General features: G+C 45.9%; 1 protein-coding gene across 1 annotated transcript; it reads left to right on the top strand.

Annotated features, from left to right (window-relative positions):
• Window positions 1–24,709: 24,709 nt before the first annotated feature.
• LOC143983700 (proteasome subunit beta type-7-like) lies at window positions 24,710–61,341 on the top strand. The gene is made up of 8 exons (XM_077483706.1): window positions 24,710–25,031; window positions 42,516–42,609; window positions 42,693–42,790; window positions 44,775–44,915; window positions 46,055–46,170; window positions 51,664–51,722; window positions 55,360–55,511; window positions 57,415–61,341. Exons 1-8 carry the CDS (start codon window positions 24,967–24,969, stop codon window positions 57,518–57,520), a joined length of 831 nt encoding a protein of 276 aa, XP_077339832.1. The 5' UTR covers window positions 24,710–24,966; the 3' UTR covers window positions 57,521–61,341.
• Window positions 61,342–121,896: the final 60,555 nt, after the last annotated feature.

The raw sequence follows: 121,896 nt of genomic DNA, 5'->3' as shown, positions 1-121,896 counted from the left end.
CAGGAGATGTTGACACGTCGCTCTCTCCGGCCGGAATGCCAGAGCCGCGCTGTGCGGTCACTTATATAGTGACAATGGGGCGGTGTCACATGGTATATGTCACATGGGTTGGTCACATGGGTTGATGTCACATGGGGACTATGACATCGTAAGGGGGCGGGGTCACCATGTGACCAACCCATGTGACATATACCATGTGACACCGCCCCATTGTCACTATATAAGTGACCGCACAGCGCGGCTCTGGCATTCCGGCCGGAGAGAGCGACGTGTCAACATCTCCTGGGGAAGAAGAAGAAGAAGAACGGAAGGCGGCGACGGCGACAGAAGACCGGGCCGACAGAAGACCGGGCCACCGCCTGTAAAAGAGCTACAAGAAGGCGCGGTGGCCCGGCAGAAGAACCGAAGGCGGCGACAGAAGAACGGAAGGCAGCGGCGACAGAAGACCGGGCCACCGCCTGTAAAAGAGCTATAAGAAGGCGCGGTGGCCCGGCAGAAGAACCGAAGAGGGGGACAAGACCCCCGAAGTCGGGAGAAGAGGCCGGCGGCGGGGAGGAAGAAAGCCGGGCTCCTCCGCTAGTAAAAGAGCTACACGAAGATAGCGGAGGAGTCCGGCGAGAAGACCCCCGAAGACGGAAGACCCCCGGAGCTGTGCAATAAAATATTTTTTCTCTGTGTTGTGTTTTTTTTTGTACTTTATTTCACAGGTGAATGGGTAGGGGTACATTGTACCCCATACTCATTCACATAGGGTGGGGGGCCGGTATCCGGGGGCCCCCTTCTTAAAGGGGGCTCCCGGATTCCGATAAGCCCCCCGCCCGCAGACCCCGACAACCAACGGCCAGGGTTGTCGGGAAGAGGCCCTTGTCCTCATCAACATGGGGACAAGGTGCTTTGGGGTGGGGGGGCCGCGCGGCCCCCCCTTCCCCAAGGCACCCCCCCATGTTGAGGGCACGCGGCCTGGTACGGCTCAGGAGGGGGGGCGCGCTCGCTCGCCCCCCTTTCCTGGCCGGCCGGGTAGCGTGCTCGGACAAGGGTCTGTTGTGGACTTTGGGGGGACCCCCACGCCGATTTTTTTCGGCGTTGGGGTTCCCCTTTAAGTCCATTCCAGGCGGCGAAGCCCGCGACGTCTCCTTCGCGGGCCCCGCCTACCTGTACACGCGATCGAAATGGGCGGATTTGCCTCCGCCTTGCGTGGGCGAGTCCGTTCATTTCAAAAGTTGAGCGAACTGTTTGTCAAACAGTTCGCTGAAACAGTCCGCTCAAAAAGTGCCGTGTGTGGCCATGTCCGTCCATGCTAATTTTGAGAGACATGCTCTCTCCTGGATATTTGGTGGCAATGCCCAGTGATAAGTACCTATTAGAAAAGTACCTATTGTCAAAGAGAACATCAGGCTGATCACGGAGACCAGACTCTCGCTAGATGCAGCCTGCTGCCTTCTCCACATATCTACCTTTCCACTTCGGCGGTACAAAAAATCCTTGACCAAAAATTTACTCAATGCTGCAAAATCATTAATCCCGCTGCTATGGAAAAGCAAGCGCCCCCCATCTTTATGAGATTGATTGCGAAAGGTATCCGAAATATGCCAAATGGAGTATACCCTAACTCAAACCTCAGATAAAACTGAGAGATATCATGAGATCTGGTCACCGTGGTTTGCCTTTAAAGTCTCAACCACATATGAAAATCTAAAGGACCTCAACAATAAAACCGCTAACCACCACAGTTAACTAAATAAATAAGTAGGGAACCCGATTGGGACAGGAGCCTACTTCTCTTACTTCGCCTAACTCTTTCCCCTTTATTTTCTTTTTAACTTCCCCTCCCTGACCTTTCCTTTCATGGATATATTTTTGATATCAAAGCAAGTTGTACCATTGAACACCACCAGGAAGGTTTGTTAACCAACTTAATATTTACACATGATTTGCAGTTAGGACAATACCTAGTCACTTCGGCAGTATATTTTTTTCGTGAGCATAGAGAGATGTCACACTTCTTGTATCCTGCAATTGTTATACATGCTCAGTTTTTACATGATTTTTCTTGAATAATGGCCGATATTTCTGGAATGTGGTGACCTTGCATCAGTTGTACCGGTTATATGCTTTGATCTGTAAACTTGAAATTTATTTCAATAAACTTTTGATGTTTAAAAAAAATAATTGGTCTCATCGGCTTTGCTGAATCATCTGTTTGAGCCTTTACAAGAAATTCCCTTGGTTCTTTTGACAAGAAAGATAATCTTTCTGGTTGCCATTTCTTCTGCTAGAAGAGTATCGGAACTAGCGACTCTGTCTTGTATTGAGCCATATTTGATCATGCATAAGGATGAAGTGGTTTTATGTCCACATTCTGGATTCCTACCAAAAGTGGTAACAGGTTTTCATTTAAACCAAGATATTATTCTTCCTTCTTTCTCCCCAGAGCCTCAATCTAGGGAAGAGAAGGCACTACATTCCCTGAGTTCCCACTTGCTAGAGGGTCCAAAATGTGGACAGGCAGCATCAAAATATACTATTTTCCAAATGGATTTGTCAAGTGATTGTTCAAACTTCAACTTAAGGAAGAAAATTCTTCCTTTACATGTTAGAGCACACTCATCCGGGGTGATTAGTGCCTCTTGGGTGGTGCATCATCAGGCCTCTATGGCTCAGATCTGTAAGGCCACGACTTGGTCTTCGGTTCATATGTTTATCAGATTTTATCAAATCGATATTAACCACTTCCCGACCAGCGCACGACGATGTACGTCGACAGAATGGCACGGGCAGGCATATTGGCGTACATGTACGTCCAATCTTCAATGCCGCCCTGCCATCGGGAGCGCGCCGCCGGGACCCCCGTGAGTCCGGTCGCGGGACCCGCGGTCTCGATCGCCGCGGGCATACCCGCGATCGTCTCACGGGATGGCTGAATGGAGGAAATGCCGTGTAAACAGCATTTCTCCATTCTGCCTAGCAACTAGTGACGCTGATCTCTGCTCCATGTGATTGGAGCAAAGATCAGTGTTCACTAAATGAAAGCCCAACCCCCCCACAGTTAGTAACACACCCCTAGGAACACTTAACCCCTACACTACCACCCACTGGTTAACCCTTTCACTGCCAGTGTCATTTACACAGGAATCACTGCATTTATATAGCAGTGATTACTGTATAAATGACAATGGTCCCAAAAATGTGTCAAAAATGTCCGATGGGTCCCCCACAATGTCGCAGTCGCAATAAAAATCGCTGATCGCTGCCATTACTAGTAAAAAATTAAACAATAAAAAATTAAGAATAAAAATGCTATAAAACTATCCCTATTTTGTAAACGCTATAACTTTTGCGCAAACCAATCAATAATCGCTTATTGCGATATTTTTTTACCAAAAATATGTAGAAGAATACGTATCGGCCTAAACTGAGGGAAAAAAATGTTTTTTTTATATATTTTTGGGGGATATTTAATATAACAAAAAGTAAAAAATAATGCGTTTTTTTCAAAATTGTCGCTCTATTTTTGTTTATAGCGCAAAAAATAAAAACCGCAGGGGTGATCAAATACCACCAAAAGAAAGCTCTATTTGTGGGAAAAAAAGGACGTCAATTTTGTGACGCAGTGCCGAATCGCAAAAAGTGGTCTGGTCTTTGACCAGCAAAATGGTCCGGTCTGAAAGTGGTTAAAGGTCATGAGGATATTGCCTTTGGGTGCAGTATACTGCAGGCTGCAGTATGAGTCCTCTGGCCTCCTTTTATTCCCTACTTTTTTGTTGCGTCTCCCTCCCTTCAGTTGCCATTGCTATGGGACATTCCACATAGTTCGTACTATGGCTCTGTGTCCCCTGATGTAAGAAAAGAAAACTGGATTTTTATAACAGCTTACCTGTAAAATCCTTTTCTTTGATGTACATCAGGGGACACAGAGGTCCCTCCCTTCTTGGTATACACTTGTATTGCTTGGCTACAAAACTGAGGACTCCTAGTAGTTGGAGTTATATAGGGAGTAAATCTCTTGCCTTAGGGGCGTGCCAGTGTCCATCACCTATCAGTGGCCCTATAACCCACATAGTAAGTACTATGGCTCTGTGTCCCCTGATGTACATCAAAGAAAAGGATTTTGCAGGTAAGCCGTTATAAAAATCCTGTTTTTTTGTCCCAGTCCGGGCCACTCTGGCAGTATAGGAAAACTGCACATTTGAATTGTTGCATCCATTCCAGTTTAGGAAAGTGAAAAATCTAAAGAGCTCTGCTGTTGGAAATTGGAAATAGGTTTTTATTTATTATGCAATAAAATTGAAATGTAATGATTTTTCTAAATGAAGGAATACCTGAAATGATTGGTGGTTTTTATATCAGTCTGGAGTTCAGCTATAACAACAGACAGGCTTGTGATTCATCTCAGAAACCCCGGAACACCCTCCTCCTGCTGCATTTACCCAGAAGTATCCACAGGCAGCCAAAAAAATAAAAAACACATTGTATTTGTTCTGCTTTTGGTTCCAGATCCTGTTACCCTGCATGCTGTGGTCCCAGGCTCTGAAATGTCTGTTTTTTTAGAGGGAGCAGTGCGTGGATAATGGATTCGACATTTTGCTGGGGATCTTATAGGGAACATTAATTTACTGCCACACCGGTGTGTGCCTGCACCATATTCAACAGCCACTCAGACGCATTTATAAGGATGATATAGAAAGGTGCACATGGGTGGGGCAGTACACAGAATAGAATGCAAAAAATAAAGTGCAGTGCTATGTATAAACACAAGATGATCCTGTGCAAAAAAGCATATATGAAAGTAAATATATCACTATATTATTAAAGTGCAATATGATCATTAGGGATGAGCCGAACATCCCCCGGTTCGGTTCGCACTAGAACCTGCTAACGGACTGAAAATTTGTGCTAACTTTAGAACCCTGTTAAAGTCTATGGGACTCGAACGTTTGAAATCAAAAGTGCTAATTTTAAAGGCTAATATGCAAGTTATTGTCCTAAAAAGGGTTTGGGTACCTGGCTCCTGCCCCAGGGGATATGTATCAATACTAAAGAAAAAAAGTTTTAAAAAGGGCTGTTTTTTCAGGAGCACTGATTTTAACCACTTGCCGCCCGCCCTATAGACAGTTGACGGTGGCAAAGTGGTTTCATAATCCTGATCGGACGTCATATGACGTGATCAGGATTATGTCTGACACCCGGCAACTACGATCTCGCTAAAGAGTCTCCGACGGAGACTCTTTACCACGTGATCAGCCGTGTCCAATCACGGCTGATCACAGTGTAAATAGAAAGAGCCGGTGATCGGCTTTTCCTCACTCGCGTCTGTCAGACGCGAGTAGAGGAGAGCCGATCGGCTGCTCCTCTGACAGGGGGGTCTGTGCTGATCGATTATCAGCACAGCCCCCCCGAGGATGCCCACACTGGACCACCAGGGACGCCACCAGACCACCAGGGATGCCCAGAAAAAGGTAATCCTCCCTAGACCACCAGGGATGCCAGTCAGCACAATGGATGCCAATCAGTGCCCATAATGGATGCCAATCAGTGCCCACAATGGGCATCACTGATTGGCATGCATTATTGTTTGGCACTGATTGGCATCCATTAGTACAGTATAACACCAATGCCGCCTATGAGTGCCCACCTGTGCCGCCTATGAGTGCCCACCTGTGCCGCCTATCAGTGCCCACCTGTGCCACCTATCAGTGCCCACCCATGCCCATCTGTGCCGCCTATCCATGCCCATCTGTGCCGCCTATCCATGCCCATCTGTGCTGCCCATCCATGCCAATCCGTGCCAGCTATCAGTGCCAATTTGTGCCACCTATCAGTGTCCATCCGTGTCGCCCATCCGTGCCGCCTATCAGTGCCACATATCAGTGTCCATCAATGCCACCTCATCAGTGCCACTTCATTGGTGCCACATCATTGGTGCCCATCAGTGCCGCCTTATCAGTGCCCATCAGTGTAGCCCCATCAGTGCCCATCAGTGAAGGAGAAAACGTACTTATTTACAAAGTTTTGAAACTGAAACAAAGAAAAAAATATTTTTTTTCAAAATTTTCGGTATTTTTTTTATTTGTAGCACAAAAAATAAAAACCGTAGAGGTGATCAAATACCACCAAAAGAAAGCTCTATTTGTGGGAAAAAAATGATAAAAATGTCATTTGGGTACAGTGTAGCATGACCGCGCAATTGTCATTCAAAGTGCGACAGCGCTGAAAGCTCAAAATTGGTCTGGGCAGGAAGGTGTTTAAGTGCCCTGTATTGAAGTGGTTAATGATGCTTAAAGTGAAAAAAAAAAAAGAAGTGAAATATTCCTTTAAATATCGTGTCTGGGGGGTGTCTATAGTATGCCTGTGAAGTAGCACGTGTTTCCCATGTTTAGAACAGTCCCTGCACAAAATGACATTTCTAACGGAAAAAAAGTCATTTAAAACTGCTTCGGTTTTAATGTAATGTCTGGTCCCGGCAATATGGATGAAAATCATTGAGAAAAATGGCATGGGCACCCCCCGCCCTGCCTATTACTATCCCCTTTGGGTCTTGTACGGATATTAAGGGGAACCCTGTACCCAAATAAAAAAAAAGAAAGGCGTGGGCCCCCAGACCCTATATACTCAGAACAGCAGTATGCAGGCGGTGCAAACAAGACAGGGACTGTGTAGGTTTGTTGTTAAGTAGAATCTTTTTGTATTTTTGAACTGGTACATTTTTAAAGTGTAGCTCCAGTCAAAAAAATCTATTTTTAAGCTTAGGGAAGGGTTATCACCCCCTGTAACATTTTTTTTGCTGTCTGTGCACCTCTTCAAAAGATTTCACCTCACTTTCTGTCCCAATGACCAATGTTTTTTGAAAATTTGTTTTTTTTTAGTAAAACAAGGATTGGGATAAAGCATCAGTGGAGAGGAGACACGTTTTCCCATATCAACTCTTACAGGAGAGAATTTCCCTTCCTAGGTGTAGATTTCATCTCACTTCCTGTTGTCTCCTTCCGTTTGCAAGTATGAGACGTTTGTAAGTTGGATGTTTGAAAGTAGGGGCCTGCCCTATATGCTCAGCAGAAATTTGGGCCTAAGGTGTTGGTGTTGCCACAACACTGTAAGTCCCCAAAGTGACTCTTGGTGGGCACTGGAGCGCCCTGCTGTGAACTATTATATCAAGGATTGTAATTACATGCCATTGTTGAACAGTGGCAGAAAAATTGGGCCTTTGGTGGTGGTGGTGGTGGTGGTGCTGGTGCCATAACACTGTAAGTCCTCACAGTTACTCTTGGTGGGTGCTGGAATGGGCCCTGCTGTGAAATATTATATCAAGAATTGTAATTAGATGCACCTGTTGAACAGGGGCAGAAAAATTGGGACTTAGGCACTGGTGTCACAACACTGCAACACCTCACAGAAACTCTAGTTGGAGAGCAAGAATGAGCCCCGCTGCAAAGTATTGGATCAAAAATTGTAATTATGCGCCCCTGTTAAACAGAGGCTGAAAAAATGGGGCTTAGGCACTGGTGCTGGTGCCACGACACTGCAGCCCCTCACAAATACTCTAGTTGGAGCGCAGGAATGAGCCCTGCTGCAAAGTATTGCATCAAAAATTGTAATTACACGCCCCTGTTAAACAGGGGCTGAAAAATTGGGCCTTGGCCACTGGTAGCGGCGCCCAGAACCAAAAATGTTCTTACAAGCTATCAGCATGATCATTGAGGAGGAAGAGGATAGTCACTCAGCATCAGCATAGGCAGTCTTGAAGGGATCTGAAATTTAAAAAATAATTATTCAGTTACATCAGCTTCAGGTACTTGGTAGCTGGTGGTGATCCAAGACTGATTCATTTTTATGAAGGTCAGTCGATCAACCGAGTCGGTGGACAGGCGCACCCTGTGATAGGTTACAAAGCCTCCAGCAGCACTGAATGTGCGTTCCAAAAGAATGCAGGACAGGCCAGTAGCTCAATTGCATACGTTGCAAGCTCTGGCCAGTGATCCATCCTCAAGACCCAGTAACCCAGAGGATTTTCAATGGGAAAGGTGTCCAAGTCTGATCTTGCCCCTAGGTATTCCTGTACCATGTAAATCAGACGCTAACGATGGTTGCTGGAAACAATCATACCTTGGGGCTGCGGAATAAAAAAATTGTCTGAACGCATTGGTCAGAGGGCCACCTTCTCCACCGCTCCTTCTGTGACTGACCGAAGCCTCAGCAACATGTTATCCAGGACCAGGAATTTGTAACTTCCCAGTCTCTGGGAATGTGTTGCACAGACCTTTCTGCAAGGCCTCCCGAAGATGTCTTATCCTCTGCTCCCTCTGCGATGGCAAGATAAGGTCCGCAACCTTACCCTTGTACTGTGGATCAAGGAGAGTTGTCAGCCAGTAATGATCCCTCTCATTGATCCGATGAATACGAGGATCCTTCCTCAGTCTTTGCAGGATCAGGGAGGCCATGCAGCGTAGGTTAGCTGAGGCCTTCGGTCCGGAGTCTTCTGGGTCACTAAGGACTACATGATCCGCAGCCACCACCAGGAACACTGTCTGGATAAAGGGGGCCTTGAGAGGCAAGGAAGTCCTCCTCTTCCTGCCTCTATTCTGCCTCAAGTGCCCTGCCCATTATTCCACACAGCGTGTGTTCCAACAGGTGGACAAGAGGGACAGTGTCACTGATGCATGCACCTCACTGCTCACCATCGTCCTCAAATGGTGACAGGACAGTGCATGCATAGCGACATAAGACGAGGCCACCGCTAGTAAAAGAGCTGGAAGAAGAAAGCGGAGGCCCGGCAAGAAAACCCGAAGAGGGGGACATGACCCTCGAAGAAGAGGACAAGACCCTCGAAGTCGGAAGAAGACCCCCGGATGGCAGCAACGACAAAGAAGAAAGCCAGGCTCCTCCGCTAGTAAAAGAGCTAGCAGAAGATAGCGGAGGAGTCTGGTGAGAAGACCCCCAAGACGGAAGACCACCTGAGCTGTGCAATAAATTATTTTAAAAACATGTGTTTTTTTCTTTACACTTTTTTTCACCAGGTGAATGGGTAGGGGTACATGGTACCCCAATACTCATTCACATAGGGTGGGGGGCCGGTATCTGGGGGCCCCCCGCCCGCAGACCCCGACAACCAACGGCCAGGGTTGTCGGGAACAGGCCCTTGTCCTCATTAACATGGGGACAAGGTGCTTTGGGGTGGGGGGGAACGCTCTCTGGTATGGCTCGGGGGGGGGGCGCTCGCTCGTCCCCACCCCCTTTCCTGACCGTCCGGGCTGCGTGCTCGGATAAGGGTCTGATACGGACTTTGGTGGGGGGGGACCCCCATGCCGTTTTTTCAGCGTAGGGCTTCCCCTTTAAGTCCATACCAGGTGATGGAGCCAGCGAGATGTCAATCTCGCCGATGGAGGCGGCGACATTGACCTCCTTCGCTAGTCCCATCTACCTGGAGCTGCGCTCAAAATGAACTGACTTTTCTCCGTGTGTGGGCAAGTCCGTTCATTTCAAAAGTCCGGCAGGCTAGCACACAGACGGCAGTCCGGCGGACAATTTTGAGTCAAAACTTCTTTCTAAGTCTGCCGGACTTTTGATAAGAAAAAGTCAGCCGGAGCCCACACACCGGCGGATTGTCCAGCGGACAATCTGCCGGTGTGTGGGCTCCGGTGGATAGTGTGATTGTGTGTACGCCGGATAGTCTGATCGTGTGTACGCGGCATTAGCATGGTGCCGTGATAGATTTCCACCTGTGCAATAAGTCCATCCATGATATTTCCTTGCTACTAAATATTCCATAGTCAATTGTTAGTGGCATTATAACAATATGGAAGCAATTGGAAGCAACAGCAACTCAACCACGAAGTGTTAGGCCACGTAAATTGATAGAGAGTGGTCAGCGCATGCTGAAGTGCACAATGCGCAGAAGTTGCCAACTGTCTGCAGAGTCAATAGCTGCAGACCTCCAAACTTTGTGTGGCCTTCAGATTAGCACAACAACAGTGTGTAGAGAGCTTCATGCAATGGGTTTCAATGGCCGAGCAGCTGCATCCAAGCCTTACATCACCAAGTGCAATGCAAAGTGTTGGATGCAGTGGTGTAAAGCACGCCGCCATTGGACTCTAGAGCAGTGGAGTTGTGTTCTCTGGAGTGACAAATCACGCTTCTCTGTCTTCTCTGTCTGGCAATCTGATGGTTGTGTCTGGGTTTGGCGGTTGCCAGGTAAACAGTACTTGCCTGATTGCATTGTGCCAAGTGTAAAGTTTGGTGGATTATGGTGTGGGGTTGTTTTTCAGGGGTGGGGCTTTGGCCACTTAGTTCCAGTGAAGGGAACTGTTAAGGCATCAGCATACCAAGACATTTTGGACTCTGTTCCAACATGACTGTGCACCAGTGCACAAAGCAAGGTCCATAAAGACATGGATGAGCGTGTTTGGGGTGGATGAACTTGGCTGGCCTCCACCTCAACCCAACAGAACACCTTTGGATGAATTAGAGCATAAACTGCGAGCCAGGCCTTCTCGTCCAGCATTAGCGTCTGACCTCACAAATGTGCTTCTGGAAGAATGGTCAAACATTCCCATAGACACACTCGTGTGAAAGGGCCCTAAGTACATGTGTTTGGAGTGAAAATCTGTCTCATCATTGCTAGCAGAAGACCTATGCAAATCCGTCTCATCTTGTTGCCCAGGATTGCACAGGCATACAATACAAATGCTGAAGCCATAATGCTTTGCAGCACAAAATTAAATGGCGCATTGCATTTGGTACTGCCGCTTAATGCAACCCATTCAAGTGAAAGGGCCGTGCCACAACTGTCTTGCAACTGCATGCAATGCACAGTGGGTTAACATTTTCAGGACTAAAACAGGTGGTGGTGAGAAGGCAACATATCACCTCCTAACTGCCTGTCAAACACCCTCTGAAAAACGATCCACTTGGGATAGCTTTTCAGAGGGGAAGTCTTATGTGACCCATAGACTTAAAGAAAAATTCCAGATATTAATATTTTCCAGCTTGGACCAGTGTAACTATGTATACTGTATATCATGCCTGTGGAATCCCTCTGGAAGTTGTAAATCACTGTAGCATGCACCACTTTTCCAGTGATCTCCACTAGCTTTCTGGGTCCCATGCTGAGCGGGACCTGCTGCATTTTAAACACAGGTCAGATCTCAGATGCTTGCCTTAGGTGCGAGGTAGAGAGGGGGGCATGTTTGCAGGCTTTCGCTGGGGTCCAGCTTCCCTTCTGTGTGATATAAAAGGGATGAAGTCTGGATCCCAAGAGAGTTCCGGGACTCCCAGGGGGTTCTACCAATACTTGGGGAAAGGGATGGGGAAGACTTGCTGAGACCCAGTGGCGGCTGGTGCTGTAGTCGAGGGGGGTGGCAAACAAAACCACCAACCCTCCTCCCAGGGTTGGCAAACAATCCACCTGACCCCCGACCCCCCGATGGGTGGTACTCATGCGGTTCGGCTCTTGACGGCAACGCAGAGCAAAGTGATCGCTCCGATCAGGATGGCCATCCCCGTACATCCTCCCTGCCCCTGGTACCGGCCAATACGATCACTTCTTCTTTCGGCCAATGGGGTCTCAGGACCCGCTTCATGATTAGCCAGGAGAAGAAGCAGAAAGACGATAGCGAATATTGAATTCGCTATTGTCACACAACTGGGTGGGGTCAGGGCGCAGTACTCTTTTCCCTGAGCCCACCCTTTTATTTAGCCAATTAGAGCCTCTCAGCAAAGTCATTTCAAATGCTCAAAGCCTGGTCTGAAGTTACTCAAGAGGTGCATGTGGGGTCCTGGCATCTCTTTAGGCAACTAGGTTCTGTATTACCATTCTGTTGTACGTGTAACATCACCACAACAAAGGGTTACCCGGTAAGTCTAAGAAGAGAACGTTTCTATGGGTAACGGGATGAAAGAACAGTAACCAGTTGTTGGCATGGTGCCATATTTAGGTGACAGGTCTTCCATTAGTGAGGGGGCTCGGTGTTCCGGCTCCCTTCCTAGCTGTTTGTCTCCGCCAGTCACCTGGAGCAGATGGATTAGCGTTACGGAGATCTACAGTATGGCCTGATTACTAGTAATGGAACAGCAATCGTTAAAAGAGAGCGCACATGAGGTCCAAGTTAAGTGCTCGGTGGGACCCCATTCTATTACTGGATGTGAGGTAACAGAGGTAAGCTGAGTGCTAGAGTGGCTCTGCTTGTCCTTCCTAATGCAACACATACACCGGTACAAGTGTGTAGGACAAGGGACAAAATCTTCTGGAGGAACTCCGAATACAACACCACACACAAGTGGCTTATTTATGAGTTGGGGGACAGCCTTAATGTTTGACTTTTCACATGACCGTGGCCCCTGCCTGGTCCTGAGCACCCTTAGGACAGGGTGTTATCCTTGTGGTAGGGCCTAAATTAGTCTCTTTCATTCTTTCTAAAAGGTTATAGTTCGGGTAAAACCAACTAGGATGGTTTCATTATTTGGATTCTATTTAATCCAATTTAATATTGTGATTTGTTTATAAAAAGGAAGGAATTATATGCTGCAATAACTCGAAAGGAAAAAGGTACAAAATAAAAATTGAATTATTAGAACTAAATTAAAAAATCCCTCCCCCACCTTATCTTGTCCCCCCTTTCCCTCATTATTGTGTATTTTCACAAGAATATTTTGTTCTTGGGGTGGTTAACGATATCTTGATGGTATCTGTCATAACCCTTCAGAAAATCCTTAAAATTTGTGGCATACCATGTTACATTTATGTATTGAGACTTCTATACGTTAAATTCTATTATATATATTGTTTATGTATTATATTATAAATACATAAACAAAATCCCTTCAGTCCTTGCTGGATCCGGAAAACACTATAAAATAAAATAAAATAATCAAATGTAATTTTTTGATTTAAGTATATCACAGAATTTAGATTCATAATTCGTTTTTACAACTTTTATGTTTTTGGTTTTCCGTTTCACTAGCTCTTTCAACAATGATGTTGTATCAGGATTTGATAATATTTGTACCATCAATTACAATGTTCTGAATAGTACAATTTATTACGAAATTGAATTTATTATTGATTATGACATGTTTTTTCTTTCCCCCCTATTTTTCCACGCAGGTGTCTGGGTCCCCATTGTGGAGTCCACCCCATAATATAATTTGTTGGGTTTTTATGGGCTTCCCAGCACGGTGGGGAGACACATAAAAATTAGTGTGTGTCTCCTTTTGACAGCCCTGTCATTTTTAAGTTCCACCACAAGATGAAGTAATTCTTGTTTCTTTGATCGGCGCCGGACGGGATGCAGTTGGGATGCGCATGCGTGATGGGACCTCCAGCACTGTGCGCGTGGGAAGGCTCTGTTTCACGCACTGGCCACTTGAGCCACTGCCCGCAATCAGGGGACCGCCACTAGCGGTGCTAATGGGCCTATCCACTGTGGGGAGATGATCCATGGGTAAATATGCACAGCGCCTGAGATCCATTAACCAATTTAGGCAAGCTATATAAACCAGACTTAAATGCAGGAAAGCATGAGATGATCCCTGACAGGTGCACAAATCAGATTAGACTGGTAAGAGAAATTGCAGGAACTTGGGAGACCACCTCTGGGTTGTCCCTTTGCGGTGGTGGGCCACAAAGACAGTCAACCCTTGTAAGCCTGTGAATCCCCTTTTTTTCTGGGGGTTTCTTGGGGGTTTTTCCTTCCCCCCTGGGTGGACCATCTTGCAGTGGGTGGACCATCTTCCTGCAGGGAAGAAATTTGGGACATTTTAAGAAAGTTCTCTGGTTCAGGCAGAATTAATACTGTGGATTGGGTGAATATAAAATATATATTTATTTAGCTGTTTGTAATTCAATATTAATTTTTATGGAATGTATAACCTGCCTGTCCTGTTTGACAAGTGATTTTGATAATAGAAATAGTTATTTGACTTTTACAAAGTGATTGTGCTTTCTTGTTGCCAGAAAACCCCACGGGAAATTCTTTATTTTCCTTTCTGAAAGACTCTGTTCATCCTCAGGCATAGCCCAAGGAACCCACCCTCGGTAGGTCTTCCATGTGACCCACACTTGGCACCCAACAAGGAGGGGAACATGGAGGAGGTAAAACACGCCTTCCCTACAAACCTCCTGTATTCAATAAGCAGCAGGGCAGTTGCTTGGCACAGGATTCGGAAGCTAGTGGAGATCACTGGAGTAGCGGTACCTTTTATAGGGATTTACAGCTTCTAGGGGGGGTCCTATACATAGTTGCATTACATAGTTACATCTTCCATACCTTGGAAGACATGGATTCCGAATTTAAGTTGAGTTGGGAAAAGTACCCCAAACTTGTTCACTCAGTTTGATGGAACTCCTTATAGGAGAATACAAGAAAAGGTCTAATTTATGTGGTAAACTACAACTCTTTAAAACACACAAATCTATACCAAAACAGAGAGAAAATATTAAATACATATCTGGAGGTATTTAATAAAGAAATATTAATTAAAAAGAGACAGAAATTCCTACGGAACAAAAATGCCTTTCAAGTTAGAAAGACCTATAAATGGAGTCAAAAAATAACAAGACAAATATTAGAATCAATCTGTATCATAAGCAACATCAATCTTCTTCAAAAGCTTCCAGTAATGTGTCATCTACTCCCTACAGGTATCCTTTCAACACAAACATGGACAAAGCACCAAATGCCAGTATTATGGCAACTCTACACAAGGCCAAAAAGCGAAAAAAACAAGTCCAGACACGCCTCACAAAACGTTTCACATCACTAACCCAACACTAGGATGTAACCTACCAACCTCTATGGTACAAGGTAATGAATCGACAATGGCTATGGGTAACTCTCTTTCACAGAATTTACAAGGAGAATCTACTTCACAACTTAACACGACATCTTTAGCTCAATTTAACGGGGGGCCCACACTGACCCAACATTTTTGGAATTAATTTTACCCAGCACCAAGGCATCACCAGTCAATCCTGACACAAGCACATAGAAGACATCATAGGTCCACAGAAAACACAGATCCAATGCGATAATGATTAATAATAAAATATAGTTAACCTTTCTTCCCACAAATTGTCAGAGGACAAAATGATAGTTCTGAAAAAGGGACTAAGCTTTTGTCCGAGTAATGATATTGATAAATTCGAAGTATTCAAACATCTCCAACTCTTTGTTCAAAAACTTATCTTGAAAAGCTAATACCAAAAACACCACATTAGTACTGACAAGACACCACAAGCAAGCAGGGCCCTAGATCAACTAATCTCCTTACTAGAGGAAAACGACACAGCTGATCTCATTGATCGCATTGATCTACCACGAATACTTGAACTAGTGGAGGTACAATCACAACCAACTCAAATAAGTTCAAATAAATCAATTCTTAAAAAAAAAAGCCAAACATATGTCCTGTTGCCAGTACCAACCCTAATGCAGCAGCCTTTCTCAAGCTGGTAAATAACGATCTGGAGAAACTGAAAATACAAACTAAAACAGACTAACATTATTGTACTAGAATACAAATACAAGCTTTAAAGCAACTAGCTGATAATTTTATTACAAAGGGCAGAAAAAGGTGGCAATATTGTCCTGTTGGACAGTGATAAATACATCTCTATGTGCAATAAGATCCTTAAAAATCAGGACTGGCATCAACATATTACGGCAGACATTGTCAAAAAATACAATAAGAAATGTAATACTTTGGTTGACACAGCTTACCTGAATGGAACTATTACCAAGATTGCGTGGGACTTTATTCTAACTAATTTTCCCAACATTTTACGCACTCCGGAAGATCCTCAAAGATGTATATGATCCACCAGGAAGGCCTATAATTTCAGGAAGAGGAGCAATCAGTGTCATATAGACATATAGACAGACTTTAGTTACAATAGATGTTGAAGCATTATATAGCTCAATTCCCCATGATAAAGGCCTTGCAGCCATTAGACACATATTGCATAAAGGGGTCACACAGGAGCAAGCTTATAATGAATTCATTGTTTCTCTTTTAGAGTTAATTCTGGAACATAATGGCTTTACATTCAATGGATCCCACTACCTCCAGATGCAGGGGGTAGCGATGGGGACTTGTTGTGCCCCATTGTATGCCAACCTGTATCTGGGGGAGTGGGAGCAAATGCTTTTTAGGGATGAACTGATGTTGATGTATACCATATTTCGGCTTGGTAATGATATATTGGCATGTTGTCTGGAATGGACCTATTGAGACACTCCAGCAATTTCTCACTAGATTAACAAAAATGAATGTCTTATGACAAAGACCGCATTGCCTTTTTGGATGTTGAAATATACGGGGGGGGGGGGGGGGGGACCCTCTGTAGTGGCCTGTATAGAAAACTCAAAGCAGGCAATACAATCTTGAACGCCTCAAGTTTCCATCCTAAAGCCTTAGTAAGTTCAATACCATACAGTCAATACTTGAGAACAAGACAAAACTGTTCTGATGATAAGGTCTATAGAATTGAGGCAAACAAACTACGAGACAGACTCTTGCAGAGAGGCTACACACACGCCTCCCTTAAAAGAGCACCTAAAAGGGCAGCCTTACAAACTAGACATAAGTTACTCTATTCTCAGAAGTGTAAAAAAAGACACCTATCCTATAAGAATCATTACACAATATACAAATCAACAGGAAAAAATTAAGTCCATTGTGACCAAATACTGTCACATGCTATCTTTAGACCCCACATTGGGACAATTTTTCCCTGAATGGCCACTCTTTACTTTAAAAAAAGTGCAATCTTTTAAAGATGAACTTGTCAGTAGTGAATTTAAAGGAGAAGTTTGCAGTGATCCCTGTAAATACAAAGGCACCTATATGTGTGAGGCCTGTAATTACTGCAAATACATGTATACCCAAAAAAATCCGGTACCTCCCCATTGGAAGAATTTTTCACTCAAAACGAACAGAGTGATATACATGCTATGCGGTTGTTTTTATATTGGGAAAACCAAGTTGGAATTCTGGAAACGTGTTTACAGACACATTAAGAGCATGCAAACTTAAAATCCAGATTTGCCACTTGGGCATTACACCAAGTTAGTACATGGAGGAAAATTTCCAAAAATCAAATCACAGCGCATTCCCGTTGCATTTATTATATAGGTCTCTGATTTTTCTATAATACACTAATTTTCTATAAGGCCCATTTTACACTGGGGTAGTGTGGCCGTCGGCGGTAAAGTGCCGCTATTTTTAGCGGCGCTTTACCGTCGTTTTAGCGGCAGTCTGCGGGCGCTAGCGGGGTGGTTTTGCCGGCGGTATTGCCGCGCTGTCCCATTGATTTCAATGGGTAGGAGCGGTTTAGGAGCGGTGAATACACTGCTCCTTCACCGCTCCAAAGATGCGGCTAGCAGGACTTTTTTCACCGTCCTGCCAGCGCACCGATCCAGTGTGAAAGCCCTCCAGCTTTCACAATGGAGTGAAAGGAGCCGGTTTTTTCAGGCCGCTACACAGGCGCTATTTTTAGCGCTGTAACACCTGAAAACCGCCCCGGTGTGAAAAGGGCCTAACACTCTCAATGTTTATCACCAATATGCATTACAATCAATAATCATTATCTGTTTGGATTGCACTAATGAAACAAAAATTTCATTTATTCCTTGTCCTTTCATTTTTAATAATGTTTATATTCTCATTTTGTTATAAATGTGTTTCTGCTTTGTGTCTTATTGTTTGCAACTCGTGTATCATATACGTTGTATTATATACAATAACCTTTAGGGGGCGTTAAATGAATGTCAATCTTTGAATGCACTCTTAAGAAGTTACTTATTTGTAGCTGACTGATTAAGCACTAACTGTGTTATATATATATATATATATATATATATATATGCGCATTTCGATGGATTGATGGTGATGTCCAACTTCTCTCACCCTTGGGGGGACATATAATCACCCAGCACACTAAGCTGCCTGGGCTAGGCAACCCACGGCGGACTTCTGGAGCTCAGGCGTGCATCCTGCTCGCCTGATCTCCATTTTGCTGCTTCAGCGGACTGCCATGTGCGATGCGTGTTGGTGGTGCATGCATGACGTCACTCCACTGCGCTGATGCTTCACGCATGCGCGGTCAGGGCGGGGTAGTGCGCGTGCCATTCAGGAGGCCATTTGGGAAGGGTAATGCTTTCAGCTCTGATTAGGGACAGGAAGGGAAATTGTATTTATATCACGGGGTAGCACACTTCTGGCATCCGCTCTGAGGAAGTTGGATGTCAGGACGTTGTGCTCTCATGATTTAAAGAACTCTTAAGGTATTTACTCAAACGTTATTCATTGTTGATTAGAAACTCTGCTTTTGTTAATTTCAAACAATATCAACATGCACACTCAATAGATTCCCCATGATCTCTGTTTGTTTGTTGGAACCATTAAGAGTCTGACTGTCATGAAAGTTTTATGAAGAATCTGAACCCCAGTTCTTCTGGTTTACGGCCGCGGGCGTCACTGCGGGTGTGCGCAATCGCGCGCGCGTCGGCATGTGCGCGGCCCGTGTTTAAACCTGTCCATTACTGATGGTCTCCGCTGTCTGCTCTACAGCGTTGTATACCTGTGAACCTGATCCGTAATATTCATCTCTGATTTGACCCGGCCTGCCTGTGACCCACCCGCTATCTGCCTGCACCCGACCCGGCTTGTTGTGACGATTCTCCTGCCTGTTCCCTTGTACCTCGCTTCCAGTCTGATACCTGACCCGACCTGTTTTGACAATCCATCTGCTAAGGTGATCCTGCTTTACTGAACTGTTTTTATCTGCTGTAAGTTACCTGCTTTACTGAACTGATCCATCTGCTGTAGCTACCTGTTAAAGCTTAACCAGTTACTGAACTGATCCATCTGCTATAGTTACCTCCTAAAGTGTATCCAGTTTACTGAACTGATCCATCTGCTGTGATTACCTGCTTCACTGAACTATTCCCCCTGCTGTTGTGATCCAGTCTGCGGTGTTGATTCTGTCCAGCTGCTCCAGTCTGCAAAGCTGAACTCCACCAATTCATCCCATCCCATCTGTTGATCCTGCCAGGCACCTGTACCCCTCCTTACTCCTGTGTTCCCTGTTACAGTAACAGGAAACCGGTAGTGGGAGTCGTAAGGGAGGCCTCTCTCCGCAATTCGGGCTCGATACCACAAGGTACGTGACACTGACAAACCCAGGCTTGGGTACTGCAGTACTAATTAGTTGAATAGAGTGCGGCAGCTTGCTGGCTATTTTACTCTTTCCACCAAACACTTTAATGTTTATAGGTAACACTCTTGAGAAAGGATTTCATGCCTCTCTTTGGGGATATAAAATCCCCTTTGGGGATACATGAAATCAAGGTAACAAAATTGAGATGCTGTTTACATTTTATGGACCCTTAGACATCCATATAGCTTACTTGCTGTCTTTCAGATAGGATACTCTGCAGCCTCTAAGGATCGATATATCTTTTATATGAGCCATCACCCCAGTGTCACTGAACTTTCCCAATTGCTCTACCAATGTTTTTACAGGTCTGGTTTGCTGTCCCAGCACCCAACCCTCCTCTTTTCGCAGCACAGGCTTGGAGCCGGCCATGGCAGAGTTAAAAAATAAATAAAAGAGCACTGGTAAGTAGTGATGGACGAATTTCCGAGGGGATGTTTTGCAAACGCGAACCGCGAATGCGGCGGACCCCATTGACTTTAATGGCAGGCGAACCTTAAAAACCTGCAGGTCATATTTTCAGCCACAAAATACTTACTAGGTGTGCACACATAGTCCCACAACATGGACACTGACATAACGGCGCAGTCCTGGGCCAGTGTCCCAGTGTGCCAACCTGTGCTTGAGCCCCTCCCTCTGCCCGGCCCTTACCCCCACCTATGCAGGGCTCCACTGCGGTGGTCCGGAGGTGCCAGTCCAGTGCTGATCCTCAGCCATGGTGCTGGCACTGCCTGCTGATTGGCTTCTCCGCTGCTATCTCCCTCACTGTCTGAAACCAGCACCGCGATAGAAACTGAGCACTGACACCGGCACCGTGATAGCACTGACACCAGCACCGAGATAGAGAGCACTGACACCAGCACCGAGATAGAGAGCACTGACACAGCACCATGATAGAGAGAACTGACACCAGCGCCGTGATAGCGAGCACTGAGACCACACTAGCACCGAGATAGAGAGCACTGACACCAGCACCGTGATAGAGAGCACTGACACCAGCACCAAGATAGAGAGAGAGAGCACTGACACCGGCACCGTGATAGAGAGCACTGACACCAGCACTGATACCAGCAACTCGCTGTGGGACCCAAAAATATGACACCGCAGTCAACAGCAGTGCACCAAAATATACTTTGTATCTTTGAAAAAAAGTATATTCTAAGTGTATTACAACCCTATATACTGTACAGCTATACCATGTACATATGGACCATGGATATGGTATGGTTTATTTACATATCAATGCCATTGGCCTCATATGCATGTCACTGATATTTACATATGAATGATGAGTATTTATTTATCAGGACACAGCACAGGACTAAAACCTCAATGCAGGTTTTCTTGCGCATCATCTTTAGAAGAGGCTTCGTTCTGGGATGACAGCCATGCAGACCACTTTGATGCAGTGTGCGACGTATGGTCTGAGCATTAACAGGTTCACCCCCCCCACCCCTTCAACCTCTGCAGCACTGCTGGCAGCACTCATACATCTATTTCCCAAAGACAACCTCTGGATATGACGCTGAGCACGTGCACTCAACTTCTTTGGTGGACCATGGAGAGGCCTGTTCTGAGTGGAACCTGCCCTGTTAAACTGCTGTATGGTCTTGGCAACCATGCTGAAGCTCAGTTTCAGGGTCTTGGTAATCTTCTTATAGCCGAGGCCATCTTTATGTAGAGCAACAATTCTTTTTTTCAGACCCTCAGAGAGTTCTTTGCCATGAGGTGCCATGTTGAACTTCCAGTGACCAGTATGAGAGTGAGAGCGATAACACCAAATTTAACACACCTGCTCCCCATTCACACCTGAGACCTTGTAATTCCAATGAGTCACCAGGGAGGAAAAATTGCTATTTGGGCCCATTTGGACATTTTCACTTAGGGGTGTACTCACTTTTGTTGCCAGTGGTTTAGACATTAATGGCTGTGTGTTGAGTTATTTTGAGAGGACAGAAAATTTACACTGTTATACAAGCTGTACACTCACTACTTTACATTGTAGCAAAGTGTCATTTCTTCAGTGTTGTCACATGAAAAGAATAAAATATTTACAAAAATGCGAGGGGTGTACTCACTTTTGTGAGATACTGTATATATTTGCAATAGCTCGTGTCTTGACACAGCACATTAACCCGGAAGCTGCAATCATAAAATTTGCCCTTTGTTATCATACAACGTTTGGGGATTTCCAGAACAGTTACTTTCAGTTTGAATGGGGCGGGAATCAGATGATGGGTGTGGGGAAAGAACAGAGACGATCAAGACCTAGAGAGGGCGACGGTCTATAAAACTGATCTCAGGCTGCAGATGGAGGGGTTTTTGTTACTCACAGAACTTTGCTTTGCATCCCTCAGTCCCTTATTAAAGGGGAATTTCACCCAAGTATTCCAAAAATAAAAGCCAGCAGCAACAAATACTGCAGCTGCTGACTATTAAAGTGGTTGTATAGTGTTTTTTTTTTACTTTTACCTACAGGTAAGCCTATAATAAGGCTTACCTGTAGGTAAAAAATATATCTCCCAAACTTGTACGGTTTAGGAGATATTCCCCTTGCAATGAGCCGCTGACTGCAGCAGCGCATGCGCACAGGGGATTCTCAGCTGAAAGCCCGGCAGACGCCAGACCCTGCCGGGAAGAAATGCGCGGGAGTGACGATACCGCGGCTCCGGACACTCACAGCGCCGGAGCCGCGATACCCGAAAGACACGCCGAGGGAACATGACAGCTCCCTCTGCGTGGATCAGGTGAGATGTCGGGGCCTCATTCTAAGGTAAGTATTTCATAATGAGCTAGTTTGCGGTGTGTACTAGCTCAGTCATCTGTCTTTTCCCTTGCAGGTCTAAAAAAATAAAAAATAAATGTCAGCGGGTTTACTCCCGCTTTAAGAAACACTTACCATCCTATGGAGATTCTTTCCAGGGCTTCTGATTCTTCAGCACCACCATCTTGGATTTGGGGCGCTATCATAAACATGGGTACAGTGTAAGGGCAAATGCAAAAGGATAACAGTACAGGAGAGAATATTTCCAGGAGCTTCAACTCTTGGTAGCGTGTCTGGAAATCAGAACTCTGCATAGTATATTGCAGAGGTCTCCAAACTATGGCCCATGAGCCAAATCTGGCCCACAACTACAGTCAGTGGTGTATCCTCAGCATGCACTGATTATGATCAGCAGAGGCTGCCAATGGTCTCTGTTTATGACTGATGGGGACCCTAATGTAAGGGAGGGGGGGCTCTAATGGGGATGATGGGGACCGTGATATAAGGGGGGCTCTAAAGTAGGTGAACTCTGATGGAGGGGCTCTGACATAAGGGTGGGTACCCTGATATAGGGGGAACTGTAATGTAAGAGGAACTCTTATGGAGACCCTGATATAATGAGGAGCTCTGATGGGGACACTAATGCAAGGGAGGACTCTGATTGGGATCCTGATATAAGGGGGGATTCTGATGAGGATCCTGATATAAGGAGACCCCTGGTATAGTGGATGTGGGAGTTGTAAGAAGGTAGGCCACAGTTCCCTAGGTTTGGAGGCTCTTGTTGCCCTCCAGGAGGCACCTGAGTGTGTAGAGGATTCCTAAATTGTCTGCTTTTCATGTCTGGTAATGGCTTAGAGAATGGCAAGAGAACACTGATATCTGGAAAACCCCTACTGTCCATGTCATGATAAAGGGCAAGCTATATAACTGCAGCTTCTTTGTTCATCTGCCATGTCTATACATCAGCCATGCAAACAGGTATTCTGTATAAGGACCCTGTTGTACAGGGGTCTCTGATGTGGACTTTTTTAGGCCCATGAATTTATGTAAACTGTACAATGTTGCCCTCGTATTGAAAACTTTGGAGACCCCTGCCCTGGAGTTAACAAGCAATTAACCCTTGCAGTACATGGGGAGGGGCAGGATACCATAACAACCATCAATCTTCCATTGATCTCATTGTTATAAAATGCTAAAAGTTGAGATGACGGTGACATGTCAGTGAAATGTTGGTAAGATGAAGGTGAGATGATGTTGAGATGACAGCAAGATGCTGGTGAGATGCCAGTGACATGTTGGTGAGATGACAGTGAGATGTAGGTGAGATGTAAGTGAGATGACAATGAGATGTCGGTGAGATGATGTTGAGATGGTGGTCTGATGTCGGTGAGACGTTGGTGAGATGACAGTGTGATGTAGGGGAGATGATGGTGAGATGTCGGTGAAATCTTAGATACCAGTGAAATGTCGGTGAAACCTTAGATGTCAGTGAGATGTAGAGGAGATGATGGTAAGGTGTAGAGGAGATGATGGTGAGATGTCAGTGAGATGTAGAGGAGATGATGGTGAGATGTCAGTGAGATGTAGAGGAGATGATGGTGAGATGTAGAGGAGATGATGATGAGATGTAGAGGAGATGATGGTGAGATGTCAGTGAGATGTAGAGGAGATGATGGTGAGATGTCAGTGAGATGTAGAGGAGATGATGGTGAGATGTAGAGGAGATGATGATGAGATGTAGAGGAGATGATGGTGAGATGTAGAGGAGATGTCAGTGAGATGTAGAGGAGATGTCAGTGAGATGTAGAGGAGATGATGGTGAGATGTAGAGGAGATGATGGTGAGATGTCAGTGAGATGTAGAGGAGATGATGGTGAGATGTCAGTGAGATGTAGAGGAGATGATGGTGAGATGTGGAGGAGATGATGGTGAGATGTCAGTGAGATGTAGAGGAGATGATGGTGAGATGTAGAGGAGATGATGGTGAGATGTCAGTGAGATGTAGAGGAGATGATGGTGAGATGTAGAGGAGATGATGGTGAGATGTCAGTGAGATGTAGAGGAGATGATGGTGAGATGTAGAGGAGATGATGGTGAGATGTCAGTGAGATGTAGAGGAGATGATGGTGAGATGTCAGTGAGATGTAGAGGAGATGATGGTGAGATGTCAGTGAGATGTAGAGGAGATGATGGTGAGATGTAGAGGAGATGATGGTGAGATGTCAGTGAGATGTAGAGGAGATGATGGTGAGATGTCAGTGAGATGTAGAGGAGATGATGGTGAGATGTCAGTGAGATGTAGAGGAGATGATGGTGAGATGTCAGTGAGATGTGGAGGAGATGATGGTGAGATGTCAGTGAGATGTAGAGGAGATGATGGTGAGATGTAGAGGAGATGATGGTGAGATGTCAGTGAGATGTAGAGGAGATGATGGTGAGATGTCAGTGAGATGTAGTGGAGATGATGGTGAGATGTAGAGGAGATGATGGTGAGATGTAGAGGAGATGATGGTGAGATGTAGAGGAGATGATGGTGAGATGTAGAGGAGATGATGGTGAGATGTCAGTGAGATGTAGGGGAAAGGATGGTGAGATGTCGGTGAGATCTTAGATGTCAGTGAAATATACAGCATAGTAAGAGTTACAGAAATGTGAGATCAGGATATAACGCTTGCTATAAGATAGCTTGCACGCTGTACTGCCTCTTATGAGTGTATATCATGTGAATGGTAAGAAGATGAAAGTGAAAGCAGTGAGATGTAGATTCAGGAGGAGACAGAGGCGGGGGACATTTTTAGACGGTGAAGGTAGTGTTCAGTGTGGGGGGGACTCCAGCTGACAATAAGGGAGGACAGAGCCCGGGTCTGTATTATAGAGATCACTGCTGACCAGGGGACAGGGGACTCCATAGGAGACAGGCGAGGAGTCCTGACAGGTGACAGATCCAAGGTCTCCAGACGAGTTGAGTGATCAGACCGCACCTCAAGCTGCCATCATGTTACCAACGCTGTCGAGATTCGAACCCCAACAAGGAGGATTCAACTTTGAGAACTGTGCCAGGTAAGAGATTCCTCAACTGACTCTAAAAAATGTCATTTATTCAAATAAAAAGCCAAGTTCTGGAACCTAAAGCAACCAACCATCTTAATTCACTATTCCGACTTCTCTGAATAAGTAAAAGATAAAATCTTCTTACCGTGGGTTATGTCAGCCACGTATACATAGAGTGGGGCTGATTGATACAAGCTAAGATCACCATACACATTACAATCTGACCATACAATATTTGCGCAATCAGCTTTAGATTTACCAAAAATATGAAATATGAGGACCTACATAAACTATCCAATTAACCCTTATCCATTTACACTGACCTTAACTGCAGTAGTAGGTCTAGAGGTCACCATACAAGTTACAATCTGATTGTGCAATCTCTGTACAATCAACTATTAATTTTACAACAATTATGTAATATGAAGCCTGACCTAAGCAATCCAATCAATATTCAATCAGGGTAGCCTTGTACTACCTAATTGTTAGTAAGCCTAAAGGTCACCATGCACGTTACAAGCTGACTATATAATCTCCGTACAGTATAATCAACTTTAGATAAAATAAAAGTACCTACCTAATATATCCAATCAATTTATATCCAATCGGCGTGGCTTTGTACTGCTTAGTTTTTAGTGGGCCTAAGGGTCACCATACATGTTACAATCTGACCATACAATGTATAATTAAATTCTACCAAGATTTACCAAAACGATATAATATGAGGACCGACCTACCTAAACTATCCAATCAATTTGAATCCAACCAGCCAGGCCCTTATGCTACATAGTTTTCGGATTTAAAGGATATTGTACAATCATATTGTAACATGTGATGGGCCTTACAGTGAGCGACCTTACACGAGGCAATCTAATCTTTACAGAATCAGACAATATGATTAGATCTATGAATATAGTGTGCCATTCATCAATTTATATAAAAAAAAATTTGTAAAAGAAAAAACAAAAACAGCTTTTATGATCATAGGAACAGAAGCACCTATTGATAAATGCATAAGCAGCGTGATATTTAGATGTACATTCACCGCCCACTTTATTAGGTACACCTTGCTAGCAGCGCTGTTTCTTGACCTAGGCCAGCAAGGCCCAGGCCTAGGGCAGCACTTCCTCCCGAGTCCCCTTAGCCGCACAAATACATTCCCCATAAAGCGGCATAAAGTGATTGGCAGGGGCTGTCTCCGTTCAGTTGGGCTTGGCTGTGCTTGAGCAGAGGGGTGGTCTCAGCTCACCTCTGCTTGGCTGTGCTCGGGCGGGACGGTCTATGCTCGGCTGAGGTGGAACACAGGGGTGGTCTCAGCTCACCTCGCCTCGGCTGTGCTCAGGTGGGGCGGGGGGAGCAGGCGCTGCTTGGTTGTGCTGCTTGGGCAAGAGGTGGGCAGGCTCGACTCACCTCAGTTTGGCTGGGCTCGGGCGGAGCGCAGAGGGGATGGTCACAGTGATGTAAGTAATGATAACCAGCAAATGTATTAGAAGAAGGGCCATGATCATGTTAGAGAAGATGCTCATCATGTCCGCAGCCTCTGACCATGTCCACAGCCTCTGATCATGTCTGCAGTCTTTGACCATCCCCTGTATCATGTCCTCAGTCTCTGACCATCCCCTGTATCATGACACAGTCTCTGACCATCCCCTGTATCATGTCCACAGTCTCTGACCATCCCCTGTATCATGTCCACAGTCTCTGACCATCCCGTGTATCATGTCCACAGTCTCTGACCATCCCGTGTATCATGTCCACAGTCTCTGACCATCCCCTGTATCATGTCCACAGTCTCTGACCATCCCGTGTATCATGTCCACAGTCTCTGACCATCCCCTGTATCATGTCCACAGTCTCTGACCATCCCCTGTATCATGTCCACAGTCTCTGACCATCCCCTGTATCATGTCCACAGTCTCTGACCATCCCCTGTATCATGTCCACAGTCTCTGACCATCCCGTGTATCATGTCCACAGTCTCTGACCATCCCCTGTATCATGTCCACAGTCTCTGACCATCCCGTGTATCATGTCTACAGTCTCTGACCATCCCCTGTATCATGTCCACAGTCTCTGACCATCCCCTGTATCATGTCCATAGTCTCTGACCATCCCGTGTATCATGTCCACAGTCTCTGACCATCCCCTGTATCATGTCCACAGTCTCTGACCATCCCGTGTATCATGTCCACAGTCTCTGACCATCCCCTGTATCATGTCTGAAGTCTCTGACCATCCCCTGTATCATGTCTGAAGTCTCTGACCATCCCCTGTATCATGTCCGCAGTCTCTGACCATCCCCTGTATCATGTCCGCAGTCTCTGACCATCCCCTGTATCATGTCCGCAGTCTCTGACCATCCCCTGTATCATGTCTGCAGTCTCAGACCATCCCCTGTATCATGTCCACAGTCTCTGACCATCCCGTGTATCATGTCCGCAGTCTCTGACCATCCCGCGTATCATGTCCACAGTCTCTGACCATCCCCTGTATCATCTCCACAGTCTCTGACCATCCTGTGTATCATGTCCACAGTCTCTGACCATCCCCTGTATCATGTCCGCAGTCTCTGACCATCCCCTGTATCATGTCCGCAGTCTCTGACCATCCCCTGTATCATGTCCGCAGTCTCTGACCATCCCCTGTATCATGTCCGCAGTCTCTGACCATCCCCTGTATCATGTCTGCAGTCTCAGACCATCCCCTGTATCATGTCCGCAGTCACTGACCATCCCCTGTAGTATGTCTGCAGTCACTGACCAACTCCTGAGGTGGAGCTCTAATAGGAAGAGGTGGGGCCTAAAGAGCAAAGGGTGGGGTTTACAGATGAAGGGGTGGATCTTAAACAGGAAGGGGTGTGGCAAATTCAGATGGGTGGGTGCCCGATTTTAGTCTTGCCTAGGACAGCACAAAGCCATAATACACCACTGCTTGCTAGTACTGGGTTGGATCCCCTTTTTCAGAACTGCCTTCATTCTTCATGGCATCAATTCAACAGGGCGTTGGAAGCATTCCTCAGAGATTTTGGTCCATATTGACATGATAGCATCACACAGTTGATGCAGATTTGTTAGCTGCACATCCATGATGCAAATCTCCCATTCCACCAAATCCCAAAGGTGCTCTATTGGATTGAGATCTGGTGACAGTGGAGGCCATTGGAGTACAGTGACCTCATTGTCATGTTCAAGAAACCAGTGGTGAGATGATTTGATCTTTATGACATGGTGCATTATCCTGCTGGAAGGAACCATCAGAAGATGGGGACACTGTAGTCATAAAGGGATGGACATGGTCAGCAACAATACTCAGGTAGGCCGTGGTGTTTAAACAATGCTCAATTGGTACTAAGGGGCCCAAAGTGTGCCAAGAAAATATCCCGCACATCATTACACCACCACCAGCCTGAACCAGTGATACAAGGCAGGATGGATCCATGCTTTCATTTTGTTTACACCAAATTCTGACCCCACATCTGAATGTCACAGCTGAAATTGAGACTCATCAGACCAGCCAACGTTTTTCCAATCGTCTATTGTCCAATTTTGGCGAGTCTGTGCGAATTGTAGCCTCAGTTTCCTGTTCTTAGCTGACAGGATTGGCTGACAGGATTGGCAGCCAGTGTGGTCTTCTGCTGCTGTAGCCCATCTGCTTCAAGATTCGAAGTGTTGTGTGCTCAGAGATGGTATTCTGCATAACTGGGTTGTAACGAGCGGTTATTTGAGTTACTGTTGCTTTTCTATTATCTTAAATCAGTCTGCCCATTCTCCTCTGACATCAGCATGGCATTTCCTTCACACAACTGCCGCTCACTGGATATTTTCTCTTTTTAGTACCATTCTCTGTAAACCCGAGAGATGGCTGTGTGTGAAAATCCCAGCAGATCAGCAGTTTTTTAAATACTCAGACCAGCCCGTCTGGCACCAACAACCATGCCACATTCAAAGTCACTTAAATCCCCTTTCTTCCCCATTCTGATGCTCGGTTTGAACTTCAGCATGTCGTCATCAGCACGCCTAGATGCCTAAATGCATTGAGTTGCTGCCGTGTGATTGGCTGATTAGCAATCAAGGAGATGAGGTGTGGGACCTACCGAGAGGTTGTGTGTTGAGTGAAAGTGAATACGCCCCCTTCTTAAAGGGGAAGGCGCAAGTTGACCTATTATAACATATAGGTCAAAAAAAGAAGGCGAATGGTGGAGGACATAAGAGTGATCATATGTGAAGTCACCAACAGGCTGTTTATAAATATATTTTTTTATCACTGTTGCATGTGGAGATATCACTTATATGCATGTTATGTATTTAAATTATAAATAATATTATATTAATTATATTATTATATTGAGTAAAAATTGTCCAGCTTACTGGATATTTTTTAGTTTAATAGCTGTACACACAGAGAGCAGCGTTGCACTATATATTTACTAACATTATTGTATTATTATGTTGCAATTGTAGACACAAAGCACAAATACAATACGGGATTGTTGTACAGATAAATAGTAATCATTCTGTAAAATTGATGTACAGAGACTTCCCTGGTGATACCTATCATTTCACAGCCATCATTTATGGCTCATGCACACTACCGCACTTCACCACATATCGTAAATTCTGGTATATTTCTCTTCTAGGAAGCCTGCAAATGCTGCATATAGCCACCTATAGAAGTCATTGGCAGTACATGGCAATAAATACAGTATGTATACACAGGTACTTAGACACCTATTGGCATGCGTACAGCTCTGGACGCACAAGGGTTGATTTTTTAAAGCCAAATAGACTGTGCACTTTGCAAAGTGCAGTTGCTCCAGAGCTTAGTAAATGAGGGGAAGCAAAAATGCTGTTTATTTAAAAAAATTTAGTTTTTTTTTTCCTTGCACCTCTTTGCAAAGCAAAGCTTTACTTTATTTACTAAGCTCTGGAGCAAAGTACACAGTCTATTTGCCTTTCGTAAATTAACCCCACACTATCTGCATCCAGAGTTGTACTAGACAATATGCACTGCCAAAAAAAATTTTTGGTTTTCGCTTCATTTTTTATTTTTCGTTTTTTGGGTCATTCGTTATGATCAGAATTCGTAAATTTGAAAATCGGAAAATAAGAACGGAAATTCGAAAGAATAGATAACTAACTTTTTTAAAGATTTTTTGCCACAGTAAAGCCAATATTGCATTGTGTGGGAGTGCAGCCAATTGTCTTTTTGTTTCACGTGTTCTCTGCTGGCAGTGGCAGGGTGGCACCCCACCGTTTGCAGCATGCTTTGAGGATTATGGCCTGTTTAACTTGTGAGCAGCGGTCTTCTCGCTGACTAACTAATAATAACTAACTATTAAAGTGGTGTTCCAGACTTTTTTTTTTTCAAAAAGTCAGCAACTACAAACACTGTAGCTGCTGACTTTTAATAAGGGCACCTACCTGTCCAGCGAGCCCCGCAAAGTCGGCCTCCTGAGGCCGATCCATTCATCGGATCGGGTGTCGGCGCCACCACCCTAACTAAGGGAAACAGGCAGTGGAGCCTGTTTCTTCACTGCCCGTTTCCTACTGCGCAGCAGTCCGTCCCCCCCAGTCCCCCAGGCACTATATACTCTGAAAAGCAGTATATATACTATACTATACAGCCTGCCCTATATACTCTGCAGAAAATTGGGCCTTAGGTGTTGGTGGTACCAGAACACTGTAAGCCCTCACAGTTAAGCTTGTTGGGCGCAGAAACAGGCCCTGTTGTGAAATATTATATCAAGAATTAATTGTAATTAACAAATTTGAGAGGGTGTGGAGGTGTTGGCTTGATGCCGCAGACACTGTGAATTGATTGCTTGGCTGGTGGTGTACTCCTTGTATGTCGGGTGAGGGGCGGGGTGGGAGGGTGCTACCTCTTGAATTGGATGACATCCCCATCTCGGGTAGCTGAATACTCAGTAACGGTACAAATAATGTGTTTCTTATCTGTGTGATACTGTCGATGATCACAGACTGAGCTCCAGAAGGAGAAGGAGGGCTGCACGGGTGGGAGTTTTGTTGGGTGGGGGGAGGGTGGGGTTGGGATGGGCGGGGGGGGGGAGGTTATGTTTGTATGTTGTTAATGTGAAAAACTTTCAATAAAAAATAAATTTATAAAAAAAAAAAAAGAATTAATTGTAATTATATGACCTGTTAAACAGGGGCTGCAAAATTGGGCCTTGGGTGGTGGTGGGGGTGGTGCCACAACACTGTAACCCCTCACAGATATTCTTGGTGGGCGCAGGAAAGGGCCCTGCTGTGAAATATTAGATCAAAAATTGTAATTACATGCCCCTGTTAAACAGGGGCAGAAAATTTGAGCCGTGGGCGGTGGTGCCCTAAACCAAAAATATTGTTGGAAGCCAACATCATCAAGATTGAGGAGGAATAGGATAGTGACTGAGCTTATAGGAATAGGATAGTCACTGAGCTTACTTCAAGTGATCCCACATCCATAGAAAATTCAATCAGTTACATCAGCATCAGGTGCTTGATAGCTGCTGATCCAAGACTGATTCATTTTTATGAATGTGAGCCTATCAACAGAGTCTGTACACAGGCGTACTCTGTGTTCCATTATAAACCCTCCAGCAGCACTGAATGTGCTGAAAGAACGCTGGATGCAGGTTAGGCCAGTAGCTCAATTGCATATTGAGCTGGTTCTGCCCAGTGGTCCATCCTCAAGACCCAGTAACCCAGTGGATGCTCTGTTAGAAAGGTCTCCAAGTCTGCTCTTGCCCCTAGATATTCCTGCACCATGTAATGCTGACGCTGGCGATGGTTGCTTGAACCGATCAGACCTTGGCGCTGAGGATTGAAAAATTGTCTAAAGGCATTGGTCAGCTGGCCACCTTCTCCACCGCTCTTCCTCTGACTGAACGAAGCCTCAGCAATACATTGTCCAGCACCAGGATATTGTAACCTCCCAGGGTCTGGAAATGCATTGCAAAAACGTTTCTTCAAGGCCTCCTGAAGATGTTTCATCCTCTGCTCCCTCTGCGAAGGCAGGATGAGTTCTGCAACCTTACCCTTTTAACATGGATTAAGAAGGGTTACCAGCAGTATTGATCCCTCTCCTTGATACCACAAATCCTAGGGTCCTTTTGCAGGCTTTGCACAATCAGGGAGGCCATGCAGTGTAAGTTTACAGAGGTATTCGATTCTGAGTCCTCTAGGTAACTAAGGATCGCATGATCCGTAACAACCTTCTCCCAGCCACGTACAACTCCTTGGGTTTCTGGGAACTGAACTGCTGAGTGCTATCCTCCACGTCCATTCTGACACAATCCTCCTCTTCTTCCTGTGTATTTGGCAGGCCCGCAGGAATGCTATCTGGATAAAGGGGGCCTTGAGAGGTAAGGAAGTCCTCCTCTTCCTCCCGCTGTTCTGCCTCAAGTGCCCTGTCCATTATTCCACAATGCGTGTGCTTCAACAGGAAGACAAGAGGGAGAGTGTCACTGATGCATGCATTGTCACTGCTCACCATCCTCATGGCCTCCTCAAATGGTGACAGGACAGTGCATGCATCCTTGATCAGTAGCCACCAGCGTGGCAAAAAGAAGCCAAGCTCCCCTGACACTGTCCAGGTGCCATACTCAAACAGGTACTCACTGATGGCCCTCTGCTGCATGTGCAGCCGCTGTAGCATTGCCAACGTTGAATTCCACCTAGTGGGCATGTCACAAATGAGGCGGTTGGTGGGCAGGTTGCATTCCCTTTGAATGTCAGCCAGCCGAGCACTGGTATTGTACGACCGGCGGAAATGACCACAGACTTTTCTGGCCTGCCTCAGGAGATCCTGTAAGCCTGGGTACCTGCTCAAGAACTGCTGCACCACCAAATTCCGGATGTGTGCCAAACATGGAACATGGGTCAAGTGTCCCTGTCGGAAGGCTGAGAGAAGGCTGATGCCATTGTCGCATACAACCATTCCTTGCTGAAGCTGGTGTGGCATCAACCACCTCTGAGCCTACCCATACAGAGCTGACAGAATCTCTGCTCCAGTGTGGCTTGCTTTTTTGTTCAATTCACCATTAAGGGGGCGTGGCATGGGGTGTGTTCTATACCTGCATGCTTTTTCTGATAGGTGTTCCTCATTCCCATCTCAAAAATTTGGGAGGTATATCAATGCCTTCGCTACTGACAGAACAGCAATATGCCTGGTTTACTGCCATTCTGCATCTGTACCAAATGATCGACGGGTGCCGGCGGACATCGAGTCCGCAGTACCCGCTTATTGTCTACCGCTGTGTAAAATCACAGCGGTAGTGAGCTGCCGGTGGCGCGCATTTGCGCCCGCTACCCTGAAGTGCAGGATTATGTGTATATACGTGATCCTGCGCACAGCGGCTAACCTGTAGCGGTATATTTGCTATAGGGTGGTCGGTAAGTGGTTAAATGAGTGACTTCGTTATCACTATATGTCAAGATGTAATGTTTTCTGCATTAGCAGCTGTGAAAGTATGAGTAGCTCTTTTATAGTAACTAAGGAGAGCTTTGCTTGCATCCATGGGGGTATTGTTACAGTGCGGTGCAGTGGCAGGGAGCGCTATATACTGCACATATCTGCAGAGCAGCAAGATGTCTATCCAGATTACTGAGGCATGTGCTCAAAGATTTGTGATCACCTTGGTGCATTATAAATATAGTCCTCTGTATTGTCCCAGGAACTACAGGTCTCAGCATACTGGGATTATTGACCTTCTGATGGCCAGAAGGCAGACAACGGAACTAGTCTATATATAAAAGTGGTATGAGGCCTACTAAATCATGCCACGTGTATTATCAAGGACAGACACAAGGAAGTTTCACTTTCATACTGCACCCATTTTCCAACTTGCTGTATTGCAAACATTTTATTATTATAAGCAATGCTTATGCAAAAATCGAATTGTTAAACTTTTTAGCTTCACAGACTGGCGTATAATCTGAAGTTTTATGTATAATATATATTGTATGGTTCCCAAACGTCCCTCAAATGGAACAAAATCACTTTGTCCTCCTCAGCTGTCCCTCTTTTTGGCCTGGTGTATAGAACTCTATAAAAAATGTATTATTTCAAGAGGAGGTTCACTCAACCTCCTTAGGATTTTTTTTTTAATACTCTCTTAGCCCTTGTACACACGGACGGAAAATCCGATGGAAAATGTCCTATCGGACCGTGTTGTCGGATAATACGACAGTGTGTGGGCTCCATCGGACTGTTTCCGTCTGAATATCCGACGGACAAAGTTGGAGAGCTTGGCTATAAAATGTTTCGACAACATGATCCGATCAGACCTTGTCCGATCGTTTGTAGAGAATTCCGATCAGAAAAAGTGCCACGCATGCTTAGATCAAATTACGAGACCAAAGCTATTGGCTACTAGCCTGAACGTAGTCCCGTCGTAATGAATGAACGTCATCACGTTCTGAACGATCGGATTTTCCGACAACTTTGTCCTACCGTGTGTATGCAACACCAGTTTCGGACAAAATCCGTCAGAAAAATCCGACGGATTTTGTTTTCAGAATGTCCGACCGTGTGTACAAGGGCTTAGTATTTAAAAAGGTTATCATAAAAAGAAAATAAGAAGGAAAATGTACTCTCACTTCCAGAGACTTCAGCACTGGTCTGATGGGATCTGCCATTCCATCCTGTGCAGCCGGGTCCTCTGCCACCACCTTTGCTATTAACATCATCAGAGGTTGTCTGTCTCTTACGGGTCAGTCATGATGACACACACTAGCTCTGTCCTGATCTGGCCACTATAATGGCATAGTTCCCAACTGTCCCTGATCTGGAGCAATGTCTCTCTGTCCCTCATTCCTCCTCATTTGTCCCTCATTTTGGTCTGATCTATATAGATGTATATAAAATGCACTTTTTATCTATCAAAAAGTGTTTCCCAGTGCTAAACCTTTCATCTGATTTCTAAATCGCTGCATTTGTAAATTTCAAAAGCCAATATAAAGGAATAGTAGTGGTACAAAAAAGCACTTGTGTGTTTAACCAATCTTGTTTTTTTGTACAATTCTCCTTTAAGGGGGCGTGGCAAGGGGTGTGCCCTATGCCTGCATACTTTTGCTGATAGGTGTCCCTCATTCCCATCTCAAAAAGTTGGGAGGTATGCTTCTGGGATATGTGATGTTGATATTTCAGGAGGCTTCATGACCAAGGTATTGCATATTATTATGGCTGTCGTGGCCTTTAAACTAGTCCCTGCTCGAACCACATAGCTCCCAACTGTCCCTGATTTAGAGGGACTGTCCCTGATTTGGAGCAATGTCCCTCTGTCCCTGTTTCCCCCTCATTTGTCCCTCATTTTGGTCTGATCTATATAGTTGTATATAAAATACACTATTTATCTTTCAAAAAGTGTTTCTCAGTACTAAACCTTACATCCAAATTCTAAATCGCTGCATTTGTAAATTTTAAAAGCCAATATAAAGGAATGGTGAATTTAACTCACCCTTTTTTAGTTAATTTTCCTTTAAGGGGTCATGTCCTATGCCTATGTAGCACTGACCCCACGAAGGAGCTGCTGGTTTTATTGGGCTTACCGTTATCTTCTTGACCTCCTCTCCGACTAGGGTTTTCCATGGTAGATGGCCAGGCCCGGATTGGCCATAGGGCAAACCGGGCAATTGACCGGTGGGCCGGGGCCGCCATGCTGCAAGTACATGCGGGGCACAAGGCTCTTTGAGCCCGCGCCGCTCATGCAGCCTCTCCTCGGCCACCGAGCTGCCAATTAAACTCAGCCCATCGGCGGCAGGGGGATGTAAACATAGAGGGGGTGGAGCTAGATGTGAAGCCTTTGGCCTCTCGTATAGGTCAGCGATCGGTGGCAGCCTGCCAGGGGGCGTGACTGTGAAGGGGGAGGAGCCAGAGCAGACACCGGCTGCTGAGTCCTGGCAGAACACCGGACTACAGAAAATGTGAGTTCCGCCCGTGCTCTGCGTTCACCCCCTTATAACCAGGATATGAGGAGCGGTGGGGGCGGCTGCATATAGAACAATCATTCACTCCATCTTCCTCCTGCAGTATCGGAGGAGAAGCAGGAGACTGCAGGAGGAAGATGGAGAGAATGATTTTTCTATATGCAGCCGCCCCCACCCCTCCTCCTGTCTTGCTTATTACTGCTGCCCCCCAGGCTCTCTACACCACCCATGCTCTTTGCCTCCTCATGCTGTCTGCCACCCCCCCCCCCCCCGTGCGCTCCACCTCCCCATGCTCTCTGCCACGCCCCAGGGCACTCCACCTCCTCCATGCTCTCTGCCACCCCCCCAGTGCGCTCCCCCCCAAGCTCTCCGCCGCCCTCCCTGTGCTCTCCACCTTCCCCATGCTCTCTGTCACCCCCCCCCCAGTACGCTCCACCTCCCCATGCTCTCTGCCACCCCCCCAGGGCACTCCACCTCCCCCATTCTCTCTGCCACCCCCACAGTGCGCTCCACCTCCCCCATGCTCTCTGCCACCCACCCAGTGTGATCCACCTCCCCATGCTCTCTGCCAGCCCCACAGTGCGCTCCACCTCCCCCATGCTCTCTCCCACCCCCCCAGTGTGGTCCACCTCCCCCATGCTCTCTGCCACCCCCCAGTGCGCTCCACCTCCCCCATGCCCTCTGCCACCCCCCCAGTGCGCTCCACCTCCCTATGCTCTCCACTGCCCTCCCTGTGCTCTCCACCTCCCCCCACGCTCTCCACCTCCCCCCATGCTCTCCATCGCCCTCCCTGTGCTCTCCACCACCCTCCCTGTGCTCTCAACCACCCTCCCTGTGCCCTCCACCTCCCCCAATACTCTTTACTGCCTCCCTGCGCTCTCCATCTCCCCCGATGCTCTCTACCTCCCCCCATGCTCTCCACCGCCCTCCCTGCGCTCTCCACCACCCTTGTTGTGCTCTCCACCTCCCCCCATGCTCTCTGCTGCCCCCTGTCCTCTCCACCTCCCCCCATGCTCTCCGCTGCCCCTTGTGCTCTTCTCTTCCTCCCTGTGCTCTCGCCCCACCCCATGTTCTCAAGGTTCTTCCCTGTGCTCTCCATCCCCCATGCTCTTTCCTGGTCCCACCTCACCCCCCCCCCCCACACCTCTGCTGGGTTCCCCCCTCCCCTCTCTCAGGGGATTTGTCAGAGTGGGGAAGGGGTCGGTCAACATGTCATGGGCTGCTCAATTCAAAATGCCCGGGCCTATTTTTTGTCCCAGTCCGGGCCTGTAGATGGCCCAAAGAAATGTAGAAACTGACACTGAATCTTCTTTTGGGTTATTTATTTAGAAGTTAAAACAGTCTCTTAATGAAGGGTACCACAACCTCCAGATAGACCTCCTCTCACTACTACTAGGCTTAGCAGCCCGTAGGATTTTAAGTAAAGCTAGGTCTCTGCCACAGACTTGGATATGAATTACTTCAGAAAAGTCTCTGCCACAGACTTGGACATAACCAAGTGTCATAGACCAATTTAGAGAACTATCATACGGTACCAGTATCTCTCAGCCGGTCCGGTGATACGGTAAGATTGTAACCCCCCTGGATGCTTCTCCAGTTCCTGGGCCTCTACTTAGATGAGACGGCACCGGACCACCTTTGAATCCTCAGGCCTTGATTACCAGTCAGGCCTGTTCCTGCAGTTACTTTGCCTTGGGCCATCCAGCCCAGAGACTTGGAATTGCATGAATCCGCATTACCCGGCCAGGAGGGCCATGGGGGCAGGACCAAACAGAAAATATCTTCTGGACTGGAACCCTGAAGCATGTGATGTCGGTACCTTAAATACCACCCCCAGAGTGCACAACAGGAGAACAATCCCACTGGGCTGGTTCCGAGAAAACATGGCACTCAATACACCCAGCTAAACTGCGTTCTACCACTTGCTGGCGGTGTCAGCGACACCTGCAGCCAAGAAGAACTCAGTGCAATCCAGCCAGACTGGTACTGAAACCATAATTTAGCAAAATTAGCCCTAAAACCCAACTGTGGTTTCAGGAATATTAATTTTCAAAAACATATAGCGCATGCTCCTCAAGAGCCGTCATTATACCTATATACTTTTGCTAGTAGGTGTCCTTCATTCCCATCTTAAAATGTTGGGAGGTATGCAACCATGAGGCAAAGTCACCATTCCCTTATGCTCCACACCCCGCCCCACCCTTACCTTATCCAATCAGATAAGACCCTTGCAATATTTTAACCGCTTGCCGACCAGCCGCTGTAATTTTACTGCAGCAAGATGGCTCGATCCCGCAAATTGCCATAGCTGTACGTCAGCTCGGAACTCGCTCTTGTGGGTGGGCGCGCACAAGCGTCGCCGGAGGCTCCCCACTGTTCTGTCATGGCGGGGGAGCCAATCAGCGTGTCCAGCAAACTCAATGTCCACCGGCTACTCGTGATCATTCCCCACAGTGACAGAACAGGGATCTGCCTGTGTAAACAAGGCAAATCTCCATTCTAATGGGAGATCACACAGATCCTGTCTTTCTGCTATGCAGGAAGACAGATCTGTGTGTTTCCCCTTCACAGTCCCCCATACAGTTAGAAAGCACAAACAGGGAATACATTTAACACCTTTGATCGCACCTGATGTTAACTCCTTCCCTGCCAGTGTCATTAGTACAATAAGAGTGCATATTTTTAGCACTGATCACTGTAATAATGTCACCGGTTCCCAAAAAAGCGTCAACAATGTCAGTTAGGTGTCCGATCTGTCCGCCGCAATGTCGCAGTCCCACTAAAAATCACTGATCGCCGTCATTACAAGTAAAAAGACTAATAATAAAAATTTCATAAATCTATCCCCTATTTTGTAGATGAGATAACTTTGGCGCAAACCAAACAATAAACGCTTATTGCAGGTTTTTTTAACCAAAAATGTGTAGCAGAATAAATCGGCCTAAACTAATGAAAACATTTTTTTTTTTGCATTTTTTTTGGAAATGTTTTATAGCAGAAAGTAAAAAAGTTTTAGTTTTATTTTATTTTTTTTAATTGTCGCTCATTTCTTGTTTATAGCCAAAGAAATTAAAACCGCAGAGGTAATCAAATACCAGCAAAAGAAAGCTCTATTTGGGGGACAAAAAGGACATCAATTTTGTTTGGGTACAATGTTGCACGCAGTGCCGTATCGCAAAAAATGGCCTGGTCAGGAAGTGGGTAAATCATTCCGGGGCTGAAGTGGTTAAGCCAGCTAGATATCTAACCCTATATTAACTCCAGCATAGATGTAAACCTTGTCATGTTTGCCTTCCCCTTAAGCTGCGCCTGCAGCTCCAGGCCTTCCTCTGGAGCGGTGGCTACATCATTGTTACTTAAGTATTGCCGCGTACACACGACCGGACTTTCCGGCAGAAAAGGTCAGACGGAATCATTCCGTCGGATATTCCAATCGTGTGTGGACTTCATCTGACTTTTTTTCTTTAAAAATTCTGATGGACCTAGAAATAGAACATGTTTCAAATCTTTCCAACGGAACCAATTTCTATCGGGAAAAGCGTTCGTCTGTATGCTGGTCCGACGGACCAAATACGATGCAAGGGCAGCTATTGGCTACTGAACTCCCTTTTCTAGTCCCGTCGTACGTCATCACGTTCAAAACGAACGGACTTTGGTCCATTCGTGTGTGGACACATCCGTTCGGTCAGAACTCTGTCGGGAAGGCCATCGGACCTTTTCTGGCAGAATGTCCGGTCGTGTGTACGTAGCATAAGACCCCTTTCACACATGCGGACATTATGTCCGTATTTCATCCATCCGTTTGCGGATGAAATACGGACATACATGCATTCCTATGGGATAGCGGGTGTCTGCGGATGAACATCCGCAGACACCCGCTATTGTCCGCCTCCGCTACTGTCCAATTCTGCAGACGGAGGAAAATCCTATTTTTCTATCCGTCTGCAGAGCGGATCGGATGAACACGGACAGACGGTCTGTGTTCATCTGATCCCCATAGAGGAGAGCGGAGAGCTGACAGGGCGGTCCCTGCACAGTGTGCGGAGACCGCCCTGTCCGCCGCCGGCTCAGCGGGGACAACGGAGCGATCCCCACTGAGTGAGCGGATCATCACGGGGCGGATCATTACTGATCCGCCCCGTGTGAAAGGGGCCTAAGAATGAAGTTGGGGGGTCTGGAATCAAAAAAATAAATAAATAACTAAAACTAAACAAACAAATAAATAAATAAATGTACTTTTGTAGATTGCAGGTTTAAATCAAGCAAAGAACAATGCTGGAGTAAAGCTGGCCATACACAGAATTTTGTTCGCAATTTTTTTCTTTTAAGAACATTTGTTTAAATCTCTACTGCTTAGTGGTCTCAAATTGGTGTTTGTTTTCAACTGCAGTCAGGAGGCAATCTGAAGGAGCAAGATGGAAATTGTTCCTTGCATGAGCAAATTTCTAATAGTAAATGTGTTTTTTTTTTTTGTCCGGTGAAGTCCATTCATTTCAAAATTGAATATTAAAAACAACATTTTAAGGGACTTTCCAACTCAAATTCATTGAATGTACTGAGAATTTTCGTACAAAGGTTTTTTCAAAACTCTGGTAATGCATGGTCATTTTGGAGTTTCCAGCTTCAATACGCTGAGGTGTAAATGGCAAGGCCCCATTTACACCTCAGCGTATTGAAGCTGGAAACTCCAAAACGCTGGAGGAGAAAAAAATAATAATTTTATTCTCTATGGAGTTCGTATTCATCTCCCAAATGTCTGAGACTCAAAAAAGTTCTGGGATTTTTTTTTGCAGCTTGAATCAGGCAGATTGCTGTGTTTTTGAAGTGTTTTTGTTCCATAGAAATGCATGCAAACACTTTTTCCACACAAGTTTTTTAGTGCATTTTGTAGGGCGTTTGAGTGTTTTTCTGCTCAAATGCAATAAATAAATAAAAATTAAGAATAAATAAAATATATAACTGTAAGTTGTATGCAACATTTACAATAAAACGTCTTTTGGAAAAAAAAAAATATATATATATATATATATATATATATATATATATATAAACAAATAAATAATAATAGTAATCATATGAATACAATCTATACACTGGGGGGGAGAACCTCTGGGGGAATCTAGGATGGAAAAGGACCTAGGGGTCCTAGCAGATGATAAGCTCAGCAATGACATGCAATTCCAAGCGGCTGCTAACAAAGCAAACAGAATATTGGCATTAAAAAGGGGATCGGCTCCAGAGATGAAAACAATAATTCTCCCGCTCTACAAGACTCTGGTCCGGCCGTACCTGGAGTATGCTGTCCAGTTCTGGGCACCAGTCCTCAGGAAGGATGTACTGGAAATGGAGCGAGTACAAAGAATGGCAACAAAGCTAATAAAGGGTCTGGAGGATATTAGTTATGAAGAAAGGTTGTGAGCACTGAACTTATTCTCTCTGGAGAAGAGATGCTTGAGAGGGGATATTTTTTCAATATACAAATACCATACTGGTGACCCCACAATAGGGATAAAACTTTTTCGCTGAAGGGAGTTTAACAAGACTCGTGGCCACTCATTAAAATTAGAAGAAAAGAGGTTTAACCTTAAACTCTACGTAGAGGATCCTTTACTGTAAGAGTGGCAAGGATGTGTAATTCCCTTCCACAGGCGGTGGTCTCAGCGGGGAGCATCGATAGTTTCAAGAAACTATTAGATAAGCACCTGAATGACCGCAACATACAGGGATATACAATGTAATACTGACATATAATCACACACATAGGTTGGACTTGATGGACTTGTGGCTTTTTTCGACCTCACCTACTATGTAAATAAATACGTAATAAATAAATAATAATAATAAAAAACAAATATGCTAACCCCAACTATTAATCCCTAACTTTTAAACCCCAATATTAACCCCTAACCCTAAATCTAACCCCTAAACCTAAAAATAACCCCTAAACCTAAAAATAACCCCTAATCCTAATTCTAACCCCTAAACCTAATAATAACCCCTAATCCTAACTCCTGATCTTATAAAAAGAAATAAATAATCATAATAATTAAAGAAAAATACATTTATTAATTACCCCCTACCTGCTGTATGACCTTTAACCCTTTACAAAAAATAATAATAATAATAATAATAATAAATAATAAATAAAAGTGGGTAAAAAGTTGAAAAACATAGCAACAAATGATGAAACAGATTTATTTTTTTCTCAATTGGCTAAAAAATGCCAAAGCTTTAAAAATGCTGTACAAAAGCGTTCAAGAACACCCATACGAACGCCTGAAAAAACGCCCGAAATAAACGACCGAAAAAAACCTCTCAAAAACATGACGCTCAAGTGTGAATGCAGTCTACATTGGTGCGTGTTATTTTGAAAAGACAGTAGAAAGGAAAAGTGTTTTTTGCGCAGTTTCAAAATGACCAGAGTGAAGCACCTACACACACTTCTGTATGGAATACGATCGTCGAATCAAGCATTATATAAATGACTTTCTTGAAAAATGTTACCGTAATAATTTAGGATATTTTGTTTGCTGAAACATCACATTTTTCTTCATTCTTAATTTCTCAGAAACAACAACTTAGAAGCTCAGTGTTCCAGTCTTGGCCTGAACCCCCCCAAAGCACGGAAGACAGGGACCACCATCGCCGGCCTCGTCTTTAGGGTAGGTGGCAGTGTGCAGAGAAAGTTGGATTGTCAAAGACATGGTTTTACTTTCGGAGCTGACTCTTTTTTTTATCTTTTCAGGATGGAGTCATTCTGGGAGCGGACAGGAGGGCTACGGACGACATGGTAGTGGCCGATAAGAATTGTGCCAAGATTCATTACATCACTGACAATATATAGTAAGAATTATGACATTAAAATCTTTACTTTTTTATGCGTTAGAAATATTTAGGTCTTCATTGTGAGCAGAGTAAACCTGGATCTGATCCTCTGCTAAACCTTTATTGTACTCTGGAGGAACGCAAAGGACATCCTCCCTATCAAATCAATGACCACTAGTGGGCAAGTGATGGAAAGTTTCAGAGTAAATTATGGAAAAGTCACTTAGGCCTGTGACACTTGTAGCTCACCTGAAAAGCCAGACTGCCACAGCTGTGCCAGGTGAGGTTATAACTATAAGCATGGCATGCCATGCGACTTTTAGAGACCAGACATCTATGTAAGATTGCGTTGTGACTGTTTCAAGGCACAACCTGCACTATGCAATGATTGCGGCATCATGTCCCACCCAACCCACCCTTATGGTCCTGTCCCCCATTATGTGGGAGAATCGCCCACTATCCTCTCAGTTAATACCCTTTTTGGGTTACAGCACATGCTCAGTGTGACGGGAGTCACTTTGGGTGGGGGGCCCATGGAACCCAGAATCCCTTGGAGAGGTTGGGAAACCTTTGTTTAACTACCCATGCACCTCCTATGTCTAAGTCACCCTGTGTGACTCAGTAACTCAAAAAAGGATGATTTTGTGGTCTTGGGGTAAAGTCCGGGACAGAGCACCTAGTTGTAGGACTGTCCTGGCAAATCCAGGACAGTTGCCATCTATGTGTAGCACCCACTAGTCTAGTGTGTGCTAGTTGGTAATGTAGATTGTTAGTGTAGGTAAAATTATTTTAGCTAAGTCTGAGCTGTGTCAGGGTTTAGGGCTGGATGACTCATTCATCTGGTGCCTCCCCCTGTTTTCTGGGACATTGGAGAATGTTCTGGACACAGTGGCTGGAGGTTAGGAGGCGCTGCTTGGAAAAATTATGAGGACCTCAGCCAATCCCCAGTAAAAGGGCTGGCAGGGGGCAGGCCACCTTCTAAATAGACATGAGTCATGCCAGCAATGAGGCAATCAGGTGGAAGATGGAGATGCAGTGCTGAGGAGGCTGTCGGTGGCCCTTGAGGGTGCCCCCTAGTCTGGGAGGGGGTGACCTCAGGCCAGGGCTTGGGTGCTGGAAGGATCCTAACAAAACACATGGAGAAAACCCTTCCTAGAGGCACGGAAGTAAGGAAAGAGGACAGCAGGAGCAGGTCAGCACTGCAGGGTGCGTTCTGCAAGTAAGTGAGTGCTGGAGGAAAAAGTGGAGCTGTATATAGAGACTGTATATAGGAAGATCTGTCCCTGAAGTTTGTTATTGAAGTCAATGGGCATCCTCCCATAACCTCCCATCCCCATCCAAGTTCTTGCCCTCAATAAATAACAAAAACAAAGTCATAGACTGTTCTCTGACTCTGGAGTGCTTGTGAAAACTCGGTGTGTCTGGTTGTGCAGGGTGGGGAATCCCAGTTAATTTGCGGCCCTTAAAGAGGAGTTCCCATTCTAAAAAAAAATGAAAAGTCAGCAGCTACAAATACTGCAGTTGCTGACTTTTAATAATCGGACACTTACCTGTTCCAGGGTCCAGCGATGCTGGGATTTGAAGCCCGTCCATTCAGCGGGGCCGGCATTGTAACTGTGGGCACCCGGCTGTGGCTTCACAGCCATGCATCCATTGCGCATGCGCGAGCGTCGCGCCTTGATTGGCTGCACAGTCATCTGGGACCTGCACGTGTCCCAGATGATTGACAAGAGGGGGGCAGAGCTGAGCACTTCCTGCGCTGAGGGAAAGAGATGTCACCAACCCAGGCACTGAAGGAGGCAGACTACGAGAGACCCCCCTAGCAACAGCCATTTACAGGTGAGTAAAAAAACATTTTTTTACAATGTTTTTTTTTTTTTAGGAACATTCATGCCATTTTTTTTTTTTTTAATGCAACTCCACTCTAAGGGGATGCACTACGTATACTTTAGTAAATAGGAGATTTAGCTCACTCTTTCATTGGCTATTTTTGTGTTTGCAGTTGTTGTGGAGCTGGAGTGGCCGCTGATGCAGAATACGTCACTCAGCTTCTATCCTCCAACATGAACCTTCATGCGTTGTCCACTGGGCGTCAAGTACGCGTGTGCGCGGCTAACAGGATGCTGAAACAGCTGATGTACAGGTAAGGCACCAGCAGGAGGAGAAAAAGGTACAGTTTAAAATAGAACTCATTAACCACTTCAGCTCCAGAGCGTTTTACCCCCTTCCTGATCAGGCCATTTTTTGCGATACTGCACTGTGTTGTTTTAACTGACAATCATCATGCGACGCTGTACTCAAATAAAATGTATTGTCTTTTTTTTCCCACAAATATAGCTTTCTTTTGGTGGTATTTGATCACCTCTGTGGTTATTTTTTGCGTTATGAACCAAAGAAGACCGACAATATTGAAAAAAAAAAAACAATATTTTTTACTTTCTGCTATAAAAGATATCCAATAAAAAAATATTAAAATTTGAATTTCTTCATCAATTTAGGCCAATATGTATTCTGCTTCATGGTTTTTGGTAAAAAAAAAAAAAATCCCAATAAGCGTATATTGATTGGTTTGCGCAAAATTTAGAGCATCTACAAACTATGGGATAGATTTAGGGATTTTTTTATTTGTTTTTAATTTTTACTAGTAATGGTGGCGATCCGCAATTTTTAGGGACTGCAACATTATATCGGACAGATCGGACACCTGACATTTTTTACACTTTTTTGGGAACCAGTGACATTATTACAGTAATGTAAATGGGCCCAGAGGTGCAGGGGGCTGTGTAATGTAAATAGGTCCAGAGGTGCAGGGGGTTGTGTAATGTAGATGGCCCCAGAGGTGCAGGGGGCTGTATAATGTAAAAGGGGCCAGAGGTGCAGGGGGCTGTGTAATGTAAAGGGGGCCAGAGGTGCAGGGGGATGTGTAATGTAAAGGGGGCCAGAGGTGCAGGGGGATGTGTAATTTAAAGGAGGCCAGAGGTGCAGGGGGCTGTGTAATATAAAGGGGGCCAGAGGTGCAGGGGGCTGTGTAATGTAAAGGGGGCCAGAGGTTCAGGGGCTGTGTAATGTTATCTTTATGTATTAGCAGGTGAATGTGACCCTCCATTCATTCACATACATTGAATCCGGCCCTTAAGTGGAAAAAGGTTGTAGACCCCTGCTGTAGTGTATGCGAAAAACAAAACTTTTGCTGTGCACCGCTAAAAGTGTTCGGGTTTGGCTTATAGAAAAATTGGCAACAGGGACACTTTATACACATGATCTCATTTTTTATTTTTTCAGATATCAAGGCCATGTCGGTGCATCGATCATCACTGGAGGGGTGGATGTGCAGGGCCCCCACCTGTACAGCGTTCACCCACATGGATCCACAGACAAAACTCCATATACAGCTCTAGGTAAACTCAGTGGCAGGGATATACAGTACAGAACAAAGGCCAGAGCTCAGCCAATCAAATGTTAGGGATTGGTGGTGGTGGTGTGAAAGTAGAATTTGCCAAAAGCACTCATTAAAGGGGTATTAAACCCAAAAACAAAAATTTACAGTAATATATTGCAACTTACCAATCCCTAAATGTGGTGGCTGCATTCCTTTTTTTTTTGTAGGTTTTCTTTCCTTTATTTGAGGCCTCGTGATCCAGCCAGTAACATGTACCTGTCTTAGGATCTGTGCATAATATACAAATGCAACAATGTAGATGTGCAATTTTTTTCCCAATCCATTCATATAAATTTGTGGTTTACAAGCATTCCCACATGACACAAATGTGAACCCAGTCTTGGAGTGTCTCTACTCTGGATGGAGAGGCAACAGTGATGCCTTTGGATAGCAATATGTTGCTGTCCAAAGGTGTCTTGGTTGCTCCTTCATCCAGAGTGGGGGCGCTCTAATACAGGTGTGTTACTGGCCAGATCAAAAGGCGAAAACAGAGGCGAAAAGCCAAATTAAATAAAAAGAATGCATCCACCACATTTAATGATTGGTAGGCTGCAATATATTACATTTTTGGATTTAATACCACTTTAGGGCAAAGTTCAGATGTCCCGCTAAAGTGCAGAGCCTATGAAAATCCATCCGTATTTGAACTGGTTTTCAGAGGCATTTGACAGACGGTAAGGAGGCAATATGATACCTATTCACTGCCTGTTAACCCCATAAAAGCCACACCTATTTGCCACAACTGCGTGTATTGCACACACTTGTCAGAAGATTGTACCGCATCCCCATTGGCTGGAATGGGTCGTGAGTGGTGGCGGTACTGCCTGCTTAGTGCGGCAGGTTGGATAATCTTTGCCGCAGCACATCGCAATTGTGGCATATGAATGCCTCCCTCCACTACTTTTGCAGGTTAAGGGGGTGGAGGGTGCTAAAATGTGGCTCAACCATCTGTTTTTACTGCCCTCCAATCATAAGGCTAAACAAACCCTTACAGCAGTATTTTTATTTTTCCTTTTGCTATAAAAGTTTTACATAAATGAATAAAAGTTGACTATTGTAAGCATCCCTGTCAGTGGTAAAGTGGAGCAGAAGAGACATGCAATGAAATACGCTCGCCTGTTCACAATCTGCTGTAGAATGCACACTGAGCTGCGCATGTGCAGCTCAGTTTACATTACAGCACACCGCTTGTGTGCTGAGACAACTGAAAATCAAAACTGTTGCAGCATAGGTAATTTGCGCCTTTAGTTCCGCTTTAAATGGTTTGTCTCAGTCCTCCAACTGCCATTTTGGACAGCTTGGTCTGTTAAAGTAAGATGAAATGTAACTGACTTTCCGGCAAGATCACCATCTGAGACAAAAAAGGAAAAAGACGAAACAAAATGAATGCAGCTGCCACATCTAAGAATTAGTGAGCTGCAGTATCAGCAGTGGCCCATTTATATGGGGCGCAGGGTAGCCTCCCCCCCCCCCCCCCCCCCGATCGATGCACCCGGCCCCTGATTTATATGCAAGGCACTGGACGAATGAATTAAAATTTGTTTTTTTTTGTTTTTATTTATTTTTTAGATGCATGTGATTAGAGCTAAAGGCTTCAAAAAAGGGTGGGCTCGGGAAGTGGGGCCTGAGACCCGATTGGCCGAGGGGAGAAGCGATCCTATTGGCCGCAGAGGAGGGCGGGAGGGAGGAGACGCAGATGAAGCCACGCCGTTGTGAAGCTGAGGAAGGAGGAGATGCAGGGTGAAGCCGCTGCCCCCCGCCCAAGGGGTGGAGGTGGATGGATTGCTGCCCCCAGGGGTGAACTGACAACTCATGGGGCCCCGGGCAATAGGAGATTATGGGGCCCCCAGGCAATCCGAGATTATGGGGCCACACAGTATACACACACAGTATACAATCACACAGTATACACATACATGTACACACAGTATACACAGATATGTTTCTATTGGCTGAGAAGGTACTGGAGAGGTGGGGCAGCTATAATCTTGGGATTTTTATATCAAAAGGATGTCGGTAAGGGACATTTCAGAGACAGATGTAAAAAAAAAAAACACAGATTTTTACCTACTGTCCCTGGTTTTACTGAGGCTGGCAACCCTGATGGGGCCGCCTAGTGGCTCAGGGCCCTCGGGCAGTGCCCGAGTGGCCCAATGGTCAGTCCGCCCCTGGCTGGCCACCACCCCCCAAAAAAATATACCAACAGCCGCCACTGTGCAGTATAAACCTGGGGGGGTTCCAGCTTCAAGACAATCACAACCATTCCATATCATTAAGGCAAGGATTCTGGCTGACTTTGAGCCAGCCATTGTGTGCATTACAGAAAAACAACAGTTTACAGAGGAGAATACCCCTGTATATGTGTGTGTGTGTGTGTATCTGTAGATAGATAGACAGCTTTCCAGTTATATGTATAGGGTTATAGCTGTATAACTTTTACATACAGTTTTATTGAGGGTTCATTCACATTTCCACATTTCAGTAAAGTGCAGTAAAATATGTGTTTATCATGTCTTGCTGGAATGCATTGCAAAGTGCATACTGCAGTGCTGTGCGTTTATTTTGAATGACTCCCTAATGCATTAAATTGATGCACCTTCAACGCATCTACAGTGCCTTGAAAAAGTATTCATACCCCTTGAAATTTTCCACATTTTGTCATGTTACAACCAAAAACATAAATGTATTTTATTGGGATTTTATGTGATAGACCAACACAAAGTGCCACATAATTGTGAAGTGGAAGGAAAATGATAAATGGTTTTCAACATTTTTTTTACAAATAAATATGTGAAAAGTGTGGGGTACATTTGTATGGCGCCCCCCTGAGTCAATACTTTGTAGAACCCCCTTTCACTGCAATTACAGCTGCAAGTCTTTTTGGGGATGTCTCTACCAGCTTTGCACATCTAAAGAGTGACATTTTTGCCCATTCTTCTTTGCAAAATAGCTCAAGCTCTGTCAGATTGGATGGAGAGCGTCTGTAAACAGCAATTTTCCAGTTTTCCAGTTTCCAGTTTTCCAGTCTTGCCACAGATTCTCAATTGGATTTATGTCTTGACTTTGAGTGGACCATTCTAACACATGAATATGCTTTGATCTAAACCATTCCATTGTAGCTCTGGTTGTATATTTAGGGTTGTTGTCCTGCTGGAAGGTGAACCTCCGCCCCAGTCTCAAGTCTTTTGCAGACACTAATGCCCTGTACACACGGTTGGACATTCCGACGACAAAATCCATCTGATTTTTTCTGACGGATTTTGGCCCATATTTGTGTTGCATACACAAAGTTGTCGGAAAATCTGATCGTTCAGAACGAGGCAACGTAAATCACATACAACAGGGCTATAAAGAGGATAGTAGCCAATAGCTTTTGTCTCGTAATTTATTCTGAGCATATGTGCCACTTTGTCCGTCGGAATTGTCTACACACGATCAGAATTTAAACAATCAGATTTTGTTGTCGGAAAATTTTATGCCCCGTACACACGAGAGGGATTAAGTCTGACAGACCTCCAAAGGAGTTCCGCCGGAGTTCCGACGGAGTTCCGACGGAGTTCTGGCGGACTTTTCGACCGAACGGACTTGACCACACACCATCACACCAAACTCCGACGGAGTCGAACGTGATGACGTACGACTGGATTCGACGTAGGAAGTTCCTAGACAGTAGCCAATAGCTGCCCTAGCGTCGGTTTTAGTCCGTCGGAGTAGCACACACACGAGCGGATTTTTCGAAGGGGACCGGGTCCGGCGGAGTTCCGTCGGGAAAATTTAAAGCATGCTTCATTTCTAAAGTCCGTCAGACTTTAGCTTCGCTAAAGTCCGTTGCAGCCCACACACGAGCGGATAGTCCGCCGGACTCAGTCCGTCGGAGTTTGGATGTCGAAAAGTCCGCTCGTGTGTACGGGGCTTTAGATCCAGTCTGTCTGAAAATTTAGATCAAGTCCGAAGGAGCGCACACAAGATCGGATTTGCCGACAACACAATCCGATCACGCATTCTCCATCGGAAAGTCCAACCGTGTGTACAGGGCATTACAGGTTTTCTTCTAAGATTGCCCTGTATTTGGCTCCATCCGTCTTCCCCTCAACTATGACCAGCATCCCCACAACATGATGCTGCCACCACCATGTTTTATGGTGGGGATGGTGTGTTCAGGGTGATGTGCAGTGTTATTTTTCTGCCACACATAGGGGGTTATTTACTAAAGGAAAATCCACTTTGCACTGCAGGTGCACTTGGAAGTAATGTCGCTGTAGATCTAAAAGGGACATGCAAGGAAAATAAAAAAACAGCATTTTAGATTGCACGTGATTGGATGATAAAATCAGCAGAGCTTGCCCTCACTTCAGATCTACCTCTTAGATTTAGAGCGACTGCACTCCTCCAAGTGCACTTGCAGTGCAAAGTGTATTTGTCTTTTGTAAATAACCCCCCTATAGTGTTTTTCTTTTAGGCCAAAGAGTTCAATTTTGGTCTCATCCTAACAGAGCATCTTCTTCCACGTTTGCTGTGTCCCCCACATGGCTTTTCAAACTGCAAATTGGACTTCTTATCTTTCAGCAACTTCTTTCTTCTTGCCACTCTTCCATAAAGGTCAGATTTGTGGAGAGCACGACTAATAGTTGTCCTGTGGACAGATTCTCCCCCCTGAGCTGTGGATCTCTGCAGCTTCTCCAGAGTTACCATGGGACTCTTAGCTGCTTCTCTGATTAATGCTCTCCTTGCCCGGCCTGTCAGTTTAGGTGGACGGCTATGCCTTGCTAGGTTTGAAGTTGTGCCATACTCTTTCCATTTCTGGATGATGGATTGAACAGTGCTCTGTGAGAAGTTCAATGCTTGGGATATATTTTTTATAACCTAACCCTGCTTTAAACTTCTCCACAACTTCATCCCTGACCTGTCTGGTGTGTTCCTTGGCCTTTCTCATACTGTTTAGTCACTAAGATTCTCTAACAAACCTCTGAGGGTTTCACAGAACAGCTGTATTTATACTGAGATTAAATTACACACAAGTGGATGCTATTTACTAATTAGGTGACTAATTTGGTTCCACTAGATTTTATTTAGGGGTATCAGAGTAAAGGGGGCTGAATACAAATGCACGCCACGCTTTTCACATGTTTACTTGTAAAAAAAATTGAAAACCATTTATAATTTTCCTTCCACTTCACAATTATGTGCCACTTTGTGTTGATCTATTATATAAAATGCCAATAAAATACATTTACATTTTTGGTTGTAACATGACAAAATGTGGAAAATTTCAAGGGGTATGAATACTTTTTGAAGGCACTGTACAGTTGCTATGCAAATTGACATGCAGAAAAACACATGGTAAGGTGCGCTCGTTAACGCTTTGTAATACAGTGTGGACATCTGAATGGGCCTATAGTGTTACAGCATTCTGACATGTGCTGCTGTTATGACACGCTCTATATTTTTGTAGGATCTGGTCAAGCTGCCGCAATCGCTGTACTGGAAGATCGGTTTAAACCCAACATGACGGTAAGAGGCTATATTTCAATAAAGAGGACGTGAACCCTAACAATGGATTTTTCTTTTGCTCCTTTTTGTAAAAATACATTTGAAATTGAAGGGTATATTTTTTTTATTTGTTCAATAAATCTAAATTAATTCCTGTTAATAGTGCCAGAAATCCAGTACTGTCCTGTGTATGGTGTATTCTGCAATGTCATCAAGCAGTGCTATCAGCCCTTTGTGGATTAAAGAACGCCTCCCCTTATGTTAAAGAGGAACCCTGCTCCCAAAAAAGAGTTTGTTCTACTTTAACACTCCCACCTCCTTAAAGTGGTTGTATCCACTGCTTGGACATTTTCATAATGTGCTAGTATGCGATGCCTAAACCCGCTGATCCACTGCCACTGGATCTCCTGAGCTCTTCCAATCTTCTCACTGAGTATCTTCCTCAAGCGTCACCCCTGCGTTCGTGCTGGGTCCCTAGCTTGGCACTCACAGATACTCCTCAACCTTCACCCCAAGGCCTGCTCAGTCACGGGCTTGGCACTCAAGGCTGCTCTGCAAGTGTGACCTGGCTGGGTCCCTGGTTTGACACCTGCCGAAGTTTCCCGATTCTTCATCGTCCCAGCTTGGTGAGAATATTGCTCTGGCACTTGCTTCAGCTAATTACTGTGGTCCCTGGTAACAAGGCCCCTTAGTGGCAACAGCTTCCCCTCTACCACCGACCACGACAGGTTCTCCGGCTGGAAGAACCGTTAATTTTGGTTGGACGACAAACCGCCGTCCCAACCCTATGCTACTCTCTTGCTTCTGGATAGCCCCTCAGACAGCCTAGCAGCCAGATATCCCCAGGATAAGCCTCAGGCTCTGGCCTAGCAGCAATACAACACACGACCACCAAGACAGCTGTCCAGGTGGCACAGAACCCCGATCACCTGACCTCACCCAAATAAATAAGCCAAGGGACCGAATAAGATCCCTGGCCATTGGCTGAGACACCCCACCTATTCCTAATCTAACCTTGCAATGCCTTTGTCTTATCTAATGCCAGCAGATACCCGGCCATCTAGTGACAGAGTAGAGAAGTGCAGCAATTCCAGAATTAGGGGGGAATTAATTGATCTCCTATCAATTGGCCTATGCAACTGGCAGGAAAATTTACTAGCAACCCTGCCTAAACATCAGGATGCTACATCTATGATGGGCATCCTCACTGGCCATTCAGAATGGGTGTCACTATCATGAAGGATCGGAGCTTTGCTTATCAGAATGGGGGGCAGGGTGTACACAGCTGTACTTGTAGGGTATTAAGCCCAGTGCACACAGGCTAAATGTCAAGAGACAATGGGTGGTTATAAAATAAAATATCCGACATTCGGCCCCTGTATGTTGGTCTGTCCGACAGAAGCTGGCCGTTCAGCCCATGTGTATGTCGGATGTGCATACTGGAAAACCAACTCCCGATCAGCGCTCTCAGCCAATGGTAGGCCGGGGGGGGGGGGGGGGTGGAGGTTGGTGAATGGTTTGGTTTGTTTGCTGCCTCCCTTAAAATGGAGCACCAGCTGCCACTGATTCAGACAATTTAACTCTCATAAGGCACAGAAAATTAATCCAACTAAATTTTCCTTCTAAGAGCCCAGTACAGACAATGTTTTTCCAATCGCTTGGGTAAAGTGTAAAAAGACAATGAACTTCTCATTGTCTGCTAAGACTTAAAGCGGTATTCCAGCTGCTGACTTTTAATAAATGGACATTTACCTGTCCAGCGCCGTACTCCCCCCGAGCTAGTTCTAATGGTGCACCAAAATGAAAATTTTGGTGCCTAGATTGAAACAGAAAATTCAGGATGTACTTGGCCTAAAACAGAAACAGACCATTTTAAAATAAAAAATTAATGTGGCTGGTGTTTTTACATTAAATTCAATAGAACACGATTTTTCATTGAAGTCACTAAGGGGTTGATTTTGCATTGAAGTCAATAGGACGCAATTTTGCATTGACGTCACTAGGGGGCTTTTTTGCCTTGAAGTCAATGGGACACAATTCTGCATTGGCATCAGTGGGACACTATTTTGCATCAAAGTCAATCGGATTCAGCATGCCATTAGCGGCGCCTTTTTTTTTTCTATTGGTAAAATGCTAAAAACCCCATTTTCGGTGGCTGATATTTTAGTGCATCCCTAGCTAGTTCTTCACTAGTTCCCGGGACGGACATTCTAACTGTGGGCAGCCCACTACCATGCGCGAGTCACGCTGTGCTTTAAGGGACCTGTGATGTGTCCCAGAAAACTGGGAGGAAGGAGAACTTCCGCTCCGATCGCTTAGTAGTACCTGTCAAAACTAGGAACCTGCTCCTCCCTCCAGAATTACGGTCCTACCAATACAGATGATGCATCCGGCCAGAGTCCTCCTAACTGTATAGCTGTCTGCCTATTGTGTGTCAGAGTGCTTTTGCATCTGCTTAAGGGTGTCCTTGCCCTCACCCTCTCTCCCACAGTTCTTGTTAAGAGACAATAAATCTTTTGTTCGCATCCAAAAAAGTGACTGGCGCCCCAATCCTTCCATCTTGCATTACACCCACTATGCCTCGTAACCCACCATATAAAAAAGGATGTCAGCTCTCCCTGACTCTGGAGGTCACCATTAGGCCTCTAGGGGTCCAGGATGCCTCTACACTTCTGGATATTTTTGTTGTTATTCTCTCTCACTGTTAAAATAAATCTACTATTGAAATTATAGACTGATCATTTCTTTGTCAGTGAGCAAACATACAAAATTAGTAAGGGATCAAATATTTTTTTCCCTCACTGTAAGTCCTTATAGTTCTGTAGAGCAGCCTTCCTCAACCTTTTTGTCCCAGAATAACCCTTGAAATAGTTTTCAGGTGGGAACAATGCCCAGTGGCAGAAATGTTGCCCTTTTTATGGGGTCATTGGGGGGAATAGTGCCCCTTTGTTGGTTTCAGCGACAGGAATTATGCCCCATTGTTGGTGTCAGTTGGAGGAAATGTGCCCCATCATTGGTGGCAATGGAAGGAATTGTGCCCCATCATTGGTGGCAATGGAAGGAATTGTGCCCCATCATTGGTGGCAATGGAAGGAATTGTGCCTCATCATTGGTATCAGTGGGAGGAATTATGCTGCATTGTTAGTGTCACTTGGAGGAATAGTGCCCCATCATTGGTGTCAATAGAAAGAAAACTTCCCTATCGGTGTCTGTGGGAGGAATTCTGCCCTTTTGATGGTGTCAGTGGGAGGAATGGTGGCTCATCTTTGGTGTCAGTGGAAGGAATTATGCCCCATCATGTTGTCAATGGAAGGAATTTGCCCCATCATTGGTGTAAATGGAAGGTATTGTAACCCATTTTTGTGGCAATGGAAGGAATTTTGCCCCATCATTGGTGTCAGTGGGAGGAACTGTGCCCCTTTGATGGTGTCAATGGGAGGAATTATGCCCCAATGTTGATATCAGTGGATGAAATTGTGCACCAAGGGACCAGATAAAGGCCGCAGGTTTGGAGTCAACTTTAGTGCAACATTTTTGGACATTGGCCAACTTAGGACAGTGGAGTGTAAGCTGTTCTGGTGAGAATGATGTGACTGTGAAATATAGTATGTTGGTGCGATGCAAACAGGAGAAATAACATTTTTATAATCTATCTCAGGTGGAAGAGGCAAAGAAGCTGGTCACGGATGCCATAACAGCTGGCATCATCTGCGACCTTGGATCTGGAAGTGGGGTGGATCTATGTGTGATTACACGAGAAGGGGCAAAAGTACTGAGAGGATACACTGAAACAGAGTCCAAAGGAAAGAGGTAATGTTCTACAGTATGGGTGGCCATACAATCTCCATTTCTGATCTTCTCTACTGAACAGATATTCAAATTTATGAAAAGTGATTGTTCCCTGCTCTCTGCAGATAAAAGTATGTCTCATCTATAGCAGAAAATCTGCAACATGTCTAAATATCTCTGAGTGTTATAATGAACATCTATCAGTTTCATTGTTCACAACTGTTTGTTATTGTTCTCCAAGCTTGTGTTCTCCGGGGTAACCAAAATGTGAGACGGTTATAACAGTGAAGCTTTACTGGATCACAAAAAGATTGTTTTTCATGTAGAAGTTTTAATTTGTACTCAGGAAAGGGTTACAAAGGGGAACCAGCACAGAAACGTGTGGGAATGTATCATTGACCTCCCTCTATAATTGCTGGTAGCTTTGTGAGTCATTAGTCAGGAAGAAAAATTTAATTTTGGGGGGAGGCAGGGTCATTTTTAGATACAGGAATCACTGGAGACCCTGGAGCGCAGGGGTCACTAGACACGGTGGGTTTACTAAACAGAAGTGCAGGGGTAATTGAAGATGCTGGGGTCACTGGGAGACCCCAGAGATGCTGTGGTCACTAGAGATGCTGGGGTCACTGGAAACACAGGAATCACTGGAGACACTAGAGCTCAGGGGTCATTGGAGACACTGGAGCTCAGGGGTCATTGGAGGCACTGGAGCTCAGGGATCATTGGAGACACTGGAGCTCAGGGGGCATTAGAGACACTGGAGCTCAGGGATCATCGGAGACACTGGAACTCTGGTCACTGGAGACACTAGAGCTCAGGGGTCACTGAAGACACTAGAGCTCAGGGGTCATTGGAGGCACTGGAGCTCAGGGGTCATTGGAGACACTGGAGCTCAGGGGGCATTGGAGACACTTGGAGACACTGGAGCTCAGGGGGCATTGGAGACACTGGAGCTCAGGGGGCATTGGAGACACTGGAGCTCAGGGGGCATTGGAGACACTGGAGATGCCGGGGTCTCTGGATACAAAGGTGTCGCTGGCAAATTATGAGCTCAGGGGTCACATGAGATGCTGGGGTCACTGGAGACACAGGCGTGCTGGATTCACTAGATATACAGAAGTCCCTGGTGATGCTGGGGTCACTAGAGACACAGGAGTCACTGGACAGACAGGAGTGCTGGGGTCATTGGAGATGCTGGGGTCATCACTGGTGACTGGGGAGCACAGGGGTCACTGGAGACATAGGTGTGCTGGGTTTACTGGATACTCAGGAGTCATGGGGTCACTTGAGATGCTGGGGCTACTGGAGACACAGGTGTGCTGGATTCACTGGATACACAGGAGTCAATAGTAACTCGGGGGAACAGGCATTACTGGAGACAAAGGAGTTCCAGTGTGACAGGAGATGCTGTGGTCACTAGAGATGTTGGGGTCAGTGGACACACTGGAGATGCTGTGATCTTTAGAGTCACTGGAGTGCAGAGGTCACTGGAGACCATGGAGATGCTTGGGTCACTGGAGAAACAGGAATCACTGGAGCTCAGAGGTCACCAGAACTTGTGTAGCGCAGGGGTCACTGGAGACTCAGAGGTACAGCTGGTGTACATGGAGAGGACATGCGACACATAGGGACACAGGAACTCAGGCTACACAGGTGTCAAACACAGGATGCAGGTAATTCTGAGAGTGGACAGAAGGCTTGGCTTCAGGTGTAAGGATCCATTGATTGGAAGCTGAGCAACACATTGCCTAGCCTCTCGCAGCGGCAATAGTTAGCTGCCCGCATAGCTAAGGATACCAACATTCCAAGTGAAACGCAGAAGTATTGGTGGCCTTGTGTAACAAAAATGACTTGTGTAGAAATAATATACTGATAGAAACACCCCGACGCAGATGACTTGTAATCCTTCCTGCTGTCTTTCCAGGTTGCGGTCATATCGCTACGCTCGGGGAACCACACCTGTGCTGAGTGAAACCATCATTCACTATGAGGTGGTAGAGGAAACCGTTCAAGTGATGGAAACCGAATAAACCAATCCAACAGGAGCTCATCACTAAACATATTGCAGATGTTTTATAATTGCTTGTAGGAAATAACATTAAAGCCCAACCCCAACCAAATCTTTTAGTTTTAAATATTGCAAGGAAGGGTTAGAGCACTTCATAGGTTTCTACTGGCATCTGAGTCTTTAATAAGGAGCTTTCTCTTCACTTCCTGTCAGGACAGGAAGTGATGAGCAAGTTATCCAATGGAAATAAAGACAAAATCACATTTTTAGTAGAGCCGGAAGGAATAGAATGTTTGAATCCTAACTGTGCTTTCCTTTCCCAGTGAAAATAGCACCCCCATTTCTTGGATGAGGGACAGGAAGTAAGGAGAAATCTCTCTCATGAGATCAAAGACAGAAAATAAAACGTTAATGCATTTTCCTTACGCTATTTAAAACTAGAAAAATTGTCTAGGGTTAGGCTTTAAAGTTGAATTTTAAGCAGATATAAAAGAAACACGTTAATGCAATTTTCTAAATCACGTTAATGCAGCTTTCTAAACAATTTTTTACATAATTAAATGTATTTTTTAAATTCAAGCAGTGAAAGTACCTGAATTTGACTTGGTATCAGCATTTTGCAGCCTCTATACAGCAGGGCTGGAGCATGAGAGGAAGAAGAAGTACAAGGAGCTGGTTCAAGGGATGACTACAAACATAGGAGGAGATGATGAGCTCATCACTGTGCAGGTTCTCCTTTCACTGTCCAGTCACAGGCTAGGGGAGGGTCCAGTGTGACCTGGGTTCAGAAGAAAGGTTGAAGGAGTTGAATGATGCTGGCCATTAGACTGAGGACATCTAGTGGCATAAAAAATACTATGCTCATGCACCCCAGAGTTCCAGAAGCATAGACATCAAAAGGATGGACTACAATCCTGGTAGTCTCGCAATAGAGCTATAACAGGTACACTTCACCAATGCGGCCCACCTCAGACTAGGAAAACTGTAAAAATAAACAGAAGGGTGTAAAGGCCTAGTGCATTACAAAACACTTTATTTGAGTTTCCAAAGCCAAAACCAAAACCAAAAATATACTCGGAAGTATACCCATAAACCTAGTGTCACATCATAGTCACACTACGATAAAATAATCCAGCAGTGGGGTGGTATCACCAGGCCCAAGCCATCGCTTCAATTGGCAGGCTTACACATTTCGGGTGATGCACCCCCTTCCTCAGTGCTCATATTCTGGAGCAGGGTCAAGCTAGACCACTTAGGGCAGGGGTAGGCATTCTCGGCCCTCAAGCTGTGGTGAAACTACAAGTCCCATGAGACATTGCAAGACCCTGACAATTACAGGCATGACTCCTAGAGGCAAAGGCATGATGGGATTTGTCGTTTCACCACAGCTAAGTGGCCGAGGTTGCCTACCCCTGACTCATTTAAAAAACAGCAATATGGTTCCACTTAGAGCACTATCCACTGCCTTCCATTAATGAGCATCTGAAAGTTCTTGCTTTTTGGTTGTCTTTTTGCTTTGGAAACTAAAACCTGGCCCCAAGCTTATGGACAGGGTCCCTGAATCTAACACATTTGTTAAAACAGCAGGGGAGAAGGGCATCATGGGCAAGACCACCCACAGTCCTTTCGGGACGGGAAAACTTATTTTTTTCAACAAAACTAGAAAGTGTTGAGTTTAAGGGGTCTATTTATATAAAAATATGCTGGAGGAATGAGACAAAAATTTGCCCAGCCTTGACGAAATAAATGGTAAAGCGCTATCCCTATATTGAGTCGTGCTATATAAATATTAAATCATCCCTAACAATAAATTACCAACGAATAAAAACACAATATTGTGACCAATAGGTAGAGCGATTGAGAAAAATATCAACAAATAAATAAAAAAAAACATATAAAACAAATTAAAAAAAAACAGCACTTTGTGAAAACACTCCATCTGATAAAGTTCAAAAGTCGAAAACTGTGACCAAAATCCATAAATTAAGCAAATTCTGTGAATCCAGTGTTTCACCTTAAGTGCCCCTTCACTTTCCAAACTATGCGCTCACCTTAAACACAGACCTTTAGCAGGTCACTGTAAGTCTTCGCCTTGGAGGGGTATATATTCCAGGGGCTGGCTACTAGAGTCTTACTCCAGGTACACTCGTTCCAGTGTGCAGTAATCCATACGTAAGGTGCTCATAAAATCAGAAAACTGACATAGTGCTTGAATCGTTTAAAAACCAAATGCAAAACTCTAAATATAAACTCACATTTTCGGGTTTCACCTCCTCTAGTGCAGTTAAGCAATACACTTTACACAATTGGGGTATATGGGCCCCTTTAAGGAGATGTAAAACGCTTCCTGTTCATGCATGATGATGTCACAGAGCCCCGCTCCGCCGCGTTTCGTCACTTTTCACATGATTTTCTCGAGTCGTAGTGGCTATAATGTGTTTTATTTCCCCTGAAATACCACAATCAGAAAAATACCTCATTATGGCCACTAGATGGTGCTCAGGATCTTAGGAAATTACTGTAATAGACAAAACTTGTCAAGACTGGGCGAATGCTTGTCACATTTGTCCAACATTTTTTTTTTTTTTTAATGAATGGACCTTTAAGTGATACCCTTTGTTGGCAAACTTAAAGCTGAACTCAAAAACAAAAATATTTTTGGACATTTGCACTTTAAAAATAAATGACTACTAATAAAGTATGTGCCATGTGTGTGGCCACTGCTGCGCTTGGTGAAACTCTTAGTTTCATTCCCCCATACAGTAGAACAAGCGGCAAATGTCCAGCACTGAGACTTACACTTCTGAGTACACAGATGGTGAAGGGTTTGCTCTGCATCTCCTCCATTCAGAAAATATCTTGCATTCTTTTCACAGAATAAAAGGCACTTTGTGAATGGAGGGGATCAAGATGAAGGTCATGATCTCCCCCCTCCCAATTGAAGGTGCCATTCAAGCTCCAAACTTTCTACATTAATCAACAGCTGGCATGATACAATTCTCTGCTACTGCTCAATAAAAACAGACATTTGCTTTTATTTCAGATCAATTTCTGTAAGCTACTGCAGGTTTGGGCTTTTGTACTTCATCATTAATATAGCATGGGAACAAATAGAACATTTTCAGTACTACAAGGGGGTCTTCAAAAAGTTTCTGCACTTTCTTTTTATATTTAATAGAGTTAATAAAAAGTGTGGACAATTTTTGAAGAACCCTTGTATTTCTCCTGTGGAACTGTATGCACGCTTGTTTTGTGTGAATATGGGTAAAATCAAATGTTATTAGCCTATTTTCTTCCTAGGCTGAATGTTATTTTTCATACAGGACAGAATGAATCAGGAAAATACCACATTATGGCCACTGGATGGAGCTGATGATAGAAAATAAATACTTATTTACTATGATTGTCAGCTCCATCTAGTGGCCACAATACAGTATTTCCCTGATTCAGTCATGAAGAATATTGCTCGTCCCAGAAAGAAAATAGCCTAATAGCATTCAGTTTTTCATTCAGAATAAATGTGCATACAGTTTTACAAGATGAGTAGCTCGACAAAGGTTTATAAATGCACCCCTGACTGTCAAGCAAGGGTCTGAAAGAAATATGTCTGTGCAACCTATAGCAGCCAAATACATTAATATTTTTGCACATATCAGAATTTAAAACTGGATGTTATGAATAATACAGACCCAATGATGATGAGATAAATAAATGCTGAACATACAGTATTACTTAATGAAATTTTGATCTATTGTAGTTTGATAAAAGCTTAGGAGTTAAACCTTGACTTGCTTTTTTTTCTAAACATGACCTTTCCAGCATGAATAAAATTAATAAAATAAACGCTGACCCGGATTGTTATTATTTATTGCATTCATTTATACAGTGGCATCCATAGGCGTGCACATGTGGGTGCGCTGGGTGCCCCTGGGCACACCCTAATCACTACATGCAGTGCTGATTCCCCCCTACTGCCTGGGCTTCCCTTGTGTTGGCCCCCCGTCCTGCAATTCTGCTGGCTTCCTTCCTCTCCTCCCCCCGGCTGCTGCGGGGGATGTTTCAGGATGGAGAATGGGGGACGGGGCTAGTAAATATGTAATTTACTGGCCCATTCCTTTTCTAAATGAACACACTCACTCACTGTGTTCATTCATAACTGAAGCATAGTAAATGATGTTTACTATGCTTCCGTTTGTGAATGAACAGGAAGCCCCTTAGCACAGAGCACTTCAAATTCATTCTCTGTTCCGTTCAGCTGCAGAGAAAGACATTGGTGTTTTTGCTTTGGGGTGCAAAACATAATGCAATAGGCTGAGCACACCTATGGCGACATCCAATTTTGTAATACTGTATAGAAAAGTTACTGAAAAAGTTGTTTTATTAATAAAATTGTCTTATTCATGATCAATGGAAAAGGTCAGATTGAATTAATTCACCATTGTGCTATAAATTAACACATCATTAATCACTTCCCAGCCAGGCCAATCCTGACATTTCTCTGCTACATTTAAAAATCCTCGGGGGCGTGGCTTGGAGCGCAGTTGAGATGGCAGCATAGAGATGGAGCTTTGACAGTAGGTAGATATATCTTCCTAAAGGGGAAATGCGGGGGAACCCCCATTACATTAGCAAACATATACTTTCCAAACGTGGCCCACATAGCCGTCTGTCATGATAACTGAACTAAAGGGCTTCAGTTCAGGATGCCTGATCCTAGGGGGAGACTTTAATGCACCTCTAAACTAGTGATGGACGAACTTCCGACGGGACGTTTCGCGAACGCGAAACGCGAACGGACACAAACGTTCGCGAAAACGACCGTTCGCCGCGGGCTCCATTGACTTCAATGGGAGGCGAATTTCGCAAACCTTTAGGTCGAATTTGCGGCCACGGGGTAATTATTAGGGGGTAGCACGTAGTCCCACCACCTGGACAATAGCATAATACATGTATGAGGTGAATTTGGGATCGATAACTACAAGCATTTTTTTTTTATTTGGGAAATTGTTCTGACAATTCAGGACTATGGAGCTAATGAAGGCAATGGAGGAGAGGGAAGGTCAGGGACCAGGGTAGGCAAACAAGAGGGTGCAGGAGATACAGAGCACTGACAGCAGCACCGTAATACAGAGCACTGACATCAGCACCGTGACATACAGCGCTGACAGCAGCTCCGTGACATACAGCGCTGACAGCAGCTCCGTGACATACAGCGCTGACAGCAGCTCCGTGACATACAGCGCTGACAGCAGCTCCGTGACATACAGCGCTGACAGCAGCTCCGTGACATACAGCGCTGACAGCAGCACCGTGACATACAGCGCTGACAGCAGCTCCGTGACATACAGCGCTGACAGCAGCTCCGTGACATACAGCGCTGACAGCAGCTCCGTGACATACAGCACTGACAGCAGCTCCGTGACATACAGCGCTGACAGCAGCTCCGTGACATACAGCGCTGACAGCAGCACCGTGACATACAGCGCTGACAGCAGCTCCGTGACATACAGCGCTGACAGCAGCTCCGTGACATACAGCGCTGACAGCAGCTCCGTGACATACAGCGCTGACAGCAGCTCCGTGACATACAGCGCTGACAGCAGCTCCGTGACATACAGCGCTGACAGCAGCACCGTGACATACAGCGCTGACAGCAGCTCCGTGACATACAGCGCTGACAGCAGCTCCGTGACATACAGCGCTGACAGCAGCTCCGTGACATACAGCACTGACAGCAGCTCCGTGACATACAGCGCTGACAGCAGCTCCGTGACATACAGCGCTGACAGCAGCACCGTGACATACAGCGCTGACAGCAGCTCCGTGACATACAGCGCTGACAGCAGCTCCGTGACATACAGCGCTGACAGCAGCTCCGTGACATACAGCGCTGACAGCAGCTCCGTGACATACAGCGCTGACAGCAGCTCCGTGACATACAGCGCTGACAGCAGCTCCGTGACATACAGCGCTGACAGCAGCTCCGTGACATACAGCGCTGACAGCAGCTCCGTGACATACAGCGCTGACAGCAGCTCCGTGACATACAGCGCTGACAGCAGCTCCGTGACATACAGCGCTGACAGCAGCTCCGTGACATACAGCGCTGACAGCAGCTCCGTGACATACAGCGCTGACAGCAGCTCCGTGACATACAGCGCTGACAGCAGCACCGTAAGCAGCCCCAGGAGGAAGTCAGCACAGCACAGGGATGGTGTGATCCCCTCATAATAAGAACCCCCAGGAGGAAGTCAGCACAGCACAGGGATGGTGGGAGCCCCTCATAATAAGAACACCCAGGAGGAAGTCAGCACAGCACAGGGATGGTGGGAACCCCTCATAATAAGCAGCCCCAGTAGAAATATGACACCGCTCAACCTCTTCAAAGAGGAGGGTAGGGGCATATAGTACGGTGTGCTTTTTTGGGTCAGGGAAGTGAGCCAAATGAATTAAGAAGGTCTGTGTGCTTGATTCCAAAAATTGTTTATAGACATATACATGGTCTACTGATCACATGTGTTGAATTCCTCCGAGATCCATGCCTCATTCATTTTTAGAAATGTGAGGTAGTTAACACTGTGGTGAGCTAGGCGAGTACGCTTATCGGTCACAATCCCCCCTGCTGCGCTGAACGTCCTTTCGGACAGGACACTGGATGAGGGGCAAGCCAACAGTTCGATTGCAAATTGGGCAAGCTCTGGCCAGAGGTCAAGCCTGCCCACCCAGTAGTCTAGGGGTTCATCACTCCTCAGAGCGTCCACATCGGCCGTTAACCCAATGTAGTCGGACACCTGACGGTCTAGGCGTTCCCTGATGCTGGATCCGGATGACACCTGTCGATGGGTCGGCTGAAAGAATGACCTCATATCCGAAGTCACCAACACATCTTCAAACCGGCCTCTTCTTGCAGGCGCTGTTGGATTGGTACCCGCAAATCCTTCTCTGGGAGTGGGAATTGCTCCTCTGCCAGCGCACGCAAAAGCAGAATGCAGCATTTCTCGAAGCAAGGCCTGGAAGTGCTGCATTCTGACAGCCCTCTGCGACGGCGGTAACATTTCCGCCATTTTGTGTTTGTACCGGGGGTCTAAGTACGTTGCCACCCAGTACTGGTCCTTGACCCTCATGCTTTTTATACGGGGGTCCCTATTAAAACACTGGAGCATGAAGGCCCCCATTTGCACTAAAGTGGAAGCGGTGTGGTGGCCTGGCTCCTGCTCATCATCCAGGATAATGTCGTCCTCTTCATTCTCCTCTCCCCATCCTCGCACAACAGGGATCCCAGAAAGGTTTAAAGCATGCTCTTCTTGCTCCTGCTCATCCGCCCCGGCACCATCCTCCTCTGACTCCTCATCAGACTCCTGTTGTTGACTTGTCTCAGATAGAGTAGCCCCCCCTGGGAATTCATCCAGCATTGCGACTTCCTCATCTTCCCGCTCCTGCTCCTCCACAGCCTGATCAATGACACGACGCAATGCACGCTCCAGAAAGAAGGCATAAGGTACCATGTCACTGATGGCGCCATGGCTGCGACTGACCAGTTTGGTGATCTCCTCAAATGGCCGCAGAAGTCTGCATGTGTCGCGCATGAGCAGCCACTGGCGCGGTGAAAAAAAACCCAGCTCCCCAGAACCGTTTCTTTCGCAGAGTTCATACAGGTAGACGTTAACTGCACGTTTCTGCTGGAGCAGCCTATCAAGCATATAGAAGGTTGAGTTCCATCGCGTCGGGCAATCGCAAATAAGACGTCTGACCGGCAGATGGTGTCGCCGCTGAATGTCAGCAAGGCGAGCCATGGCCGTGTAAGATCTTCTGAAATGGGCCGAGATTTTCCTTGCCTGCCGCAAGATGTCCTGGACCCCAGGGTATTTGACAAGGAATCGCTGCACGACCAAGTTTAAGACGTGTGCCATGCACGGCACGTGCGTGATTTTGCCCTGTTTCAATGCGCTAAGCAGATTGGCACCGTTGTCACACACCACTTTACCAACTGTCAAATTGAGCGGTGTTAGCCACTCATCTGCCTGTGAACGCAAAGCTGAAAGGAGTGCCGGGCCAGTGTGGCTCTTTGCTTCCAGGCACAACAGACGCAGCACGGCATGGCAACGTCTCACCTGGCATGTGGAATAGGTTCTGGGGAGCTTGGGCGGTGCAGTGGAAGAGACGCTAGCAGCGGAAAAGGAGGAGGCAGCTGAGGAGGAGAGGGAGGAGGATGGAGTAGGAGGAGGAGAAGAAGAGTCAGGCCTGCATGCAATCCGTGGCGGTAAAACCAAATCTACACGGGTGCCACGGGTTACATGCTTGACGGCCGTCAGAAGGTTCACCCAGTGGGCAGTAAAACTGATATACCTTCCCTGCCCGTGTTTGCTAGACCACGTGTCTGTGGTCAGATGTATCTTGGCACCGACACTGTGTGCCAGAGATACATTCACTTGCCGCTGAACATGGCCATATAGCTCTGGGATGCCCTTCTCTGAGAAATACTTCCTTCCTGGGACCTTCCATTGTGGTGTTCCAATGGCCACAAATTTGCGAAAGGCCTCCGAGTCCACCAGTTTATATGGCAGTAGTTGGCGGGCTATGAGTTCTGACAAGCCAGCCGCCAACCGTTGGGCAAGAGGGTTATCCGGCGTCATCATTTTTTTACGCTCAAACATTAGGCCCACGGAAGCCTGCCTTTTTGCAGAAAAATGTGAGCTTGGCGTGATGGAAGGTGGAGTGGAGGACAATTGTGAGGAGAGAGGAGAAGGAGAAGTAGAAGACGAGGCTGGACGGTGAGAGCCTGCAGTGTGGCTTTGTGTGTTCCGTTGCTCCCACTGGGCTCGGTGATGGCTGCTCATGTGCCTTCTTAAGGCGGTCGTCCCTAGGTGAGTATTGGGCTTACCGCGACTAACGCGTTGACTGCAAAGATTGCAGATGGCAACGCTATTGTCAGCAGCGGACACGTTAAAAAAAGCCCACACTGCGGAGCCATGTGCCGGTGTCCTGGGAGCGCCAGATGTGACCGTACATGGTCGATGACTCGCTCCTGATACATTTGCAGTCTGCTTTGTCCCTGCTGTGCAATGTAAGTCATTGCTGCTTCTCCTCCCTATCTGCTGGTCCATATCTCCCTCTGAACTCCCCTCCTCTTCCTCTCTTGTGGGCACCCACGTGACATCACTAGACACGTCATCATCAACGTCACCTTCCCCACCGCTATAAGTAGAGTAGGCAGCAACACCGGGGACCAACCTCCTCCTTGGGCTGATCTGGGTACTGGCGTCAGACTGCTGAGTAGCGCTTGTTGCTACCTCCTCTTCCTGATCCAATACCAAGAGTGGCTGCGCATCAGAAATGTCCTCTTGATATGGATCGGAAAATAATTCCAGTGACTCAAGCGGAAGGTATGTGGTGGTGGTGGTGGTGGTCGTGTTGTTGGTGGTAGTGTCTTTGGGGGTGCACATAGCAGAGAGTGAAGAAGAGGGTGCAGATCGAGAGGATGAGGAGGGTGCAGAAGAGTAAGGCTGAGCGAGCCACTCAACCAAGTCTGGTGCATCCTTTAAAGTAATTGAACGCACCTTCTGCAACTTCCCACTTTGGCTCAAGCCTGTTGCTCCTGCCCTACCCCTACCACCCCTGCGGAAGGGCCTGCCTCTTCCTCTGCATGTCATTTTTTAAATGACCCTGTGACAAAACTCTTAGTCCCTATACCGCTGAAGGACTGCTGCAGTATAGGTGAGCGGTCAGCAGTGGTGCACGTCAACCCTATCTATTGTGGACCTATAGCGGTCCTTACAGAACAGCAGACTGTACCGCACTCAAGCCTATGTACCGTAGCACCCTATACCAAGTTACCAGTCCTTATAAGAACTTTTGTGGACCAAGCAGGTTGTGTATTAGTGTTTAGCAGACTGTACGTCAGTCCCTATACCGCTGAAGGACTGCTGCAGTATAGGGCAGCGGTCAGCAGTGGTGCACGTCAACCCTATCTATTGTGGACCGATAGCGGTCCTTACAGAACAGCAGACTGTACCGCACTCAAGCCTATGTACCGTAGCACCCTATACCAAGTTACCAGTCCTTATAAGAACTTTTGTGGACCAAGCAGGTTGTGTATTAGTGTTTAGCAGACTGTACGTCAGTCCCTATACCGCTGAAGGACTGCTGCAGTATAGGGCAGCGGTCAGCAGTGGTGCACGTCAACCCTATCTATTGTGGACCGATAGCGGTCCTTACAGAACAGCAGACTGTACCGCACTCAAGCCTATGTACCGTAGCACCCTATACCAAGTTACCAGTCCTTATAAGAACTTTTGTGGAACAAGCAGGTTGTGTGTTAGTGATTAGCAGACTGTACGTCAGTCCCTATACCAATGAAGGACTGCTGCAGTATAGGGCAGCGGTCAGCAGTAGTGCACGGCAACCCTATGTATTGTGGACCGATAGCGGTCCTTACAGAACAGCAGACTGTACCGCACTCAAGCCTATGTACCGTAGCACCCTATACCAAGTTACCAGTCCTTATAAGAACTTTTGTGGACCAAGCAGGTTGTGTATTAGTGTTTAGCAGACTGTACGTCAGTCCCTATACCGCTGAAGGACTGCTGCAGTATAGGGCAGCGGTCAGCAGTGGTGCACGTCAACCCTATGTATTGTGGACCGATAGCGGTCCTTACAGAACAGCAGACTGTAACGCACTCAGGCCTATGTACCGTAGCACCCTATACCAAGTTACCAGTCCTTATAAGAACTTTTGTGGACCAAGCAGGTTGTGTGTTAGTGATTAGCAGACTGTACGTCAGTCCCTATACCAATGAAGGACTGCTGCAGTATAGGGCAGCGGTCAGCAGTAGTGCACGGCAACCCTATGTATTGTGGACCGATAGCGGTCCTTACAGAACAGCAGACTGTAACGCACTCAGGCCTATGTACCGTAGCACCCTATACCAAGTTACCAGTCCTTATAAAAACTTTTGTGGACCAAGCAGGTTGTGTGTTAGTGTTTAGCAGACTGTGCGTCAGTCCCTATACCGCTGAAGGACTGCTGCAGTATAGGGCAGCGGTCAGCAGTGGTGCACGTCAACCCTATCTATTGTGGACCGATAGCGGTCCTTACAGAACAGCAGACTGTACCGCACTCAAGCCTATGTACCGTAGCACCCTATACCAAGTTACCAGTCCTTATAAGAACTTTTGTGGACCAAGCAGGTTGTGTATTAGTGTTTAGCAGACTGTACGTCAGTCCCTATACCGCTGAAGGACTGCTGCAGTATAGGGCAGCGGTCAGCAGTGGTGCACGTCAACCCTATGTATTGTGGACCGATAGCGGTCCTTACAGAACAGCAGACTGTAACGCACTCAGGCCTATGTACCGTAGCACCCTATACCAAGTTACCAGTCCTTATAAGAACTTTTGTGGACCAAGCAGGTTGTGTGTTAGTGATTAGCAGACTGTACGTCAGTCCCTATACCAATGAAGGACTGCTGCAGTATAGGGCAGCGGTCAGCAGTAGTGCACGGCAACCCTATGTATTGTGGACCGATAGCGGTCCTTACAGAACAGCAGACTGTACTGCACTCAGGCCTATGTACCGTAGCACCCTATACCAAGTTACCAGTCCTTATAAAAACTTTTGTGGACCAAGCAGGTTGTGTGTTAGTGTTTAGCAGACTGTGCGTCAGTCCCTATACCGCTGAAGGACTGCTGCAGTATAGGGCAGCGGTCAGCAGTAGTGCACGGCAACCCTATGTATTGTGGACCGATAGCGGTCCTTACAGAACAGCAGACTGTAACGCACTCAGGCCTATGTACCGTAGCACCCTATACCAAGTTACCAGTCCTTATAAGAACTTTTGTGGACCAAGCAGGTTGTGTGTTAGTGATTAGCAGACTGTACGTCAGTCCCTATACCAATGAAGGACTGCTGCAGTATAGGGCAGCGGTCAGCAGTAGTGCACGGCAACCCTATGTATTGTGGACCGATAGCGGTCCTTACAGAACAGCAGACTGTACCGCACCCAAGCCTATGTACCGTAGCACCCTAGACAGACCAAGTTACCAGTCCTGATAAAGAGCTTTGTGGAACAAGTGAGTTGTGAATGATTAGCAGACTGCAGCAGAAGGGCAGCAGTCAAGTATAATATTCTTTCTATATTTGGAAGAAAGAATATTATACGTGTACAAGCCTATTACCGTACCACTGATACCAGTCCTGAAAAGAACCTTTGTGGAACTAATAGTAACAGCAAGTCTTTAAAATTATCCTCACTGCCTGACACACTGCTTCCTGCCTGTCCCTATACAAATTGGCAAAAAAGAGTAGGCTGGAACGATTAGCTGGAACAGCTCTTTTGTGGACCTGATAGTAACAGCTAATGATGATGATGATGATGATGATGAAGAAAGACTAATCTGGCTGAGCTGTCCCTAAAATAGCAGCATACAGCGCTCTGTCCCTTTATCTAAACTGACAAAAGAAACTCAGGCTGCTGACCTAACACCTATACCAGTCCTGAAAAGAACTTTTGTGTACCAAATAGCTAGCGTTTTCTCTGTCCCTACTCCACACAGGATCCTTTCCCTACAGTGACAGAAGAAAGAATGTAAAATGGCCACCGGATCGGGTGTATTTATAGGTTAGGGGGAATGTCCAAGTGTCCATGAGCTGTCATGTCTCAATTGGTTGTCCTGTAACACATGATAAACGTGTCACGAAAGGTTAAAGTTCTTGTATACATTAAACACGTAAGTCCGCCGGGGCGAACGACGGAAAAAGGCGTTCGAACCCGCGGACGGCGAAAGTCGGAAATTCGCCGCGAAACGACCGCCGGGCGAACCGTTCGGCCATCACTACTCTAAACCCCCTTGCTGACACCTTCTCGGGCAAAACTTATATTACATACAGAATCCATAAACATATTAAACTGTTATTGAACTCCATGCAACTGATTGATACATGGCGCTTCCTCCACCCGGAAGACCTTCTAATCCACCCCTCATGCACGTTACTCTGGGATTGACTATATTTTAATTTCAAAAAGAGACCTCCACCTGATCTCTGCAGCCAATATAGGGATCCAATCCATTTCGGACCACGCACCCACATCCCTGACTCTACCCTATCAGAACCCCCACACAAACCCAACTCTATTGACTGACCCCATACTGCTCCCTAAGATTTCCCTACTGATAAAAGTATTCTTTGACCACAACATGACCCCAGGTGCGGACGCCATGATGGTTTGGGAGGCACATAAATGCTCCATTAGGGGAGAACTAATCAAGATAAGAGCCCAACGCAAAAGAGAACAAGAAAAAAAAAATTAAACAATTAGTCGATAAAATCCATACCCTCAAAGCACAACACAAACGATCATTGATGGAATCTGCCCTAGCCTTGCTAGAAACTAGGAAATCACTCCAACAGATCCTTGATGCAAAGAGCTAAAAAAAATTATTCTTCTGGAAAAAAGTCTACTATGAGCATGGGGATAAATCAGGCAAATTCCTAGTGAGAGCCCTAAAAAACTCAACTGCTGCCGAAAACATCTGAGGCCGCGTACACACGGGCGGACTGTTCGCCCAACTTTGTTCGTCAAACAGTTTGAGCGGACAGTCCGCTCAAAATTAGCATGGACGGACTTGACCACACACGACGAACGAACAGTCCGCTGAAACTTGCGCGATGACGTGAACGGCACGTACGACGGGACGAAAAATACGACGTCCAATACACTGCAATGCAACCTTCGCCGTGTAAATCCTTTCTGAGCATGCGCGGAACTTAGTTTGACGAACAAGCCTACACACGGGCGGACTGTCCGCTCAAACCAAGTTTCAGCGGACAGTTTTACGGAAATTACGAAAAACTTTGTTCGTCAGACTGTCCGCTGAAACTGTCCGCTGAAGCCCACACACGAGCGGACTGTCCGCCGAAACACTGTTCAGCGGACAAAGTTGGGCGAACAGTCCGCCCGTGTGTACGCGGCCTTAGGCATACGGAATACAGAGGGGAAATTGGAAGTAGCCCAATATTTCCACGACTACTATACCGCCCTTTACAATCACCCAAACCAACAGAAACCTGGACACATCCAAGGGAATAGAGTGCGAATTATCCAGGATTACTTCAAAGACTCCAACCCTACACACTAACAGAGAATGTCACTTAGAGAGACCTATTGAAGCTATGGAAGTCAGTCAGGTTGTTAAAGACCTCAAGTCAGGGAAAATCCCAGGCCCGGATGGCTCCATCCCCATTTACTACAAGACATTCTACGCTACTCTCCTTAAACCACTATTGGGAACATTGAACTCCATGTTGGACCCTAGAGAGGTCCCACCAGCCTTCCTGGCAGCTCACATAACGGTCATCTCCAAGCCAAACAAGACCACACAAACTGCTCCAGCTACAGACCCATTTCTCTGCTCAATATAGATGTCAAACTTATGTCTAAAATTGTTGCCAATAGACTTCGACCTCTGCTGCATGGCCTGATAGGTCCAGAACAGGCTGGCTTCATGCCAGGCAGAGAAACCAGAGACAACGTAATCAAAGCTCTCAATCTGATACATGCTACACGAGTGAAATAAAATCGAGGGCCTTCTCCTGTCCACTGACGCAGAGAAGGCGTTTGATCGAGTAGCCTGGGAGTTTTTGCTGGAAACATGGCGATTCATTGGCTGGGGGACCCATATGATGACCTGGATCTCGTCACTATATAAGAACCTGACCTTACAACTCAAAATGAATGGATCTTTGTCCAACAAAGTCCACATCAACAATGGGATGAGGCAAGGCTGTCCCCTCTCACCCCTCCCTTTCATATTATCACTTGAGCCGTTCATAAGGAGGATAGTAGCCGAGAACGCAGCTTAACCACTTGCTTACTGGGCACTTAAACCCCCCTCATGCCCAGACCAATTTTCAGCTTTCAGCGCTGATGCACTTTGAATGACAATTGCGCGGGCATACAACACTGTACCCAAATGAAATTTTTATCATTTTTTTTCCCACAAATAGAGCTTTCTTTTGGTGGTATTTAATTACAGCTGGGAGTTTTATTTTTTGCTAAATAAACAAAAAAAATGCAAAAAAAAATAAAAAATCATGTTTAATAGTTTGTTATAAAATTTTGCAAACAGGTCATTTTTCTCCTTCATTGACGTGCGCTGATGAGGCGGCACTGGTAGGCTGCACTGGTGGGCACTGATAGGCTGCATTGGTGGGCACTGATAGGCTGCACTGGTGGGCACTGATAGGCATAGTTAAGGCGGCAATAATAGGCACAGATAAGGCGGCACCGATGGGCACAGATAAGGCGGCACTGATGGGCAAAGATGGGCACAGATAAGATGGCACGGATGGGTGGCACAGATGGGTGGCACTAAGGAGCACTGATAGGTACCACTGATAGATGGGACTGATGGGCACTGATAGGTGGCACTGATAGGTGGCTCTGATAGGTGGCACTGCTGGGCACTGATGGGCACTGGTAGATGACACTGATGGGCACAGATATGTGGCACTGGGGTGCAGCACCTTTGTTGAGGCAGATTGTGGGCACTGCTGGGTGGCACTGTGGGCACTGCTGGGTGGCACTGTTGGGTGGCACTGTGGGCACTGCTGGGTGGCACTGCTGGGCACTGCTGGGTGGCACTGACAGGGGGGGACACATTTTTTATTCATGTGGCACTGGCAGGGGGCAGGTGGGCACTGGCAGGGGGCAGGTGGGCACTGGCAGGGCTGGCCGTGATCGGGACTGATGTCCCGATCACGGCCGCCGGTGATCGGCTTTTTTTTTCTCCTCGCCCTGTCAGCACGAGGAGGAATAATAGCCGATTACCGGCTCTGTTGTATCACATGATCAGCTGTCATTGGCTGACAGCTGATCACGTGGTAAGGGGTCGGGATCGACCCCTTGCTCGGATCGGTGATCAGGCGAGTCTCATAGACTCGCCGATCACAGAGCGCGCCGCGCGCGCCCCTCAGGGGCAAAGGAGATCCGCGCTGTAGCCGTCATTCGGCTATAGCGCGGGTCTCAAGTGGTTAAGGTAGCTGACAGGGAGTTTAAGGTGGAAGCCTACGCAGATGATCTGCTATTCTTTCTAACCAACCCACACACCACATTACCTAACTTGATGAAATAATTCTCTTTATTTGGTCATATATCAAATCTAAAAAGCAATTATACCAAATTGGAAGCTATGAACGTCTCCATACCTGAAAACACCCTTAAAATTATAAAACCCAACTGCCCCTTTGTTAGAAGATTTCGAGTTAATATTTTAAGTGATAAAAGTTTCTGAAAAAATATATGAAACACATGAATGTTATATGTAATTAGTGATGGTTTCTGAAGGTTACAGGACAAAGAGCAGAGAGAAGTCGTTTTGCTGTGTGGGTACTTCTATTCCGAGTTACTATGTCAGGACAATGGTTGGAGTTATGCTACTTAACTTTAGTCTGAAGCCATATAATAATGGGTGTTATTCTAGGAAATGCTGACATAACATTATGAAACAGTATAAGAATTGAAGAGGGTTGAATGGTAGTTAGGAAGGGAGGTGGCAAGAGAGAGAGAGAGAGAAGTAACCCTACACTTTGGAGAATGTAACATCTGATATCTCTTCCTCCTTCTGAAGTCATCACCATACCATATGTTACCAGATGCTATTATTGTAAGTCTTTACTTATCTTTCTGAACAATAAACAACCTTTCTGGAAGTATTGTACAAACAAAGGATTCTTCAATTTCTACTAAGAAACAAATTCCTAAAAGTAAGTTGGAAATGCGGCCTTGGATAAAGACAGACACAGTTCTCCTTTACACACCCTCTAGGAGAGCGGACACTGACATATTACACAAAGACTTTGCTATTCATCCAGAAACGTCCCAGAGAATAATAGAATATTAGAATATAGATATTATTCTTCATTCTTCACCCTTTAAGTGGGAGGCCTCAGCACTCAAATATCTATAGCTGACTCCCAAACTCTCCCTAATCTATGAACGCAATTTTACACTCCTACTCAAGACGATAGAAAAAGACCTACAAACTTGGCATCCACAACACTTTTCTTGGTTTGGACGAGCAGCTATTTGCAAAATAACAATTTTACCGAAGATTCTCTATTCAGGAATCTACTGGTAAAAATACTAAATTTTCAAAGCAATGTTAGCGATCCAGATGAAATTTGTTTGGGTACACAAGCAACCCAGAATCAAATTTAACCTGCTTACCAAACCCAAGGAAAGTGGAGGGATGGGCATACCAGATTTTTGGAACTATTATTTCACCTCACACATCACCAGGATCATTGAATGGCCTTGTCACCACAAAATCAAAGACTGGATCCTTCTGGAAGACGCATTGAGCCCCATTTCCCTACAATTTTCACCCTGGATTCCCTGGACAAAATATCCACCACCTTGAAAACCCACTCACTAATAGGCACTACACTTGCTATATTCAATTGATTAACCAAAAAATATGACATTTCTACCTCACCGAACCCGCTGACACCTTAACAAAACAATCTGGATTTCCTACCAGGCATATGGTACCGTTTCCTACGCCCCCCCCCCGATTCAAGCAAACCACTTCTGGCTATGCAATGCTTCCACAACATGGAACAACTTCAAGGAGCTTAGGTAAATTAGGAAATTCTTTTTTAGAAAAAACAACTTCTGCAGACCAACGACCGAGTTGGATTCAGTGTGCCTGGAAGGTGAACCCCTACCAAACGCTACTTTGTTTTCTTACACGTGGATCCGAGATCGCTGTGGATCCAGTGGTGACAGATTCAGAGAGAGCTGGTTGGAGGAACTTGGATTTCAAATCTCAGATAAGCAATGGCAACAGGCTTGTATACTCACAAATGTTCTCTTAGTACCAGAATGCAGGAAACAGCATATAAGTTGCTCACCCACTGGTACACCACACCACTGAAATTACATGCCTGGTTCCCGCTAACCTCTGACACCTGCTGGCCTGATAAAGGCACCCTCTTTCACATTTGGTGGCAATGCCCAGTACTTTCTCTATTCTCGTCTAAGGTTAAAGAAATGATCTACCAGATCACAGAGACTAAGCTGAAACTTGATGCCGCATGTTGTCTTCTCCATGTCACAGATTTCTCATTCAAGAAATGTAAAAATTCCCTGTCTAAACATTTACTGAACGCAGCCAAATCCCTCATTCCACTTTTCTGGAAATCCTCCCGCGTTCCAACTATTTAGGAATGGCTGTGTAAAATTAAGGATGTCTGTGATATGGAGGAGACCATTGCTCAAACAACTGACAACTCTGACCGCTACCACAAAACCTGGCCCCCCCGATTTCTGTTCAAATACTGCCAAGCCTATGAAATCCTTAAAAATACACATTAAGAATAAGAACTCAACCCACCCTGTAAAGGATCTCTGGACAAACGATATAACGCTCAATTCTATAACTACTGTTGCTTAAGTATAACTTTGTAGTTGTAACTGTTTTAATGATGAAACATCTAAAGCGGTTTATGTTACGAATAAGGATGTACTCAACCCCCACCCCCCTCCCTGTCGCTACCTCTTTTCCCCACTTCTTTTATTTTTCACTAATCTACTATCTACCTTCCTAAGGTACTCTCCACCTTTGAGTTAAACTCTAGCCGTTTCAGCCCTGGAAGATTTTACCCCTTCCTGACCAGAGCACTTTTTTCGATTCGGCACTGCGATTTTTATCAGGAGTGCGACATTATGGCGGACATGTCCGACAATTTTGACACATTTTTGGGACCAATGCCATTAATACAGCGATCAATGCTATAAAAATGCATAGATTACTGTAAAAATTTCACTGACAGTGAAGGGGGTAACACTAGGGGGCAATCAAGGGGATAATGTGTTCCCTAGTACGTGTTCTAACTGAAGGGGGAGGGGACTGTGCAGGGGAGATGATAGATCGCTGTTCATACTCTGTTTACACACACAGATCCCGGTTCTCCGTGTGTCAGCGGCGATCGTGGCTCGCATCGGTTTGGGGGGCGAGCGCGTGCCATCTTAGTGGCCACAGGGAGAAGTGACATTACATGAGGTTGTTTCGCCCAGCTGTGCCATTCTGCCGCAGTACAACTGCGGTGGCTGGTCGGCAAGTGGCTAGAGACTTGAGTAATAGCTTTTCAGTTAAAGAAGCTTTTCATTCACTTCACTCACCAACTTCAACTATTGCTTACAAGACTTGTTTACTTATTAATAAGTACTTACTTCATGTTATTCAAGCAAGCCACCGCATTGATTTACTTCATAATGCTACTTATTGATTTGGAGCTGCGACTCCACATTTCTACTTCTTTCTCGTCAATAAACGTTGGTTAAAAAAAAATATCCTCATTTGTTTGCTAGGAAATTAATCAGAACCCCCCAAACATTATATATTTTTTTTAGCAGAGACCCTAGAAAATAAAATGGCAGTAATTGCAATTTTTTATGTTTGGGGGGAAAAAATACACTTTAATGAATTTTAATGCAAAAAAAATAAAAAATATAACCCAATTTTTTAGAATAATGAAAGATTATGTTACGCAGAGTAAATAGATACTTAACAGCATGCTTTAAAATTGCACATGCTTGTAGAAGCGTGTCAATCTACGGTACTTAAAAACCTTCATAAGCGGAGCTTTTAAAATGTTTACAAGTTAACAGTTTAGAGTTACAGAGGAGGTCTAGCACTAGATTGATTGCTCTTGCTCTAACGTTCACAGTGATACCTCACATGTGTGGTGCGAAAATCGTTTACATATGCGGGTGCGACCTACGTATTCGCTTGCTTTTGTGTGTGAGCACAAGGGGATGTGGGGGTGCTTTAAAAAATTGATTATTATTATTCTTTTTTTTATTTATTTTTTTACACTGTCCCTTAAATTTTTTTTATCACTTTTATTCCGATCACAAGAAATGTAAACATCCCTTGTGATAGAAATAAGGCATGACAGGTCCTCTTTATGGAGACATCTGGGGTCTCTAAGACCCCAGATCTCTCTTATACCCTGGAAAGAATGTAAGGAAATGAAAAATTTGATCTTTCCTTTCAGAGGAAAAAAATGGCAGTGTTTACATCTGCAAGAGGTGGAGGTCATGCTATGACATGGCCTCCCAGGATCATAGAGATGGCCTGGGACCATGTGGTCCCAGGCCAGCACAGTGGTAACCCTGTAACACTGCCAGATCAAATCCCATGAGCCAGGAGAGGTGTCAGTGGGGGAACCTCCCCTCCTGCTGCCTGTAAATTCAATCCAGCAGCTAATAAGCTGCTAGCATAGCTTTTATATTGTAGGGAATTGCTGGCTGAAAAGAACGATACTAGGATGATGCCTATAGCTGCAGACTAGACATGTGCACTGCTGAAAAATTAGTTCGTTTTCGTTTCATTTGTTTTTTTGAAAAATTCAAATATCCGGAATTTGGAAATTTGAAAATTCTGAAAATCGCAAATTTCGAAATCAGGAAAAAATTTGGAAATTTTAAAATGCAATAATAAGAAAGGAAAATCCAAAACCCGAAAGAACGAAAATCCGAAAATTCTAAATAATAACTTTACTAATAATAACTAATTATTAATTATAGGTATTGGAATTTTTTTCAAATTTGGCTGTTAGTGAACGTAACGAATACAAATTTATCTGAAGTAAACAAACGGAACAAAACAATAATAATAATACTTTTTTTATTATTATTATTATTGTTATTTATTATTATTTATTAGTTAGGTTCCATTAGTTTAGATACTGCATTCGTTATTATGGATAATTCGTAACTTCAGATAAATTTGTATTTGTTACGTTCACTAACTGCCAAATTGAAAAGGAAATTCCAATACCTATAATTTAATAGTTAGTAACATTTAAGTTATTATTAGTTAGTTATTTCAGATTTTCAAATTTTCGTGTTTTTAAATTTTTGTTCTTATTTTCGGATTTTCGTTCTTTTGAATTTTGGAATTTCATTCTTATTTTTGGATTTCCAAATTTCCGATTTTTTTTTTAGATTTTCGAATTTTCAGAAAAATTTGGATATTTCCGAAATAACTAACTTAACGAATTCGGAAATAAACAAATTGCACATGTCTACATCTTCCCAATATCTTCACTTCAAGTCTATTATGTAATACGGATGGAAAGTGGTTAAAGCAAGGAACACTGTAAGGCCCCATTCGCACCTGAGCATTTTGTGAACATGCAAATTTCCGTATGCTTTCGCACTACAAGCATAGGACAGTCCATTGATTTCAATGGAGAAAAATCTGTTATAGCACAAGAAGCCACCAATACACTACAGCTACAACATCCTAGCTGAATAGTTAATCATATACATAATGGGTATCATGAGTTCATTTAGCTGTCTTCAGTATAGACAGTGCAGCTCCTCAGCAGAAGGAATATCTGTAATAACTCAAAGAAACACTAGAAAGCGCAATCTAAGTGCAGTATATTAGTAGTGCAGGTCTTTATTAACCACTTCAGCTCTGGGAAGACTTACCCCCCTTCCTGAACAGGTCATTCTTTGCGATTTGCCACTGCGTTACTTTTACTGACAATTGCGCTGTCGCATGACACCGTACCCAAATAAAATTTTTGTCCTTGTTTTTATTACAAATAGAGCTTTATTTTGGCAGCGTTTGATCACCTCTGTAGTTTTTATTGTTTCCGCTATATAGATATTGAAAGACACTGACACGTTTTTGGGAACTAGTGACACTAATACAGCGATCAGTGCCAAATATATGCACTGTCTTGTAAACAGTTAATGAAAAGTTAAGGGTAAAAACAGGAAAATCTGGGGGTGCAGTAGTCACATGGTCAATTATGCCTAAAGGGAGAGGAAGACACTAGGGAATGGTAAAAGTGGACTATCCCCGGGTTTATCTGCTGTCATCTCCATGAGTTGGTCTAATGCCGCGTACACATGATTGGAAATTCGGCCAGCAAAAGACCGATAAAGATCTTTTCATCGGAAAATGTGACCGTGTGTATGCTCCATTGGAATTTTGCTGACCGAATTTCCACCAGCAAAAGATTCAGAGCATGTTCTCAATTTTTCCCATGGAAAAATTTTTGATCGGAAAGTCTGTAGCAATTCCTGATGCTCAAAATTCCTACGCATGCTCGGAAACAATTCGACGCATGCTCGGAAGCAATGAACTTAATTTTCTCAGCTTGTCATAGTGTTGTATGTCACCGCATTCTTGACGGTCGAAAGTTCAGCAAACTTTTGTGTGACCGTGTTTATGCAAGCCAAGTTTTCCGTCGGTCTCAAAAACCTATTGTCAGTACTCTTGTCTGCTGCGTCTTGCAAGCTTTCAGATGCAACTGTAAATGGTCGGGGGACCTGACTAACTGATTAATCAGGAGTATTTGGGACTCTGTCCCGCTACATGCGAACTCACCTGGCCTTAGGAAACCATAGAAAGCCAGATACATAGTCGCCTTGAGATCCAAGCTAGTTAGCAGCCCAAAAGGGGACCTGGTAATTATATTGGACATGCTCCGGAATATATGCTCTGTGATGGGGAGTCTGCTAACCGTGGTAGGAGGGCTATTTTTCTGAATCCCCTTTAGAATGGCCTCAATGGGATGTACTGTGACTATGGATGGCCTATTGGGGTCCCGTAAGGACAAAAAACTATTCTTGCCAGATATGTCTTAACCACTTTCAGACCGGACCATTTTGCTGGCTTAAGACCAGACCATTTTTTGCGATTCGGCACTGCGTCGCTTTAACTGACAATTGCGCGGTCGTGCGACATGGCTCCCAAACAAAATTGACGTCCTTTTTTTCCCACAAATAGAGCTTTCTTTTGGTGGTATTTGATCACCCCTGTGTTTTTTATTTTTTGCGCTATAAACAAAAATAGAGCGACAATTTTGAAAAAAAAACGCATTATTTTTTACTTTTTGTTATAATAAATATCCCCCAAAAGTATATAAAAAAATTTTTTTCCCTCAGTTTAGGCCGATACGTATTCTTCTACATATTTTTGGTAAAAAAAAAAAAAAAATAGCAATAAGCGATTATTGATTGGTTTGCGTATAGCGTTTACAAAATAGGGGATAGTTTTATGGCATTTTTATTAACATTTTTTTTTCTTACTAGAAATGGCGGCGATCAGCTATTTTTATTGTGACTGCGACATTATGGCGGACACATCGGACATTTTTGATAAATTTTTGCGACCATTGTCATTTATACAGCAATCACTGCTATACAAATGCAGTGATTCCTGTGTAAATGACACTGGCAATGAGGGGGTTAACCAGTGGGTGGCAGTGTAGGGGTTAAAGTGGAGGGCCACCCTGAAAAACAAAAACATTTTAAAAATTAGAAAAAAATCTAAAAAAAAAAAATGAAAAAAAATTTTTTTTTTTACTTACCAGAAATGCCTGTTGCTAGGCACTTTATCCTAATCTTCCTCTTCCTCCTCCGCGGAGATCTTCTGTCTTCTGTCTTCGTCGCGGCGTCTTCTGGGTAATGAGTCGCGCTGTGTTCTGGGAACTGTGTGTTCCAGAACACAGCGCGTCCCATTCGGAAAGCGCTGCGGGACTCGCGCATGCGCAGTAGCTGCGGGACTCGCGCATGCGCAGTAGGAAACGGGCAGTTAAGCCATAAGGCTCCACTGCCTGTTTCCCTTACAGGGAATGGCGGCGCCGGGACCCGAGAGCCGAGGGACGGGTCGGCCTCGGGCGGCCGACATCGCGGGCGCCCTGGACAGGTGAGTGTGTTTATTAAGTCAGCAACTGCAGTGTTTGCAGCTGCTGACTTTTTTTTTTTTTATTATTTTAACCGGCCCTCCTCTTTAAGTGTTCCTAGGGGTGTGTTACTAACTGTGGGGGCTGGGCTTTCTTTTAGTGAACACTGATCTCTGCTCCAATCACATGGAGCAGAGATCAGCATCACTTGTTGCGAGGCAGAACGGGGAGATGCTGTTTACAATGGCATCTCCTCTTTCAGCTGCCCCGTGAGATGATCGCGGGTATGCCCGCGGCGATCGAGTCCGTGGGACCCGCGACTGGACTCACGGGGGTCCCGACCGGCACGCTCGCAATGGCAAGGTGGCATTTAAAACTGGACGTACCTGTACGCCAGTATGCCTGCCCGTGCCATTCAGCCGACGTACATCGGTGTGCTCCAGTCGGGAAGTGGTTAATAGTGCTCTTGGACAGCTTAAGTCGGGGGTGCCCAACCAGGGGCCCGGGGGGCCACATGTGGCCTGAGGAGCCCTCTGATGTGGCCCGCGACCTCTTTTTGTGGGAAGGCAGATTGGCGAGCCATGGGTTGCATACCCACCATCCCAGAGCATCTGTGTTGTTAAAGCGGGAGTCCGCCGTTTTTTTTTTTTTAAAGCCAGCAGCTACAAATACTGCAGCTGCTGACTTTTAAAATAGTGACACTTACCCGCCCAGCGCGCCCGCGATGTCGGCACCCGAAGCCGATCTCTCGATCGTCTCTCGGGTGCTGCCACCGCCATCTTGGGTATGGAAATCAGGAAGTGGAGCTTTTCGGCTTCATTTCCCGGTTCCCTACTGCGCATGCGCGAGTCGTGCTGCGCAATAAGGATGGTCCCCGCTGTCTCTGGGATCTGTGTGTTTCCCAGCAGGCAGCGGGGGACTTTTGGAAAGGGGCGTAGATTCTGCGGAAAGGGGCGTACCTTCTGCAGAATCTACGCCGGAAGTGGGTGCAGATACCTGTACTTTAGGGTGGACCTCCGCTTTAATGAAGCCGGCAAAGCAAGCAGCTGTGGAGCAGAGCTGTATAGGCTGATGCTTCCTGTATAGCGCCGTCTCCTGCCACAGGCAGAATGATACCAAATGCACTCTGTCGGAGACAGTAACAGCAGGCAATACCTGAATGGAAGACTGTTATTAACCACTTGACCACTGGGCACTTAAACACCCTTAATAACCAGACCAATTTTCAGCTTTCGGTGCTCTCACATTTTGAATGACAATTACTCAGTCATGCAACACTGGACCTATATGAAATTTTTGTCCTTTTTTTCACACAAATGGAGCTTTCTTTTGGTGGTATTTAATCACCACTGGGTTTTTTATTTTTTGTGCTATAAAAGAAAAAATACAGAAAATTCTGTAAAAAAATGAATTTTTCTTCATTTCTGTTATAAAATTTAGCAGATTAGTAATTTTTTCTTCATAAATTTTGGCCAAAATTTATACTACTACATATCTTTGGTAAAAATAAGTACAAATTGGTGGATATTATTTGGTCTTTGTGAAAGTTATAGAGTCCACAAGCTATGGTGCCAATATCTGAAAATTGATCACACCTGAAGTACTGACGGCCTATTTCAATTCTTGAGAACCTAACATGCCAGAAAAGTACAAATACCCCCCAAATGACCCCTTTTTGGAAAGAAGACATTCCAAGGTATTTAGTAAGAGGCATGATGAGTTTTTTTGAAGTTGTCATTTTTTCCCACAATTCTTTGCAAAATCAAGATTTTTTTTACTTTTTTTTTTTTTTTCACAAAATTGTCATATTATCAGTTTATTTCTCACACAGCATATGCATACCACGAATTACACCCCAAAACACATTCTGCTATTTCTCCCGTGTACGGCGATACCACATGTGTGAGACTTTTACACAGCGTGGCCACATACAGAGGCCTAACATGCAGGGAGCACCATCAGGCGTTCTGGAGCACCCAGGACAATTCTGACATTTCTCTCCTACATGTAAAAATCATCATTTATTTGCTAGAAAATTACATCGAATCCCAAAACATTATATATGTTTTTTTAGCAAACACCCTGGAGAATACAATGGTGGTCGTTGCAACTTTTTATCTCGCACGGTATTTGCGCAGCAATTTTTCGAATGCTTTTTTTTGGAAAAAAAACTGTTTTGTGCTTAAAAAAAAAAAAAAAACACAGTAAAGTTAGCCCAATTTTTGCATAATGTGAAAGATGAAGTTACGCTGAGTAAATCGATACCTAACATGTCACTCTTCAAAATTGCACAGGCTCGTGGAATGGCGCCAAACGTCGCTACTTAAAAATCCCCATAGGCGACGATTTAATTTTTTTTTTTACTGGTTATATGTTTTGAGTTACAGAGGAGGTCTAGGGCTAGAATTATTGCTCTCGCTCCAACGTACGCAGCGATACCTCACATGTGTAGTTTGAACACCGTTTTCATATGTGGGCGGGACTTACGTATGCGTTCGCTTCTGCATGCGAGCACATGGGGACAGGGGCGCTTTAAAAAAAAAATAATAATTTATTGTTCATTTTACTTTATTTATTTTAGTTTGACATTTTTTTCCCCAAAAATAAATTTTTTGATCACTTTTATTCCTATTACAAGGAATGTAAACATCCCTTGTAATAGGAATATGGCATGACAGGTCCTCTTTACAGTGAGATGTGGGGTCAATAAGACCCCGCATCTCACCTCTAAGCTGGGAAGCCTGAAAAAAAAAAAAAAAAAAAGATTCTGGATTTGATAGTATTGGCGAGTCGGTAGAAGCACCGGAGGGCGGCGGGAGGGGGGGGTGTCTATGGCTGGGTATTGCAGGGTATCACCGACTATGGCTGGGTATGGCTGGGTATATCAGAGTATGGCTGGGTATCGCAGAGTATGGCGTTGCAGAGTATGGCGTTGCAGAGTATGGCGTTGCAGAGTATGGCGTTGCAGAGTATGGCAGGATATTGGAGGGTGTTGCAGAGCATTGCAGAGTGTTGCACGGTATTGGCGGGTGTTGCAGAGCATTGCAGGGTATTGGCGGGTGTTGCAGAGCGTTGCAGAGTGTTGCAGGGTATTGGCGGGCGTTGCAGAGTGTTGCAGGGTATTGGCGGGTGTTGCAGAGCATTGCAGAGTGTTGCAGAGCGTTGCAGGGTATTGCAGAGCGTTGCAGGGTATTGCAGAGCGTTGCAGACTATTGCAGAGCGTTGCAGACTATTGCAGAGCGTTGCAGGGTATTGCAGAGCGTTGCAGACTATTGCAGAGCGTTGCAGACTATTGCAGAGCGTTGCAGGGTATTGCAGAGCGTTGCAGACTATTGCAGAGCGTTGCAGACTATTGCAGAGCGTTGCAGACTATTGCAGAGTGTTGCAGACTATGGCAGACTATGGCAGACTATGGCAGACTATTGCAGACTAATGGCAGGGTATTGCAGAGTTTTTGCAGGGAATTGAGGGGTTAATTTTCGGTGAGCAGCGATGTGGGCACTGCAGATGCAGCCCACATCACTGCTGACACCGATCTCCTCCCCCTCCGCTGTTCCGATCGGTACAGAGAGGGGGAGGGAGGAACCGGCGTCATAACATGACGCCGGTTTGTTTACAAGTGATCACTCCGTCATTTGACGGAGCGATCACGTGGTAAACGGCCGCGACGAGCGGCCGTTTACCGTGATCCGTGATGCGCCGGGTCCTGTGGACCCGGCGGTCACGGATGCTCTCGAGTGCGCGCCCCAGGGGGCGCGCGAGAGCGGAATTCTGGGAGGACGTCATATGACGGCCTCCCACAGTTAAGAAACCGCCCTAAAGCCGTCATTCGGCTATAGGGCGGTTATTAAGTGGTTAAAGGTCAGTTTATTACTAAAATTGCAGTATATATATGGGCATATCTGCGCAGTGGTTACTGGGCTGCTTTCAAACTGATCCACAGGTGCAGTGCACCTTCAGGTTACCTGCACTGAGGCATAGACTTCTGTTATTGTGGGTTTGGTAAGCTTTCAGAAAGTGTACCACAACTGCAGAATATAATAGAAGTCTATGGCAAAGTGTAGCTAACCCACAGGAAAGAGACAGGTGCACTGCGCTTCATTAGTGTGAAAGTCCCCTTCCACACAATCGGTCCAACTCAATCAAACCCTCCATTCACCTCTATGAAACGGCAGATATAAACAGATTTGTGTCCTTCTACACCAGCCTACCTCCAATCTGATTCGCAAAAAAAAAAAAGGATGGGGATCAATTCCCTTCCGTTAGGGTGGATCAGATCGGAGGACCCATAGAATAGAGTGGGCTGTGTCCGTATCCACGCTGCACGGACCTGTCATCTACCTGTTCTGCTCATTGTGGCCTGCAACCGGTTACCAAGTCGCTTAAGTGGCCCTCCCTCTTCAAAAGGTTGGGCACCCCTGGCTTAAGGCTGCTTTCACACTGCAGCGGGAGCGGCGTCGGCGGTAAAGTGCCGCTATTTTTAGCGGCGCTTTACCGTCGTTTTAGCGGCCGAAAAGGGGTTAAACCCGCCCGCAAAGCGACGCTGTAGCGGCGCTTTGCCGGCGGTATTGCCGCGGTGTCCCATTGATTTCAATGGGTAGGAGCGGTTTAGGAGCGGTGAATACATCGCTCCTTCACCGCTGCAAAGATGCGGCTAGCAGGACTTTTTTCACCGTCCTGCCAGCGCATCGCTCCAGTGTGAAAGCCCTCCGGCTTTCACACTGGAGTTAAAGGGGTCGGTTTTTTTCAGGCGTTACACAGGCGCTATTTTTAGCGCTGTAACGCCTGAATACCGCCCCAGTGTGAAAGCAGCCTAAGCTATGAGTGGCAGTAGGCAATGAAAGCATGTAGATATTGAATGTTGTAGCAATCAATCCTAGGATACAGAGACTGGAAAGCCTGAAAAGTATTCCAGGCCGTGTCATAAGCCTTCCTGGTGTTAATTGTCAATGACTTGTCGATCAAAGCTGTTGCTTTGGCCTAGTGAGTATCTAGTCCATCGTTAGCAGCAAGAAATGCGGGGACGGTGTGGCACAGGCGTCTGGGACCTGCTAGAAAAATAGCGGGTAGTTAAAATGGGACAGAGCATCTGCCGCTGTATTCTCTATACCACTGATGAACCTACAGTGTAATTAAACTGGAAGGACAGCCAAATAAGCCTACGTACAAAAGACATGAGAAATGACCTGGATCTGCCTTTATTAACAATTTCTGCAGTAGTCTGATTGTCTGTTGGGAAAACTACCGTTTTTACCTGTTCAAAAGTGACCCCACACCTGCACTGCCGACACAATGAGGTAAATCTCAAACAATGCTGATGTCTCAGAAAACCCTGGAATGGCCAGAATCTTGTCCAGCCATGGCCCTGCTTACCAGTGGGTGCCAAAAAATGAAAAAATAAATAAATTGGTGCATTTGATGGGGGCACCTGATGTAAGGGGGACTCTGATGGGGCACCTGATGTAAGGGGGGCTCTGATGGGGACAACTGATGTAAGGGAGACTTTGATGGGGAAACCTGATGTAAGGGGGACTTTGATGGGGGCACCTGATGTAAGAGAAACTCTGATGGGACACCTGATGTAAGGGGGCACTCTGGGACAACAGATGTACGAAGGACTATGATAAGCGTGCGCTAAAGTGTTCAGGGTTGGCTTTAAGGAAAGGTAGCGACCCTACATACACTATTAGGATATTGAGAAACCTTCCAGAAATATTTACCAATTCTTATTTGTCTTCTCATCTTCCAGAAAAGCCCAAAATAATATACAAAAGAGCACCAATTCTGAAAATATTACAAGAGGACCTAAATAAAATAATGGGGTGGGCTACTACATGGCAAATGAGGTTTAATGTTGAAAAATGTAAAGTAATGTATTTGATTGCTAAAAATACGAACACAAGATACTTGCTAGGGGGAGAACCTCTGAGGAAATCTACGATGGATAAGGACCTAGGGGTCTTAGTAGATGACAGGCACAGGAATTGGCACGCAATGCCAAGCTGCTGCAAGCAAAAAGGGCATTCACTCCAGAGATAAAATTATAATTCTCCCACTCTACAAGACTTTGGTCCAGCCGCATCTTGAGTATGCCGTCCAGTTTTGGGCACCAGTCCTCCATCCAGTTTTGGGCACCAGTCCTCAAGAAGGATTTGCTGGAACTGGAGAGAGTCCAGAGAAGGGCAACAAAGCTAATAAAGTGTCTAGAGGATCTCAGCTATGGGGAAAGACTATAAGCATTGAACTTATTCTCTCTAGAGAAGAGACGTTTGGGAGGGGATATGATAGCGATGTTTAACCGATTCCTGCCCGCCCTATAGCCGAATGCCGGCCTTAGGGCGGGCGGCTTCCCGTGCCTGGCCGTCCCTGGACGGCCTGGTGTTTACTTCCGCAATGCGCGCCGCCGCGGGCGCGCATCGCGGAAGTTCTGTGTTTGCCGTGTCCCCCGGGGACAGGCAAACACAGATCGCTGTAAACGGCCAATCACAGCGGCCGTTTACAGCGTGATCGGCGTGTCCAATGGGAGATGATCTCATATGTAAACATATGAGATCATCTCTCAGCGCCGCTCTCCCTCCTCACACAGACAGCGTGTGAGAGGGGAGAGAAGAACGGCTGCAGCAGCCGTCAGTGTAAAAAAGAAAAAAAAAAAAAAAAAAGTAAAAAAAAAGTTTAATAAAAAGTGCCATCCTCCCCCAGAGCCATCCTCCCCCAGTGCCACCCCCCCCCAGTGCCATCCTGCCCCAGTGCCATCCTGCCCCAGTGCCATCCTGCCCCAGTGCCATCCGCCCCAGTGCCATCCGCCCCAGTGCCATCCTGCCCCAGTGCCATCCGCCCCAGTGCCATCCGCCCCAGTGCCATCCACCCCAGTGCAATCCACCCCACCCCAGTGCCACCTGCCCGCAGTGCTATCTGTCCCCAGTGCCACCTGTTGTCAGTGCCATTTGTCCCCAGTGCCATCTGTCATCAGTGCCACGTATAAGTGGCATCTGTCATCAGTGCCACGTGTTATTAGTGCCACATAGTGCCATCTGTCATCAGTGCCACGTATTAGTGCCATCTGTCATCAGTGCCACGTATCAGTGCCATTTGTCATCAGTGCCACCTGTCAGTGTCACGTGCCATCTGTTGTCAGTGTCACGTGTCATCAATGCCACTTATCAGTGCCATCTGTCATCAGTGTCACGTGTCATTGGTGCCACGTATTAGTGCCATCTGTCACCGGTGGCACGTATTAGTGCCACGTATTAGTGCCACATGTCATCAGTGCCACGTATTAGTGCCACGTGTCATCAGTGCCACATATTAGTGCCACGTGTCATCAGTGCCACGTATTAGTGCCACGTGTCATCAGTGCCACGTATTAGTGCCACGTGTCATCAGTGCCACATATTAGTGTCATCTGTCATCAGTGCCACGTGTCATCAGTGCCACGTATAAGTGTCATCATTGCCACGTATCAGTGCCATCTGTCATCAGTGTCACGTGTCATTGTCCTGGTATTTCAAAAGTGTAATAAGTAGTCAACAAGTTAGATGTGTAATTTATGCTCCTAGAACACGTGATGGCGCTCCCTGCATGTTGGGCCTCTCTATGTGGCCAGGCTGCGAAAAAGTCCCACACATGTGGTATTGTAATACTCAGGAGGAGTAGCAGAATTTTTTGGGGGGTGTCATTTGTGGTATACACATGCCACGTGAGAGAAATAACCTATTACAATGACAATTTTGTGGAGAAAAATAAAGAAAATGAAAAATCTTCATTTTGCAAAGAATTGTGGGAAAAAAATGACAACATCAAAAAGCTCACCATGCCTCTTACTAAATACCTTGGAATGTCTACTTTCCAAAAAGGGGTCATTTGGGGGGTATTTGTACTTTCCTGACTTGTTTGGGTCACAAGAAGCGAGATAGGCCACCAGTACATCAGATGTGATCAATTTTGTGCGATTCGCACCACAGCTTGTAGACTCTCTAACTTTCACAAAGACCAAATAATATCCACTAATTTGGGTTATTTTTACCAAAGATATGTAGCAGTATAAATTGTGGCCAAAATTTATGAAGAAAAATTAATAATTTGCATAATTCTGTCACAGAAACAAAGAAATATGCGTTTTTTTTCAAAATTTTCGGTCTTTTTTCATTTATAGCGCAAAAAATAAAAACCCCAGAGGTGATCAAATACCACCAAAAGAAAGCTCTATTTGTGGGAAAAAAAGGACACAAAATTAATTTGGGTACAGTGTTGCATGACTGAGTAATTGTCATTCAAAGTGTGAGAGCACCGAAAGCTGAAAATTGGTCTGGGCAGGAAGGGTGTTTAAGTGCCCAGTAAGCAAGTGGTTAAATACTGTACTGGTGACCCTAGCCTAGGGAAAAAACTTTTCAGTGAAAGGGAATTTAGAAAGACACACAGGCCACTCACTGAAAAAGAGAACCTTAAAGCAGAGTCCCACCCAGAAATGGAACTTCTGCGGATTGGATTCCTACCCCTTCCTTTGCCACATTTGGCACCTTTCAGGGGATAGGGGGGAGCCAATACCTGGCAAATCCAGGTATCTGCTCCCACTTCCAGAGAAAGATCGCCACAGATTGTGCGGCAAACTATGCAATGTTCGGCTCCTCCTCCCCGCTGCCTTCTGGGAGACACACATGTCCCAGAAGACATCAGGGACCATTCAGAAAGTGCAAAATGACCTGAGCATGCACAGTAGGAAACAGGCTGTGAAGCTGTAGGACTTAGTAAGGATGTCAGTGATGTATCAGTGTCCCTCATCAAATAGTGTCTGCCCTGTACGGCGCTTGTGTAGTACGGGGGACAAGCAGAAGCCGAACATCTCCGAAGAGAAACGGCGCCTGCACAGTAAGTCCAGGTTCAAGCCACACCATCCAAGTGGACATAGAGTTAGAATACAAAATAGCCGAGCGAAGCCGTGCCGGAGCGCGATGAGCGAAGTGAGCCCGCGAGGGGCCCTGTTACTATGAGCAACCGTATGTCCACTTGGATGGTGGGGCTTCAATCTGGACTCAGTGCGCAGGTGCCGTTCTTCTGATACTTTCAGAGTCTCCATCTCCTACGTACTGCGCAAGCGCTGCGCCTGCGCGGTACGGGCCGGACACTATTCGATAGGCGGACACTTTTTGTCAGAACACCGGCGCCTGCATCCGGAGCTGTGGGACATGTCGGTTTCAGGTGTCGACGTTGCGGGCTCCCAGGACAGGTAAGCGTCCATATATTAAAAGTCTGCAGCTGAAGTATTTGTACACGATCAAACTTTCCGATGGGAAATGTTCGATGACAGGCTGTTAGCGGACAATCTGACCGTGTGTATGCTCCATCACACAATTGTTGTCGGATTTTCCGTGGACAAATGTTGGCTAGCATGTTTTCAAATTTTCCGCCAACAAATGTGTGTTGTTGGATTTTCCGATCGTGTGTACACAAGTCAGTCAGACAAAAGTCCAAAGTAGAAACACGCCTGATCGGAAGCAAGGACGAGCCAGAAGTGGTCGGTCTTGTAAACTAACGTTTGTAATGCAGAATTAACATTCGTGACGTGGCAAATTATGACTTTTCCGAATGCAGCGCACAATTCTCTTCTTCTTTAATGGGATAATAATAAAGCTGCTTTGCTGGTGACACTGATGGAGTTATTGCAAACAAATTTTCAAAGGCTTTTTTTTTCTAGTGATCTCAAGAATAATATTATTATGTGTTTTTTTTATTATTATTTATGTAAGTTACCAAAACACCATTATCCCGTAGTTTTTACGATCAAAGATACAACTATATTGGTGTCCCTTGTTAATTTTACATTGTATTTTTTAAAATTTAACTGCCTACTCCCAAACTGTCATTTGAAGTAAAACAGACATGCCATCTGCCAATAGAACTTAACCAAAAAGTGCATTCTATGCATCCAAAAATATAGAAAATATAACAAATCAAATCATTATTCAATAAAAAAAATAATGTCAGAGCAATAACTCCAAGGCCAATCATAAATAAGACGTTATCTCCTTAGATTCCACAACATGTCTGGTTGACGAACGGCCGTTCAGAAACAAACTGAAAAGCACCAAATGGAAATCAGGAACTGAAAAGCGCTAAATGGAAAATGCAAAAAGAAAATCGCAAATCAACACTCACCAAACTTCTACTAACAAGAAATTAGCAGGAGTCCAAAGGGTGGCGCTAAAGAGCTGAAAAACCACGTAGTACATCACTACATGCGTAATTGTTGGCCAACATTTGTATGACCGCGTGTATGCAAGACATGTTTGAGCCAACGGCCTTCGGACAAAATGCTGCGGTTTTGTTGGCGGAAAGTCTGATCGTGTGTACGAGGCATTACACTTAACGTCTCCCAGGAGAGTCACCTGGCACCTACGGATATCCAGCTCCAGATTATTATTGTATCTGCTGACATCAGTGTTGGGGGTTATTGTGTCAAATGACACCAATGCTGAGAGTTATTATTGTGTCCACTGACAACAATGATGGTGGTTATTATTGTGTCAACAAGCACTGACACCAATGTTGAGGGTAATTTTGCATCTGCCGACACCAATGTAGTGGATTAATATTGACTCCACTGACACCAATGGCGAGAGTTATTATTGCATTCACTGACAATGTTGTGGATTAATATTGAGTCCACTGACACCAATGTTAGGGATTAATCTTGTGTCCATATCAATGTCGGGTGTTAATATTTCATTCAGTAACACCAATGTAGGGGGCCTTTTTTGTATTCACTGACACCAAAGTTGGGGGTTATAATGGCATCCGCTGGCACAAATGTTGAGGCTTATTGTTACCACTAACACGAATGCCACCGGTGGGTATCCAGCTCCAGTTTATTACTGTATCCACGGACACCAATGTTGGGGTTATTATTGTGTCAAATGACTATACTGAGAGTTATTACTGTGTCCACTGACACCAATGTTGTCAACAAGTGCCAGCAATCAGTGGCCATTAGTGATGATAGTCAGTGCTGGCTATCAGTGCTGCCCATCAATGCTCATCACTGCTGTCCATAAATGCCACCCATCAATGCCCACCAGTGCCGCCTATCTGTGCCCACCACTGCCATCTATCTGTGCCACCTATCAGTGGCCATAAGTGTGGCATATTCATGCCTCCTCACCAGTGCCACCTAATCAGTGCCCATAAGTGCCACCTCATCAGTGCCCATCAGTGAAGCCTATCAGTGCTGCCTCGTCAGCACCCATCAGTGAAGGAGAAAATTACTTATTTACAGAATTACTGACAGAAACTAAGAAAAACGTAAAAATTTTTCCTAAATATCCCCCCCAAAAAACAAAAAAACAACAACCCAGGAGTGATTAAATACCACACAAATACCAAAGAATAGCAAAGAAAGCTCTATTTGTGTGAAGAAAATGATACAAATTTCACATGGTTACAGTGTAGCATGACCGCGCAATTGTCATTCAAAGTGTGACAGTGCTGAAATCTGAAAAATGGCTTGGGCTGTATTGAGGTGGTTAATCTAGATTCATATGCTATTTAGGTTTAGAGGAGCTTAGTTATGTAATATTATTATCTAACATTGTGATCTACAGTGTGTGTTTGGTTATGCTGCTTTTATGCACTGGGTTATGGTGTGGTTTGGGCTGGCTGTATCCGACCGTTCTTGCCCAATCCAGGGAGCTGCAATTGGCTCCTGGGGCCCTCCCCTTCCCCTTCCTTCAGGTGATGCAGGGGTCTGGGCAGATGCCCAGTTGCGCAACCACGCCACACATGCAGCACCATGCACACTGCGTCGCCACCAGTGACGTCGGCGAGCCAACGCTATTGATTCGACTCTGGCGTCGTCCACGAGGTAGCTGGCGCCGGATGGTGAGCAGCCTACGCTGCTCAGTTGTTTGACTCCGTCTCCTCCTATTGGCTGCTACCTTGTCATTGGTGAACACCCACGACCACATTCAATTATTTATACTACCTCTAGTTGATTCAGACCCCCTTATGGCTGATCCCCCTGTGGTCATTATGCACCATTGGACCCCTATTGATTACATAGTAATCCAGGTAATCTTTTTGACCCCTTCTCACTCCTTTTTTCCCTCACCTATTCTTTTTCAAAAAAAAAAAAATGTCAATTCTTATTGTGTCCCAATTTACCTTTTGTCTTTGGTTCAACACCTCAGCGTTGGGGTTTGGTCTGTAATCCTATTCACCATTTATTTTGCTATCACAAAGGGGCATATCTTGTCATCCCAATCACCCTGCATCTATCCAACACCTTGTTATAGATCCCTACCACCGATCAGTCCCTGCACTATCATATTCCTTTTCATTAGTTACTTATTGTATATTTCCACGCTACAGTTCATATTCTACTATATATCCCTTTTTTTTTTAGAGATGGTTACATTTACGTGCATCATACTAATTTCAAAATCTATGGGGACTTATCCCCAGGGACTACTGTCTCCTGCTGGATTCCCATCAGTGTACATCGGGTCGGCCTCCAGCCCCCCCACGCCTGCACCCAGATTCATAGGCATACTAAATTTTGGGAAATCATTTTTTCCCCTCCTCTCCCTATAGAAAGACCTACTATACAATCTTTCCACAATTAAAATATATGTTTTAATATTTATAAACATCTACCTCATACCCACTTCTGAAGAGTGGCAGTCGCATGATGCCCCCTCACTCATATATTGCATTATTAATATTAAAGAGGAAGTAAACCCTGATGGGTTTACTTCCTCTTTTTTTCCCTGCAAAGGTAAAGCATAATGGACTACTATGCATCGCATAGTAGCTCATTATGTGTCACTTACCTGACACAGGAGCCAGCAAAGTCGCCGCTGATCCCTGTAGTCCGCCGCATCCATCTTGCTGGTGGCGTCTCGCAGCTCCGACCAATGACAGCGGCGAAGCCGCGATGACGTCACTCCCGCGCATGCGCACGGGAGTCGACAAATTAGGCAAATCCATTCTTGGACTTGCCGCATTTAGTGCGCCTGCGCGCCGCTGTCTACGGCGCATGCGCCGTAGACAGCGGTGCCCATTTTCGGGCAAATATCTCCTAAACCATATAGGTTTAGGAGATGTTGCTTGGACCTACAGGTAAGCCTTAATCTAGGCTTACCTGTAGGTCAAAGTGGTTTGAAGGGGTTTACTTCCTCTTTAACTACCTCATATACCAATTGGATTGTACCAATCAATCAGGGTTATGGTTATTATTATTACTGTGGAGACACTCTTCAATGAATTTGGTTCTTTATAATGTTTACAGTATGAACTAATGATGCTAATATATTATCATGTTGTTATTATTATCATATTTTATATACAAATAAACTATTGATTGCCAATTGTTGTCATGGCAACGTTCATAGTTTTACATAGTTACATAGTTAGTAAGGTTGAATAAAGACACCAGTCCATCCAGTTCAACCTGAGTGAGTGGCTACAATTGTCCCTATCCCTGTACATTGCACACTCACATTGGTCCCTACCCTCAAGGAGCCCACAATCCAAGGTCCCCAGTCATATACTAGGGCCAATTTTGGACAGAAGCCAATTAACCTACCTGCATGTCTTTGGAGTGTGGGAGGAAATCCACATAGGCACAAGGAGAACATGCAAACTCAAGAAAGATAGTGTCATGGTTGGCATTTGAACCACCGACCCTGTTTACTGCTAGACTAGAGTGCTAACCACTACACCACTGTACTGCCCAAGTTTTATTATATTAGGTACCTGCCAGACTCATCCTTATCATCCAATCCTCCTCTCCTTTTTGCTGGCGAATGAACTTTGTCACATTAGGACAGGAAGTATGTTGCTGGCAATATCATCAGAGGAAAACTAATACAACCACCACATCTTAGGAATGGTAAACAGTAATGTATTACATTTTTATTGCCGTCTTCTTCAGGTGTACACACTCACCTTCCTTTCACTCTCCTGCCACTCCATTAAAACCTGAATTAATATTTCATTTAAATCAGCTAAATCCTGTATGTTTCAGGTGCATCATGACAAAAAGGCGTTCAGTGTATTGCAGATGAAAAAACAGCCGCAGCCTGCCAGCAGCTGCAAAGTGCGGCCCTTGATTTCCATGTGGAAGCAATTATCTCTATGCGGAGGTCCAACATGCCCCCTGCTGAGTCTGAGCTATATCACTGCAATAAATATAGCTCAAGCTCCCTGCTTTTGGAGAGCTCTAGCTCTGACCTTTCAGGGAGCAAGCTGTTCCTCTGCAGAGAGACTTCTGCTTCCCCATGTAGAGCAAGGAACCTTTCCTGCAGCATGCTGGTAGGGCACGCTTTTCTAATTAGGCTGTGGCTGATGTTTAAAGATCCCAACCTGTTTGGCTTTACACACCTTTTGTTTTTATGTCTCTGGTTTGTACTGAGCTGATTGAAAATAAAAGTTTGGTTTGGCCTTAAGGTCAAGGGTTAAAGTGAGCCTGTGGTGTGCCTATAGAGAACAGTTCAATTTGTCAGCAGCTAACAGATTAACTCAGTCGTGTTGTAGAGATTGATCGCTAAACAGAAACCACACAAGAATAGTATATAATGCTACAGCTGCCCATTTTGTTGTGTTCAGAACAGACAAAAAAAATCTGGCCAGCACAATGGCTGTGTGTTGATGTGAGCTGTGGTGCAATGCATACAGTATGTGTTGGAAGTGCACTGGTTCAATGTGCTGAGGTACCATTGACAATGAATGACACTGCAACCCACTAAGCATGTAACATGTGATAACATGTTTTGCAATAATGCTCAAAAGTTTGATTCAGTGCGGGTTACTAAAGATTTTTTTTTTAAATAACAAACATGTCATACTTACCTCCACAGTGCCAATGATTAAGCACAGAGTGGCCCAATCCTCCTATTCTGGGGTCCCTCAGCTGAACTGGTAGCTCCTCCTCTTCTCGAGTGACCCGTCGGAGAAGCACTCACTTTCGGGACACCCACGCAGGTGCGCTCCGGAGTCCTGCTTCTGCGTCTATAGACACATAAAGCAGTACACTGCATCGCGACCCGGCACCCGCATCATTGGATTTGATTGACACCTACTAAAGCTGGTTTGCTCGCCTCCGGGGAGAAAAAGACCTGGTTCAGGTAAGTAAACCGGGGGGGGACACTGGGGGGCTGCAGCATGAGAGAAGGTTTTTCACCTTAATACATATAATGCATTAAGGTAAAAAACCATGAGGCCGCGTACACACGCGGGGACTGTTCGCTCAACTTTGTCCGCTGAACAGTGTTTCAGCGGACAGTCCGCTCGTGTGTGGGCTTCAGCGGACAGTTTCAGCGGACAGTTTGACGAACAAAGTTTTTCGGAAATCCCGAAAAACTGTCCGCTGAATCTTGGTTGGAGCGGACAGTCTGCCCGTGTGTAGGCTTGTTCGTCAAACTAAGTCTCGCGCATGCTCAGAAAGAATTTACACGCCGAAGGTTGCATTGCAGTGTATAGGACGTCGTTTTCTAGTCCCGTCGTACGTGCCGTTCACGTCATCGCGCACGGTTTCAGCGGACTGTTCGTTCGTCGTGTGTGGGCAAGTCCGTCCATGCTAATTTTGAGCGGACTGTCCGCTGAAACTGTTTGACGAACAAAGTTGAGCGAACAGTCCCCGCGTGTGTACGCGGCCTGAGGGTTTACAACCCCTTTAAGCATGGCAGTTCACAGAACAATTTAATACACAGAATCCACCAGAACATTTACCAGACAGTCAGTAAAATAAAAAAGTTTTATTTAAATAGTTTGAGCAGTTTGTGTTTAAGTTGGATACAGCCAGTCCAACACACGCCTGTGGAAAAGAAAAAAAAGTCTACCGGCCTCCAACCTCCCCTTACAGCCGGGCCAACACACGCCTGCAGGAAAAGAAAAGTCTTCTGGCCACCAGTTGCACTCTGGTGGAGTCTCCTTGTGGAAGTCAAACTCTGGTGGAGTCTCCTTGTGGAAGTCAAACTCTGGTGGAGTCTCCTTGTGGAAGTCAAACTCTACTGGAGTGGCCGCATCTAGGTCGCACTCTGCTGGAGTGGCCATGTCTAGGTCGCACTCTGGCAGAGTGGTCATTTCTACGTCACACTCTGGCGGAATAGAAAAGTCTTCCGGCCTCCAACCTCCCCTCAGCCGGTCCAACACACGCCTGCAGAAAATAAAAAAAGACTACTGGCCTCCAACATCCCTTTCCAGCCTGTCCAACTTTCTATTTTTGTTTCTTTTTCTGATTCTTTTTCTTTTGTCCGGTTTTGTGATGATCAAGGCTCCTTTTGCTGGGGGGGGCTGATGACACTTCTGGTCTTTGAATTTCTTTCTTATTTGCTTTCTGCCAATGAGCGCCACTTTTTGTGGAGTCTCAGTGTCAACGTCACTTTCTGGAATTAGCATAGAGCGATCACGACGTTTTGATGGAGTCTCCTGGTGAAGGTATTTCTTTAATGCTTTCTGAAAGAGAACGCCATGTTTTCGTCGAGCATCAGTTTCCTCCTCCCTTCCTGGAGGAAGCATGAAGTGAACACGACGTTTTGGTTTCTTTTTGTCAACCTCGCACTCTGGTGGAGTCTCCTTGTGGAAGTCGCACTCTGGTGGGGTCTCCTTGTGGAAGTCGCACTCTGGTGGGGTGGCCATGTCTATGTCGCACTCTGGTGGAGTGGCCGTGTCTACACCGCACTCTGGTGGAGTGGCCACGTCTACGCCGCACTCTGGTGGAGTGGCCGCGTCTACGCCGCACTCTGGTGGAGTGGCCGCATCTACGCCGCACTCTGGTGGAGTGGCCACGTCTACGCCGCACTCTGGTGGAGTGGCCGTGTCTACGCCGCACTCTGGTGGAGTTACCGTGTCAAGGTCGCACTCTGGTGGAGTGGCCGTGTCAAGGTCGCACTCTGGTGGAGTGGCCGTGTCAAGGTCGCACTCTGGTGAAGTGGCCGTGTCAAGGTCGCACTCTGGTGGAGTGGCCGTGTCAAGGTCGCACTCTGGTGGGGTCTCCTTGTGGAAGTCGCACTCTGGTGGAGTGGCCGTGTCTACGTCGCACTCTGGTGGAGTGGCCGTGTCTACGTCGCACTCTGGTGGAGTGGCCGTGTCTACGTCGCACTCTGGTGGAGTGGCCGTGTCAAGGTCGCACTCTGGTGGAGTGGCCATGTCTACGTCGCACTCTGGTGGAGTGGCCGTGTCAAGGTCGCACTCTGGTGGAGTGGCCGTGTCAAGGTCGCACTCTGGTGGAGTGGCCGTGTCAAGGTCGCACTCTGGTGGAGTGGCTGTGTCTACGTCGCACTCTGGTGGAGTGGCCGTCTCTACGTCGCACTCTGGTGGAGTGGCCGTGTCTACGTCGCACTCTGGTGGAGTGGCCGTGTCTACGTCGCACTCTGGTGGAGTGGCCGTGTCTACGTCGCACTCTGGTGGAGTGGCCGTGTCAAGGTCGCACTCTGGTGGAGTGGCCGTGTCAAGGTCGCACTCTGGTGGAGTGGCCGTGTCAAGGTCGCACTCTGGTGGAGTGGCCGTGTCAAGGTCGCACTCTGGTGGGGTCTCCTTGTGGAAGTCGCACTCTGGTGGAGTGGCCGTCTCTACGTCGCACTCTGGTGGAGTGGCCGTGTCTACGTCGCACTCTGGTGGAGTGGCCGTGTCTACGTCGCACTCTGGTGGAGTGGCCGCGTCTACGTCGCACTCTGGTGGAGTGGCCGCGTCTACGTCGCACTCTGGTGGAGTGGCCGCGTCTACGCCGCACTCTGGTGGAGTGGCCGCGTCTACGCCGCACTCTGGTGGAGTGGCCGTGTCTACGCCGCACTCTGGTGGAGTGGCCGTGTCTACTCCGAACTCTGGTGGAGTGGCAGTGTCTACGCCGCACTCTGGTGGAGTGGCAGTGTCTACGCCGCACTCTGGTGGAGTGGCAGTGTCTACGCCGCACTTTGGTGGAGTGGCAGTGTCTACGCCGCACTCTGGTGGAGTGGCAGTGTCTACGCCGCACTCTGGTGGCGTGGCAGTGTCTACGCCGCACTCTGGTGGAGTGACAGTGTCTACGCCGCACTCTGGTGGAGTGACAGTGTCTACGCCGCACTCTGGTGCAGTGACAGTGTCTACGTCGCACTCTGGTGGAGTGGCCGTATCAAGGTCGCACTCTGGTGGAGTGGCCCTGTCAAGGTCGCACTCTGGTGAAGTGGCCCTGTCAAGGTCGCACTCTGGTGGAGTGGCCGTATCAAGGTCGCACTCTGGTGGAGTGGCCCTGTCAAGGTCGCACTCTGGTGGAGTGGCCCTGTCAAGGTCGCACTCTGGTGGAGTGGCCCTGTCAAGGTCGCACTCTGGTGGAGTGGCCATGTCAAGGTCGCACTCAGGTGGAGTCTCTATTTGAACGTCACTTTTTGGCGGCATCTCAATGTGATGGTCGACAGGCCTGCCATATGAGCCTTGTCTGCGGTAAATACTGCATACATCTTCAATAAAAATAAAGAGAGAAATTAGATTTAGCACCTTCACTTACATTTCATATATTTTTCTTTATACAGCATTCAATTATAGAGATAAAAGTTAAAAACCCTTGTGCCAAGGTCAATGAATAAACTCGATATGATAGGGATACAAGAGTGACTATTGTTGGCCTTCGTGTAAAATTACTGATTGCCTGCCACTCACTACAACTCTCTGGTTGGCAAAAATCACATGACACATCAGACAGGCTGGTTGCACCCAAGTTGATACAGCCTGCCCATACATGGTTAGAATCTCAGCTGGTCCCCGCTGAACCACCTGAGATTCTGACTGTCTATCACTGGCATTAGTACAGACATTTTTAATTATAGCACTAAGGGATAGTGCATATTAAAATGCTCACGGATAATTAATTAGCGCTGTTTTATTTGTATTAGTTGTGTCTGTCTGTGTGGCCTTGTTTACAAGGGTGATGAGGCCCATATAGCATGAACAGGCAATTTTTGCAGCATCTGTAACTTCCAGGTGCTGCATGTAGGCAATCCATTGAAAGTGATTAGAACGCACAGCTGCACGGACGCAGCCACCTCTCCTAATATGACGTGCACTGTCTGCATTCAGGGCCATTCACTTCCACACCCCTCTATCCAGGCCCGGACTGGCCATAGGGCAGACCGGACGTTTGCCCAGTGGGCCGGGGTCCACCAGGCCACTGGACTGCATGTCTGGGACATGCAGAGCCAGCCGCGGGTTCTGACATGCAGGGCCGGTGTTCTAACACCGGCAGTTGATGTTCCGCATATGCTGGGTGGTGGTGCGAGAAGCGGGGATGAGTCTCCTCATTCCCTGCCTACCAAGCCGATCCATGGCAACCCAGGCCGCCGCTAAACAGGAAGACTGTGTTTGCGCATGTGCCTCGCAGCCGACGGTAGCCTGGCAACCAGGATGCTTTGTGAGTACTGCCTTATATCTGGCTTTGTGAGTCATGCTTTATAACTGGCTTTGTAACCACTTCTCTAGAAGTTTTAGAAGTAACTTGTTTTCTAAAGTAGTAGCTCCCAACCCTGTTATAAGGCTACATCTGCACACATGTTTAGGCACAATGCAAATGGCAGGGGCAGGTATCTGCTGATTCCTACTACTGTTTAGGACAGCTGTGAGTGGCTAGCTGCGCTGACTTTGTGTATTCTGAAAGTGTAAGAATCAGGGTGGATCTGAGGTTTAAAGGTGCAAAGCTCAGTGGATTTCTTACTATTATTCAAGTGGTTTACAGCATTTACTTTATAAAGATTCCTTTACATGTGCAGCTGTCTGTGTTTTTTGTTTTTTTTATGTATCTGGCACTCTCAATTTCTTTGAAACCATTTTTTCGGCACACTATGCCCTAAAGGTTGCCCCTGCAATAGAGCAACCCCCATCTTGTGCTCAGTCTAAAATGCCCGGGCCTATTTTTTGTCCCAGTCCAGGCCTGCCTCTATCTCCCACTCCAGTGAATGTGCCCCCCCTCCCTTCTGATGGTAACCGGTCCACTTGTATCACTTATCTGTGTGAGGTGATCTGTAGACTGGTTGACTAAATGTCTGTAATGAAGGTAAGTCTGCCTGCTTATTCGCCTGGTTTCACCATCTGCAAGCGAACCCGTGTCCAACCCATTCAAACCAACGTCAATGTGAACCATCGACAAATGGAAGATGTAAACGGACTACAAGGGGCTGCAGCGGCATATACCAAATGGCTGTATTGGCAGGACTATAGACTTGGTGATTGGGGTGATTAGCGTGTATCGCAATAAATAATAGTATTAAGTTGTCATCCAAAGTGTACACAAATGGGTTGGTGTCTTCTCATAGTATAGAGATCTGTCATACCATGCTGATTGGTAATCCCATAAGTATAGTTCTCATACACACTTCCATTGACTCCCTTTTGGTCCAGCCTGCTGAGGGAGATGGTGCTAATGAGAGATCTGTAACCAACCATCTGTATGTGTTTGGACTTCCCAGTAGTACGTACACATGGATTGTTGAAAATCAAATCAAAAGATTGACATGTATGACTACAGAGTTGCAATCAGAATGATCAGCATACCATGTTTGCCCACGATTCCAAAAAAAAATAAAAATCTTGTATCTCTCAATGTACTTGTCCTCCCTCCTGTTTGGTCCAGCCTGAACAGCTGATTGACCTCAATCAGGTGGTGGTGCTCAGGAAAGATCGAGGTTGGAGGTTGGATGGCTATCTGCATGTGTATGTCGCCCTAGTAAATGCACTACATATAAATTGAGCCCAGATTGAAATGTATTGGCTGAGCCCAGAAATTCTAGGGTATGGCAGATATTTCCAGTCTGTAATTGACAGTGAAAGCCGAAATAAATTAGTGTTTATTAGCATTAAACACTAAGTACATGGGTTGTGTGCATGTCTTGTGTGGATTGTAACTAAAAAAGGATTTGATTTAAGAAAAAAAAAAAAAAACCTATGTCCCGATGGGAATGTGACCCGTCATTAATGGGAAAAGGGATCCAATGAAAGGCTTTACTTACCATTCAGGTCTTCTGTTTTCTGCTGGTGTCCATTGACTTCACAGCCGGCACCAAAACATCCAAAAATGGCTCTGAATCCGCTCAGAAAAGCCCAGAGACTCCTCTTCATTCTTCTGGGCTTTTTGGGTGGGATATCTGCAGGATGGACACTGATATCTCCTTCCATAGGTGGTCTTCCTATGGTGGGTTTCTCTCTGGTGTTATTTGGAGAAACAAACTTTTTCAGGTTAAATCTGTTCATTATGAAGAATAATGAAAGACACTTGAAACGGGCGAGAATTAAATTTGCAATCAAATCGGATAAAATCGGATCAAATTACAAGAAAAAACTCGCCAGACAAAGAAGCTCGTGTTAACCGTTCAGAGTCAACAAAGCAACTGACAGGACTGTGCTGAGTGTTCCATAATATAGGAGCAGCCGATGACATCACAGGGTAGCAGTGTTGTCATGGCAACCTTTTTTTTTTTTTTTTTCAAATCTCCTGGTGCTCTAACTGCCAATTTTTCTTAAAGGAGCCTGCTCCTGGTTTTGAAATTCAGCCAGTAGGCTTAGTATAGCAATCTAATAAATAAGGACGTGGCTCCTTTAAATTCTTACAGCGTCCTATGGCTTAAAGCAGAGCTCCTCCCACATTTTGTAATCCTCACCATCCAGCACTACACTGTACACTTATAATGAATTGGCATAAATGGGTCAGCGCCATTTTTAAAAAGGGTAACTGGGCTACTGTTGCCATGGTTACCAGATCTTCTTATACACAGTGATGGGCCATGGGGCGGCTGGAGCATCTCAGCTCTGATTACAGAACCATGGGGACAGCACAGCCACACCATCTACTAATGATTTATAATAGAGGAATATGATGGGGGCAATATATACTCCTGCATAGCTGACTCTGAACCCGGGACTATACAGTCGTCCGAGACCCAGAATCGAGATAGGAGCCATAGGCAGTCGGCGGGGGCAGGGTTCGTATTTAGTCATAGCAGGATAGGAGCATGATCCGATATACCTCTAGGCGGGAGGGATTCCTTGGCAAGAACAGGGCCGCTGGCATACATTAGATCAATGTGTGACATGGCCATATAAGAAGCTGATTGACAGGTGTAGGCCTTAAGGAGGGTATTTTTCCATTGCCAGACATCTGTGAGATGGAATGTGGAGGCCCACTTATAAAGGGGGGACTCCACAGCCGTATCCGGAGTCAGCTTTTCCATTTTAGGACAGGGAGGCATGTTAAAATCCCCTGCCAAAACCACATTGTCAGTGGAGTGGCTTGCTATAAATTGGCTTATGCAGCACCATCAATGACGCTGGTGGAGGGATATATAGCCTCACCACCACCATAGGGACATTTGCAATGACAGCGTGAATAATCACAAATCTTCCCTCGGGGTCCAAATGCAGGTCCAGCAGTGCAAAAGAGATGGTTTTATGGACAAGCACACTCACCCCCCTGGCATATGAGGAATAAGTGGCGTAAAAAAAATGGGTTTTTGAGACTAAGAACCTGACCACCTGAAAGGTGGGTTTCTTGTAATATACAAATATCTGGGTGATATGTTTTTAGAAAATTGAATACTAGGGAACGTTTAATACGGGAGTTCATCCCCTGGAGGTTCCAGGAAATCAAGGTTATGGGGGCCGTAGCCAGGAGGGGTGAATTAGCTCAGCCTGCAGGAAGAGGACATTCGGGCCCCGAGTGAGGACATCCCGTCCCATACTCCACATATCATTTACAAACAACACAGAAGTAAGTAACCAACAATTAGCACCAAAAAAGCAGCACGTAAGACATTCCTTCAAATAACTTGTATAATTTATCCCATTCCAACACAATTCCATTATAAGGGCCCTTATATTTCTGGTCAGTCTGAGGCCCCTTATATTGCTGGTCAGTCTGGGGCCCCTTATATTGCTGGTCAGTATGGGGCCCCTTATATTGCTGGTCAGTATGGGGCCCCTTATTATGCTGGTCAGTATGGGGCCCCTTATATTGCTGGTCAGTATGGGGCCCCTTATATTAGTGGTCAGTATGAGGTCCCTTATATTGGTGGTGTTAGGGGTCCCTTATATTTCTGGTGTTAGGGACCTCTTAGATTGGTAGTCAGTGTGGGCCCCTTAAATTGGTGGTCAGTATGGGGCCCCTATATTGGTAGTCAGTCTGGGGCCCCTTATATTGCTGGTCAGTATGGGGCCCCTTATATTGGCGGTCAGTATTGGGCCCCTTATATTGTCAGTATGGGGCCCCTTATATTGGTGGTCAGTTTGGGGCCCCTTATATTGGTGGTCAGTATGGGGCCCCTTATATTGCTGGTCAGTCTGGGGCCCCTTATATTGGTGGTCAGTATGGGGCCCCTTATATTGGTGGTCAGTATGGGGTCCCTTATATTGGTGGTGTTAGGGGCCCCTTATATTGCTGGTCAGTATGGAGCCCCTTATATTGGTGGTGTTAGGGACCTCTTAGATTGGTGGACAGTGTGGGCCCCTTAAATTGGTGGTCATTATGGGACCCCTTATATTGGTGGTGTTAGGGGCCCCTTATATTGGTAGTCATTATGGGTCCCCTTATATTGGTAGTCAGTATGGGGCCCCTTATATTGGTGGTCAGTATGGGGCCCCTTGTATTGGTGGTCAGTATGGGGCCCCTTATATTGGTGGTTTCTCTGGGGTCCCTTGTATTGGAGGTCTCTATGGAGCCGGCCCATACTGACCGCCAATACAAGGGGCCCCATGTAGACTACTCATATTAGGGGCCCCATACTGACCACCTATACAAGGGGCCCCATGTAGACTACCAATATTAGGATCTAATGACAGTGGTAGATGTAAAGATGGGAGAAGTAATGAGAAAAGAAATAGATATTCACATTTTATTTATTTATTTTTGTAGATGTCATGCTGGGCTGCCCCTGGAGGACCTTTTTAGTGACGAGAATTACATGTATGTACTCTTGATCGGACTTGTACAGCGACGGGGGAATACATGGTTCACTTCTTGGGGCCTTTGCTGTTTGGAATGATCCATGTTACATATATGGACTTTATTTAGCCTATACTGTAATATTCCACTTCATCAGGCTGGATGTCTTCACTTTCCACGAAATACATTCTTGTGGGACATCCTTTGTTGATCACCTTCAGAACACTATCTTGCAATCATCAGTGGTTGGATGTGTCTGCCATGTCTATCACTTTACTTGAATTCATCTACAGTAGTGAAGATAACTTGGTGGACAGATCTGAATTTACCAGCTCACTAAAGAACCGTACACACAATCAGAAAATTGTACAAAAAAATACTGCTTTCAAATCGATCGTACGATTATCTGATCGCTAGTACATAGCTTTCGTCCAAAATTATCCGAAGGGACAAATACGAAAAATGTTCTCGTACGATACCAGATCATACGATTTTCATTTAACCAGTACAACTTTTGTCTGAAAAATGCAATACAAACACAATACAATATATTACATCAGTTTTGAATTTTTATTCTGTCGTTCGAGAATTTTTGAATTTTAGTAACTTCTTAATTTTCGATATGGAGACTAAGGCCGCGTACACACGGGCGGACTGTTCGCCCAACCTTGTCCGCTGAACAGTGTTTGGGCGGACAGTCCGCTCGTGTGTGGGGCTTCAGCGGACAGTTTCAGCGGACAGTTGGCCGAACAAGGTCTTACGGAAATTCCGAAAAACTGTCCGCTGAAACAAGGTTTCAGCGGACTGTTCGCTCGTGTGTAGGCTTGTTCGGCCAACTAAGTCTCGCGCATGCTCAGAAAGGATTTCCACGTCGGAAGGTTGCATTGCAGTGTATTGGACGTCGAAATTTTCGATCCGTCGTGCGTGCCGAAACGTCATCGCGCACGGTTTCAGCAAACTGTTCGTCCGTCGTGTGTGGCCATGTCCGTCCATGCTAAGTTTGAGCGGACTGTTTGCCGAAACTGTTGGACGGACAAAGTTGGGCGAACAGTCCGCGCGTGTGTACGCGGCCTAACAGGAAAAAAAAAACAAATGTTCATTCATCCAATAATCTCATCGTGTGTACCAAGTTTAAGGGCTTATGTCTGTGGCATCCCCCCAAAACACAGGGGCATTTGAGGGACCCCTAGTGACTGGGTGGGCTGACATTTACCCCAGGGCTGAGTCCATAGCTAAAAAGGAATGAGAAACATTGAGCGTCAGTCACTATAAGTGTGTTTTCAATGAATTTTGTTTTGCTTAGCACACAAGGAGAGAGCAATAAGCGCTGGAGATACCCAAAAGCAACACTTAAGGCCCGTACACACGATCAATCTTTCCGATGGGAAATGTTCGATGACAGGCTGTTGGCGGACAATCTGACCGTGTGTATGCTCCATCACACAATTGTTGTCGGATTTTCCGTGGACAAATGTTGGCTAGCATGTTTTCAAATTTTCCGCCAACAAATGTGTGTTGTTGGATTTTCCGATCGTGTGTACACAAGTCAGTCAGACAAAAGTCCAAAGTACAAACATACATGATCGGAAGCAAGGACAAGCCAGAAGCGGTCGGTCTTGTAAACTAACGTTTGTAATGCAGAATTAACGTTCGTGACGTGGCAAATTATGACTTTTCCGAATGCAGCGCACAATTCTCTTCTTCTTTAATGGGATAATAATAAAGCTGTTTTGCTGGTGACACTGATGGAGTTATTGCAAACAAATTTTCAAAGGCTTTTTTTTCTAGTGATCTCAAGAATAATATTATTATGTTTTTTTTATTATTATTTATGCAAGTTACCAAAACACCATTATCCCATAGTTTTTACGATCAAAGATACAACTATGTTGGTGTCCCTTGTTAATTTTACATTGTATTTTTTTAAATGTAACTGCCTACTCCCAAACTGTCATTTGAAGTAAAACAGACATGTTATCTGCCAATAGAACTTAACCAAAAAGTGCATTCTATGCATCCAAAAATATACCAAATCAAATCATTATTCAATAAAAAAAATAATGTCAGAGCAATAACTCCAAGGCCAATAATAAATAACACGTTATCTCCTTCGATTCCACAACATGTCTGGTTGACGAACGGCCGTTCAGAAACAAACTGAAAAGCACCAAATGGAAATCACGAACTGAAAAGCGCTAAATGGAAAATGCAAAAAGAAAATCGCAAATCAACACTCACCAAACTTCTACTAACAAGAAATTAGCAGGAGTCCAAAGGGTGGCGCTAAAGAGCTGAAAAACCACGTAGTACATCACTACCTGCGTAATTGTTGGCCAACATTTGTATGACCGCGTGTATGCAAGACATGTTTGAGCCAACGGCCTTCGGACAAAATGCTGCGGTTTTGTTGGCGGAAAGTCTGATCGTGTGTACGAGGCATTACACTTAACGTCTCCCAGGAGAGTTACCTGGCACCTACGGATATCCAGCTCCAGATTATTATTGTATCTGCTGACATCAGTGTTGGGGGTTATTGTGTCAAATGACACCAATGCTGAGAGTTATTATTGTGTCCACTGACAACAATGTTGGTGGTTATTATTGTGTGAACAAGCACTGACACCAATGTTGTGGATTAATATTGACTCCACTGACACCAATGGCGAGAGTTATTATTGCATTCACTGACAATGTTGGTGGATTAATATTGAGTCCACTGACACCAATGTTAGGGATTAATATTGTGTCCATATCAATGTCGGGTGTTAATATTTCATTCAGTAACACCAATGTAGGGGGCCTTTTTTGCATTCACTGACACCAAAGTTGGGGGTTATAATGGCATCCACTGGCACAAATGTCGAGGCTTATTGTTACCACTAACACGAATGCCACTGGTGGGTATCCAGCTCCAGTTTATTACTGTATCCACGGACACCAATGTTGGGGTTATTATTGTGTCAAATGACTATACTGAGAGTTATTACTGTGTCCACTGACACCAATGTTGTCAACAAGTGCCAGCAATCAGTGGCCATTAGTGATGATAGTCAGTGCTGGCTATCAGTGCTGCCCATCAATGCTCATCACTGCTGTCCATAAATGCCACCCATCAATGCCCACCAGTGCCGCCTATCTGTGCCCACCACTGCCACCTATCTGTGCCACCTATCAGTGGCCATAAGTGTGGCATATTCATGCCTCCTCACCAGTGCCACCTAATCAGTGCCCATAAGTGCCACCTCATCAGTGCCCATCAGTGCAGCCTATCAGTGCTGCCTCGTCAGCACCCATCAGTGAAGGAGAAAATTACTTATTTACAAAATTACTGACAGAAACTAAGAAAACCGTTAAAAAAAAAAAAAATGATCTCTTATTTTTTTCCTAAATATCCCCCCCAAAAAACAAAAAAACAACAACCCAGGAGTGATTAAATACCACACAAATACCAAAGAGTTGCAAATAAAGCTCTTTTTGTGTGAAGAAAATGATACAAATTTCACATGGTTACAGTGTAGCATGACCGCGCAATTGTCAAAGTGTGACAGTGCTGAAATCTGAAAAATGGCTTGTGCTGTATTGAGGTGGTTAATCTAGATTCATATGCTATTTAGGTTTAGAGGAGCTTAGTTATGTAATATTATTATCTAACATTGTGATCTACAGTGTGTGTTTGGTTATGCTGCTTTTATGCACTGGGTTATGATGTGGTTTGGGCTGGCTGTATCCGACCGTTCTTGCCCAATCCAGGGAGCTGCAATTGGCTCCTGGGGCCCTCCCCTTCCCCTCCCTTTCGGGTGATGCAGGGGTCTGGGCAGATGCCCAGTTGCGCAACGACGCCACACATGCAGCACCATGCACACTGCGTCGCCACCAGTGACGTCGGCGAGCCAACGCTATTGATTCGACTCTAGCGTCGTCCACGAGGTAGCTGGCGCCAGATGGTGAGCAGCCTACGCTGCTCAGTTGTTTGACTCCGTCTCCTCCTATTGGCTGCTACCTTGTCATTGGTGAACACCCACGACCACATTAAATTATTTATACTCCCTCTAGTTGATTCAGACCCCCTTATGGCTGATCACCCCCCGTGGTCATTATGCACCATTGGACCCCTATTGATTACATAGTAATCCAGGTAATCTTTTTGGCCCCTTCTCACTCCTTTTTTCCCTCACCTATTCTTTTTCAAAAAAAAAATTTCAATTCTTATTGTGTCCCAATTTACCTTTTGTCTTTGGTTCAACACCCCAGCGTTGGGGTTTGGTCTGTAATCCTATTCACCATTTATTTTGCTATCACAAAGGGGCATATCTTGTCATCCCAATCACCCTTCATCTATCCACCTTGTTTTAGATCCCTACCACCGATCAGTCCCTGCACTATCATATTCCTTTTCATTAGTTACTTATTGTATATTTCCACGCTACAGTTCATCTTCTACTATATATCCCTTTTTTTTTAGAGATGGTTACATTTACGTGCATCATACTAATTTCAAAATCCATGGGGACTTATCCCCAGGGACTACTGTCTCCTGCTGGATTCCCATCAGTGTACATCAGGGTCAGTCTACCTCAGCTCCTGGGGCTGATGTTCTTTGGGTCGGCCTCCAACCCCCCACACCTGCACCCAGATTCATAGGCATACTAAATTTTGGGAAATAATTTTTTCCCCTCCTCTCCCTATAGAAAGACCTACTATACAATCTTTCCACAATTAAAATATATGTTTTAATATTTATAAACATCTACCTCATACCCACTTCTGAAGAGTGGCAGTCGCATGATGCCCCTCACTCATATATTGCATTATTAATATTAACTACCTCATATACCAATTGGATTGTACCAATCAATCAGGATTATGGTTATTATTATTACTGTGGAGACACTATTCAATGAATTTGGTTCTTTATAACGTTTACAGTATGAACTAATGATGCTAATATATTATCATGTTATTATTATCATATTTTATATACAAATAAACTATTGATTGCCAATTGTTGTCATGCAACGTTCATAGTTTTACATAGTTACATAGTTAGTAAGGTTGAATAAAGACACCAGTCCATCCAGGTCAACCTGAGTGAGTGTCTTCAATTGTCCCTATCCCTGGACATTGCACACTCACATTGGTCCCTACCCTCAAGGAGCCCACAATCCAAGGTCCCCATTCATATACTAGGGCCAATTTTGGACAGAAGCCAATTAATACCTGCATGTCTTTGGAGTGTGGGAGGAAATCTACATAGGCACAGGGAGAACATGCAAACTCAAGGAAGATAGTGTCATGGTTGGCATTTGAACCAGCGACCCTGTTTACTGCTAGACTAGAGTGCTAACCACTACACCACTGTACTGTCCAAGTTTTATTATATTAGGTACCTGCCAGACTCATTCTTATCATCCCATCCTCCTCTCCTTTTTGCTGGCGAATGAACTTTGTCACATTAGGACAGGAAGTATGTTACTGGCAATATCATCAGAGGAAAACTAATGCAACCACCACATCTTAGGAATGGTAAACAGTAATGTATTACATTTTTATTGCTGCCTTCTTCAGGTGTACACACTCACCTTCCTTTCACTCTCCTGCCACTCCGTTAAAACCCAAATGAATATTTCATTTAAATCAGCTAAATCCTGTATGTTTCAGGGGCATCATGACAAAAAGGCGTTCAGTGTATTGCAGATGAAAAAACAGCCACAGCCTGCCAGCAGCTGCAAAGTGTGGCCCTTGATTTCCATGTGGAAGCAATTATCTCTATGTGGAGGTCCAACATGCCCCCTGCTGAGTCTGAGCTATAGCACTGCAATCAATATAGCTCAAGCTCCCTGCTATTGGAGATCTCTAGCTCTGACTTTTCAGGGAGCAAGCTGTTCCTCTGCAGAGAGACTTCTGCTTCCCTATGTAGAGCAAGGAACCTTTCCTGCAGCATGCTGGTAGGGCACGCTTTTCTAATTAGGCTGTGGCTGATGTTTAAAGATCCCAACCTGTCTGGCTTTACACACCTTTTGTTTTTATGTCTCTGGTTTGTACTGAGCTGATTGAAAATAAAAGTTTGGTTTGGCCTTAAGGTCAAGGGTTAAAGTGAGCCTGTGGTGTGCCTATAGAGAGCAGTTCAATTTGTCAGCAGCTAACAGATTAACTCAGTCGTGTTGTAGAGATTGATCGCTAAACAGAAAACACACAAGAATAGTATATAATGCTACAGCTGCCCATTTTGTTGTGTTCAGAACAGACAAAAAAAATCTGGCCAGCACAATGGCTGTGTGTTGATGTGAGCTGTGGTGCAATGCATACAGTATGTGTTGGAAGTGCACTGGTTCAATGTGCTGAGGTACCATTGACAATGAATGACACTGCAACACACTAAGCATGTAACATGTGATAACATGTATTGCAATAATGCTCAAAAGTTTGATTCAGTGCGGGTTACTAAAGATTTATTTTTAAATACCAAACATGTCATACTTACCTCCACTGTGCCATTGATTAAGCACAGGGTGGCCCCGATCCTCCTATTCTGGGGTCCCTCAGCTGCACTGGTAGCTCCTCCTCTTCTCGAGTGACCCGTCGGAGAAGCACTCACTTTCGGGACACCCACGCGGGTGCGCTCCGGAGTCCTTCTTCTGCGTCTATAGACACATAAAGCAGTACACTGCATCGCGCCCCGGCACTTGCATCATTGAATTTGATTGACACCTACTAGAGCTGGTTTGCTCGCCTCCGGGGAGAAAAAGGCCTGGTTCAGGTAAGTAAACTGGGGGGGCACTGGGGGGCTGCAGCATGAGAGAAGGTTTTTCACCTTAATACATATAATGCATTAAGGTAAAAAACCACGAGGGTTTATGTTAGAAGTTTTTGAGGTAATTAATATTTTAAATGATAAAAGTTTCTGAAAATATATGCAAGTTATATGTTCGGTGGTAAGTGATGGTTTCTGAAGGTCACACAACAGCAGATCGTATAGGGAGGAGGGGATTTGCTGAGTAGGTATTTATATTTTTGAGTTACTAGTCAGGACAATGGGTGGAGTTATGTTACTTATTTATAGACTGAACCATATTGGGTATGTATGCAAATGTGGGTGTTATTAGGATATGCTGACATAGCATCATGAAAAGTATAAGATGAAAGTAAGATTATGAGAGAGAGGGAGATCGGTGGGAAGAGAAGGACGCTATACTCTGAAAATGTAACACCAGAAGTACCACCTTAGAAGCCATCACCATGCCATATGTTACCAGATGTCAATCTTGTCTTTGCTTGTCTTTCTGAACAATAAACCAACTATTGGACGAACGAAGGATTCTTCAATTTCTACTCCTGAAAGTATGTTTGAAATGCCTTGAAGGAAGACATACTTTACTGATTCACATATTACACAAAGACTTTGTTATTCATTAAGAAACGCCCCTGTGAGTGAGTATGTAGAGTTTCAATTACACTACATGTACATTACATTTGTTTTTACTACTCTACACTCACTTCTAACAGTTTACAACCCCTTTAACCACTTGGGATCCGCGCTATTGCAAAATGACGGCAATAGCGCGGACCCACATTTTCGGGACTACGTCTATTGACGTAGTCCCGGTTACGAGCGGCCTGCGCGCCCCCTGAGGGGCGCGCGCGGCGCGCTCTGTGATCGGCGAGTCCGTGAGACTCGCCTGATCACCGATCCGTGTAAGGGGTCGATCCCGACCCCTTATCACGTGATCAGCTGTCAGCCAATGACAGCTGATCATGTGATAAAACGGAGCCGGTAATCGGCTAGTATTCCTCCTCGCGCTGACAGCGCGAGGAGAAAAAAAAAAAGCCGATCGCCGGCGGCTGTGTTCGGGACATCAGTCCCGATCACGGCCAGCAATTTAAAAGGACACCTGCCCCCTGCCAGTGCCCACCTGCCACCCGCAGTGCCATCCTGAAATAAAGTAAGTGCCCCCCTGTCAGTGCCACCCAGCAGTGCCCATAGTGCCCACAGTGCCACCCAGCAGTGCCCACAGTGCCACCCAGCAGTGCCCACAGTGCCACCCACAGTGCCACCCAGCAGTGCCACCCACAGTGCCACCCAAAATCTGCCTCAGGTGCTGCACCCCAGTGCCGCCCATCAGTGCCCAGCAGTGCCGCCCATCAGTGCCCAGCAGTGCCGCCCATCAGTGCCCAGCAGTGCCACCTATCAGAGCCACCTATCAGTGCCACCTATCAGTGCCCATCAGTCCCATCTATCTGTGGTACCTATCAGTGCCCATCCGTGCCACCCATCCGTGCCACTTATCCGTGCCACCCATCCGTGCCATCTTATCTGTGCCCATCTTTGCCCATCAGTGCCGCCTTATCTGTGCCCATCGGTGCCGCCTTATCTGTGCCTATTAGTGCCGCCTTAACTATGCCTATCAGTGCCCACCAGTGCAGCCTATCAGTGCCCACCAATGCAGCCCATCAGTGCCCACCAATGCAGCCCATCAGTGCCCACCAATGCAGCCTATCAGTGCCGCCTAATCAGCGCACTTCAATGAAGGAGAAAAATGACCCGTTTGCAAAATTTTATAACAAACTATTAAAACATGATTTTTTTTTTTTTTTTTTTGCATCTTTTTTTGTTTGTTTAGCAAAAAATAAAACTCCGAGCTGTAACTAAATACCACCAAAAGAAAGCTCTATTTGTGGGAAAAAAATGATAAAAATTTCATTTGGGTACAGTGTTGTATGACCGCGCAATTGTCACTCAAAGTGCATCAGCGCTGAAAGCTGAAAATTGGTCTGGGACTGAGGGGGGTTTAAGTGCCCAGTAAGCAAGTGGTTAAGCATGGCAGTTCACAGAACAATTTAATACACAGAATCCACCAGAACATTTACCAGACAGTCAGTAAAATAAAAAAGTTTTATTTAAATAGTTTGAGCAGTTTGTGTTTAAGTTGGATACAGCCAGTCCAACACACGCCTGTGGAAAAGAAAAAAAGTCTACCGGCCTCCAACCTCCCCTTACAGCCGGGCCAACACACGCCTGCAGGAAAAGAAAAGTCCTCTGGCCACCAGTTGCACTCTGGTGGAGTCTCCTTGTGGAAGTCAAACTCTGGTGGAGTCTCCTTGTGGAAGTCAAACTCTGGTGGAGTCTCCTTGTGGAAGTCAAACTTTCCTGTAGTGGCTGCATCTAGGTCGCACTCTTCTGGAGTGGCCATGTCTAGGTCGCACTCTGGCAGAGTGGTCATGTCTACGTCGCACTCTGGCAGAGTGGTCATGTCTACGTCGCACTCTGGCAGAGTGGTCATGTCTACGTCGCACTCTGGCAGAGTGGTCATGTCTACGTCGCACTCTGGCAGAGTGGTCATGTCTACATCGCACTCTGGCGGAATAGAAAAGTCTTCCGGCCTCCAACCTCCCCTCAGCCGGTCCAACACACGCCTGCAGAAAATAAAAAAAGACTACTGGCCTCCAACATCCCTTCCCTGCCTGTCCAACTTTCTATTTTTGTTTCTTTTTCTGATTCTTTTTCTTTTGTCCGGTTTTGTGATGATCAAGCCTTCTTTTGCTGGGGGGGGCTGATGACACTTCTGGTCTTTGAATTTCTTTCTTATTTGCTTTCTGCCAATGAGCGCCACCTTTTTGTGGAGTCTCAGTGTCAACGTCACTTTCTGGAATTAGCATAGAGCGATCACGACGTTTTGATGGAGTCTCCTGGTGAAGGTATTTCTTTAATGCTTTCTGAAAGAGAACGCCATGTTTTCGTCGAGCATCAGTTTCCTCCTCCCTTCCTGGAGGAAGCATGAAGTGAACACGACGTTTTGGTTTCTTTTTGTCGACCTTACACTCTGGTGGAGTCTCCTTGTGGAAGTCGCACTCTGGTGGGGTCTCCTTGTGGAAGTCGCACTTTGGTGGAGTGGCCGTGTCTATGTAGCACTCTGGTGGAGTGGCCGTGTCTACGTCGCACTCTGGTGGAATGGCCGTGTCAAGGTCGCACTCTGGTGGAATGGCCGTGTCAAGGTCGCACTCTGGTGGAATGGCCGTGTCAAGGTCGCACTCTGGTGGAGTGGCCGTGTCTACGCCGCACTCTGGTGGAGTGGCCGTGTCAAGGTCGCACTCTGGTGGGGTCTCCTTGTGGAAGTCGCACTCTGGTGGGGTCTCCTTGTGGAAGTCGCACTTTGGTGGAGTGGCCGTGTCTATGTAGCACTCTGGTGGAGTGGCCGTGTCTACGTCGCACTCTGGTGGAGTGGCCGTGTCTACGTCGCACTCTGGTGGAGTGGCCGTGTCAAGGTCGCACTCTGGTGGAGTGGCCGTGTCAAGGTCGCACTCTGGTGGAGTGGCCGTGTCAAGGTCGCACTCTGGTGGAGTGGCCGTGTCAAGGTCGCACTCTGGTGGAGTGGCCGTGTTAAGGTCGCACTCTGGTGGGGTCTCCTTGTGGAAGTCGCACTCTGGTGGGGTCTCCTTGTGGAAGTCGCACTGTGGTGGAGTGGCCGTGTCAAGGTCGCACTCTGGTGGAGTGGCCGTGTCAAGGTCGCACTCTGTTGGAGTGGCCGTGTCAAGGTCGCACTCTGGTGGAGTGGCCGTGTCAAGGTCGCACTCTGGTGGAGTGGCCGTGTCAAGGTCGCACTCTGGTGGGGTCTCCTTGTGGAAGTCGCACTGTGGTGGAGTGGCCATGTCTATGTAGCACTCTGGTGGAGTGGCTGTGTCTACGTCGCACTCTGGTGGAGTGGCCGTGTCAAGGTCGCACTCTGGTGGAGTGGCCGTGTCAAGGTCGCACTCTGGTGGAGTGGCTGTGTCAAGGTCGCACTCTGGTGGAGTGGCCGTGTCAAGGTCGCACTCTGGTGGAGTGGCCGTGTCAAGGTCGCACTCTGGTGGAGTGGCCGTGTCAAGGTCGCACTCTGGTGGAGTGGCCGTGTCAAGGTCGCACTCTGGTGGGGTCTCCTTGTGGAAGTCACACTGTGGTGGAGTGGCCGTGTCAAGGTCGCACTGTGGTGGAGTGGCCGTGTCAAGGTCGCACTCTGGTGGAGTGGCCGTGTCAAGGTCGCACTCTGGTGGAGTGGCCGTGTCAAGGTCGCACTCTGGTGGAGTGGCCATGTCAAGGTCGCACTCTGGTGGAGTGGCCGTGTCAAGGTCGCACTCTGGTGGGGTCTCCTTGTGGAAGTCGCACTGTGGTGGAGTGGCCGTGTCAAGGTCGCACTGTGGTGGAGTGGCCGTGTCAAGGTCGCACTCTGGTGGAGTGGCCGTGTCAAGGTCGCACTCTGGTGGAGTGGCCGTGTCAAGGTCGCACTCTGGTGGAGTGGCCGTGTCAAGGTCGCACTCTGGTGGGGTCTCCTTGCGGAAGTCGCACTGTGGTGGAGTGGCCGTGTCAAGGTCGCACTCTGGTGGAGTGGCCGTGTCAAGGTCGCACTCTGGTGGGGTCTCCTTGCGGAAGTCGCACTGTGGTGGAGTGGCCGTGTCAAGGTCGCACTGTGGTGGAGTGGCCGTGTCAAGGTCGCACTGTGGTGGAGTGGCCGTGTCAAGGTCGCACTGTGGTGGAGTGGCCGTGTCAAGGTCGCACTCTGGTGGAGTGGCCGTGTCAAGGTCGCACTCTGGTGGAGTGGCCGTGTCAAGGTCGCACTCTGGTGGGGTCTCCTTGCGGAAGTCGCACTCTGGTGGAGTGGCCGTGTCAAGGTCGCACTCTGGTGGAGTGGCCGTGTCAAGGTCGCACTCTGGTGGGGTCTCCTTGCGGAAGTCGCACTGTGGTGGAGTGGCCGTGTCAAGGTCGCACTGTGGTGGAGTGGCCGTGTCAAGGTCGCACTCTGGTGGAGTGGCCGTGTCAAGGTCGCACTCTGGTGGAGTGGCCGTGTCAAGGTCGCACTCTGGTGGAGTGGCCGTGTCAAGGTCGCACTCTGGTGGGGTCTCCTTGTGGAAGTCGCACTGTGGTGGAGTGGCCGTGTCAAGGTCGCACTCTGGTGGAGTGGCCGTGTCAAGGTCGCACTCTGGTGGAGTGGCCGTGTCAAGGTCGCACTCTGGTGGAGTGACAGTGTCTACGCCGCACTCTGGTGGAGTGACAGTGTCTACGCCGCACTCTGGTGGAGTGACAGTGTCTACGCCGCACTCTGGTGGAGTGACAGTGTCTACGCCGCACTCTGGTGGAGTGACAGTGTCTACGCCGCACTCTGGTGGAGTGACAGTGTCTACGCCGCACTCTGGTGGAGTGGCCATGTCAAGGTCGCACTCTGGTGGAGTGGCCATGTCAAGGTCGCACTCTGGTGGAGTCTCTATTAGAACGTCACTTTTTCGCGGCATCTCAATGTGATGGTCGACAGGCCTGCCATATGAGCCTTGTCTGCAGTAAATACTGCATACATCTTCAATAAAAATAAAGAGAGGAATTAGATTTAGCACCTTCACTTACATTTCATATATTTTTCTTTATACAGCATTCAATTATAGAGATAAAAGTTCAAAACCCTTGTGGCAAGGTCAATGAATAAACTCAATATGACAGGGATACAAGAGTGACTATTGTTGGCCTTCGTGTAAAATTACTGATTGCCTGCCACTCACCACAACTCTCTGGTTGGCAAAAATCACATGAAACATCAGACAGGCTGGTTGCACCCAAGTTGATGGATCGATCAACTTGGGTACAATCAGCCTGCCCATACATGGTTAGAATCTCAGCTGGTCCCCGCTGAACCACCTGAGGTTCTGACTGTCTATCACCGGCATTAGTACAGACATTTTTAATTATAGCACTAAGGGATAGTGCATATTAAAATGCTCACGGATAATTAATTAGCGCTGTTTTATTTGTATTAGTTGTGTCTGTTTGTGTGGCCTTGTTTACAAGGGTGATGAGGCCCATATAGCATGAACAGGCCATTTTTGCAGCATCTGTAACTTCCAGGTGCTGCATGTAGGCAATCCATTGAAAGTGATTAGAACGCACAGCTGCACGGACGCAGCCACCTCTCCTAATATAACGTGCACTGTCTGCATTCAGGGCCATTCACTCCCACACCCCTCTATCCAGGCCCGGACTGGCCATAGCCAGCCGTGGGTTCTGACATGCAGGGCCGGTGTTCTAACACCGGCAGTTGATGTTCCGCATATGCTGGGTGGTGGTGGGAGAAGCGGGGATGAGTCTCCTCATTCCCTGCCTACCAAGCCGATCCATGGCAACCCAGGCCGCCGCTAAACAGGAAGACCGTGTTTGCACATGCGCCTAGCAGCCGATGGTGACCTGGCAACCAGGACGCCAGGAACGGAGGACGGACAGGGACCAAGAGGAAGAGGTCTTAGGCACCACCACCTACTGAGACCCGCCTCACGCACATGAAAGTCAGGAAGGTGCTGCGGCCACCTATAGGGAAAGTAGTGTGGCTGCCGGCTGGTGTACATCCATCTCCATTCCTGCAAGTAAAGGGTCTCATGCTCCAGGCCAGGGAGCACTGCTTTTAATAATGGTAGCTATGATTTTTTTTTCTTCAGTAACTAATCCTTCTGCACCTGCTATCTCTGGGCACTCCTCTCCCTCAGCAGCCTTGTGTCAGGCTCAAGATGAAGGGGAGACAAATCTGCCCAGAAAAGTTGACTGGATGAAGTATTGCATAGGCTTTGGAAGCACTAGTAAAAGTGACTGTCAAAAAAACTGTTATAAAGCAATAATCCTTTGTAACTGGCTCTGTATATATTTATAACTAACAGTGTGAGTAATGCTTTATAACTGCCTCTGCAGTACTCACAGAGCCAGTTATAAAGGAGTTTTGCTTAATATCTTGCTCTGTGAGTAAAAAGGTCAGCGTTTTTTGCCAATGGCTGAGAGCGCTGACCGGTTCCCCCTGTCAGAACACAATAGCTCAGCAGGGGAGATCGCTGTACTAACATTGGATTGTTAGTACAGCGGCTCCAACCTGAGCGGTCAGTTTAGTGGTGTGTACAAGGCTTAATGCTTTATAACGGGCTTTTCGGTATTCACAAAGGCAGTTAATAAGCATTACTTACAGAGCCAGTTATCAATTAGTTTTGCTTAATGACTGGCTTTGTGAGTACTGCCTTATATCTGGCTTTGTGAGTCATGCTTTATAACTGCCTTTGTAACCACTTCTCTAGAAGTTTTAGAAGTAACTTGTTTTCTAAAGTAGTAGCTCCCAACCCTGTTATAAGGCTACATCTGCACACGTGTTTCAGCACAATGCAAATGGCAGGGGCAGGTATCTGCTGATTCCTACTACTGTTTAGGACACCTGTGAGTGGCTAGCTGCACTGACTTTGTGTATTCTGAAAGTGTAAGAATCAGGGTGGATCTGAGGTTTAAAGGTGCAAAGCTCAGTGGATTTCTTACTATTATTCAAGTGGTTTACAGCATTTACTTTATAAAGATTCCTTTATATGAGCAGCTGTCTGTGTTTTTTTTTTTTTTTATGTATCTGGCACTCTCAATTTCTTTGAAACCATTTTTCGGCACACTATGACCTAAAGCAGTGATGGGCAACCTTTTTGGCGTGGTGTGTCAAAAATCGGCAAAAAATCGAGCAGAACGTGGTGTGTCACTTCGACAAAAAAACATAATTTTGCGCAATTTATAGTTTAAACTACAAAAATGTATAATTGCAATATATAATTGTATTTAATAAACCTCATACAGCCTATGGCTCTGCAGCAGTGCAGCTGAGCCAAAACTACAACGCCCAGCATGCCCTGATAGGTTTGGGGTCTGCTGCAGACCCCAAACCTAAGTAGCATTATTGCTAATAATGATAATCTTTCCCCACTTTCCTTCCCCTGCTTACTGTGAAGGTCAGTCTGGCAGCGACTGCATTACGGCCTGACTGGAGAGAGGCGCGCACTGTTCCCACGCTCCTCTCCTGCGGGTCCTCCCTAACGTCCTTGACGTGCTGATGACGTGTGTGCGAACGGCACGCACGCCCTACCAGCAGCCCCTGCGCTCAGAAAGGGGCTGTGCTTCACTGTCAGGCGGCGGCGATACAGTAAGTGAGTGTGGGGGGGGAGATCACACGTCCCCCCCGTTCCTCCAGCACAGATTCTTTCATCCTCGGCGGCCATGCAGGAGCCGAGGATGAATCGCATGAAATCCTGCACGTGTCACCCCAAATGGCTACGCGTGTCATAGGTTTGCCATCACTGCCCTAAAGGTTGCCCCTGCATTAGAGCAACCCTCATCTTGTGCTGCTAAGTTCATACTATTTTCAGGCCATCAAAACCACACATCCTGGAACCCCACATCCCATCATCAACCGCTCCCACGAAAAAAAAAAAAAAAAAAAGCCCCTCCGACCGGGGCTCCTCAGTCTAAAATGCCCGGGCCTATTTTTTGTCCCAGTCCAGCCCTGCCTCTATCTCCCACTCCAGTGAATGTGCCCCCCCTTCTGATGGTAACCGGTCCACTTGTATCACTTATCTGTGTGAGGTGATCTGTAGACTGGTTGACTAAATGTCTGTAATGAAGGTAAGTCTGCCTGCTTATTCGCCTGGTTCCACCATCTGCAAGCGAACCCGTGTCCAACCCACTCAAACCAACGTCAATGTGAACCATCGACAAATGGAAGTTGTAAACGGACTACAAGGGGCTGCAGTGGCATATACCAAATGGCTGTATTGGCAGTACTATAGACTTGGTGATTGGGGTGATTAGCATGTATCGCAATAAATAATAGTATTAAATTGTCATCCAAAGTGTACACAAATGGGTTGGTGTCTTCTCATAGTATAGAGATCTGTCATACCATGCTGATTGGTAATCCCATAAGTATAGTTCTCATACACACTTCCATTGACTCCCTTTTGGTCCAGCCTGCTGAGCACGGATGTCAGATAAAACTCCCAGCTGATTGGCCTTCACAGGGAGATGGTGCTAATGAGAGATCTGTAACCAACCATCTGTATGTGTATGGACTTCCCAGTAGTTTGCAGACATGGATTGTTGGAAATGAAAGACAACAGATTGACATGTATGACTACAGAGTTACAAACCAGATGTATCAAAAACATGCCCATGTCATAGCATGCTGATTGGTGATCACCTTGATTTATTTCTCATATCCACCCCCATAAACTCCCTTGTGGCTCCAGCCTGCTAGACACGGATGTCAGATAAAAGTACTCAGCAGCTGATTGGCCTTCACAGGGAGATGGTGCTAATAAGAGATCTGTAACCAACCATCTGCGTGTGTTTGGACTTCCCAGTAGTACGTACACATGGATTGTTGAAAATCAAATCAAAAGATTGACATGTATGACTACAGAGTTGCAATCAGAATAATCAGCATACCATGTTTGCCCATGATTCAAAAAAAAAAAAAAAATCTTGTATCTCTCAATGTACTTGTCCTCCCTCCTGTTTGGTCCAGCCTGAACAGCTGATTGACCTCAATCAGGTGGTGGTGCTCAGGAAAGATCGAGGTTGGAGGTTGGATGCCTATCTGCATGTGTGTGTCGCCCTAGTAAATGCACTACATATAAAATGAGCCCAGATTGAAATGTATTGGCTGAGCCCAGAAATTCTAGGGTATGGGAGATATTTCCAGTCTGTAATTGACAGTGAAAGCCCGAAATAAATTTGTGTTTATTAGCATTAAACAATAAGCACATGGGTTGTGTGCATGTCTTGTGTGGATTGTAACTAAAAAAGGATTTGATTTAAGAAAAAAAAACAAAAAACCTATGTCCCGATGGGAATGTGACCCGTCATTAATGGGAAAAGGGATCCAATGAAAGGCTTTACTTACCATTCAGGTCTTCTGTTTTCTGCTGGTGTCCATTGACTTCACAGCCGGCACCAAAACATCCAAAAATGGCTCTGAATCCGCTCAGAAAAGCCCAGAGACT

The sequence above is a fragment of the Lithobates pipiens genome, unplaced genomic scaffold (assembly GCF_037356315.1).
Source record: "Lithobates pipiens isolate NorthernLeopardFrog02 unplaced genomic scaffold, aLitPip1_a1.2 Scaffold_1, whole genome shotgun sequence".
NCBI classification, from domain to species: domain Eukaryota; kingdom Metazoa; phylum Chordata; class Amphibia; order Anura; family Ranidae; genus Lithobates; species Lithobates pipiens.
Note: the sequence above shows the minus strand (reverse complement) of the source record. Positions and strands in the feature narration are given on the sequence as shown.

Coding starts and splice junctions, on each gene's coding strand:
- LOC143983700 (XM_077483706.1), top strand. CDS start 24,967: ATGTTACCAACGCTGTCGAGATTCGAACCCCAACAAGGAGGATTCAAC. Junction 42,610..42,692: donor TCGCCGGCCTCGTCTTTAGG/GTAGGTGGCAGT, acceptor TTATCTTTTCAG/GATGGAGTCATTCTGGGAGC. Junction 51,723..55,359: donor GGTTTAAACCCAACATGACG/GTAAGAGGCTAT, acceptor AATCTATCTCAG/GTGGAAGAGGCAAAGAAGCT.